The sequence below is a fragment of the Chionomys nivalis genome, chromosome 16, assembly GCF_950005125.1.
Source record: "Chionomys nivalis chromosome 16, mChiNiv1.1, whole genome shotgun sequence".
In the NCBI taxonomy this organism is placed as follows: Eukaryota; Metazoa; Chordata; class Mammalia; order Rodentia; family Cricetidae; genus Chionomys; species Chionomys nivalis.
In genome coordinates, this window is record NC_080101.1 from 6,831,610 (window position 1) to 6,975,788 (window position 144,179).

Genomic DNA, 144,179 nt, shown 5'->3' on the forward strand with positions numbered 1-144,179 from the left:
CTGATGACTCTAGCTTACGTTGACATCAAATGTCAAGTTGACATCAAACTAGGCAGCACACCAAGTGTTCAAATGACTGAGGTTTGATGTGGCATCTCTCATTTAAACACAACAACCTCTAATATCTGTAAAATCTTTCACTCTGTGACAAATAATTATTATCTCTCAGTAACTGTGTCTCTGTGAATAAAAGATTTTTTCCCCTAGAACTGAAAAAAGACTTCTCTACTGGGAGGCGCAGTAGATTAGAAGTATCAGGAAATTAGTAACTGTGCTCTCAACAGAGGTTTGTTCTGTGGATAAAGGACCATGTTGTAACACAAATTCTAATTGTTCTTAGTAAGAAAATCCCAGAGTCAGATATAGGGGTTAATGTTGAAAGATCAGAGAAGCAGAGCAGTTAATCTTTTGAGAGTTCTCATCTCTACCAATGCTCAGACCAAAGGGGGCAATTTCTGTTTCTACAAGTCCTCAGATTGCACGCTGTCTCTACAAAATCTCAAGCTGAATCTGAGCTCCTGTCTCATCCCACCTTATATTTCTCTCTCTGCCCAGCCATATCACTCCTGTCTCTGCCTCCCTAGAGCTGGAATTAAAGACATGTGATCCCAATTCAATCTTGTGTAGCCCAGAGTGGCCTTGAACTCACAGAGATCCATCTGCCCCTGTCTCCTGAGTGTTGGGATTGAAGGTGTGTGTCTGGCTTCAATGACTAACTAGTGTCTTAGCTCTGCACTCTGATCTTCAGACAAGCTTTATTTCTAAAAGACAAACAAAATATCACCACACCATGTAAACACTCTATGTAGCCAAGACTCTTAAAGTAATAAATCAGGCTGTCCCCATCTTGGGGACTCCTAATTAAGCCACCTAATTAAAAAACAACTAGATTCATTCCCGTTTATGATTAAATCTATTTCTCAAGGATTGGGCTATGACCCACATGTAGCCTTAACTCCAAATGGTTCTGTACTGCTGTTCCAGGAAATGGCAACCATGCCTTTGTTTCAAGAGGTCAATACGGCCATCTTGTTATGACCACATTGTCATGATGACCACCTTGTTGACTGCCTTGTTATGACTACTTTGTTATGACCACCTTGCAACCATGCCTTTGTTTTCAGAAGAGTTTTATGGCCAACTTGTTATGTTTATGTTCTACTGTGACCCCCACTTATTTGGCTGCCAAATGCCCTATTTGGGAACCCCCTACTCTTAAACTATAAAAACCCTTATTTTCCCCATGTCCAATGGTGACTTCCAAAACTCTGCCTTATGGGAAGACAACCCATGTACACGAATCTTCAAAAGCCTTCTTTAATTAATTCGGTTATGATTTGGGTTGGTGGTCTTTCTCCTTAAATCTGTGGGATTAACAAAAAACATTTTACTTCCATGGACCCTGTTGTAACAGCATACAGCTGTAGTGTTGAACCTAATTGACTCCAAGGTCCTTTTCATCTTCACTCAGTAGATCTGTCTGCACCGCTCCTTGTCTGTCTGTATATGCTTCTAAAAGAGGTGTTATAACATCATGTAGGGTATACTTCGGCCACAAAGTGAAACTGCCAATAAATATCAAAAAGAAAAAGTCACTTAGTAGGCGCATGGGACTTTCCTGCTAGATATTAATAAGTTTGTCTCATTCTCTGATTGTTGGTCAAGTGCATAAAAAGAAAAAGGGTAAAAATAGTACTCAATTCACCAAATATTTACTCATTGCCTAGAATGAGCCACAAGCTGTTCCAAGAACTTGAAGACAAGATATTAAATCGATGCATACATTCTCTGAGCTCTAAAATCTTGCTGTCATTGAAATTTTTACAGCTTCATTGAAGGAGAGTTGCTTTAACTCAAACAGATTCCAATCCTGTTGGTACCGAAGCAGTAAAATTTCATTTATCACATTCACACGTTTCTGAAGCTTACCATTTTATCCCAGGGACCTGTTTGGAGTCCATACTAAGCAACCCATTACGTCGAAGCATCAGCTGGGCCAAGAGGAAGCTTACACTCACAAACGTCGGGGAAGGGTTTCCACAGGAGGCCGAGTCCAGCTGTGTCCTCGTGAATCAAGTTCCCGTTCCTGACAGGAGCCAGAGGACAATAGAGGCTACAAGTTCCCATCTACTGGCTTACCAGTGCTCTGTAGACTGGAAAGAAATGTTTAAAGGGGGGAAAAGGGAAGCTGAGGTTTGAGAAATTCCAAAGACAAGGCAAATCAGCAGGGGAGGGAGTGAGCAAGGGACAGAAAATGATTAAAGTATCAAAAAGGAAATCAGTACATTTGAAACCTCAGACCTGGAAACAATTAGAGGTCAGCTGGCAACTGTCAAGAATCAATATAAGAAAGATGTAATTTTTAATAACTCAGAAATAAAGTACACGGCTAACATGCTAGGAGCTGGGGGTGGGGCGAAGAGCAGTCAGGGAAAACGTGGTCTGTTAGCAATTAAAGTGGGTGCCAGGGCCAGCCAAGAAGAGTCACTCGCACCTTCTCAGTGCAGGGCCCCGGGGTGTGTTTCTGTCTTAGCACAGCCCCTCCAGTCTGGTGTCCCAAGCCATAACAGGCATTTGTATACGCTACAGTTGGAAACTGCCTGAAGTAGGTACTGGGAACTAAACTCCAGTCTCTGCGAGAGCAGCCGGTACCCTTACCTACTGAGCCATCTCTGGGCAGCACAGGAGTACATCATTTCAAAGGAAAATAAAGCATGACTCCTACATCCCTGTAGACCCCTCTCCAAAGGAGAACAACACTGTCTCAAAGACTCTTGTGGAAATAGATCCGAGTATCCCTGAAGAAGCTAGACCAACATTGGTAGAGCGTTCTCTTTGGATGGTTAAATCCTGAGTGATTTTTAACAGGCATTGTACACACACACACACACACACACACGATCAATGAAATGATTCCTAGTGATGTTCTGCTATATCCATTAATCAGTGTCTTGTCCATTTGTTATCATAGAGGCTTCCTCTGGCAGCAGAAGGGAGTGGATGCAGAGACTCCCAGCCAGACGTTATGTAGAAAGAGAGTCTAAACTGGAAAACTCCATGTGGTCTCTCTCCTCTAAGATTGGGGAGCCCCATGAGGGGGAGGAAAGATTGTAGGTTTCCGAGGAGATGAAGGACAACAGAACATGACCCCCTGAATCAAATAAGCAAGGCTCAAACAGGCTCACAAAGATTAAAGTAGCAAGTACAGGACCTGCAGGGGTCTTCACCAGGTCCCCTGTGTGTATGTTATGGCTCTCAGCATGGTTCTTTTGTGGGACTCAACAGTGGGAGTGGGTACATCTCTGACTCTTTTGCCTGCTCTTGAGACTCTTTTCCTCCTATTGGGCTCCTATTCGTTCAACCTTGATATGAGGTGCTCTGACTTTGTCTTATTGTATCTTATTTTGTCCTGTTTGGCTGTTAAAGATAAAACAGAGGAGGGGTGTGGATCTGGAGAAGAGGGAGATGGGAGGAACTAGGAGGAGTGGAGGGAGGGGAAACTGTGATTGTGATGTACTGTATGAGAGAAGAATCTATTTTCAATGATAAAGGAAATCGTGTGTGTGTGTGTGTGTGTGTGTGTATGAATGAGAGGGAGAGAGAGAATAAATCCTGTTGTCAAATCAGTTTACAAAGTGTTAGGTTAGGTGACATTGAGCGTATTCCTTTTTATCTATATGCATTTTCAGATTCTGGATGAAATTTGAACAGGATCTTGATTCTCAGAGTTTGGGAGTGGGGTGTGGAATTTACTGTTGTCTTGGTTCCAAGCTATGGCACCTGGGGGCTAATTTTTTCATGATCCTATTGCCAAATTTAGGTACTAGTTAGTTTAGTTTTTTTCTCATTTACTTTAGCAAATCCCAATATGTCAGCACACTACAATCCACAGAAGGCTTAAGAGAGATGCTGGTACTTTCCCCAAATATCGAGTCTTCTAATAAACAGACTTGTGGGGCGGACACTGTTGTAGCGTTGCTTGCTGCTGATCAGAAACGGATGCATTTGGCTGTGGCCTGGTGAGTTTGAGCAGCTGAGCATCAGACAAGTCTCCATGGCAGTCTCATTTGACCTTGGAGTACAAGTAATTGCTACCTGCTTTGTTTCCCGGGAGCTGAAACTTATTAGAGGCGAAAGAAGCTCGAGAGATCACTTCTCCCGACAAACGTCTGTTTCTGCCAGTGAAAGATGATAAACGCTGCCCAAACCCACACGGCTCCTTCTCCTAAAGCTAATCCGTGCAAAGCCCACCCAGACGATTAAAGCCTGCTCCCTCTCCCGGCACTTCACAAACATAAAGGGCTTCCCATTTCCTCTACCCTCACATCCCACTTAGCTCCTCAGGAGTCTGAAGCAACTCGAGTGAGCGTCCGTGTACCCTGTCACAGACTGGAGCGCATTAAGGCCAGGAAATCAGGCCGCAGCGCGTTTGTAGATCCGGTGCCGATTACTTCCCCGTCAGATTGTGCATCCACCAATACGGAATGGATTTCTCTCTAATTTATTAAAGGTCGGTCAGCATGGATTGATAAAGGAAAGGCCATGTCTGATAAATTCGCCTAAATTGAATTCTTGGGCCACATTACCACAGCAGATATAATTTATCTGGCTTTCAGGAAGGCATTTAGCGCTCTACCACATACCAGATGCATTTACTAAGGCCAAACCTTGTGCGACGGTTAAGTGTCAGGTGGCGATTCTCGAAACAGGTTTAAAACGGCCCAGAACCCAATCCTGGGTGTGCCGACAGGAGACAGTTAAGAGTACAGACAGAGAGTCAGTCTCGGGGTCAATATTTCAAAGTCCTTGACCCTAATTATAATCTAATTTCCACAATGGTCATATCTCTTGAGAGCAAAATTGGAAAGAAAGGGACAGTTTAAAAGGGACAGACGGCAACAAGTTCTGAATTTCTTTTTTCAATCAGACCAACTCAGGAAGAGATGAATGAGTTATTCTTCTACCAAACGAACACAAATAAACAAAAGTGCAGGGGCGGCCAAGAGCCGCTGTCCAGCCCAGAAGCACAGGAGGAAGTCTGGAGAGAACAGAGCTGGGAGGCAGTGGCTTTCCCTCAGACTTCAAACTCAGCCTGCGTGGATCCAAGGAGGACAGGGGAAGTGGCATTCAGGGGTCCCAAGATATAAATAAGCCCAAATAATTACATAACTGTGAGTCATTAATATCCTTGCTCTGGCCTCAAAAGGCAGGAGCACCTAACTCTGGTTTGAATTTGCCTCTTCTTGAAGTCAAGATTTATGCGTCAGCCTTCCATCTTTATCCAGGCAATGTGGAATAGATTTCTCCCTAATTCATTAAAGGTCAGTCAGCATGGATTGATAAAGGGAAATCCATGTCTGATATATTTGCTTAAATTGAATATTTCCTCTGGGCTACTGAGAAAGGTGACCTGAGGTGATTGTCATCAAGAATACACCCGGGCCCTGGTTTTAAACGGTGACCCTGCCTTATCCTCACCACCTCAGAGATCTAAGTACAGAGCAGAACCTGACCCTGGGTTCTTATTAGGGAGAAAATACTATGTTTACATTTAGCAACAGTAACTGGCTTCTAGATCTGCTTAGGGTAGAAGTTGAGAACTAATATTAATTAGTGGGGGATAGAGCCTTAGTGTGTGCTCTTCAACACTTTATTCTGACTATATGCCTCTGTCTCTCACTCCATCTTGGAAACTCCCAAAGCCAGACAGAAACCAGGGTCATCTCTGCCCAAGACTAAGTTCCTCAGAAAGTTCTCTTCTTATTTGGGGCCATATGAAGGCTAATATCTGTTTTACCTGAGATACTTGGACACCACTAAGTTTAATACTCAGACTGATGACAGTAGAGCTGGAAGCTTGCCTCATCCCCACTCCTATATAGGAAGATCCATTCAATCAGATGGAAACAAAAACAAATAAGCCTCCTGGATAAGAAGAAAGGAGCCAGGAGACTTCCCTGGGGCTTCATCTGTACCATAAGCTACCAGCCCACCCTAAAAATCCCAAGTGCCATTCTCCATGATGCCGTGTGTCAAATCCTTATAGTATATTAATTTGTGTGTGTATGCATGTGTATGTACATGCATGTGTATGCGTGTGTGTGCTTGCATATGTGTGTGTGTGTGTGTGAATGCATATGTGTGCCATATGTATAGCTCTTACTGATTCTATTTTCTCTGAATATCACCTACAGGGATACCAAAAACTACTTCTGTCCAGAATTTTCAAGTCTTCAGTTCCGGTGAGTCTTGGTTTCCAACTTCAATTTTCTACTTCTAAACAAACTTTTACATCTGCGTGAAACAAAAAAAATGAAAGCATGAAACAGTGATGTTACAGGCTTTCAGTAACAAGGACCAGATTATGCTCTGTTCCAAAAATTCATAATTCTACAGCTGTTATCCTAACTCCTGGAGCCAGGAAATATTGTTCTTTTAGCATTTATAATACAGTTTTTAATTCTCTTTCTGACTTAAAGAATTAACTTTTAATAGGAAACTGTGGCCTTTAAAATGATGACTTCCAGTTCCCTGAATCTCTTTTCTTAGCAGCCCCCTAGGACAGTTCAATACACCTTCTCAGGGACCCTTTCCTCCTTGGGCATCACAGGCAGTGACGTGTCCTTGATTTGGCCGCAGAGCTAAACTCCAGTGCGCCTTAGCCTTTTACATGTCCCTGTGACTAGTACCAGAGGTTGACCTGAGAAAGTGCTAAAGTTGAGGCTGCAAGTACAAACAGAACAACCCGATTTGGGAGCAGTCATTAGGATTAACCTTGCATCTGATCCCAGCAAAGAGGGCAGGGTCTAACTGTGAATGAAGAGACTGGATTCTTTACCAGCATGCAATCAACACCAAGGAGGGATATAAGCTTCCCCTCACCTACAGAAACCCCAAGAACACACAAGAGACCTATATAGAACCAAAGAGTGCAATTCCTAGCCTGTCCGTCATTACCCTCCCCCCCCACTCCCCCATAGTCTTCCCCTTCCTGTCACCCCCCCCCCCGTCTGAAAAGCTCCTACTGACTCTCTCCTCTCTTCCTCTGTCTTTTCCCCTACTCCTTCTTGTTCATTAGGAGGAACCAGCAGCTTTAGTACATGCTTATACCAGGATGTTCTGCCTTTCCTGGGCCCGAAATAAAGAAACCATGTGACTATGAACTTAAATCTGGAAACCTATGAGACAAAAGGAAGCCTTTTCTCCCTTTGAGTTGTCTTTGTGAGGGATTTTGTTACAGCGGTAGGTCTTAGGTCAATAACTGGAGGAATGTGAGCAGCAGGGACACTCAGACATTGATATTGAAGAAAACAGCCATTTATAAACATAAAAATATTGTAGTTGGGTGGTGGCAAGTGCACACCTTTAATCCCAGCACTCGGGAGGAAGAGGCAGGTGGATCTCTGTGATTTCCAGGCCGACCTGGTCTGCGACAGCTAGTTTCAGGACAGCCAGGGCTGAGACACAGAGAAACTCTGTCTCAAAAAACAAACAAAACAAACAAAAAAACCAAAAAAAAAAAAAGAAAAAGAAAAAGAAAAATATTGTAATACCTGTGAGTATCAGTTGTATACCAGTCATTGTTGCAGAAAACCTGAATTCTGTTCCTTCTTAGCTATATAGGATTTGGACACCTTATTTAATCATATCACCCCTTCAGGCTTTACTTTCTTCCTTCACATGAGAGCTGCATGTCCACAAAGCTTAGGTACCTGGAGGCCCAGGTATCCACGCTGCGGCATTAGTAGTACTTGCCTTTCACCATCAGCATAACGGCAGGATGGTGCTAACTTCTTCCTGCTCTCTTCTCTTCCCCATCCCCCTTTCTGCCATTCAACAGTTATATGGGTGAGAAATAAGAAAGGCTTCTCTCAGATTATCAGAACTACGCTTCCAGGTTGGACCTATGAGGCTCATTTATAAAAGTGATGAGTTGATACACTGAGAATAAATACCCAGAAAAGTTTCTAGGGATGGGGACAGGAAAGATATCCATCCCATTCAAAAGACCAGAACCACTTACCTGAACAAATAAAGCAATCCTTTAGTAAGCCTGATCAAACAATTCTCTACTGTGTTGTTTGAAGGACGGAAAGAGAAGGGAAGACGGGAAGGGAATATGCCTATATGAAATCAGAAAGAAAGTATAGTGGGGGCACTAGGGAGTTTGGATATGGTGATGAGCATAAATATGATCAGACTACATTGTATAAATGAACAGAATTTTAAATTGACAAATAAAACTATTATTATTTAAACCTGAAATAGAAAATTCATGAGCCTTAAATAAAAACAAAACAAGCAAACAAAAACCTGTTCTTAATTACCTGAGGTTCTTCATTTTGTTAGTTAGAGATCAGATTTTCCAAATTTAAAAGAGAAGAAATAAAGGACTGCAAAATGAAGGGTGTGAAGTTAAAAGGCCAGCCAAATCTCACCAATTCCCCCACCTTGGTAGCAGCTAATGTAAGAAATGCTTTTTAAATACTCTCAATTGCTTCTCCAAAAGACACTAAGTAGCCTACCAGACATTTTCACCTTAATCTGAACAGCAAGAAATAAGCACAATAACAAGAATGTCTCTTTGAGCACAAAAGTTCTTGAGTGAAATTGTGAAATTTCGTTCTTCTGTGAAACTTAAAATCAAGCCAAAGTCTCCTCCGTGGAGGCAGGACAAAGTATTCTTAAAACCCTAAAAACAGCGAAAGCATGGGATTATACAAAGTCTCGTTATCACGCTTTAAAAAAAAATCACGTCCTTAATGCTTTTTCTTGAACTTATTAGAAAACATTTGCAAGGAATAAAGGTTTCTCAGGAAACCCTGAGACAGGAGATAACTTCACGTAGTAAATAACTTCTGCCACGAGTTGGCTTGCACCTCACCGCTGCCTGGCAGGGAGATTGGGAAAAGCCGTCAAGCAACGGGATTATGTCATGTTAGAGCTTAGTATTGGAAAAAAAAAATAGGGTTAGAAAGATCTTCATATCTTTTCACTAGTATGGAGGATGGAAAGAAGGGAGGAGAATGACCACCAACAGTGGGTAAGAACATGTGACTAAGCATAGCAGCTGCTGGAAGACAGATGGGAGACAGAATCCCAAGGCGCGCAGATTCCCTTCAGAGTCTGCTAGTGATGATTCCTTTTGATTCATGGTTGCAGATCTGAAGGGCGAAAGAACGGGACTAGGGATGGGATGAAAACAGTGAGAAAGTCTTCTCCAGCTGGGAAAACAAAGGATTCTTAGGACGATGTCGATGAAAGCACTTTAAAAGTGAGAGGTACGGGAGAGCTTGGGAGGACGGCAGCTGGAGCGGTTCCAGGTCCGCTAATGATGGATGCATGGAGCTGCTGACACAGCGGTCCATCCCGCCAGTGCAAGCGGGAACCGCCCTGGGGACCTGCCCTTTCTCTTAGGGTAGACCTAAGAGGCCACGACAAAGCCTTGACTGTTTAGTTTCTAGAACTTTTTTCTTGCGCTCTCATTTAAATGTTTACCGCGGGGACTTCCTTAACTAAAACTCGCCATAGTCTCTCCCTTTTCAGGCTTCATCCCCCTTAGCAGGTATTTGGTTTCTAAGATCGGAAATCAACAGGGGAGAAGACGTTAGTCTGGGTTATAAAATGAAATGAAACGCCTCTACTTTTTTTTATCCTCTTTTACTAAAATGTCTGGTGCTTTGCTCGTGAGGCCGCGAAAAAAACTCAACCTGTAAACGATTCAATCCCTTGATGATTATCTCATCATCCCTGAACAACTGTGGGGTTGGGTATCTGTTAGGTTCTGAAGTTATATCGGTGTGATCTGAAATGCAAAGCAGCACACATGATAGAACCGTCTATCTCTGTCTCTTCTTTCTCCTTGGTTTTCTCGAACCACAGACTTAACGCATGTGGCTGTTCTTTGAAACACTGTTTCCAATGACAGACTCCACACTACCTTATGAAGAGATCTCCAACCTTTCCCTACCCAGCTTCAGCAGGGACCACTCCCTACTTCCGGAAGCAGTTCGTTTCATCTCCAGCCTTCTGTAGGAGATGGACTCTGCTTTTGGCAAAGAGGACAGCAGGAGATCTGGCTGTTGGAAGCCTGCGATCGTCTGCACCTGTGCTGTAGAAACGACCATCCTGTTTGTAATCCATGTCTAGAGCAAATTCTTCCCATTCCATTGTGCCTAAGGGAAGAATGATTTAGATGTACCAGGGTCTTGCCTCATTTGGTGATAAAGCATTGATTTTTAGGACCAGAACAGACTAAGTTAAGATCTCCTAGGAAATAATTTGTCAAATACATTTTTATTTTGTCCTTGTTTTCCCCAAAGCAGTTCTTCCCAGAGAGGGGTGAAGCAGAGGGAGAGAGAACACAATAACTATCTTTTGACATTTTACCAGCTCTGCTGCTTCTGTGAGAATGTTGCAAAGAAGGGCACTAATTACTCGTTCTCTGTACAACCAGAAAGTTGCTTACTTCCTAAGCAACAACAATACGCCCTTGGAGATTATTTCGTATCTTGGTTCCACAAATTATGGTTCGTAGACTATGTCTACTGTAGGGCTGGTTTTCATAGCTCCATGAAATAAGGATGGGCTTTACATCTGTTCATTCTTGAGGAAAAGGTAAATGCTATTTTATAATATGTAAAAACTACATGCTTTGAGTGTTAATCTTCATAAATGAATAAAACTATCATAGGAAATAGCCATGTTCATCTATGATGTGACCATAGCTGAGATTTCATTTGCAGAGTGGAGTTGGGAGTTGTAACAAGCACAATATCATCTCCAAAGATGAACTTATTTTCTGTCTTCTCTTTAATGCAAAAATGTTCTGACCGCCAGTATATATCCTCCTCACGTCTTCCTGACCATATTGCCATAGATTCAAAAGTGTTTTGTCTACCTAGATCTATCCTAGCTCACTTTTTATAATATTTTATGTATCAGGACATATAAATAATAATATATATCAGATTCTCAATAAAAATAGAGATACTGGATATTACCATAGATTCTTAATGAATTAAAAAGCCAATAACTACATTAAAAGAATAATATAACTCTATTCTAGCACTAATGGTACTTCTTGCTGAAAATAAGCATAGTAGTTTGTTAAGACAATTATGAACAGCTTGTACAGAAATATTAGCTGTTATCTTTGCATGAGACCTAAAACTCAATAGCCTGTGTACTGGTTCTAGACTCCAGCTTATAATTGCAAAACAAAAATCTTCTAGTGCAAATAATGAGACCTGACTCTTCACCATTTTTTCCCGAAGATAGATTCCTTTCCTCATGCAACATATCCTGGTCACAGTTTCCCCTTCATCTACTCTTCCCAGTTCCTCCCCACGTCCCCTCCCTTCCAGATCCACCCCCTTTCTGTCTCTCATTGGAAATGAACAGGCTTCTGAGAGATAACCACAAGACATGACAAAATAAAACATAATGAGATGAAGCAAAGACCATCACATCAAGGCTGCGTAAACCAACTCAACAGAAGGAAAAGAGCTGTAAGGGCAGGTATGAGAAACAGAGGCCCACTCATGTAGACAGAGGCTGCTTGTTCATTCCCAGACGCCCAAGGCCCAAATAATCACACAGAAACCACATTGACTACAACACTGCTTGGCTAATCACTCAGGCATATTGCTAGCTCGATCCTACATCTTAAACTAACCCATTTCCATTATTTTGTATTTTACCATGAGGCTCCGTGGTTTAGTGGGTAAGGTTCTGGTGGGCTCTGGCAGCCATCTCTCTCCTTAGGCAGCTACATGACATCTCCCTGACTCTTCCTACTCTCTTGCTATATCTCTTCCAGCCTGGCTATAATCTGCCCCATCATAGACCCAAGAAGCTTTTTTACTCACCGATGGCAACAAAACATATTCACAGCATACAGAGGAGAATCCCACATCACACTCATTCACAACTTTCCATGTGATTCCATTATTTCCTGGAGCATGCAAGAAAAGAAACATTCAGTCTCATATTAGAGTCTTCCTTTTTAAATACTATCACCCACTGAGAGATGATATGGAGTAACTGTGGGCAGAGGACACACTTCAGCTTGCTTGCTCCTTATACTTTATGGGGTTCCTAAATATCTGTCTCTTGAATTCAGAGTGTTTAAGAATGCCAAACCCCTTTAGAAGATCATAGACATATAAGTTGAAGATTTGCCTCCCCTTATGAGACCCTGAAGGACTGCTATCTCGTGCCACAACCCAGGAAAACTCCAGCATTCCTGAGCAGAAGCTAACCAGGTTGGGAAGGATAGCAGAGGAGGAAACAGCAGTCATTTTAGAAAGTGAATTTAAAAATGTCTTATAGTCCAGAGAGAAATCACCCTATGCTTTACATGTGTTTTCACAAACTCAGGATGAGGAAAGACGTAAGTCAGGTGGGAAATAGAGCAGTGGAATATGCTCATCCAATCACTCACGTTCTTCTTTTGTCTTCATTATGAAACCTTCTTTGATTTATATAGCCAGAATGAGTTGCTGACCCTTCATTATTCCCATACTTCTTCATATTTGGTTTCTGCTCCACCTTAAATAATGTGTGGGCATGTGTTCATCCTTACACACACATCCACATACATAAATAATTTCCTCTTGATGCCACCCTTCAGCCTCTAGCAGGAGTTTAAATCCTCAAACTAGAACGTGCTCTGTTGTGATATGTGAATCATGAATACAAACTTGACTAAGGTATTTGTGGTGGAGCATTTGGTGCGAGGTGTAAGGAAGTTCAAAGCTCAGTCCTGCCCAGGGGGTCCACTGGGAGTCCCCTCTCATTTCGGACTGTTTTTGTCCTATGATCCTTTCTTAGAAAATCCTTCTTTGAAAGCTATTTGACTTTTTTCCTTCTCTTTCTGCCCACGCAGCTGCTGTGGTAATTGAGGCAAAATGAATCCTCCCAGTTCCCATGTGATGCTCACTAGCTATTGAAAAGGACCAGAGAGATACTTTGCGAGTTCTAGCTATTAATAAGTGTCATGATAAATACGGAGATAGCCATGTTCAGAGAGTCGACTCCCAAACTTAAGAGATTGAGAAAAGCCTTTATCAGCTGAATTCCCAAAGCTTCCTGTCCACTCTTTAAAGAGGGAGTTTTCTTTCTTCCTGGGAGCAAAGCCAAGCTGCCATACTTCATAAGGTCCAATCAGAGAGAGTGCAGGAGTGGAGGCAGAGGGAGGAGAGATTGGAGCAGCTGCCCATGGAAGGACGGGGATTCCAGCAAGGGTTTCTGTGAATGTCTAGTGTTCATCAGAACATAAAGACTCGGCTCCCTTTCGGTTGCTTGTGGTTTTGAATTTGCTTCTGAGCTGCAACAGTGTTCTGAGACTGAACTACAGGTATTTCTAGGTTAATCTGAAATATACAAAAAGTATCCTTTCATTTTTCCCAACTCCTTCTGCTCACTTCTTTGAAACCTTTGGAAGGTAGTTTGCTGAGGATTTACACGTGTGGATGGCATGATGCCTTGAATAAGGATGGACCCCATAGATTCACTTGTTTGGATGCTTGGTCATAGGGAGTGGCATTATTAGGAGGTGTGGCCTTGCTCGAGGAAGGGCGTCATATAGGGTGGATTTTGAGGTCTCCTATGCTCAAACTGTATTCAGTTTGGGACACAGTTGCTTCTGTTGCCTTCAGACCAAGATGCAGAACTCTCAGCTATCCCTCCAGTACCATGCCTTGGTGCATGCTGACATGTCCCACCATGGTGATAATGGGCTAGACATCCGAACTGTAAGCGATCTACCCAAATTAAATGTTTTCCCTGTAAGAGTTGCCATAGTCATGGTGTCTCTTCACAACAACAGAAGTCCTAACTAAGACAGGTGGCTTGCCCCACCCTTTGTGATCTAGCTGTTTCTAACATGGTTCAGTAGACCAGTGGGAGGATCTAGATGCAGGTCCATACAGGATTATTATGCTGATCAACAGCTCAATATCTTGGTGGGGAATTCTCAGGTGGAAAGCAAATCCCCTGAATTAGGAGAGGGTCCAGTGGCAATAATTGAGTGTTAGCAGGAGTACTCATTTATTATGGAGCCTGACAGTTTATTTTCAGCAAATCAACTGACAGAAATAGTGGGGATTCTTTAAAGGACGAAGTCCTCTGTTAACAGGGATTCCTCACCTGTGGAAGACACTGCTTTAACTGTTAGGTGAAATGGGTCTCAGCTACTGTTCTGTATGGTCAAGACCATGATGGGAGATATCCACAGAAACAACTGACCTGATTTAGTGGAAACTCACTGATTCTGGACCGAGAGCAGAGGAACCTACATAGGTTCAAACTAGCCCCTCTGGATATGGGTGACAGTTGTGTGGGTGAGGCAGTCTGTGGGGCCACTTGCAGTGGGACCAAGGTTTATCCCTAGTACTTGAACTGGCCTTTCAGAGCTCATTCACCTTGGAGGGATCCCTTACTCAGCCTAGATATACGGGTAGGGCTTTGGTCCTGCCTCAAAGTGATGTGCCAGCCTTTGTTGTCTCCCCATGGGAAGCCTTAATCTCTGAGGAGTGGATGGGGTATGGGCTGGGGCAAAGTGGTTGTAAGGGAAGGAAGGCAGGGAGAGGGAACTGGGATTGGTATGTAATACGAGGAAAGGTTATTTTAAAAAATAAATAATAAAGAGAGAAAAAAGCCCACTCCAGTGATAATACCTCCTTCAACAAGGCCACATCCACTTCAGCAATACCACACCTCCTAATTCTTCCCAAACATTTCAACTAACTTAGGACCTAACATTCATACAAATGAGACTATGGGGGCCATTCTCAGTCAAGCTACCACACACAAAGATCATCAATTGCTTAAATTTACAATGGGAATGAAGTCCCCTGTAGGCTCTAGTTTCCTTCCTTCCTTCCCTCCTTCCTTCCTTCCCTCCTTCCTTCCTTCCTTCCTTCCTTCCTTCCTCCCTCCCTCCCTTCCTCCCTCCCTTCCCTCTTTCCTTCCTTCCTTCCTTCCTTCCTTCCTTCCTTCCTTCCTTCCTTCCTTCCTTCCTTCCTTCCTCCCTCCCTCCCTCCCTCCCTCCCTCCCTTCTTTCCTTCCTTCCTTCCTTCCTCCCTCCCTCCCTTCCTTCTTTCCTTCTTTCCTTCCTTCCTCCCTCCCTCCCTCCCTCCCTCCCTCCCTCCCTTCTTTCCTTCCTTCCTTCCTTCCTTCCTCCCTCCCTCCCTCCCTCCCTCCCTTCCTTCCCTCTTTCCTTCCTTCCTTCCTTCCTTCCTTCCTTCCTTCCTTCCCTCCCTCCCTCCCTCCCTCCCTCCCTCCCTCCCTTCCTTCCCTCTTTCCTTCCTTCCTTCCTTCCTTCCTTCCTTCCTTCCTTCCTTCCTTCCTTCCCTCCCTCCCTCCCTCCCTCCCTCCCTCCCTTCCTTCCTTCCTTCTTTCAATCTTTCCTTAAATCTTTCCTTTCTCTTTTTTTTTTGTCTTAAGTCCCCACAGATCACTGGGTTATGGTTTCTGTTATCCTGGAAAGAACACACAGGATCATGTTGGTGTTCATTTGTTTTAATTTTCAATTTGGTATTTTCTGTGAGGGTGCAAATATGGTGGTGTGTATAAGTATAGATCTGCATCTGCCACGCCATGAATGTCACAGCGTGTGAGGGTCACAGGACACTTTCAGGGATTAGATGACTTCTTCCCCTGTAGGTTCTGAAAAGGAACTTGGGTCAAAAGGCTTATAGAGCAAGAGTTTTTACCTTCTGAGCCACCTCTTTGGTCCCCAGACAAGGTCTGTTTTAATAAGAGAAAACATATTCCCAACAAGAAAACTCTGTGCTGTCATGGTGTAGAGCAGAACACAGGAGACGTATAGTTTAGTTAATAGGGACCCAGTAGCATCAGTATTGATTCTTAGCATCATTATTGACTAGTGGGATGACATGGGTGAAGTCCTGCTGTGGGAGCCCCTTCCACTCCTTCAGCCAATCGCCTTTAAGATACCAGCCCACTTGGGTGTGGTCTCTTATACCATAAGTGCAGCTGTAAAGTGTGTGCTTGCTCTCTTGCTTCCAACTGCTAGATTTGATTCCTGTTCCCCATTCATGCAGAAGACTGTGATCTGTGAGTCTACCCCTAAATAAATAACCCTTTATTATACGTAATTCTGAACTAGTGTGGGATTATTTTGTAACTTCCATCATCATCTGGCACCCAATGTAGGGCTCAAACCCACGACCCTGAGGTTAAGAGTCTCACGCTTTACTGACTGAGGGCATGCAGGACCAGGCAGAAGAGAAACCTCAGCTAATGAAGTTCTCGAACTTCCCTAAGTCTCAGTGGTATCTTTTATAAGTACGAGAATAAGCTGTGTGTATTTTATGGGTTTCTTGTAAGAATTAAATCAATTCTGACATATTTCTGACACATATGCAATGCTCACTAACTATATGCTATTTTTCATGTGGCCCAAGAAATCAGAAGATAAAAGTTTAAGGTTGAATATGGTTAAATATATTGTCTTGTGGGAAAATGTATCTTAATTTTACAAATACATTTTGCATAAATACATTTAAAAACATACATCTTTGAAATTAATTTTTTTATGAGGAGAAGTTTTAATGATATAACTGTATTAACTGTGTTCTGACTCCACCAAGAACTCATGGCTGCTAGTGGCATTCTGACTCCATTGACAACTGAGGACCTCACAATGGTCAGAGGGAGAAGAAAGGAGCACAATGTTGTCCTGCGAATAGTGACACCAACTGATGTGATTTCCCTGCCCTGGGAAGAGTTGTATCAGCGTGCTTTAAAGGGATATAGGGCCAAGGAATGGGGGTCTTAGGTAGGAGCAGAGAGAATCAAATCTTAACTTTCACTACGACTTCCCTTCCTATTCTTCTGGAAGCCTTTTTTGATGAACTTCTTGATAAGGCTCTTTCTGTTGTTGTTTTCTTCTTCTTTATGCCATGTGATGTGTTCATAAGCCCTATGGCAGCCCAATAGATTGCTCAGGAAGGAAAAGCAGGGATTTTTCTTAGGTCCTGGCTACGGGGATCAAAGAGTTTTATCATCTCCCATTTGTCAGAGCTCTGTTCAGAACAGCTGAAGGCTGCAAAGTACATGGGCCCAAAGTGCTGACCAGCAACAACAGTGACCATTGTTTTCAGAATATCATCTCTCCTTGATGCCCCAGAAAAGAGCACAGCAGTTGAGGTCAGGATCAGCAGTCTGGGGTTCCAGACTAGTCTACCCATTGAAGTCACTTCTCCCCAGTGTCCTGCCCTACACTCAGCCACAGCCAGGCTCATTTTTCTTTTCTCTCATTGCTCTGTACCAATCAAATATATACCATATGTTCAGTAGTCCACCAATCTGAAAAATAAATTACTTGATCCCTGCTGTTGAACCGAGGGGTTGTAAAATCATAGCTTCTTAAACATTATGAAAAGTATCACCATTCTAAGAGGTTAATGGAGTTAATTATCTAATGACAGTACCCAAGGGACATCCTGCTGAGATCCAGAGAACAGGCCCAGCTTCTCGCCTCCCTCATACTCCACCGATCACCTCTTCCTCACATTCCACAGAGAACTCCTAGCAAATCCCTCTTTATTCCTAAGTTATGCAGAAAAGCTTTCTATCACTTTCACCAGTGGTCTTTATTTGATGACAACCAACCGGTGCCTGTACTCTAATGAGGGGCTTTGGGAAAGAAGGATCCAGCCATGAAGCTCACAAGATGAACCTGGAAGATACTCTTATTTGTTTAACTTACTTTTTATTTATTCTTTGTGTCTTTCGCATCATGCATCTTAATCCCTTTCATCTCCCCATCCCTTCATATCCACCTTCTGCCCTTGTACCCTCCAGCTAAAATAAAATGGAATAAAATTTAAGAGAAGAAAAAAAGAATGATCGCATCCTGGAAGCCATAGTAAGACACAGTGAGTCACACAGAAAACCCTTTTATCCATACATCTTGCAAGTGCTCACTGCAAAGAGTCATTGGTCTGGTTCAAAGCCTCTGGTTTCAGCTACACCATTGATGCTGGTACTCACAGGAACCCCTCTTGGATAACCTGTTGCTGCTCTTTATTATGAAGCTTCAGGACTTGCCCCTTCATGTGCTCAAAAAGATCATAGATGGGTTGTATGTTTGGGTGATCCAACCCATAACCCTGGTTCTGGTCCTGGGTAGCTGCAGTGTTGGTCAGCCCAGCAGCTCTCCCCAACATCACCACCAGGTGAGCTCTCTGACATTGCCCTGGCTAGTTCACCCCTTGCAGTGATGAGCAAGGGACAGGGCCAGGTCTCCTGCTTGCATGCCTTCAGGTCCAGTGCATCCACACCTACCTCATCAGGGTCAGTTCTGCTGTGTCGCCCAGGTGAGGTGCAGGGGCTGCTCCTGAGTGCTTTAGCCAGTGAGGGGCAGGACCAGTTCTCCCTGGTGTTGCAGCCAATGAGGGGCGGGGCCAACTCTGTACAGCCTTTTCTTCTCAACCTTGGGTGGTATCAGGAGCCAAGGACGTCAACGCAGACAGTGGCTGCAGCGGAGCCTGGAATCTAAACATGGGCCCTGGTAACAGCCCCGGTCCAACGCCATCCTGGCCCTGGGTCGCAGTCAAGCCGCCCAGCTCAGCCTGCCTCTTACTGCCTTCACCTCTTCAGACCTGCCTCTGTCCGCCCGACGTGAACCATCTGTCTCTCTCCCCACACCACACCATACCTTTGTTCACCATACTAATGTCCAACTGCCGTGCACCAAGGTGCCAGGTGGCCCATGTTTCCTCCTCGGCACCCAGGGCAGTCTTCCTGGGCCTGCATCTGGCTCTCCTTGTCCCACTCAGTCTGTAAGGACACTAAACAGGGTCATGATTTGGGGTACTGACGATACTCCTATTTACAAAGTCGAAAGTCACAGGAATTTGGACAGAGGAAGGATATGAGGAGAAGCACATTTAAAAATCAATATTTGACATATTTTAAGCAAAACTGAAGTAAGAGACCACGCACATACTGTGCTAAACCCAATATGACTGTGGCTATGCCATGCAGTTCTGGTGTAGAATGAGCTATACAGCATCATGTTTCTCAGAATGCAGCCCTGTTCTCAAATGACACATGACCACGTATAATTTTCCTTGCTTTAATTGTGACTTTGGTTATAAATAATATTTGATATCTCTGTATGCTTCACAATTGTATCCCACTTGGGAAAATTGTCTAGGAATATTGCCAATTATCAAATTCATTTTATGGTATCATTATCATAAAAACATCATACTTCTTTGGATTATATTTTTCCTTTATACTATACAGTTTTCATTTTTGTCTAATCATATCTGTTAAATTATCTTGTTAATATTACATAATTGTAGCCTGCCTCAATAAACAAAATAAATATATCTCCTATTGTTATTTGTAATTAGGAATTTATATTGATTTTTCAATGAGAAACTAAAGATTTATGTTGACTTACTATCCAGTTATTTATAAAGCACCTGTTATGCAATTTTGGATCACCATGTGTTCTCAGGTGGAACAAGTTAAATGGTGATCGAATATCATAATTCTAAAACTGTCCTTCAATACTGATGAGCTGTGTGACTTCGGACAACTCCCTTTGCTTTAATAGACGTCTATTTATGCATCATTTCACATATGTGTTCACCAAAGTCCCTCCCAGAATTAGTACTAGACAGTTCTCTGAAGAAATAATGATCCGCATGTCAATACGGGGTAGCTGCACCTGGACTCCGTACGCCCATGCTTTCGATCAAATTTTCATTTCCCAGCTAATGCACGCATGTCCTTGGCCCCATGACTGTTCTGAAAACCTGAGACTCTGAGTAGTTATTTCATTCACAAAAGCTGTACAGGATATGCCTGAGCAAAACGAATGGCGCCTAATGGGCTATAAATAACTTTCGAGCACTTGGTCTTAGTCATGTTGATATGACCCCCAGCAGGCCTCCTCTACTATGGGATCATGGGGATACCCAGGCACCGCTTTGTAAATGCAAGGTTCATTCCCTTCATCGAGTAGAGGAAGCCCAGTAATGTGGAGTGGTGGCAAGTCATGAATTTCATGACTGCACAGCTTGTTTGGATAGCACAGTAAATAATCTATGTTCTCAACCTAAACTTTCTCCTTCTGGACTTAAAGACCCTACGGAGCAGAAGCTTTCATTTATTCACCTCAAGGTAGCCTCTCTGTGTGCCCCCTGGTGCCATCTTCACTATGCTAGTAGGCTCCTCTGCCCTCTTCTGACTTTTAGAGACTACTGAGCATTCCGGAACAAATGGCTATGAGTCTGCCTCCCTCCAAATGCTGCCCACCGATCATGTGTCCACTCTAGGTTGTGGAGAGTATATCCTCGAAGAGTGGGCGTCCAGGATCGCCGAAGAATCATATATAGAAATTTCCCAATAACTTGTATTTTTAAATCCCAGGATCAAATTTTCCTGAGACAAAACCAGATGTCAATTTGATTTGGATCCTTCAAAAACACCCACAATAGTGTCATACATATGACAATCAACAATCATTCAGCAAGAGTTTATGAATCACAAACCTCTAAAACAAGTGTCTAAAACATTGTTGTATAGAACGTTGTCCATCCATCTACTCATTTATCAAATGACTGCTAAGTGTATAGAGCTCTGTGTTCTATTTACGTATTCTGTAGCCACAGAGAACGTTAGAGCTGGAGCAGAAGAGAGTGAATATCGTAGTCTTTCTCTCACAGGAAGGTCCAAGTCTAGGGAGCCCTCTTACTACAGCTTTGCTGAAGCTGGGTAGAAACTCTGGTCTCCCAGTATTCTGCCATCCTTTTCTTCTACTGTGTCATCTGGGCATCCCATACGTATGATAGGTGCTCTGATCTTGCTTTTACAAACGCTGCTTCTTTATGTCAACTATATAAGAGTAACAGTATTAACTCTCAATTTGAGATGTTTAAAAATAGTGCATGAATAATAATTCAAAAAAATGTTTCAGTGACATCCACTTAAAGATGCAGAAGAAACGATTGCCCGTTCACAATGAGGATCATTAGCACATAGTTCAAGGATCTATAATACCATTTCTGAGAGAGAAACAGAGAGGTTTGAAGAAATGAATGACTGCTTGCTTTTGACTATTGTGGATTTTAATACACATATATACGTGCATATATATGTGTATATATATACACATATATGCCATGAAAGCAGAAGGGAGACTGAGGAATGAAGGAGCATAGCAGAGGGGAAGGGGTATTAGGAAAGGGGGAAGGGCAAAAGGAAGCATACCTATATCAAAGTACATGCATGATATACATGAAATAAATTGACTTAATAACTCTCAGCACTAGGTATAATGAATATAAAACAATATATATGGATACATAAATGCATTTAATCATATATAAATTGGTCATTATTTAGATCGCTGGAACATAAATTATTTTCTATAAAATCTTATAAAGGAAAAGAGTCAAGCATTTTAAATCTTTCTCGTACAAGCTATAGCTGATAGTTGACAGTATGTTAAGGTAATGGGTCTTCTCTATAGTGGAATTCTGGACAAGAGAGAGATGGGGGTGAATGAATGAATCAGAGCATTGCCCTTGTACTACTGCTAATGACATCATGATTCCAGGCAACAGTCCCCAGTGAGGCTAAACCATTAGGTAAAACTTAATAATGGAAGGATCAGCTGGGTTGTCACCAGTGAGAATTATATATGTCAAAATGCGATGTGCGAGAAGTACTCCACACAATGCCTTACCTAGAAAATGAAAGTTAATCTGAGAAGGTTTTTGAATTTAACAATCAATTTGGTGGAAGTGCAGCCAAAGTAATTATCAAGAGGAAGTATCAAGAAAAATCCAAAATTATTAGAACTGATAAGGCAAATGACTATTTCTCAAAAGATTCCAATTTCCTGAAAACATCTTTCAGAGTTTTCCTTGTGTCCATCATTGCCTTTCTATCACAGTAATGTAGACCCCAGAATCTGTCTAGAGAGTCCTTATTGACTTCATTTCAACCATTCTTAAACACAGCTAACACTGAAGAATAAATACATTTAACTTCAAATTCATCTGAATGGCTCGAATTCACCCAAGTTTGTTTCTCAAATAAGAAGTTGAGATAAGGACATTGCCTGCTTTGACCAACACCAGGGATGATACTTAAACTAGGTTGTCCGGCTCAAGGAGTCCCTTCAGCTGAGGTTTTGTTTGTGATAGGTCTGAGGTATGCTTTATTGTGGACTCCTATTTTTAGTAAGCAAACTATGCAAGAGATAGGAAGAAAGAAAGTTAGAAATTATGACCAAGAGTTTCTGTGTGTACCAACGGTCTTCTCTCCTTTATGACTCAGGATGCTTTAGGAAAGACTAAAAGGACAAGGGAGATTATAGCAACTACACAGTAAGGGAACAAAACTGAAGAATTATTGACAGATAAAGTCGGTGATAGATGCTGAAAAAATTGAAAGGGTTTTCATTTGTTAGTGTTCTTGCTTAAAGAGGCTCTAAAATTATTGGGTCATTTGTCATCCTTTCATTTGCAAGATCCATGCTCTTTAACCCTTTGGGAAATGTGATACATGACTGAACCAGATGCAGGGGAGCGGGGAAGGGCTATTTGCTAAGTTAACTGAAAAATAGGACACTGATGGCAACATCAACCTCTTCAAGTCTGGGTTCGGGGAACCTTTACTAATTAAGGAGACATTCAGGGTCTTGTCTGCTCATTATTTTTTAGTGTTCTCCGTTCACAGCTGGAAATTCTTTTGACAACAAGTGCCATATGGAATGGCAGAGATCTACCAGGTCAACCATTCTGAGGCGTTCTTCTTCTTCTTTTGATTAGACTGTTACGGGAGTTTGTGCAGGGCGGGATGGTGAGTGATAAGGGTATATACTGCTTATCAGCAGAACATAATGGTAACATCAAGATGACCATCTCATCTATGGGCACCGTGTTGGGAATTGTGGCCTTAGCCCATTTTTCTTTAAAATAATCTGTGAGACTAATTTCCAGGATGAAATTCACTAGCCAAGGAGAAGAACCACTAGTGATTTAAATTTAGTGTGAAGTTTTTTTTTTTTTAAATCTATATTGAATGTTTGTTTTCCTCCAAATTCCCTAAAGAAAAGGTAGAGAGAATCAAATGTAAATCACTTGGACAACTTTAAATGGAAAAGGATAGGTCATTGTCACAACAGCTCTGAAAGAACACCTGTGACATCTAAATTTACAAACATAAAATGAACATGAGAAGTCTTTCCTGGGTGTTTTGAGAGACTATTTTTTCCCACACAAGGTTTTCTTGTTTCTGTCTTTTTATTTTTCTTCCCATCAGCACAGCAAAATAACAGCAAGTAGAAAACATTGTGTTTTTGCCCTAAATGTCTTATGTTCAAAATATCCAAATGTAAAATCAGATTAAAAAAAAAAGAGCTCAAGTTTTGGAAGGTGAAGAACACTTAGAGTATCCAGTGTCTTTCCACAAAAGCTTTTTCTTTCCTCATGAGGGCCTTTGATACCTTGCCCTGGAAAACAGGCGCACATTTTTTTTTTTTTTTTTTTTTTTTACAGCTTGGTACTCTGCATGGCACTCTGTGAGAAACAACTGGCAGAGAAAGAAAAGAAACGCTTGTTGTTATTTTAAAGAAAATGAGAAGGTAGCTCTGAATAACGCCTCGTTTGGTCCAGCTCTTTTCCCTCCCAGGATTTGGTTTCATTTACACTTTGATGCTGGAGAAGAAAACTTCATGTCACTTCCATGAGCTCACCTGTCTATGACAAACTCAAGAGCCTGACTGCAAACCACCAAATAAGAAATAGTCCTGAAGATAAAGCTTTTGAAGTGGTCTGTCCACAAATCTTACTTGCCAGGAATACTTTATAAAGCCCATCCAACTTTACCACACCATATATAAATTTAAGACCCAGTGTTTTGACGATATGCTCTTGCATGTAAGAGGAAACAGGGTGCGCGCAAGGGCCATCACTTCACTCCCCTTATACTTGGTGTTATTTGTTTCTTCAAATAACAGAAGAGCTATTCTGAGGGATGAAAACATGAAGATCAGTGCTCAGCTCCAAATAGGTCACACCAGCTCCAGCTCCACTCAAGTGGAAGGAAAGAGCTGAGCCATTCTGACCCTCTGGGACAGTGAGCTCTGATGCCAGATAAGCAGGGAAAACAGGTTCCCACTCAGCTGGAAATTTGGGCTTCTGTGCACTGTTCTAACTCCTTGAAAGCCAACTTCTTGGTTTTCTTCTTTGTTTTCATTCCAAAAGTAGGTAACATTGAGTTTGCTGTGGCCCATACCTCTTTTCAGTGTGCAGTGGGATTTCATCTGGTTTTAGGTAACTTGCTGAGTTCTGCTGCTGTTCACCGTGGTGGAGGAAGGTGAGGGAAGGACAAGGTGCATCCTTTCAAGGAGCTTTGCTTGCTAGTAGAGGGGCCACTCATTGCGTGCTCTGAGAGTCTGTTGCAGCACAACAATAAAACAAACAAACAGGCAAAAACAAAACCACCAATCAGAGCGATAGTAGCCGAGCGCTTCTGTGATTGGGGCTTGCCCGCATGAACCCTCCAGCAGTTTCCCTTCGTCCCCTCCCAGGCTTGCTAACTCCACTTTATTTCGTGCCTATGAGTTCTTCCAGTTGTCTCTATCGCTCCACCCTGGCTGCTGATGACTGTATTTACTAGACGCTGCCTTATCCCGGCTCTCACATTTTCCTCTGACCTTTAGATTTACTGCCAGGTACATTCTGAACGCTTGGTGCCTTTGAACAGGCAGGTAGTATAATGAAAAGAGCAGTGTTTTGGAGACAGTTGGTACTGGATTTATCTCTTGGCATTTATTATCTGTCACTTGGACAAAGATCAAAGGTCTTGTATGTCCAGTTTTAGATACCTGCAAGGTGCCTGGGAGGATTGCATGGGATAGTATAGCCAACAAATGCTGACCATTTTATGCTTCTTTGCATCCGTTCCCTGCTTGTAACCAAGGCTGGGCATGATTGTGTTCTGTGAAGTACATCCATTTCCTTGCAACATAACAAGAACTAAGCAAAAATCTGAGGCTGTAAAAGTGGGGAATATGAAGTCCTTGAAATAAAGACATCTCAGATCTTCCAGGAAGAATAAATTGCATACTTAAGTTAACTATGACCCTCTATTTTCATTCCATGGTAGAAATACAGTATGTTGACAATAAAGAGGGCGAGAAGTCTATAATATGCAGTCACTAGATGGTAATTACAAAAGGTGTGGATTCTATTAGATACTATGAAGGGGAATTTTTGTCAACCAATTATCTTTAAGAGGTGGGACCAAGTTAGGCTGTGGCTTTCTGGGACCCAGTGAAAAATGATGCTTGGCCTAGGTGCCCTCTCTCTGTGTGGTTTCCTCGCAGTACAGCTGAGCTTGGACTTCTTGTTCCTGTAAGTTTGCCTCTTATAAGGAATAAAAATATAATTGTTTCATCTTTTAGCTAGCCTGGTTATTTCACGAATCAAGCTAATGATAACAGTTGGCGCTGAATCATGGGGCTCCAGTCTCCAGCAGCTCTAGCCAGCCGCCATCAGGTTCTGCATGGTGCATTAGGATTCCCACACAGTGACCCTGAGTAGTCGCTAGCTGCAGTAACATCTGGGAGCTGCTCCTTGGCCACTGGCAACTATGTGGCTGGCTTCTGGGTCCAGCTCTTCTGCGCTACAGAAACTCAGATGAGACACGGGATTCCCTGACAGTCTCTGTTCGGCATTGCTGAGTTGCTATTTCTGTACTTATACTGCTGCTGACCAGTCAGGGACCTCCATGGAGCATAAATCTGTGGTTTATACTGAATAACTGTTTTTAATTTGAGCATATATTTCGGTATTTAATGCTAAAATCAGGTTCAAGCTGGCCACACGGCTACAACTGCGCCATGACACCTACTGGCAGGTAAAGGTTATTGTACCTACTTCAATTCAAACTCAACCACAGGTAAGATTTATAATTTAAAACATAAATTATAAATTTATAATTTAAAACATAAATTATAAATTTATAATTTAAAAGGCAAAATTATGGATAATGTAACAATACAAGAGTTCAGTAGCTTTTTTACTTATACCACGTATGATATTATGCAAGGTTTATGTGATTTCCCTCCTACATCCCTCTATTTGATTCTGGGGATTAGCTTTGTCCTAAATATTTTCTCCTTAAAAACATGGTTTGATAATAGGGCCAAGAATGATTCACTTTTAGAAATGATACAGTCTTTACAGACTGATAATGACCAACTAATAGGGAAATTCAACACTCTGGAGAAGGATACGACCAATTTGACAAACAAAACCCAGTCAATGACAGAGGGTGCTGAGACACTGTCTGTCAGAATTCATACTGTTGAATGTATTAACCGGACTCTGTCAAATGGTGATAATAGATTGACTGATAGAATATCTCTCCAGGAAGGTAATATGCATGCTATAAAAATTATGTCCAAGGAAGAGACGTTATCTTTACTGGACAGACTTTACACCTTGGAATCCCAATGAGGGCATTAGAACAGAACACCAGACTTTACAAAAGGCAGTGGTAAAATGATTTGAAAAGGTTGAGGAATTTATTGAAATTAGTGACCAGGAACAAAGGATACAAAGACAAAATTTAGCTTCATCAGTACATACCAAACTCTGGAATAGCCATCCAGAGTTCTACCCGCCTATCCAGTGATATCATTGGAAAAAGCATCTGGCACCAAGTACCCTAAGGTAGTCAAAGAATATAAATGGGAACCCATATGTATGACTGATCTAAAGGAAATTAAAGAAGCAATAGTTTCTTATGGAGTACATTCATCCTTTGGTAGGGAAATGGTCAAAATGTGGACTTCAAGCAACAAGCCAACACAGCAAGATAGGATTCAGTTAATCTCAGCTGTTCTAGAAAATGGACCTCAGCTTCTTTGGCAGTGTTATTTGAGGGAAGAAGTGAAAATTTTAGAGCAACAGGAAAAAGCAAAAGGACTTGAGATTTCCCAAGATCAAATTCTGGGCAAGGGACTTTACTCTGATCCTCAGGATTAGGCATTTTGCAATGAACACACCTGTCCCTGTGTAGCACAGCAGTGCTAAATGCTTGGAACAGGATTCAGGAACTAGCAAAGAGAATTGAATTGTATATTAGGGTTAAACAGGGTCAGAGAGTACCTTTTAGTGACTTTTTTAAAAACAAAGATTAACTAAGGCTGTACAATTAGGAGTGACAGAACCAGAAGCTAGATGTGTACTAATTGAATCTTTGGCTTTTGATAATGTCAACTTAAAATGCAAAAAGATCCTTGGGTCTTTAAAGGTTAGATCAGCATCAATGGATGAATGGATCTTGCATACAAGGAATGTTGAGACATTCGACTATAGTACTGAAGCTTGGGTAGGAGAAGCAATTTCCAAAGATATGAGGAGACACCAAAATACCAAATGTTTTAATTGTGTTAGAATAGGACATCTGAGAAGGGATTGTAGACAAGGGATTTCTAGGAATGATATCTCCTCTGGGAATGGAAAGAATAGGAGGACTCAACCTTCAGGTCTAAGTAGGAGGTGTGGCAAAGGCCTACATTAGACTAATGAATGTAGGTCAACAAAAGACAGACAAGGCAACCCGATACCACTGGGAAACTCCTTGGGGGGCCTCTCAGAGGCCTCCAGGATGAACAAGGTCCAATCAGTCCCAGTTACTGTGGAGAATGTGTCTCACCAGGAATATTAAAAAAAAAAAATCAGGGCCGGGCGGTGGTGGCGCACGCCTTTAATCCCAGCACTCGGGAGGCAGAGACAGGTGGATCTCTGTGAGTTCGAGACCAGCCTTGTCTACAAGAGCTAGTTCCAGGACAGGCTCCAAAACCACAGAGAAACCCTGTCTCAAAAAACCAAAAAAAAAAAAAAAAAAATCAGTGCCTACTGTAAAAAAAAATGTTGGTCTGGGTGGAATAGATGTGGAGGATGAATCAAAAACTCCAGTAGTACATAGGAAACATATATTCTGACAGACTTCTATAAATGATCAAAGACCATGGCTAAGAGTGTGTGTAAGTGGTATTGTTATTGAAGGCCTGCTAGACACAGGTGCAAATATAAGTATCATTACTCCAGAATCTTGGCGTACAAATTGGCCTCTTCAAGAGGCAGATGTTCAGTCTTTTGGAATTAGAACCCTATTTCAAGTGAAACAAAGCATGAGATGGGTAGAATGCATAGGGCCAGAAAGACAGAGAAGAAGGCTGAGGCCATATATAGCTAATATTGCATTGAATTTGTGAGGTTGTAACCTATTGCAGCAATGGAATACCCAGATTAACATTCCTTCAGCCCCAAAACTTATGTTTCTGGGAAAGATATTAGAAGATACTATAGACAAAACTCACCAGCCATTCAGGCTATACAAGAACACAAAGAGATTGACAAACCTTCAGAGGTACTAATGTCCCTGCCTTTAAAATGGTTAACTGAGAAAACAATACGGGTTAAACAGTGCCTCTAACATAAGAAAAACTGCAGGCTTTAGAACAGCTGGTACAAGAGCAACTAGATGCTTGACATATATAAGAATCTACTAGCCCTTGGAATTTTCCTGTATTTGTTGTTAAAAAGAAATCTGAAAAATGGAGAATGGTGACAGATCTTAGAGTTATCAACAAGGTTTTTCAACCAATTGGACCTCTATAATCTGGAATTCCTCTGCCTTCTCTGTTACCAAAAGGATGGCCTCTCATACTTATTGATTTAAAGGATTGCTTCTTCACTATACCTTTACAAGAAAAGGATAGAGAAAAATTATAAAGAGATGTCCTCCTTACTCTTTTTTATAACCAAACACCATTGCCTGTAGGGAGTAACCCAAAGGGCACTCAATGGAATAATCTTGCAGACGGATGTGTTCCACTTTATGGAATTTGGAAAATTAAAATATGTGCACCACACCATAGACACTTATTCAGCATTTCGATGGGCAACTGTCTTAAACTCAGAAAAGGCTGATTCATTAATCACACATTTATTAGAAGTTATGGCCATCATGGGTATTACTGCACAAATAAAGACAGACAATGGTCTGGCATATGTATCTAAGAAAATGAAACCTTTTTGCTTATTATAATATAAAGCATATTACAGGTATACCAAATAATCCTACAGGTCAGGCAGGTTATAGAAAGATCAAATCAAACTATAAAGAGTATGTTAAACAAACAGAAATAGATGGGAACTACCCCCAGAAATAGATTGCATAAGCTTTAATTTTCCTAACACTAATGATAAAGAAACAATGACAGCAGAGAAACATTGGATAATACAAAAAAATTTCTGAATTGAATCAACCAGTGTATTTCACTGTTGTTCAGTGTTGACCTCACAATGGAAACCAGGAGATGTGCTATGTTGGAGAAAGGGTTTCACTCCTGTTTCCAGAGGGAAAGAAGAACTATAGATACCATCAAGATTAATAAAGGTTTGCTTTAAAAAAGAGGAATCTCTTGAAAAAGAGAAATGACGGCTCATCCACAATGGTGACAACTATACAGGTGGTAAGGAAACCATATAGGGTTGGGGCAAAGTTTTGCCCTTGTCTTTACAGGAAAAGACACATCTTCAAAAATTCAAGAGACCCTGGATGTTTGGATGCTGACAGAAGGAAAAATAACTATCCAATAAGGATCATGGAGAAAAAGGAATATGACTTATGAGGATAGGTGATCAAAACATATACATTTAAACACACACAGATATGAATATATAGAGCTGGTTTTGGAGTTGAACAATGGCTCTGTCCTTCTCTAAATCCAAGCATGTTGTTAAAAGGAACATTCAGAGTTTTGGTCTCATATTGGGCGACATCTGGTATGGGACAGAGGAAGACTCTAGGAAAAATTTTACTTTCTCCATGCTTATTTTGTCTATATTGTATTTTCATTAAATATATGTCTATATGAATAATGTTTATGTTTTCTATGGTAAACAATAGAGTTTCCTACAGATCCTTTTCCTGCAGTAATCTTTGAAGTTTCCAGGAAGAATATGGGGCCCCACGGTAACAATTCCACCTGGTTGAGATGACATCATAATACTATGCATTCTATTGTGGGTAATAGAGTGAATACTTGTGAGCTATTATTCATGGACAATTTACATTGATAAAGTTTTTTGTACATTGATACAAGTTCAAGTTTTATTTGTTATTTCTGTTTACAACATTTGTACACATATGTAATGTTATTCTATCAGATTGTTTACTTGCATGTTTCTACCTTTGTTTAGGACATTTTGTACATTGATACAACTTTTATGATGTATTTTTGTATCACATTATATATTATTCTTACTTCTGATCAAGATACTTATACATTGTTTATATTTTGAGGTCATTGTCCTCATTTGCTGCACATTTGTTTAAAGATTATTTAATATTCTGATATAAAGTCTTAGCCTTTAAGTTATTCAGGTATTAAATACTATAGGCCAATAGTTGTTCATGTTTGTTATACATATAGTCAGATTAATTAGATTCTTTAGATATATAGAGATTGGATTCTGCCTAGATAGGTAATCTTTAACCACTTGAAAGATCTATAGAACATGGCATTTAAATAACTTAGGGTTCTGTTGACCTAAGACATGGTTGATCCTGACAGCACCAATCTATTCCCAAGAGAATGTTGAGCACCGAAGACACTCCACTCAGAGTTCGTTTTCTTCTACGCACAATTGGCCATTGGGCAAGGAACTGCCCATGTCTCAATCACTGACAAAGTACATGGTGTCCAGATTGGATAACCAGGACACAAGGAAAAGCATTGGCAAAACTTGCCAAGACAGGGTAACAACGGTTCTAAAAAATTTTCTGCCTCTGAAAATGATCTGTTAGTTAATCTAGGTCTTAGCCAAAGTTAGTTGATTCAACGTTGCAAATGAGACTTTGGGTGATTGTTCATTCAGGTCAATTGTCAGTTGTCTCTATAATATACTTCTCCACTCAAGTAATATTATCTCCCTTCTCAGGCCTTTGATGGGGTTGAAGATTAGATGGTCATAGTTACTTTTCTCTTAGGATTTAGCCAAGCCTCTTTCCAATTCAAGACTTAGACTCTTTGGAATAGAATGTTTATTAAAAACATTTATCATGTGTTCCTTGCTTAATATTGTTTATGTTGGTTGTAACTTTATACTTGATATCTGTTCCTATTGTATATAGTTTTGTATTGGGTTTGGATGCTCTTATTTAGACAAAACAGGGAGGTGATGGGGAATCTTTGTCAACCCATTATTTTTAAGAGGTGGGACCAAGTTAGGCTGTGGCTTTCTGGGACCCAGAAAAAAAAAGTGGTGCAGCCTAGGTGCGCTCTCTCTGTGGTTCCCTTGCAGCACAGCTAAGTTTGGACTTCTCGTTCCTGTTTCATGAGTTTGCCCCTTATAATAAATAAAAATATAATTGTTTTATCTTTTAGTTAGCCTGGTTATTTCATGAATCGAACTAAGAACAACAATGTTATCTAGTAATAGTAATGACAAAAAAAAACCTGAAAAAAAGAACTCAAGACGAGGGGTTTACTTTAGTTTGTAATTTGAAGGTGTCGTTCGTCATGGCAGAAAAGGCCTGCCAGCAAGAGTTTGAGGCAGCTGGTCACACTGCGTCCACAGTCAGGAAGCACAGGGATGTGAATGCTGGTGCTCCCTCATGCTCTCTTTTTTATTCAGTTCAGGATCCAGTGTATGTATGGTGCTGCCATTTAGGGAAGATCTTTCCACTTGTGTTAGTCCAGTCTCAAAGCTCCCCTACAGACATGCCCAGAAGTCTGTTTCCTAGGTGACTAGATCCTGTGGATATGAGGATATGAATCCTCACAGCAGTTGTACGCAAGTTGTGCCCTGCTTGGGTGCAAAGTTCTCTGTAGCAGCCCAATTAACAGAAGAAGAATGTCAGAGAAGACTCCTGCCAGATCTTGGGGATGCCACTGGCCTTCAGAACCTCAACAGATGCAGAAACGCAAACTCCAAAAAACAAAAACCAAATTGTCTAAGCTGATTGTATGGCAGTCTGTGTGTTTGGTGAGAAATGCCTTTGTGTCTATCATAACATTTCGTATCTACCAAAGACTGTGCATCTGCTGTTGCTTAAAGAACAACATGGTGACTACTGTTCCTGCCCAACTATCTCAGGCTCCTATGGGCACCTTTACTTTCTACTTTGAGCGCTTGTGATTTTGCTGACCCAGGAGAGGCTTCCCCTTCTCTAATTTCTAGAAGTTGTCAATGAGTTGCCTATAAACACACTAATTCAACTAACCATCTGCTTTGCTGTTTTGAGACTCCCTCTACTTACACCACCACTTGCAGTCCAGACTGCATACAATGAAGGATGGCTTCTAGGCTCATGGTTGCTGAAACTGCTCCAACTCATTTCTCACCCTTCTGAGCCTGCCCTACCCACTCCTGCTTACAGAAACCACAGCAAATGCCGCTGCTCTCTTCCCCCCCCCTCTCTCTGCCTCCCCCTGCTCTCTTTCCACTCTCTCCCTCTGCCTCTTAGCCAGACTCAGTGTCTCCTGCAGTTCCCTCCATGGCATGTTGTGCCACCTCCTTTTGGGTTACTTAAATATAACTGTTTTTGCAGTATCAATTACTGCTTGGTCTGTTGACCTCAGTGACCAAGTTTTAGAAGCCAGCTTATTAATGCAATGTTTTTCATTGAAGAAACTTAAACTAGAATTTGGGGGCAGATTTTTTTTATAATGCAAACAACTTAGTACTGTGTTGAAGAATATGGCACAAAAGGTGTCACGTTCCTGAGAGACAGCACAGTGTGTACAGTTGTGAAGCATTGCTAAAGCTCCGTTGTGTGTGCGTGTGTCACACCACAGCTCTCAGGCTCTAGACTATTCTATCCAAGTGTAGCTGACTACATTTGCTTTATTACTTATTTGTTAGTAATATATTTTCCACAAAGTTTTCAGACTATTTACTGCTTAAAGTCAGTCCTTCCATACTGATTGGAGATCTCCATCTTCAGTTCCTATTTGTCCTACCAACAACGCTGTCTTCAATCAGGCCATTTAGGGGGCATCTGCCAGTTTCTCTTATGTCCTGTTCCTTTTGCTGCACACTAAGCTTACACTTTACACTAGTAAGTGTGGCTTCACCATGACACGGCTTCTTAATGACAAATATAGACCCTGCTCTTTGTCAAACTTCCTTGGTGGCATTTATACTGCAGCAGCGATGGAGAAATTTAGAAACCTTTCTGCAGGAACAGACGCTTTTCATAAGAGTGTGAGCTGAAAATGAACCCCAAGTAACAGAGCAGCTGATACTTCCTTTGCGGTGGCTTTAAGCTCTCCCCTGTCCCAAAAGAGGAACCTGGAACTTGAATGTTTAATCGCTTCTTCTAGCCCAGGGAGTTCTGACTGTGGCTCACCAGCTGGAGAGGCCATAGATCCCAACACATAGGTTAGCCACCGGTCTGCAGAAAACTGGGATTATTAAAGGACATTTTAAAAACTCTTTGGGGAGAGATATTTTAGATTGAATTTCAGTTCAAAGTTGACCTTTCATGATGGCTGCCATAGCCTCTGTATAATACTATTGAGCACCTGGATAGAAGAGGCTTTTATTGCCTCCTCCCAATATTCTGTGTCTTTTTAGAACAGTCCAGTCCTAAAGCTGTGTCTAGGAGGCTAAACAATGGAGGCATCTTCACCGGAAGAGAGGGAATGCAGAGACAAAAAACAAAAGTAGGCGTTAGAGTCTGACAGGCTGTGAGAGCCCTTGTGAGATGCCAGGAAAACATTCTGCATGGAGGATTGCCTCAGTCTGCAGAGGGGAAGGCATCCCTGTAAGAAATGGTTTGGCATGCTTTGTCGATGTCTTCAGGGGTGAGGAGAGCATACATTCAAGGAAATGTGGCCTAGAATGCAATATCAGAGGAACTGAGTGGGCAGAGGAGAAGCTCTCTGTGGAAAAAGGAAACAGTGGTGATGGGGATAAGAATGAGCAAACCAGCAACTGGAGGGCACTGTTGGTAGGAGTTACAAATAAGAGGAAGGAAAGCTAGACTGATCTTTGTGTGGTTTGCATTAGAATTGGAGCTCTCTCTTTCTCTCTCTCTCATCTGTATGTTTGTGTTTGTGTGTGTGTGGTGTGTGAATGTGTGTGATGTGGCGTGTCTGTATATGTATCTCTGTGTGTATGTCTGTGTGTGTGACTCTCTGTGTCAGTGTGTGTGTATGTCTCTGTGTGTGTCTGTTTGTGTGTCAGTGTGAGTGTTTGTGTGTGTGTGTGTGTGTGTCCTGGAAACCAAGGACAACAAGCACATCTACTGTCTAACCTTTGTTTCTGAACGTCACTCTCCACTGAAAAGAGCCAACACCCCGGGAAAACTGCTGACTGCAGAGCCAGGAGAGGACAAGTAAAACAAGTCCTGAACACTTTCTAGGATGGAGAAGCCAAATTTACATATGGAAACGTATGAAGCAGTGGAAATGGGTCGCATTTCCCATGAAAGCAGCAGGAAATCAAAGAGCCCAAGATGGCATGTAGAATTTAAGAACTGATGAAGAGAATACCTTGTCTTAAAGTATATCTAAATATATCTAAATATCAACTAACTGAAAATGAGCAAACAATAATTACTCAGGGAAGGAAGACGGCAGAGTTCCCATGTGTGACCTGAGTGAAGACAGGATCATTGTGGGACAAGAACCCGCCTGAGATAAGCAATAAAAACTGTAGGAAATGGGGCTGAGTGGCCCTCTGCAGAACAGCTGGACTGTATCTCTTTGAAGATATCAGCATTCAGAAGCATCGAGGGCAGTTTAGGCAGGGTTTGGACTGGCTTATTTTCACTCAAAATGCGTGGTTAACGCTGCTGTGCTGCTTGGGATCTCGCTCCCATTCTCCTTTTAATTGGGACATAAATCTCTTTGCTTTGAGTTTAATATTTTTCATCTATTATCTTCATCTATTGAAGATATCCCGTTTGCTTACAGTTTCCAATGATTGTGAATAAAATTGCCATATATTTTTACTCAGGTTTTCATTTGAAGCTGACTGTTTAAATCAGGACACAACTTCCGAGCACAGTTGCTGGTTGGGACCATATTTAGCTTAGTAAGAAATCACAGTATGGAGATGAATGGATGGAGCTAGAAAAAGTCATCCTGAGTGAGTGACCCAGATGCACAAAGACAAACATGGTACGTACCCACTCATAAGTAGATATTAGCTGTAAAGAATAACCAGGCTACTATTCATGGATCCAGGGAGGCTAGGCAGCAAGGAGGGCCCAATGAGAGGCACATGGATCTTCCTGGGAAGGGGAAATAGAGACGATCTCCTGGGTGGATTGGGGCAAGTGGGATGAATTGGAGGTGGCCTGAGGGGGGCAGTGCAGAGAGAAATGACTGAAAGGGGGGGTGTTACAGAGCTCGATGCAAAAGAAACATCCACTTCTCTACCAGGAAGGCCCCAGCTAAGACTCCTGGCAGTGGTGGATGAAGACTCTGAACTGTCCATCCCCTGTGATCGGATTGGAGACTATTCTGGTTGTCATCGGAGAGCCGTCATCCAGTGACTGACGCAGACAGATTCAGAGGGATTAGAGAAAACAGGGGGTCAGGGACACTGCAGAAAAACCCACAGAAATTGTTAGCCTGGCTCATGGGAACTCAAAGAGTCTAAACCAACAACCAGAGCCAGAGGGCTTGCATGGGCTATACCCTCTGTATGTCTGTGACAGTTGTGTAGTTTGGTCTAGATATGGGGCTCCTGGCAATGGCAGCAGCAGCTGTCTCTGGTGCTTGGCTGGCTCTTGGGAACCTTTTCCTCATGCTGGATTGTCTTGCCCAGCCTGAAGACAGGAGGAAGTGCTTGATCTGCAGGGCAGCTTGATTGCTTTGCTTTGCTGAAGCCCATGGAGAGGGGTGGATTGGGGGTAGACAGAGGATAGAAGGAGAGGAGGGAGAGAAGGCTATATATGGGATGTAAAATTAACTAATTTTAAAAAATAAATGACAAGCCATTTTATACATTTATACTGTACAATGTTGCACCCTCACAAGCAATAAATGAGAATGTCCATTGCCTCGGGTCTTTGTTGGAAACTAGTATTGATGCTGAGATGTTTGCCATTCTAATTGATGTATAGTCATATATTGCTATTCTTAATTTTTTGTAGTGTAAGACAATTTTGAGCATCTTTTCAAGTACTGCAGTCCTGTTTACGCATGTTCTTTGGTGAAGGGGTGTCTGTTCATTGCTCACTTTTAGTTGGGTTGCCTTTTAGTTTTTAAAGCATTTTCGTGTCAAGAGTGAGAGAAAATGAGAGAAAGAAAGAAAGAGAGAGAGAGGAAGGGAGGAAGGAAGGAAGGAAGGAAGGAAGGAAGGAAAGAAAGAAAGAAAGAAAGAAAGAAAGAAGAGAGGGAAGAGGAGAGTAAGAAAGGAGGGGAGGGCATGGGAAGAGAGGGAGGGAAAGGAGTGGAAAGCACACTGAGTATGTGCTACGTGCAGGCATCTTGGTGAGGATGCTGTTCTAGTGGGGGACAACAGCAAAAAGCAAAAGATGAGTAAACACTATAAACCAATGAATGAATTAAGGACAGCTTGAAGCAGTAGAACCTGCTGAAGAGTCTAAAAATGAAATGAATTAAGGACAGCTTGAAGCAGTAGAAACTGCTGAAGAGTCTAAAAACGAGCACAGGTGGCAGCACACACACTGGCTGCCAGAGAAGTTGTTACTGAAAAGGTGAAAACAAGGAACTGAAGAAGATGATCAAACCCGGGGATATTGGGGGGAGATTCTAGGGGCATGGGGACACTTGAACAAAAGTGTTAATGCCTATGGCTTCTGAGGAAAGGGGAGGAGCCAGGGGGATATGGGCGGGAAAACAGGCGGATCAGGGTGGGCCTTGTAGCCGGTGCAGAGAAGGCCTTGTGCCTGGAGTGGGAAGATACAAGGTGAAGTGTGAAATCCTCCACAGCAGAAGCTGTGACTCAAAGCTGTCTCCTATGCAGCCTGGAGATTCTCCCCAGGGTCCCACTCAGCCACTGAAAGGATCACAACACAGGATACACCCAAGAATCTGAGGAGACTTGAGTATGAGACCAAGCTGGAGGTTATTAAGTAAAGATGAATACACACTCACCCAGAGTGATGTGGGTGTAAACACAGATATGTGCCGAATGTCCTAAGAATAGTTATATATGTAATTTTGTGGGCTTTGAAGTTAAAGTTATTGCTTATATTGTTCTAAGTACATGATTTATTGCTACCTTTAAAAATTAATATTTTTAAGTGACAGAGAATGAGCCAATGCGTTTCCTTCTCTTATTGAAGCAAACTCCTTCGTATGCTCTCAATGTCCAGGTTTGAAGTAGAAAAGAAAGTGCTGGCAAAACCAAATCTCAGGAGTCTCAGAGTGTCTTGACCTCGACACTCTTCATTGGTTGTGTTAACATTCTAATTACAGATTTTTCTCAGAAAACAGAGTAAGCCTTCTGCAAGTGGCTTTGCAGTTTGTGTTGAAATGCTTGCCCTTCAGCAAGCAAAAGGCATAAGCAAGATGCGGGGAAGCAAGGGTCTTTTTCCCCTCCGCATGCCCCTTAACTTTCCACAAGTTTCTCTCCCACCCCAGAACTGAGTAGTTTTTAGTGGAGGACTGATAGACTCTGACTTCATTAGAAGGGATCCCTAGTGGGTGTGCTGGGGAAAGGCGAGAACCAGAGGAGCTTGTTAGAAGACACTCACAGCGGTCCAGGTGGGAGAGAACAGCTGTTCTAGCCAGGGGCAGGAGTGGAGTTGGGTTCTGAATAACTTCCTCGTAGGGTGGATATGAGATCTGAAGGAGAGAAATCACGATTCCGGGATTTTAGGCCTGAGTTGTTTGGGAAATGAACTTGTCATCACCTGAGAGGTAGACACCTTTGTTGGAAACAGGATGTGGGAAGAGGGTCCAGAATACCTATGGATATTTTTTTTAAAATGCCTATTGGGCATTCATTGGAATTTAAAAAAAATGATTCAGATTTTGGTAGAGAGATTTGAAATGAAGATAAAAAAATTAGCCGTCAAAAATATATTAATAAAACCTACGGTTTTATGGCTAGTTAACCACTGTGCTGGCTAATCTTATGTCATTTTGACACACAAACTAGAGTCATCTGAAAGGAGGGAAATTCAATTGAGAGTATGCCTCCATGAGAACCAGCTGTTGGGCATTTTCGTGATTAGTGATTGATGGAGGAGGACCCAGCACATGGTGGGTTGTGCCATCCCTGGGCTGGTGGTTCTGGGTTCCATAAGAAAGCAAGCTTGGCAAGCCAGGGGACGTAAGCCAGTAAGCAGCACCCTTCCATGGTCTCTGCACCAACTCCTACCTCCAGCATCCTGCCCTGCTGAAGTTTTTGTCCTGACTTCCTTTGATGATGAACAGTGATGTGGAAGTGTAAGCCAAATAAACCCTTTCCTCCCCAACTTGCTTTTTGGCCATGGTGTTTCATCAAAGCAATAGAAACCCTAACTAAGACATTCACCAAGGGAGTGAATATAGACAGAGGTGAGTACCAAAGATGAAACTGTATGATGTCACACTTTCCCTTCCCCTCTTCTATGAGCTGGTCCTTCAAATTAACTGAGCAGCGCTCACGTGGGCCCACAAGCAGCAAGCATGAGGCAGGAATGGCTCTGCATGAGGTCCTCTGCTTATATGCTACAGCTGTTAGCTTGGGGTTTTTGTAAGATTCCTAACGGGGAAGCCAGTGGGAGTTGGTGTATCTCTGACTCCTTTGCCTGCTCTTAGGACTCTCTTTCTCTTACTGGGTTGCCTTGTCCAGCCTCAATATGAGAGCTTACCTTATCTTATTGTATCTTGTTTTGTCTTGTAAGCTGTTATCTCTTGGAGGCCTGCTCTATTCTGAAGAGGAAATGGGGTGGGGCTGTGGACCTAGGGTTGAGGGGCGTGGGGGAGTAGTGGAAAGAAGGGAAACCATGGTCGGGATAAATTGTGTGAGAAAATAATCTATTTTCTTTTTTTTTTTTTCTTGCTGATTTTTTTATTAATTAATTAATTTAATTATTAAAGATTTCTGCCTCTTCCCCGCCACCACCTCCCATTCCCTCCCCCTCCCCCAATCAAGTCTTCCTTCCTCATCAGCCCAAAGAGCAAGCAGGTTTCTCTGCCCTGTGGGAGGTCCAAGGACCACCCACCTCCATCCAGGTCTATTAAGGTGAGCATCCAAACTACCTGGGCTCCCACAAAGCCATTACGTGCAATAGGATCAAGAACCCATTGCCATTGTTCTTCAGATCTCAGTAGTCCTCATTGTCCATTATGTTCAGCGAGACAGGTTTTGTCCCATGCTTTTGAAAATAATCTATTTTCAATAAAGATTAAAATTTTTAAAGAAAGCCTAAAACTAAAATGTTGCTTTGTCTCTTGAGACATAAAATATAACAGTGAGCGCGGTTTGAAGTGATCCAGTAGGAATGGATGTTCTAGAGGAAGAAAAGAAACCACTAAAGTGCTTGTCCTTTGTCAGGTAATTCGGGGTGGGTCAAAGGGCACAAACAGTGGAATTGGCACATACCATAGCAAGGAGTGAGGACTTACAGTAGCAGAGGGGTAAGGTAGGAGGAGATGCAACCTGGATATGCAGCTGCTGATGGGTGTGTAGCCCAGTGGGCTTCTGCGGTCTTCTCCCATGATTGCTCCATCTCTTCTTCCCAGAAAATTCAGTGGCAAAGTCATAGCTTGCAATGATTTGCTTTTAATTGTGTCACAGCTGCTGCTGTGTGGACGAGAACTTTGAGAGAGGTGGGACGCCATCTCAGAAGAGATGCCATTCAGTTGAACCGTGGGATATTTGTAGGGATCCCATATTTAAGGACATCAAGTAGCAGAACAATGTGGGCAACTGGGCGCTGAGTGCAGAGAGAACAGGGAGATGCTGGGATGGCACTATACTTAGGACCATATATGTGATTGCCTGAACATAATCCAGTAGCCAACAGATCGTTCTATCAGAATAAAGTAGTGTTTTTGGATTTGATTATTGTTCAAATCCAAAGGTCCAGAACATACATAGAAGAGAAAGCTCCTGATGAGGAGGGGAAATGAGTTTGTCTTTTTGAGTAATTGACTGCAAAGTTCTTTCAAGCTTCTACACTTACTATGGAAAGGATTCCATTGAAGACAGTTGGAGGAAGGAGGCATCTCTCTGAAAAGAGCACGCAGAAGAGATTATAAAACCAAGTGAGGAAAACATGCATGGTGTACCATCCACATTTAACAGTACCAACATTTAATAAGAAGAGGATGAAGGACAGAATAAAACAATCTCACAAAACTCAAGGACGAGATTTAAAGGTGAACTTGGATAGAGAATTTAATTGGCCAGTCACCAAGTGGGATATATTTATCACCACACACACACACACACACACACACACACTAATTCCAAGTTTGAGAGAACAAGCTGCAATCCCAGCTACTTGGGAGGCAGAGGCTGGTGGATATCAAATTATTTCAAGGCCAGAGTAGGAAATAATGAGACCCTTTCTCAAAATAAGGTTTTAAACGTTTAAGGTATGGCACTTCATTAGCATGCATGAGATCTGGATTTGATCCCCACATCCCACCAACACACACACACACACACACACACACACATACACACATTTCAGAGAATGTTTATAGTATACTCAGATCTGAATGGCAACTTCTTAACAAGCTTCATTTACACTGAAGTTTAAAAATGACTGTCTTTCTTGGCAACTATCCCTGTTGTCATCAGAGAGCCTTCATCCAATGTCTGATTCAACACATACAGAAAGCCACACCTAAGCAATGGGCCAAACCCCTGTCGAAGAGAGGAGGGAAGGACTGTATGAGCCAGAGGGATCAAGGCTATCACAACAGAACCTGGGCTCAGAGGGGCTGCCAGACTCTGGAATGACAGCTAGGGAGCCTGCATGGGACCAACCTAGGCCCTCTGTGTGACAGGTGTGTGGCTGGTCTACCTGTGGGACTCCTAACAGTGGGAGCAGGGACTGTCCCTTAGGCTTTGGCTGGCTTTCGGGGACCTATTCCTCATACTGGGTTCCCTTGTCCAGCATTAATACAAGGGGAGGAGCTTAGTCCTAACTCAACTTGATGTGCCAGGCTTTGTTGACACCCAAGGGAGGCCTATCTTTTTTTCTGAACAGAAAAAAGGGTGGGGGGAAGATGTGGGGTGATAGAATGGCAGGAGAGGAGGGAGAGAAAACTGCAATTGGGATATAAAATAAATGAATAAATTGAATTAATAATAATAACAAGGAAAAGGAATGACTATCTTTCTAGGAATGAAGGAGGAGACACCTCCTGGTGTGGTTTAACCAGTGCAAATGGTCTTGGTGGGAGGGAGGCTGGCCCAGAGGCTTTCACAGAGTTCTTCATGAGATTGCATCACTAACCACTGCTCAGTTTCTCTTCACCTCCAGGAACAACCACTGGGGACTTCTTTTAAATTGTGTGTTCGTGCTCCTTACAACTGCTCTCTGCTTATGTGTCCATAGTCAGACAGGTCTCTGTCTGACCAGTTATTTTGCATGTGAATGCTGATGTGTGCTTGGCAGATAAGTCCATGCTGCACAGCCTGTCATCATTTCCTTGGTGCAAGCACAATCACTCTGTGGGTTTTGTTCACATGTGGTAATCTCATGCCCGGACTGCCTTCCTGTGCGTCTTTGCAGTACAGGGTGTTTCTTCGGGGCTTTGTGATTTCTGAGGCACATTGATATTTATTTATTTATTCTGGATTTTCAAGATAGGGTTTCTCCATAGCTTTTGGTTCCTGTCCTAGAACTAGCTCTTGTAGACCAGGCTGGACTCGAACTCACAGAGATCCGCCTGCCTCTGCCTCCCGAGTGCTGGGATTAAAGGTATGCACCACCACCGCCCGGCCACATTGATATTTATATTCAGATTCAGATTCACCTTTCCCAGCAACTCTTACCATTTTCATTTCATGAAAGAGAAAAAACGCTTAAAATCCAAATGATTTGTCAAAAGTCATATAGCTAATGTGGTAAAAAAGAGCGGTCATTGATGCTGTTATTTTATTGTCCATACAATAATACTGCTCTGAGACTTTTACATATTAATTTACAGTATAACTCATTTAGACCTTACAGCAAACTCATGCAGGAAATGTAGTTAAGTGACCTTGATATATATATATATATATATATATATATATATATATATGTGTGTGTGTGTGTGTGTATTATAGGTAAGTGAATCACACGCTCCTGCATACAAACAGATTCAAACTCAAGTTGCCATCTGGTTTAGTCTGATATTTTCTAGAGTGTATGTCTTAGTCTAAAAATGCAGCCATAAAGCCTTTCCCCAGCACCTGCTGCTCGATTGAGCCCCCCTGCCTCCCTCCTTGGAAGCCCTTCTATTCCACCTTCGCAGGTTTAAGTCTCACGGAAGTCAAACAGTATAATACTGACTGTATTGAAAACCCACTAACAAGACCCCAATTGTTTCCTTCAGTGTTCAACGACACTCAGCTGAGAGTGTGAGTTAGCCTCCCCCACCCTCTCCCCAGCCCCAACACCCTCATCCTGTGATTGGTCATGTTAGGGATGTCCGTTCTCTTAGCACACGAACCAGTATGACACCAAATAACTTACTATTATTATCCATAATTCTGTCATGATTTTTCTGTAACCCCCCTCTCCCCCACCACCACCACCAATCTTGTGTGGGAGATTTATTTACTCCACAGTAATAAGGGTCAGAAAGTGAGGACAAAAGATTCAATGACGCAGTTGGGGACACAGGTCACGGTAGCAGCTTAAAGACTTGGACATGGGCATCAAACAGTGTGCCTGGGCTCCTGTTCTATCTGCTGTATCCTACAAGCCTTGAGAATTCTGACCCAACAATGTGGTCCATTCCTAGTGCCCCCCAAACAAGCAAACAAACCGAAACCTAAACAAACAAACAAACAAAAACATCAGCAAGTATAGGCAAAAATTCCCTGCCTGCTCATCCAGCCCCCTCCTGCTGTGCCGTCTCACTGGCCACTGGCAAGCTTTCTACCTTCCTGCGATTCTCTCACCCAGACACCTTCCAGCAGTCTGCTGTCACAGGCAGGGTGAGACACACGCTGCTCTTACTTGCACACACTGGCTCTGGGGTCAGCTCTGTCCTAGGCTTCTTTCCAGCTCTCTTGAATGTTTTCTCTGCTTCAGTGGCATCAAACCAAGGAGGATTTCTCCCGCTGGCTTGTGCCCCTTGACTTCCATCTCCCGCTCATTTCTCTATCTGTCAGTGTTCTACCGTCCCTCAAGGTCCTGCACAAACCCCTCTTTCTTCCCTAACTCTTCCCACATGCCTCCAGGTAAAACCAATTTCTGTTCTGCTTCGCTGGTGTCCCACTGCATTTGACATAGAATATACCTTTATTACGGCACTTAAGCCAATCTGGTTTTTATTAGAGTTATAGCTTGGAGTGTGGACGATACGTCTGTCTCCCTTGTTACGGAATGAGCCTTAGAGGGCAGGAGCCGTGCTACGTTCCTCCTCATGCCACAGAGTCAGGAACAGCGTCCTTGTTGTTGCAGGATCTGAATATACTTATGACTTGTATTGTTTGATTATATTGATAAAAAGAGGAGCTTGGTGTATATTGAATCTCTACCCTCTTCTTTCCTAGGTCATGGTGCCTCGTTTATTCTAAATCATTCCTTGAGGACAGGAATGCCAATGCCCTGGGTCCAAAGGCATGCTGGCGGGAGACACATTGGAAAGTCTACTTGTGTCCACAAGGGGGAGTAGTTGAGGGCATGCAGACTGATGTGGAGAAATCCTTCTCCAAGATATGGTCCCGGGCCTATCTATCCTTTCGCTGAACTCAGAGAAGGGTGGCTTTCTCTGCAGTCCTCACTCTTGCCACACGCATGGCCTCCTTCAGGATGCCAATCTGCCCGGAAGGAAGATGGAGGTTCTGTTTTTGGTTTTACCTCCCCCTAGACCCCGAATCCCTAAATATCTTTTCTTTCCCTGTGTCCCCGCGGACACCGCTTACTTTTGCTGTGTTTGTCATCTTAAGGCCTTCAGGAGATCAATAGAGCCACTCTCCACCCCTGGGTTATCCAAAGCTGCATGTTCAGCTTCTATAGGGAGACGAGCAGATGAGTTACGCAATTCTTTAAAGGAGTCTGACTGGGATCAAGGTGAGCTTTGGGTGCGTTTAACCCTCCCCCCACCCATACACACACAGGTGGGGGAGAGAGAGAGTTTGTGTGTCTTGGCTCACATCCCGAGGTCAGAGGCTAACACTCCGGAGTTTGTTCCTTCTTTCCACCTTTATGTGGGTTTTGGGTGTGAGCTCGGGGCACAAGGCTTGCATGGCAAGCAGTATTATCTGTGAGTCACCATGCCTGTCCTTGTCTCTTTTCTTGATGGAGAAGAAAACGCAGTTTCCTCTCGTGGGCACACCAATCCAGTCCCTAGCAGGGTTTTCCCTATCTTAAGCTAGGAGAAGGTGTGCGACCATGGAACTCTGTCATTTGGGACTGGGCGATTCTTTGGGGCAGGGATAATCTTATTCTATCTAAAATCCAATAGGATATTAAGCAGTATTCTTAGCCGTTCTCGGTGTTTTATGAAAACCTTTCAAAGAATCAGTAAGGCATCTGGATTAAGAGGATACCTCTTCTGTCAAACCCACACTTTCCTTCAACCTTCAAATACACACACCCTCATACACACACATACACACATGCAGACACACATACACACACACTCATACACACACACATACACGCAAGAACACACAAGCACACCCATGTTTTTCTTTTTAGTCCTGAAAAGCTTAATATAAGCTTCTAAATGAAATTAAGATCTCTCGTGGGTGATCACCCGAGGACTGAAGAAACCCCACAAACCCTCCAGCAGCTTGTGTTTCTGTAAAATGCAGCGGCACACATTTATGTCAGATCGGTGTGGAGAATGTTTCTTTATGATGCTTTTTCTTTGGTGTTAAATAGCCTAAAGTACCATATGTTTCTTAATAAAAAGCCATGTAAAAACTTACATTAATAAACTCAACTCAAAGAAAAGCTGCCCCAAGACAGCTCTAACTTAGCTTTTTTATGGGCTTGCCAACAATTTCAAGATTGTTTTAATGAAAAAAATTATGTTTCTGTCTTCATAGACCACAGCACACCAGTTCCCTTTCCCACTACTCTTTTCACCCTCACCCCACTCACCCCAGCTTCCAAGCCCAGCCAATTCCCCAGTGTCCTGCAGAAGGTCACTAACACCTTGGCAAGTACTTTACTGGAAGGACTGAGCCATCTGGAACCCCTTTTTGCACAGGAGTGTGTGCATGTACATATACATATCACACACTCATAGGAGCTTGCATGCACATGTGACCACTTACACGTCCTTGCCTGCTAGCATTCCCATGCATCCCACTGCCATTCCAAGTCCTCTTGATCTTGTCTGGGCCTTGTCCTGTGCAGACTGGGCAGAGGGACTGTATAGCTGGTGGCTTCGCGAGGGGAAAGTCCTTGGCACCTTGCCACGTAGAGCACGGTTCCAGATTTAAACTCTCGAAATGTGTTCAAGGGGGAGGAGCACAGCTTTCGGGCCAACAATCATCCTTCTGTATTATAATTGCTTATTTACTTGTTGCTGTTGGCTACTTGATGGAAATTCTCTGAAAGTGGACTAGACGTTATTGATTACACATAGCCAAACTTAGTGTATTGCCGGGTTTATTGATAAGACCTCAATACACATCTACTGATGGATTTTGATTACTTTTGAATTCCAGGATAGCTATGGGATAGCTCTGAACTCATAATGTCTGTGGCTCAGATGAATGATTGGAGAAGACAAGTCTGAGAGCTACAGTAACAACTGTATGATTAAAAACTAATAAACAACAACCACTGTCAAAGTCTGCTTGTAACATTGTAACAAAACCCCAGACTGCAGTTTCTCTTTTTCATTAAAAAAAGAAAACAAACAATATATTTTCAGCATACTTCCCCTCCCCCACTTCCTCTCATACCCTCAGTACCTTCTTATCCACCTAACCCAATCCCTTTCTTTCTTTTTAAAAGATGAACAAGACAAAAACAAACAGCAAACGGACAAACAAACAAAAGTTCCACCAAAACATCCTAGCAAAAGACCAGTAGGACAAAAAAAATGTCCAAACAAAGCAACATGAAACAAAAAGTCTATATAAATATCATTGAGATTATTTTGTGTTGGCCCATGGGCATGGAGTCTACATGCAAATGCAGTAAACATACCCAATGAGTTGCCATTGGGGAAACAATTTTCTTCTTTGCAAGTGGGCATCAGTTGTAGATAGTGTCTAGATTAGGGGTTGGAGCACTTGTTCTCTTACCCGTTTTAGTTTTGGGACCCCAGCTGATTTGAATCTGTATAGGTCCTATGTATCCTGTCACAGTCTCTAGGGATCCACATGTGTATCAGTCTTGTGTCTGGAAGACACACTGTCCTCGGTGTCGTCCATCATCTCTGGCTCTTACAGTCTTTCCATCTCTTCTTCCAAATCGCTCCCTGCTTGAGTGCTCCAAAGTCTTTCACTTTCTGCACACTGTCCACTCGTAGGTCTCCATGTTAGTTTCATCTCCTGCAAGAAGAAGCGTCTCTGGTGATGACCGAGTGAGGTGCTGATCTATGAGTACAGCAGAGTGTCATTAGTGGTCATTTTGTTCCTACGTTTGTTAGGGACCACATTACTTATAAAGACAAATAGTTGCTTTTCACTGTTTTGGGTTCTGGGAGCCCAAGATCAAGGCATCACAGGTTTACTGTTTGTTACTAGCATGGCATTATTTATCTTGGGCACTTCCAGAGGGAACAGGTGCTATGTTCTCAAATGACTTACATAGCTCTCTCTAACCTTTTAGCCCCAATCTCATTGATGGGGGCTCCATCATAACCAATATTATCTCCATACTGTTGCTGTGGGAACTCAGTTTGAATAATGATTTTGAACCATTCAGACCATAGAAATTTTACTTTTGTTAATAGTATCAAATTTAACTCTATACACAAGGCCCCTTGCCCACTCTGAACCTTAGTTTTCTCATCTATCATGTTTCATGATACACGTCTCTTTACTAAATTAGCATGATGATTGAAACACCATGGCAGGTGTTCAATAAACCTTACTTTTTCTAGTTCTCCTTTCTGAGCAGAAATAAAGACTGCTTTTATTTCTGCCACCTACCTGAATTCAGGATCACTGTAGCCCCCTTGGTGCACATACGACATGACCTGTCAGTGTAAGTCAAAGTGAAGATCAGACTTTACGGCAGTTTCTCCCTCTGTGTTCTCATACAGCACAGAATGTGGTACCCAACTCTAGAGGAATAATCACATGTTTAGCATCTTCCCTTTCATTGTTATGTTTTCCTTATGTATTTATTTTTGAGATATGCTGACTTGTTACCTCATTTGTATGCATATATCTGTATGTATGTATGAATGTATATATGTGTGTATGTATATATGTGTTGTGTATATATGTGTGTATATATATATATATGTGTGTGTGTGTATGTATGAATGTATATAAAGGTAGCACCATTCGCTCTTTTTCACTCTTCAGTTCTAAAGCCAGGGGGAGGATAGTTCTTAAGCTTTGTTATGATGACTGTGATAGCTAGGAAAGGTATCTTTTCCTGGGGCAGAAATAAAAATTTGGATATTAAGCTACCTCAGCTTGACATTTCTTACTACATGGATTTATATTCTAATAAGCACTTGATTGGGTTTATTGCTTGCTTGCTTGCTTCCTTCTTTCTTTCTGTCTGTCTGTATCTCATAGTATGAAAGATGTCACACATGGGATATCTCATAAATAGTTTCCCTTCTTTAAAAACGTTTCCATCATTTTCGTGTAGAGATAAAAGATGGGGAATAGTCCTCTGTGACCACAGAGAGAGAGGCAGAATGAAAGACAAAATCTTGGGCCTGCAGCAAGAGGATGACTCAGCAGCCGGAACCTTATAACAGAAGACAGTTCCTGGCTAGAAGCTGGGGGCTTGGCACCCCGGAAAAATAAAGAAAAACGTGCAGATGTGGTCATCTGAAAAGAGAGGCTACACAAGAAGTTCCATGAAGCGGGGAATTGGACTGAACGGCATGTGAGCAAACTGAGGGGTTTGGGGCTCTGAGCACGCTGCAAGGCTTCTCTTAGTCTTGGCATGCATGACAGCCCAGGCTGGACGGATTCACATCCTCTGTTCCAGAACCAAAACAAAGAGCCTGATGTTGGTTGCTGTCCGTGTGAATGATCCGCCCAGATTGATGGAGCCTTTCAGTCAAGTGTTCTTTATGGCTTTGCCTTGGTGTTGTTCTCCCAGCCCCTTGTCTTGTCCCTTTTCCTCCTTCTTTTATCACTGGGCCAGCTCCCTCCTCTCTCTGGTTTTCATCTACATGAAAAGGTTCTGACCCTTGACGTCTCTTGACTCCGGGGCACGGCACATGTAGTGGGAGCTGCGGGCTGTGTTCCTGCCTCCCCAGCTCCTGGTTGCCTGGCTAGCTTATGCCCTGGAATAACAACACACAAATTGTATTCTTTTAAACACTGCTTGGCCCATTATATCTAGCCTCTTCTCGGCTAACTCTTGCACCTGGACTAGCCCATTTCTAATAATGTGTGTAGCACTCCAAAGTGCGCTCCTGGCAGCACCAATCTACTTCAAGAGGAAGATGGGCATCGAAGAGGCTACGTAAGGAGTTTGATAGCCATTTGGGCAAAAAACTGCTCTTGCCTGGACTGTTGCATAAATTGGACACAAAGAACCCCCAGAGAGAGGACTGCTGAACTTGCCTAAAGGTGAGATGATCTTTTGGGGTTCCTGGTTCATGAAGGAGTCTGCGAGACATTCTGCCAGACACAGCAGATAGTGACTGAACTGCCTTTGAAATTTCCTGCTTCATGGAAATGTCTCTGGATACTATGGACCCGTAGGTCGAAGATGGATGCCCCAATGGTACAGAGGAACTTTGGGTGACTGTCCAGGCAGCGAGATGTCTCTGTGATTTCTAGAGTTTTGTAAGTTGCTTACTTCTCATTTACTTGGGTAATATTATATCCTTCTGGAGTCTTTGATGGAGTTGAAGAATAGATAGATAGTTATAGTTTTCCTTAGTTATGATAAAGATAAAATAGATGTAAATATTGTAACTGTAATTCTTACTTGATAACTGTTTTGTTATATGTAATTTTGCTATGTTAAAGTGAAAGCCTTTCCTTTTTGTTTAAACAGAAAAAGGGGAAATGATGGAGGAAGGTCATTGGTTAAATAATAAAGAAACTGCTTGGCCCTCATAGGTTAGAACATAGATGGGTGGAGTAAACAGAACAGAATGCTGGGAGGAAGAGGAAGTGAGCTTAGATGCCATGCAGCTGCTCCCCAGGGCAGATGCGATGAAGCTCAGACCCAGGATGGACGTAGGCTAGAATCTTCCTGGTAAGCGCACCTTGGGATGCTACACACATTATTAGAAATGGGCTAGTCCAGGTGCGAGAGTTAGCCGAGAAGAGGCTAGATATAATGGGCCAAACAGTGTTTAAAAGAATACAATTTGTGTGTTGTTATTCCGGGGCATAAGCTAGCCAGGCGACCAGGAGCTGGGGCGGCAGGAACACAGCCCGCAGCTCCCACTACAGGCACATGTCCTGACTTTTGTTTGTCTGCTTGGAGTCTGAATTTCTGCTTTGCCTTGATCTTAATTTGTCTATGAACCCAATCCCAAGATTGCTGTGATTGTTACATGATTGCTGTGGGCACACACACACATGCAAATCCTCACTGTTGATCTGCAAGTATATTCTTCTAGGTTTGCGTTAATCAGCTATGAATGAAAAGACTGTGGTACCCGCATAATGAGGGGCTGGCTCATAGTTTGTGCTCAGAAGTTATGATTCCCAGTATGAGTAGGATCTCAGTTTATGCTTCCCTCGCTCAGTCACATGGATAGACTCCAACTAATTTAGCTATAGACACATTTCACACACTGTGATATGTGTATGGTAAGTCTGGGAGGACACTTCTCTCTTAGAGTTCAACCTCAGAACTTAGAAAAATCTTTCTTTTCTAAAAAAGACTAACTTACCAGTGAGATATCATTAATATTCACAACAATCACATGCTGCACATTTATATCATAAAAAGACTAGCACACAGAGCGTGGGGCCCTCAGATTCCACCCATCTGCGAGGTGCAAACCTTTGGAATGACTGTGTGATGAAATTCATGAATTTTCAAGTTTAGAAGTCAGTCCAGCAAAATGAGATCATTTGTCAGTGTTGCAAAACTACCTCTCACTACCATGTTCAACGTTATTTTTCTGTCTCAGGACAGCCGACTTAAAGAGAACCAGATAGGGCATGGGTGCCAACAAGGGGGCTGTGGAAACGGTTTCCATGAAACCAGCACAACACGTTCTTGTCAGGCATTGGCCGTTTCCTGAAGACGCCCATCAGTCTAACCTTCACTGGACTATTTGAAGAGGACTTGACCCAAACCCAATCTCAATGTGTTAGTAAACCATAAACGGAACCAACTTTCCAAGAGGAAGGATGAGAAGCTACTCAAACTGTATGATTTGAAGCCAAAACTGTATGTTTTATGAAACCATTGAACTGAAACAAAACCAGATCAAAATATGCACTGAAATAAATTTAAACTAAACAAATAAATTTTTACTTCTTTCAAATTGAATCCCTGGCTGCAAAATAAGACTTGCTTTAGTTCATATGGTATTTAATTTGGGGTGTGTGTGTGTGTGTGTGTGTGTGTGTGTGCATAGCTTGTCTTGGACAGTTATTTTCTCTGCATCTGTTCTTACTATCCACTTACCTCAATATAATTACTATGAGGATTAAATTTAATAAGCAATTTTTGTTGCCATTAGTCCTCATCATTGTCAATTCTACCTTATATCCAGCACATAAAGGGTCAATTGTAAGTCCTCCAATATGCTCACTGGCCACCAGAGGGCAGCAAAAAGGTAGAAACCCTTCCTGGAACACAATGGAATTGGCCCTGTTTGTAAGGACAAACAAGAGGGCTTACTATGTGCAGCAGGTGACAACTAGACACTGCCATCACTCCCACCCAGCAGTGTGGCTTCATTCTTAACCTTCACTTATTTTGGAGATCATGAGTGTGAGAAAGGCTCAGATCTTGGCATTGTTCACATAAACACCGATGACTGGAACCAAAGGTGACCTTGCAGCGCCGTACAATTCAGGGACCTGAGTAAAACCGAGACCAGAGGCCGATGCTGTCAACAGTGGTATTGAGGGGTAACTCAAGACAACACCATTGACCAAGCAGACTAGGGAAAGCTCAGCAAGGGGTGGGGGTGGGGGATACAGGAAGAAAATGTTCAGGACAGTTGCCCTTGACAGAAAATAATTGCAGTCGTGGTGGCCGAGTCCAGTTGGCCCATTCTTCTGAAGTTGCAAGTATGTCTTCAAGTTTAAGGAGCCAGTACTAGTAAAACCACAGGGGCTGACTCCATTCCACCCACACCTTTTTTTTAAAATTGTTGTTTGCTCATTTTTTAAAAATGAAAAGAAGAAAAGAATCTGTAATCACCACAGCTTTCAGAATAACAGTCCATACTAATTTCTGAGCATTTTAAGTTCCTACCTGCATTTCAGCCCACTCCAGTGGCTCTTCTATACTCCCTCTGTCACTGAAGCTGAGAACACCGAGGTTGCCAATCTTCCCCCAAATGCCAAATCCGATAGCGAGCCACTTGGCCATCTTTTTAGGTATGCCGAGAGCATGTGACATCCTTGGCCACTCCTTCACAGAATTCCTGGTCCTATAAAGGTTTGAAACTTCCTGTTGGAGAATCCTCAGTCCAAAACTATCCCCTGCTCCTCTGAGCTCCATGTTTTAGCTTGCTTCTTAACTCCTATCTCTGTTAAATAATGCAAGCCATTCTTATTGGTCTCCTTCTGCCTGGTGTGACTGTTCCCACTCATCTTCCAGAATGTTGTGAAGAGAATTTCCCAAATGCTAATCTCCTGTGTTTCTCCTTTCGGGGTTCTTTATTGACTCCTGTTTCCTACATCACGAGCACAATCAGCATGTCAGAAAAGATTCCTCTAGGCTCCTTGTCTATGAGTCACACATGGATGCCTTGAGTCTGTGCATGTAACCAAAGTGGCCACAATTTTCTTCCTGTGCTTCTTCCCCTTTACATCTTTTCTTTTTCTTTTTTTCTCATGTGACCTGGCAGTGTGTTTTTTTTCTTTTTATTGTTTATTTATTTATTAAAGATTTCTGCCTTCTCCCCGCCACCACCTCCCATTTCCCTCCCCCTCCCTCATCATCCCTAAGAGTAATCCGGGTTCCCTGCCCTGTGGGAAGTCCAAGGACCACCCACCTCCATCCAGGTCTAGTAAGGTGAGCATCCAAACTGCCTAGGCTCCCACAAAGCCAGTACGTGCAGTAGGATCAAAAACCCATTGCCAATGTTCTTGAGTTCTCAGTAGTCCTCATTGTCCATTATGTTCAGCAAGTCCGGTTTTATCCCATGCTTTTTCAGACCCAGGCCAGCTGGCCTTGGTGAGTTCCCGATAGAACATCCCCATTGCCTCAGTGTGTGGGTGCACCCAGACATATTAGAGTACTACTCAGCAGTAAAAAACAATGACTTCCTGAATTTTGCAGGCAAATGGATGGAAATAGAAAACACTATCCTGAGTGAGGTGAGCCAGACCCAAAAAGAGGAACATGGGATGTACTCACTCATATTTGGTTTCTAGCCATGAATAGGGGACGTTGAGCCTATTATGCGTGGTCCTAGAGAAGCTAATTAAGAAGGTGAACCCAAAGAAAAACATTTAGGCGATGAAAGGAGACAGAGATAAAGACCCACATTGGAGCACCGGACTGAAATCTCAAGGTCCCTTTGCATCTTTTCAAAGAGTTGACTCTTCTCTAAAGACTCCCCTGAAATCCTTTCCTGTAGACAGAGGTGCTTCTGGCCTTCCCAGAGAGCACCAAGGCATTTGAACCATGGGTAACTCACAGCCATGTCTGTTTCCTGTGTAGCTGATAGCTCTAGAACCAGACACTGAGACCCTTAACATATATCTTGTGAGTAAATGAATTGCCTTAAGTGAAGAGAAAACAGCCAGCAGGGGAGAGCAAGATGTTGTGTTTAATATAACTGTGCTTATAAAATGGTCCACAGTTTGAACTGGAATCTTGACTTTGAATCTGTCTCATCAGTTATTACAGATCTGAAGGACAGTGGTGATGCTGAAAGCCATAAATTCCAAGTCATATGGGAGTGATCCTATTGGCTTTATTTTCTTATCAATGAGAAGGCAGCAAGAATGTTAATGAGAACCAGCAGGGCCCAGCCCAGCCCCAGGAGCAGGCTATGCAACTGGCTTTCCTCTGTGCTGGACCACTTGGCAGAACAAGCCTTGACAGGTTTAACACGGAGCAGATCATACGCTTTCTGTGTAGCTAACACAGCATTTCACATATATGACTAGAATCATGTGGGTCCAGCTCTTTTGTTTGTTTGCTTTTCTTGCTAAAAAGAATAGACAGTATCTACCCTGTCTCACTCCCATCTGCTCAGTTAGTAGTAAATTAATAGTCTGAGAAAATGAGCATAAGTCACTCGCTCCCTTGTTTACTAAAACTCCAGAGAAATACCAGCATCGCCCTAGCACTGTTCTGGGCAGAGACCACAGGCAGTCACAGCAATGCTCTGTGGCGTCCACCCGCGTGCCGCTATGGTTTGGTTATGAAATGTGTCCTACAGGTTCCAGCGGAAAGCTCTCGGTTCCTGAATGATAGCAGTGCTTCAGGAGTTTGCGGAACCTTTGGGACTGGCCGGGTCTCTGGAGATGAACCTGATGAGAAAGAGCATGGCTACTCCCTATGGCTGAAATTAACCTCTCTTTATCAGCACAAGCAATTTTTGTTTTATCATCATCACCGAGACAATGTTGACTTAGACAAAAAAACTGATTCATTCTTCATTTGTTCATTTATAAAGTCATCTATCAACAGAATTCAAACTGGTGCCCATCATAATCAGCTTCTGTTAGTAATTTGACATAAGCCTAGAATCACCTGGGAAGAGGGAACCCCAATACCCAGATCAGATTGGCCTTTGACCATGTCTGTAATTTCGAATGGTCTGGTCCACTATGAAGGCCGCATTCCTAGGCAGGCTTGCCTGGCTGCACAAACCAGAAGAAGCAAGCCAGTAAGCCGTATTCCTCTACTGCCTATGCTTTGGTTCCACTTCCAGGATCCCTCTGTGGCTTCTATGAATGATGGACTATAAACCCGTGAGATAAAATACACCCTTTCCTCCCAAAGTTATTTTTGGTTCTGGTTTTTATCACAGCAATAGAACACAAACTAATAGACTCCTTATTCTGACGGATGAGGTAACAAGGGGGTTGACAGTCCAGGTCATTACATCTAGAGTCCTGTGTCTAACTGCATCTTACATCTCATATATCAGAGCAAAGCAATAAAAGAAACCATAAGATCATCGAGCCAACGTCCCATCTACAAGACAAAGCATAATTTGACTTCAAAAGTTCTGAGTTCTCAGTATTCTCCACTAGAAGCTCCTCATAGATCTTCTTCTCCAAAAAGAAATAAACAAAGATGTTTCTGAAGCCACTCATGAGCATAATCTCCTTATTGTAGATATGCGGAAGACATTTCTTCTATAGAGAGCACAAGTGGAGAAGAAGAGCATGGGTAGGTTAATAAAAGAGGCTTGGAAATCTGCCCAGATTTCACAACTGTGGGTCTTTTAAAGTAGTCTCTCTCGGGAGATGCTGGAAAACTGCTACAAGGCGCTTTCACTGACACATATCACCCTGGTTGAAAAGCTGAGCGTTTCTCAACAATGAACAATAATAACGTGTCTGAGCCTTTGACTCAAGCCTCAACAGCAGTATGAAATGTAGAGACTGAGTGTTAGCCAGAATCACCTAGAAAAGTGTGTGTGTGTGTGCACATGCGTATGTGTGTACAGATGGATGGTACCTAAAAGTCATTGGCTCCAAGGCACCCCTAAAAATCCAAAATTTTGCAGAGGTCTAAATAGCTCTAATGGAAAGGCATACTGTTGGTACACAGCCTACTTAAATTTTTCTGCAAACTTTTAATAACTTATAGATTACTTATATAGCTAATATAATGTAAATGATCTGTAGTTGGTTGTTATACAATGTTGTTTAGAAAGTAACAAGAAAAAGTGTGTGCATGTTTAGTACACGATTTCCAAAACTATTTTGGAAATACAAAACTTGCTGATATGGGACAGGGACACTGTCTATGAACAGCATATTGTTCTTGTTTCAGTGAATATGATCACTATCACACACACACACACACACACACACACACACACACACACACACACACTACAGCTATTTAACCTGGACCTTGAAGTCCACAGATGAGCAGACAAGAGTCGGAAGGAGTCTACAGACATGCAAACATGAGCTAAGACACAATGAACTACTAAATAGCTTGTTTCTTCCACCCTAGGGGTCTCACACGTCTCTTGTGTTTCATTTATGAAAACATAAATGAAAGAGAATTCTAGAAAATATAGTCCAGCCTACCCAAGCTGACACCAGGAATCCACCACAGATACAAATTAGACAACCCTGACTCTGACTTCTGTATTATTTCTCTTTGGGGGAAAATGGTGTTTCTAGCCTGGAATAGTTAAAAGTCTACAGGACAAAGACTTCTTACCTTTATCATATTATTGCCTTATATTAGTTACAAAATAAAAATAGCTAATCATTACAAAATTACTTTGATTATTCAGTAGTCTCTGTTGAATTCTCAAGCTTTGAGAAAGGCATTGCGAGGGTCAGAGTAAAAATTCATCTGTTACAGCAAGACCTACACACTACACTTGTGCACACATGCAAAAGAACACCATTCTGCACCCCAGAAGCCTCGCTCCAGCTTTTCCGGTATTTTCAGTATTTAGGTCTTGGAGGGGGTGTTCCATGTACCACAAGTGTGCCTGTCCTCACCGTCACCAGTGGCCTAGTGATTGGGAGATAACTCTGCCTGACACTGAACCACCAGGAAGGCACCACCCCAGGGCTGCTTGGTGGCTCTTTAAAGTGATATACTCCCCCCCCCCCTTTTTTTTTTTTTTTTTTTTTTTTTGGTTTTTCGAGACAGGGTTTCTCTGTAGCTTTGGAGCCTGTCCTGGAACTCCCTTTGTAGACCAGGCTGGCCTCGAACTCACAGAGATCCTCCTGCCTCTGCCTCCTGAGTGTTGGGATTAAAGGCGTGAGCCACCACCGCCCGGCATTTAATTTCTTAGTAACTTTAGAGTACTGGGAAATTATAGGTGACCATTACCATCTTAACCAACACATTAAAATGAGGGAAAAAAATCTGTAAGGGGTCATCACATGGCAATATTAAGTATTTTTCATTATATTTTCTAATAATTCTCAGGTACTGGTAACCATAAAAGCCTTCATAATGTGTTTATTGAAGCCGGTAATCAACGCAGGATGGAATTTTCAGTACAACACGGGCAGGCCAGGTTTGATGAAACGCTGCCCTGTTGCTGGGATATAAACTTGACTCTGTCTTTTGGGTACCGAGGTAGTAAAACACGAGAGAACTTCCTAATGGAAATGAGACTATTCTCATTAAATTAAATGAGACCATTTAACGTGGGTGAAAGTGATTTAAAATTCACACACCTCCTGAAAATATGTTCTTGATTTACTATTAAAGAGTAAAATTGGTTTAGTAAATATTGCCAGGTATAATAAATCATAAAACATTTAACACCGATTTGTCAAATGTAGTTTACATGAACTAGCACTTAGTGTTCTTTCTGCCAGACTGAGTGAAATGGCTGATATCTTAGGAGAGTTTTCAGTCGGTTAGGAAACACAGTGAGTAAAACATTGTTCTGGGTGGTATGTTGGTTACAGAAAATCACACAACACTATATCAACCCCCAAATGATTAGTGTCTGGATGGGATTTTCACCCTAAAATGTAAGGCAAAAAAAAGATGAACCTGAATACATCTGTTAGTTTCAGTTAGAACAACCGATGGATATCACCCCTCTTATCTGTTTCTATCTATCACCTTAGTTGGCCCCCATCCATCAAGAAAGACCCTTCCCTGCTAACACAAACCTTTCTTCGTCTAACTTGCATTCTGTTTATAACATGCTTAAATTTTCAGCTCTACTTTTTGTATCTGAAATGGCTTCACAATCCTTTCTGGGACAAAATTTTGTTCATTTTTACTATACAGTTAGTTACAGTTTAGATTGTGATTTCCAAGTTACTCTGTGTAAAATCCTGATGCAATTTAATTGGTCTGCTGTAGATTTTCTCTAACACAGGCCGGTTTGGTTAATGTCACGACCTGATATGTTCTGATGATTATGTAGATTTATAGAGCTATCAAATATATCAGCTTCTTCAGAAGTTAGACTGGAAACAAAGGGAACAAAATGACTTGGCTAGTCACCTTTTCTAGCATGCTGTTAAACTGAAGATCTAGAATAAGAGAGGACTTTGCAGAAGAACTGGCAAAAGTCTTAGTGTCTATGCACTTCAGACGTAGAGCCCAGAGATGCCTTAGCTGGAACTGACCTGAAGGCCTCCTCCCCAAAGACTGGCTTCCATGGTACCTGAAGTCACCATGCAAGCTCCAAAGAAGAGAAGCAATCAAAAGTTCTAACCAGCTATGATACCTATAAACCAATCAACCACCTGTATGGCATACGAGCCCTAAATGTGTATCAGTAGCATGCAAGCCTTAGTGACAACCAACTCTCTCATTGGATTCTCCCGCTCAACAAAAGGGGATTTATGCCTGGCACTAGAAACCCAGCTAACTACTCACTGGTTAGTGAATCTTAGCTACTGGAGGAGGACCTACAACCTCTCCTCTACTGAGCCAGAATCATTCCCACAGCACTTTACAAACATTTGTAGTTATGCCCGAAGAGAAGTGTAATCTTTATCCCTCACCAAGGAAACCTTTGCAAAAGAAAGTATTACAGAAAACCACAACCAATCAAAGTGCAGAGTTTTGGAGCCCAGTCACCATGAAGACTTCTAGAAAACACTCCTACACCTAAGGCTCAGGGAACATGGCAGAAAAGGATGCAAAAAGATTGTAAGAGCCAGACAATCAGGGACTTTTCTGTGAGATTATGTCTTTTAGTAATATCAGAAGCTATACCCATAAAGTCTCACCAACATGAGTGCCCCAATTTGAGCTGAACAAGGATAATATCGATGGACATAGCAAACTGGATGGGGAAAAAGCCCATGAGGTCCTAACCCTACACAAGGAACTACAGTCAACTAAAAAAAATCTCAGAGCAGGAGAAGTGGTCTTCCACTTGGAAGAGCACATCAATTGACTGTCCAGTACCAAATGGTTACCCTTGAAAACATGTACAAGTAACCTTATATGGATTCAAAGGTTATGATTGGAATATGTGTGTAAACATAAAAATACATATATATATATATATATATATATATATATATATATATATATGCAGTAACAATTGGTGAAAAAAGAGGTTGTGAATCTCAAGAAGGATGGGGGAAAGGGGTATATGGGGGGGTTGAAGGAAGGAAAGTGAAGAGAGAAATGTTATATTATAATTTCAAAAATTTTAAAAATATATTTAAAAAATCGGTGTTTAGAAGATTCCCCAAACCATAACTGACATTTCCCTTTCAACCACAGGAGTCATCAGTGTCAAATGCTCTGCTATTTATTTTCCCCTCTGAGTCTTTTCATCAAGAATAGGACACACAGTCGGGTTTGATCAGTTAAGCTTCATTTCTTTTGTTAATTCTAAATCAAGACTTGAGTCTGAATCTTTTGATTTGGGGGGAGTTTTGTAAAAAATGTCTTAAATGTTAGAGAAACACTATTGAGCTATAAGGAAGAGTTGTTTGGCTGGAAAGTTAGACTGAGCATCTTTAGAGTCTGGAGACGTTGGGGGAAAATATATCCTATTACATGGAAGAAACAGAGGTGAAGTGGTGTGCTGTTAAATCGTCTTTCCGGTGAGTACTCTGTGGCTCTTTATTAAGCATCAGGTCTTCAAGGACGACAGCAAGCCAGCATCTGGCTGACTAGGATAAGGTCGAGGGTTTGAGATCATTTTCCACTTGGACAATCCTTAACTGTGGAACAAAAAGACACGGGAATTCTATAGGTAGAGGAAGAGGTATAGGAGATGAAATGGTTGGGAAGGAGACTCTAGAATCCAAGCCAAAGGAAGTCTACTCCCTGAGGGAGTCCTGGCCTTCTGTATCAAATGAGGGCTCCACCTACCACCAGATCTTCGCTCTGCGTTCTGTCTCATTTGTTGTCCCCAGTGGCAAATGTGTAAATGATTAAACTTACAACCCCGCCATAGGATCCTTCATCTCCATGGTTACGGATTTCAACAGGAAGCTCTGTTAAGACCAAACCTTGCTTATAGTGTACTCCGATTTTCTTTCATGATCTTGTCACACTGTTCTGATCCCAGGATTTTGTTGTCTCAGACACCACTGGGGCTTCTCCTGCAGCTCAGTCATTCCCCGTGCAGCTATATTGTCAGTTGCATCTTTAGCTCCTCTTACACTGCTCGCATGTAGCTTCAGAGTATGTTTGTTTCCTACACGTTCCAACTGTAAGGCCTTCCCTGTTGCCCTGGAGTTTGATTGGTACAGAGGTAAATACACCATAGGAGCATGGAAGGCTTCAGAGGCCTCTAGTCGTTTGACATGTAGTTCTGCGTACTTCACCATCAATGCCATGGAATGGATCTCCATTTCCTACCTAGACTGCGTTTCCTTCTGCTCCATCTTGGTCCTCCCATTACCTCATATCACTTAGAGGAACTATCTTCCAAATAAAACCACCAGTACGCCAATTCTAGTCTCACCCCAGATGTTAGGAGAAGTCAAACTAATACATAGGCTAAACAAAAAACCCTCTCTTTATTTTTCTCATACACGCACATGCACACACGTGTGCACAAACACATGCACACACACACACACACACTTAGGCATGCATGTACAAAGGAAACATATACTTTTAAAAAGCCATCAGAACAAATTTTCTTCTAGTTACTAAGTTATGGAAGTTTGTCTATAAAGTGGTAACTCGGACACGCTTTCTTCACCCCTTGAATGATTAATTGCTTTGGGAACAGCTTTCCTAATACATGATAAGAAAAGCAAATAAAATCTCTGTTGTTAGACATTTTCCAGCAGTCTGCACCACACCAAACACTGAGAAAAGGGGGCAAAATCTCATGAATCCTCAAATTCAAACCGATTGTGGAGCAGAGGCGCTTTCTGGAGTGCAACACAGAGAGCATCAACACGCGCCCTGCAAGCCTGGCTGGATACAGCGAGAACGTAGCTCCAGATGGCTGTGGTGTCTAAAATAACAAGAGAGAAGAGCCAAGCGAGGGTCTGAGAACTACGCAGTAGCCCCTTACAGTGTTGCTAAATCTCTGTTAAGTGGTTATACCCACACACATGGGAAGAAAGACATAGTTAAGTACAGTAAACCAACAACTTCTGGAGTTCACAAAGGAGATCCAGTGAGGAGCTATCTTCCAGTTTATGGGGAATTGGATATGATTTTCAAAATTTGTTTACCTTTGTTAAGAGAAAAGAATAGCATGCCACAGACAGATCAAACTGATCCAAAATTCTTGAACTGTATGCCAGAATGAAATCTAATTCTTCAAAGGAACACAATGAAACACATCACTTCACAATTTAAAACATAATGGTTGACACTCTATAAAAACTAATTAATATGGAAAGGAGTTTATCATATAACTCTGGAACTCAGAAATCTGACATGGGGTTCTTGTGTTTTCTAGCTTTTAATGGCTATGTGACTTCCTTGGTCACAACTGTAAAGCTTCTTTTCTTGTTTTTTTGAGACAGCTTCTCTGTGTAACTTCTGTAAAACTTCTAATAACTAAAAAAAAAACCCTTTCTCATTTCATTTTCACAAGCTCAAATCCTGCAACCTACAACAGCAATCTCCCTGCACAATATACTAATGTAATAGTAACACAAATGTTATTGGAGTAACCAATCATTCTTTAGAAAGGAATTTAAGGCTTTCTCCATCAATTGTAACCTATATCTGACACTGCTGAGGTAGTCAAGAACCTGGAACTAGATAGCTCATAGGCCTAGAGGAAAATCACTATTATTAGCTATAGTGATAAAACAATAAAATGACTTCCAATAACATATCACTATACCCACAGAACAGATCAGCATCCAATCCTCATCAGAGAAGCGACTTCTTATAGTAGACAGGAATTAACAGAGAGACCCACAGATGGACAATGTATTAGAGCCAGAGGTGGTGGATGACCCCAAGGAACAATGTCTTCCAGACAACAATACGGATATGCAAATGAAATCACAGAGATGGACATAATGCACACAAGTTCATAAATGAGATGACAGACCTTGGGGAACAAATACAAAAGGACAAGGAAATCTCTTTTCAGAAACAAAGACCTAGCCGAAAGGACAGATCGTTACAACAAGGTGAGTCATCAGAGAGGAGAAGCTTACCTGGAAAAGAAATGGGGAGTGAAGATGGATCGTAGAAAAGTTGAATAAGGCCACACACACCCGTAGGTAGCAGATACTGGAACCCGAAACAGGGAGCACCTGAACTGCTTTAGTCCAGGCTTTCCTCACGGTAACAACACACTCAAGCAAAGGGATTTCAAGTGGGGAAGAGAGGCTTGGACTCTCATAAAAGTGGAGAAGGCAGGCTTGGGCTCACGTTCATGCGAGTTTTGCTCCACTGTGCATCTGCAGAGAGGGGGCAGGGAGAGCCTATAGCAGTGCACAGTGAACACCCCAGGGAACAGGAAGAAGTGAGAGAAGAAACAGGAAGTGGCCAGGAAGGGACACACTTAAAAGATGAACCCATAGAAACTTGCTCCCCCCCCCTTTATACAATTCTACAACCTCCCACCAGCTGGTCAAAGTTTGAATTCATTCATGGGTTAATCCATTCATGAAGCCATGGGGCCCATGATCAAATTATTCTCAAAGTGCAACAGTTGGACACAACTTGTATCAGGGACCACAACTTTTTATAGGGACACTTTTTATACATTGAAAAAGCAAATATAAAAACTATAAAAAAAACACTCTGAAAACTGAAGATGTACATTTTCATACTGAAAAGACACAACACAGCAGACATCCGAAAATAAAGCAGAAGGGTCAGCATGGAAATATTGTAGTCAAATTACTGGACTTTAGAGAAAATAAGTGAAAAATCTCTTGTGCTTTCAGGCCAAAATAGCATGGGACTTACAAAGGCAAATTAAATTAAATCATCAACAGATTTTTTTTTTGACAGCAGTAATTTATGCCAAAAGAGAAAGGGTCACAAGTGACTGTTATCCGCATGCAGGAATTCAAAACACTGTGCCATGAAGTCCTCCTTATAAATTTAATAGAAAAAAAGAGTTTCAGAAATCCAAACAAAAGAGAGCTCATTACAAAGTTGGGTAGACAATATTAAATCCAGTTGCTTCTAAAATGAGTGTCTGAAGGGTAAAATCCACAGATAGTTCAACTAGTAACAATAAAAGATAATATTAGAACATATGCAAAAGTATTTTCGAGCTATTTTCAGTAATTATATTGGCATGGTATTAGAGTTATTCTGAAAATGTTGTATATATAATGCTAGCCAAAGAAAATGAGCAATTAGGAACTAGTCTAATTCTATTATCCCGTGTGTCCTTGAGAACCAGTTCTCAGTGTAGGAGATGAGAAAATGCAATGTTGCAAACCTTGGGGGGGGTAATACTGACTTTTAATTGAGATTGTCCTGTGAACGTGAGGGGTTTGTAAACTTTGACCACAGAGAAGAGCAGTCTACCATAAAAGGCACAGCGAGCACTCATGTGGTGACAATGAAGTGTGGGAAACTGAGGCTTGGGGAGCATTGTGTGGTCCAAGCCCAGGAAAGAAAATGAGCAAGAGTAGCCTGGAACATCTTACTATGTCAGAAAGCAGAGGACCTACTGAGGACCACAGAAGGCACTACGAGAGATGCTCATTGCCAAAAATATATCAACCCGAACATCATAAAGATAATAGAGTTGATCAAAACTCACCAAGGGTAGTTAAATTCATCAATTATGACTATCTGTACATTTCAAAAGCTAACTGGCTATTCTCAGTTGACAGTAACAGGTTGACTAAAACCAGTGGCTTTTCTCACACAGCCAGCAGGCAAGGAACAGAATCTCCCTACAGAGTAAGTATAGATAGCAATGAAAAATAAATGATAAAAGTAAATAGTTTGCCCCCACAGTGAGATCTCTTTGTGGATGAAAATGGATCAATGGCTGCCAACACTGCACAGCAGACCGTGCACAGCAGACCGTGCACAGCAGACCGTGGGCCTCCTGATAAAGAGGAGCACACTTACAGTCTTGCCAAACGGGCAGAACAAAGTCTCACCTAGCTTCCAAATTAGAGAAAATTCAAGGGTCTAAAATATAAGTGAAATTGCACAAATATGCAAAACTAGACAGGTAAACTCTTCAGTTCCTGGGCCTCTAGTTCCTCCATAAATAAACTGAGGAGGAAGACATGGAGGATGAACCTATGGACTAGAAGAAGTCAAAACATGTCAGTGTATTTGCTGTAAGAGAAACCAAGTCCAACAAGATACATGTGAATAAACTGTGGAAGCATTCAAGGAGGTAGAAAAAACCTAAATACATTTTAAGGCTACCAAAGCATGGCAACCAAAACGTCTATCAGTTTAGCTGAAACAGAAAATGCATTAAAATATACTTCAATGTGTTAGCAATATTAGTCAATTGTACTTACACTAGCAAGAACTTAAAATAGACTACCTAGCTTAAGTAAATAAAGAATAATCAATGTTGAAGAACAAACTAATTTTTAGAAGTATATAATTGTTAAATTCATATGTAATACTGAATCTTTGTGAACCTCTCAAAAAAATCAATGAATTATTTAATAACCTAATCCAAAAAGCATGAAAGAACTGATAAATGGTAAAGGAAAGCTAGTAAAATACAGAAAAACCAAGAAATATCTGCAAAGATGTTTCTATCTATATAAAGAAATATGTTAGGAAATCTTGAAGTGGTTAATTTTCTGGGGTGGGATTATTAAGTCAGTAGATAACTACAGGAAGAAGAAGTTAGCTAAACACATTTCTAGATGCATTAAACAGTCAGTGGCAGAAAAGGCAAGGGAAAGGTTCATAAAAGCTATTTCCCTTAATATCAGAAGACTTAGGAATTGCAAAATAATAATAATAGTAATAATAAATTCCTCAACTAGTTATTCTCAACCTAAGAAAATAACTGAAGGCGACTGGTAAGTAAGAGGTATAAAATAAAACCACTCTTAGTAGAATAAAAAGTACCACACAAGTGTGCTGCTTAGTAAGGAGAAACACAATAACTTCTGCTCTGGAAACTACTCTTTGTTCTAATATTTGGATTGGCAAAGGTAATTTTGACAAAAGAAAGAAACTAAACATATAAAATAAGTCACAAAGAACCAGTTCCCATATTTTGTTGATGTTTCTGTGAAAATACAAAGTCAGCAGATTTCATATAAGCAAACTAAAGTATGGAAGATGAACTCGCATTCACAGTACAGAGAATCAGAAAACCACTGGAAAAAACCATGTAAGTCCTCTCTGAATGAACATTTTTAGATATTCCCAAGGGACAGAAAGAAGATAGACACATGGCAAAGTCATATCCAGCATCATAAAAATGCTGCTTTCTGCTAAATTAGTCTATAAATAAAACATAATCCCAATAAAAATAGCAACACTTCTTTTTTCTGGAATGAGACGAGCTGATTCTAAAGTTCTTACAAAGCAGTAAATGAGTGGAAAACACTGGAAAAAAGCAATTGGGGCTCTGGATAGTGAGTGTCTGGTATAGTCTATAGTTCAAAATTGATATGGCATGATATTGGCAGGTAAAGTGAGATCATTGTGTTATGATAGGAAGGGAAATAAGTATAAACACAAATACAAGGAGAATTTAGTTTTTAAAGGAGATGGAATCTCAAACATGCAAGACATAAATAGTAACTGTTAAATGGTAAAAGAACTAAGGAACTACCCACTCTGGAAATTAAAAACAACAACAAAAACCATTAGATTTAGAGCACCTGCATCATTCAAAAGAAATTTTAGAAAGATCAAAAGCTAAATCTAAATATTGAAACTGTAAAATTTCTACAAGAGGATTCTTACAAACCTTATATGGAGAAAACTTCTACCACATAGAAAAAAGTTGGTAGATTTCACCATTATATTTTTAACTATAAAGCAAAAACTATCACAAAGCAATTTTTTATTTAAAAAAATTGCAAGTCAGAGTATTGCAATGTTACAAATCAGTGACTAATTTGTATGACATGAATAATTACTATATATCAATTACTTGTAAATAAAATAATGCGCAAAGGGAAATTTCATAAGAAAACACAACTTTCACCAGGTGGTGGTGGTGCACTCCTTTAATCCCAGCACTCAGGAAGCAGGTGGATCTCTGTGAGTACAGAGCGAGTTCTAGGACAGGCTCAAAAAAAAAAAAAAAAAAGAAAAAAGAAAGAAAAGAAAAAAGGAAACAAGACAACTCAACTTTCATTCTCAGAAATCAGGAGAAAGTCTTTACTTCTGCTCATAATTAGAAACTTGTAAATTAAAAGTATACTAAGCAGGCTGAGGAGATAGCTCGTTCTCTGGTCTCCAAGCTCTGAGGTCTAGCTTGATTCCCCGGAATGCACATTTAAAATACTTCGTATGTTACGTGAACTGTATTCCTGGGGACTCACTGGCCAGCCAGCCTGGCCAACTTGCTGAAATGAGGCCAACAAGAGACCTTTTCTCAAAAAAGAAAAAAAAATGGATGTGTCATAGGAACACCAACCGATAGAAAGGATTTATTTTGACTTACATGTTCAGAAGGATGGAGTCCATCGTAGCAGGGAAGACATGGCAGCAGGCGGGAAGCAATGCTGACGGGAGCAGAGACCTGGTAGGATACACTGCATCAGCAGCCAAGAAGCAGAGGGTCAACAGGAGAGAGTGCCAGGCTATAGAGCCTGAAGCTCCACCCCCACAGACGCACTTCCCTACCCACTAAAGGATCTACAGTTTTCCTTAACAGCACCCTGAGCGGGTACCAGCTTCCTACGGGGGATATTACACATTCACATCACAACAAATGACAAAATATTTCAAGAGGTATACTCAATAAACTAACATTATTTTGACATCTGAAGAAGGAAGTTGTAAGACTAATGATGCTGTTACAAAAAGAGTAATAATTTATGCTTGCTGAAATTCAGACATGAATGTACTGGTGTGCACGTATAAACATTAAAATATAAGGAAAACTAGCAGTAAGTGCCCTGGTAAATGTGTTTACGGGTGGTTTATTCTTCTATGTGTCCTAGATTTTTCTATGGTGGCTTTATAACTGCACACCCGTTGCATTTGTAAGAAGAGGAAATTCTTGGTATTGGCAAAAGTCTCAGCGTGAGATTCCGGTCTGGTTTTTCCCACATAGGACGCCAACCAACCAGAAGCTATCTACTGAGTCTTTTTGCTTGCCTTGTCTTATCTCTTGCATATGGAAAATGGGGCTAATTTTGCCTGAATTTGAGAGGAAGCACATTGAAAAAGAGATTTGCAAATGCTTTTAAATTGCAACCCTGCATAACTGGGCAGCACTGCTTTAGCTAGCGATGTAAGACGTGCCCCTGGAGTATTAGAGGGCACTGTCTAGGGTTTAAGGCTGAAATTGAAGGACTCCAACAAAACCAATCAGTGCGTCGTGCAGTGTGAGGTCATTTAAGTCCTGATCTCCGTTGTTGCTTCCGTTTGGAAACTGGAAAGGAAAACACATTAGCAAAACTCTATAGACATTCCAGGATGGGGTGGGGGACTGTCACCCTTGGAGACAGCACTGTCTTGTGATCTCCTGAAGACATTACTCTGATAAGCCACACCCAGACTCCATCCATCCATCGCTCCCCACCAGTAAGGTCAGCTTCTGCTGTGCAAGCTGGCAGCACCGTGAGTGTGGTGCTTTGGCTACATCTACCTTGCTGGCCATACTCGGGGGCGGGGGGGGGGGTGAGTCCCAAATCGTCTGGATGGCACTTGAGCACGCCCCTGCGAAATCCTCTCACTACAAGGCGTCTCATTTTCTGCTGCCACAAATGTGCATACATGCGCGCGCACAGTATCTAGCATTTCAAAATTTTACAGAGAGTTACCAGAGAAGACGAAGAAACCATGAAATAATAATAAGAGTGATGCGAGCAGGAATGTGGGGTCGGAGCTCAGAGCTGCTTGTAAAACAATAATATATCGTTTCAACAAAAACAAGGCCAAAAGTTCTGACTCGGTCCATTTTTTTTTTTCAGTAATAGTTTCAGAAGATTTCCCTCACATCTGAGGCAACAGACAGGCACAAGTGAGCAACTGTGGCCCCCTCATCATGCCTGGCACACTGGCCTGCTGGCACCCTCCCACTTCCTTTTTTCAGGCATCCGAATCTTTGGAAAACCTCACCATTGTAAGAGCTGAGGAAATTCATTCGCTCGCGGTCACAGACCAGTGCACAGCTATCTGCTTCAGCACTCAGCAGGGTGTCTCCAAATATCTCCAGGGGTGTTGCAAAAATGCTAAAAATAAATGGGGAAAAATATGCCTAATTGGTTCAAGTTTTTTCTCTTTAATTTATTTTTAACATACAGGAAGCCTTTAGGGGAATTCAGGGTGGGTTAAAAAAAATCATCACCACAAAAATCACCAAAGTTTGGAACTGTTGCTTCAGGCTCCTAGGAGATAATTCAGCAATATTAGATATAATAATAACAGTGTGCTCTGTGAATTATATACCTCCTAAATTCAAATCCCAATTTCAACACTAGTTACATGACATACATTATTAGCCACACATACTTCATCCTTTTTAAATCTGATGGTTACTATGAGAGCTTAATGTAATTATTCTTTAAAGAAACCAAGTACACTGCCCACTGCTTATTGAACATCCAGTGAGTGGTACCTGTTATTTTCATGACAGTTAGCAAGATTACCACAGAGAATCCTGAACCTTTGAACACCTTGGAAGAACTCACACGATTCTTGTAACATCTACCCCGAGTGTCTTCATGGACAGCAACACCCAGATGTCACGGAGGGTCTGTAGCCCTCGACAGTTAGCATGATGCAGCTGCTTGTCTCAAGTTCAAGGCTCTGCCTCCCAGCCTACACTGTCAATATGGGTTCCTAAAAAAATGCATGGGAGAAGGCCAAAACTACATCTTCCATCTTGCACTAAAGGATGCTGACGGGTTGGTATGCTGCATTCAAGTTTTTATGAGGCTGGCTTTTTACTTCCTGCATTCCATCTCATCTCCGAGCTTCCACAGATGGGTGGGCAGCCCAGGAGTAGCACGGAACACACGGCTCCGCTTTGGTGTCTGAACACTTCAGACAGATGAAAAGAATAGTCCTTAAACTGGCCCGTCTCTGTGAGCTGTGTCTTCAGCAGAACATACTTCATTTTTTCCATGAGGACAACCAAATGACCTGCTAGTGAATGTTTTAGGGAACAGATCATAGCAAGCAGAAAACTAAAGGCACATTGGGGTTTATGGAGATACCTAATTTTCCATCGTTGAGAGATGCTCCTCTTTATCTGCATGCATGTTATTCATCAAGGCATCTTGACACTATTTACTGGAAAGTAATGGTACTGTTTACCAGAAAACCAGCTTAATCTGCTACTCATTGTTTTCATCGGTTAAATAAAGCTGACCTTTCATCTTTAGCATTGTGCTTCCAACAGAATCCTGCCAAAATCACTAATGATCTATGTTTCTCAGACAGCTGCAAGACATTCCCCATGAGCTAAGGAATGGCGAGATCGCCACCCTATTCTGAGATAGAAGAACGGAGCCTCATAGACCATGTGAACAGGTTGGCAAGTTAAGTCAAACTTTGAGGTAGGATCCAGGGGCAAGAGTCAGCAAAGGAAAAAAGTGTAGAAAAGAGTATCCTACACTTGATATGGGACCCCCCAACACACAAATAAAAGTATTGAGTCATTAGAACTGAATCAACAACACTCGGAGCCAAGGGTAGAACAAAAAGTCCATCAACAAATGAGAACTCAGTTTCAGATGGTAAAATTTGTAGATGTTCTAAATGAATTCTGATTTATCCTAATCAGTATCTTACAGGAAAGCAGACATCCTGAGATCAGGGCGACAACACAGCCTGGCATTTCATGTCCTTGCTCACACTGGTAAGAGCACATAGGTGAACCTCAACTTTTGGGTCTAACTTCAGCCTTAATTTATATCCAAAAGACTAAAGGAGACTCATGTATGGGTTTCAGGATGTCACCCTCACCCAACATTAACACTGGAAACGTACTATTAGCATTTTCATAAAAGTTACCTAAATTGCAAAAGCAAATATGCTTTCTATTTAAACAGATATGATCTTAAATTTTGAAGTTTTCTCTGACAATTTTGTTCACCTATTACCCATTTATCCAAACTTCCTGTAATGGCAATATCTTGTATTCTAGAATCTGTCATTTCTCTGTGTATTTTAGTTTGCTCTACAACTATGGAATACACATATACACACATATGATTTGCAGTTTATAAAATCTTTACTTAAGGAGGGTTTTGAATTTTGTACTGGGGTTACTTTCTAGAAAACCAGTAATGTTGAATAATATTCAAATAATACAATCACATACTTGTTGCAAAAGAATGAATTTTGAGGTTAATGTTCTATTTTATCTTTCATAAAGAAATTGTACAGCAGCCTTGGTAAAATATCACGACAGGATTGTAAGGATCAGAAGGGTCTACATGTGTTCACACAGAGCCATCTCTGCAGTGATCATTAAGGGGGAAAAATCAAGCTGCAGAATGTGTTTAGCTCGGTCTAGTTTCTGTAAGCATGATGGGGCACATGAAGATACATGTAGGTGCAAAACCCATTCAGTAGACACAGACAGGAATGAAGATGACAGGAAGGAGGAGTGTTCATCTAAATTTAGTGTTCATCTAAATTTCCTTGTTCTGTAGTGTTTGAATTTTGACACTGAGCATACTATGATGGTATAAAGATAAGATTAGCAGCTAATTTTACTGAAAAGTAACACACACACACACATATACATATACATGTCATGCTCCCAGCATGTGTTTTCAGTTGTGTGGTTCTGGAACACACCTTTGATCCCAGCACTTGGGAGGAAGAGGCAGGTGGATCTCAGCGAGTTTGAGACCAGTCTGGTCTACAGAGCAAGTTCCAGGACAGCCAGGACTGTTACACAGAGAAAGCAAAACAAAACAAACAAATAAACAAACAAAAGGCAAAAAATGAAAGAAAGAAAGAAAGAAAGAAAGAAAGAAAGAAAGATGCAAGTTTCAGAACATAATTGGTTTTTAATGATGAAATATAACATCTCTTTCAAACAACTCAAATAAAATCTACATGCTCCTCGCTCCAACTCCAATTCATGGCAAAACAAACATTATTGCTGTGGTGATTTGAAAAAAAAATGCCCCCCCAAATGAAGGGGCAGTATAAGGAGGTGTGGCTTTATTGGAGAAAGTCTGTCACTGGGGAGCTGGGCTTTGAGGTCTCTTATGTTCAAGTCATTCCCAGTGAGACAGTTCACTTCCTGTTGCCTGCTGATCAAGATGTAGGACTCTCAGCTCCAGCACCAGGTCTGTCTACAGGCTGCCTGCTTCCCACCGTGTTGATGATAATGGCCTGAGCCTCTCAACTGTAAACCATTCCATTAACTGGTTCCTTAGAAGAGCTGCCGTAGTCATGGTGTCTCTTCACACCAATAGAAACCCTAACTAAGACAGTTGCTATGGTAAAGTGCTTCCTTACAGATTTATAAAATATGTATCTTTAGCTTGTACTTTTATATCAGTCAGGTGGCGTTGAATACCTGCCTTCTGGGCCTTCCAGCTGAGCATCATTCACCTTAAATGGGTCTTGCATATCAAAGAAACATTTTCAATTTTCAAATGCATTTTAAAGATTCATTTATGCTTTAGAATAAAGGTCTCAAAGTCACATAAGACTGGTTAGTTATTTATTGATGAGACCCTGCTTTGGAATATTGAAATAATCTCAATCCCAAGACCAAATAATTGCCTTGAGACCTCACCCAATGTTAAAGAATGAATTTACAACCATGTGAATATCTAGTTTGTCAAATGTTTAAAAGTCATTAGTTTTATATGGTCTTATGTTTAATCACTTTGCATAATAATCCCATTAGTTTATTTAGAGTCTTCTGTTGTTTCTCTTGGACTTTTCATATAAAAGCCATTTTGCTATAAATGCTAACTTTGCCTTTGCAGCACGTAAGTGCCATATTTCTCCTGTTCTAATGCACAGGTTTAAACGACCAGATCCATGTCTGGAGTCTCAGTGACTGTAGACATCCTTTCAGCTCAGCTTCATTAGATGGAATTCTAATGTTTCACTTCGGTATGATACGCATTCTAGATTTATGTTAGCTGCTCTTTAAATTTTAATTTGAAAATCTACTGTATTTCTATATGACTAAATGTGTTTATGTTTTAAGGATGATTGAATTTTATCATTTTTTGGCCTCTGTTAAGATGAAAGCAGGGGCACTCAGTCCATTAGGGAGTAATTCCATTGTTGAAATTCTCTTCGTGATGAGTCATCTTTCACATTCTTAGCATATCTCTGTTTAGTCATGTACTTTCTTCTTCTAATACAAAGTTATGTTGTATTAATATTTGCTGATAATTAAACACTTCTGTTCTGTATTAGGAAAGAAAATGTTCTGTTTTCTTTTTCTAGTATTTTCTCTACCAAATTTTTAAAAATCACATTAAAAATGATCTGTGTATGTGTGTACCAGTGCCATTGCGTCTGCGTGGAGGTTAGAGGACAGCTCTCTGGACTCAGCTCTCTCCTGGGAATCAAACTCAGAAGGTCAGACTTCGGGGCAAGCACCTTTATGTGCTGAGCCAGCCCACTGCTCCTCTGTTACCAAATTTCCAAAGTGCCGTCAAGTTAGATAACTTTCTACATTTTTTTTTCTCAGAATGATTTTTAGAACTTGGAGACAGCTGTTTCTTGCAGGTTGATGGCAACTGCTCACATGTTGAGTCTTCACCACTTCTACGTACTGTTAGTTTTGCAGTCCTGGGGATTGAAGCCAAGGACTCGTATGTGTTAGGCAAGCACTCTGCCGCTGAGCTAAACCCAGCTCTACAACGTTTGGACTCCTTTCTCAGTTTTCCTCTGTTGCAATCATATCAGTTCTCTTTGCTTTGAGAACATGCTGTGTAATCTACTTTTTCCTAGAACAATGTTCACTTTGCATAATTCTATAAACATGCTATCTTATAGTATTATAAAAATTCTAACATTTACTGCATTTCTCTTAAATTTTATGAAACCTTCTACTTTCCTAATGATGTTTCAGCTTTCCTTTTATTCTTAATTGCATTTGTAAAACAGTTGTTTTAATATTATTTCCAAATAAATATTTTAGATGAAACTAGGCACACTCACAGCAATAAGGCCATAGAGGCAAATTAGCAATTTTTAATCATTACTTATAATTCTTTTTTCAATTAGTTCATTTATTTTATATCCCAACTCAGTTTTTTCTCCCTCCTCTCCTTCCAGTCCCTCCCCGCACCTACCCTCTGCCTCCCTGCTCCTCTGCCCCATCCACTCCTTCATTTCTACTCAGAAAAGGGCAGGCCTCCCATGGGTATCAACAAAACACGACATATCAAGGTGTAGTGAGACTAAGCACCTTGCCTTGTATTAAGGTTGGGGAAGGGCAACCCAGTATGAGGAATAGGGTCCCAGAAGCCATGAAAAGAGTCAGAGACACCCTCTGCTCTCACTGTTAGGAGTCCCACAAGAAGACCAAGCTACACAACTATAACATATGTATAGAGGGCCTAGCTCAGCTGTCAGTTCAGTCTCTGAGAGCCCCTACGAGTCCAGGCTTTTGTTTGTTTGTGTTTGTGTGATGTTTTGACCCCTCTAGCTCCTGCCCCTTCCTCCCCCTCTTCTGAAGAATTCCCCCGGCTCTGCCTAGTGGTTGGCTGTGGCTCTGCATCTATTTCCCTCAGTTGCTGGACGAAGCCTCTCTGATGATTACCAGGCTAAGGTACCAATCTATAAGTATAGCAGAATATCAGTAGGCATCATTACATTGACATTTTTGGTCAATTCTCTATTGATTATATATTCTTTTCTTTCAATTTAAATTTTTTTAATCAATTTATTTATTTATTAAAGATTTCTGCCTCCTCCCTGCCACCGCCTCCCATTTCTCTCCTCCTCCCCCAAAGAAGTCCCCCTCCCTTGTCAGCCCAAAGAGCAATCAGGGTTCCCTGCCCTGTGGGAAGTCCAAGGACCACCCACCTCCATGCAGGTCTAGTAAGGTGAGCATCTACACTGCCTAGGCTCCCACAAAGCCAGTATGTGAAGTAGGATCATAAACCCATTGCCATTGCTCTTGAGTTCTCAGTAGTCCTCACTGTCCGCTATGTTCAACGAGTCTTCTTAAATTCCTTTCTTCCAGTTTGCCACGTTTACTTGGCTATTTTTTTTTAAATATTAGATTAAATCATTTAATTTATTTAAGTCTTTATTGCTTTATAATATTCAATTTCATGATTATAAACTTTTCTTTGACTACAACTACCACTGAATTCTACTAAGTTTGTCACTTATAATTTTACTTATCATACAATTTAAAATACATTAAATTTCAAAACAAATGGTGGATTTTTCACTATGCATACATCATAAATTTTAATTTTATTACAATCAATGTACTTAGTACAATTCCAGCTTTTGGAAGAAATTGAGATTTGTGTGTGTGTATGTCTTTTATTATTTTTCCATTTGTGTGTGACTTTTCTATTTATATATTTGGGGAAAGACACTTATTCTCTTTGTTCATGATGTGTAAATAAAAATATCAAATTAGGATTACTCATTGTGCTCTCAGTTTCTATATTTAACTAATTCTGGCAAATATTACTGGTAATGTTAATTCACCCCAGTAGGACTGTGGGCTTTTTGCTTGCTATTTACACATATTTTGAACATCTGCCACATGGTTCTTGTCACAGCAACCCACAGAACACACAGAGTGCAGCTCTTTGACCTCTTCGTGGTTATCACAGACATTATAGAGTTCGATTGGTCTTCAGTCCTGTTCTTCTGGCATTTATACCATTTTCTCTTTGATGTTCTTTGCTTTTCTGTGCAATCTCTTCTTCATCTTACTGAAGGGCATCTTCCACTGATATCCTTAGGTAAAAATTCCCTGAAGTGCTGAATGTTCCAGTATTCTTATTTCTCCTTCATTTGCAATAATCTTCTGACCAAATGAAGGACTTGGGTTTCATTATTTTCTTTAGAACTTGGACACTGTTACACTATGATTTTCTTAGAATCAGTGTGGTGGATGAGAAACATAATTTTCAGTCTGCTTTGTTTACTGTCTCCTCTTCATTTCGCCATCTTTAGTATTATTTATTGATTATTTATCTATTGCAGAATAACATCAAATCCAGGACCTTGTGGATGCTATGCTAGTGCTCCGCCCCTAGGCTAGACCCCCCCCAGCCCAGTTATTAGGACAATTTTTTTTTAAACTTTGCTGCTCCAAATTTATGGTTCCTCCAGGTATAGCATATCATCTGTGTTCTTCAGTGACTACTAGAGCCCTTTGAAATTAAACCTACTCCAAGATATATATTTTTTCTATTATAATTCTTACTTTTATACCATTTTCTTAATTTTCAGGTTAGGCATGGTACATTAGTGCGTTTCATTTTTTTAAAGGACAGTTCAGAAGCGTGAGGTTCAATACTGTTTTTTTCTTAATCTAATCCTGTCTATGAGGAAAATTATCAATTAAATATAAAATTAAATGATCTGCATCATTTCATTCTCCTTATATAAAATTATGCCTGACCTATAAAAATCAAAAGCAACATCACAGCGCCTGGTCCTCCCTTCCCATCCCCACTCTCTTTTCTCAGACACGAACACTTTTAACACTTTGAGGTTTTCTTTTGCTATGATAAATATTTAAAGACCATGTCGACATCTTCTTTGATTTTCCAAATGTCCCACACTAGTCATTAAGTCTATAATATGAATAAGAGGATGCAGGTAGCTACGCACTGCCTGTCATCCTGGCATGCACTTCTCCTACCTCAGCTGCCCAGAGAATCAGAGCAGTTTCTAACTAAATCAATATTAGTGTTCACCTAATAAGAACTATGCCTAGATTTCTCTGAGTCAAACTCTGGTAAATAACAGAATCCCCTCTAATTAGATTACTGACTTCCTCTAGCTGACCACCCAAGAAATCTCGAATGCACGAGTGTTGGCTCACTTGAACTTCTCCCTCCTCCAGGCTGCAAACCCAAACCTTTCCCCCACTTTCCTGACCGCATGGTGAAGGATGATCTAACGGGGGTGGACACTCCTTCTTAGAAACTGTGCCCTGAGAAAACCAGGGGGCACATTTCCATATGGACAATTTACTTGTGGTGACATTAGCCCACAAAAGAAACATGTTTAAAAGTGAAGCCCAGCAATTGGTTATCCAATACCAAGTGGTGATCCCTGAAAATGTCCAAACAAGTAATGCTGAACAGACTGAGCAGGTTACCTGTATATATTTAGGAGTTGGAGGGGTTGAAGGGAGGAAATGAAGGAGAGTTATTATATAATTATATTATACTCTGAAAAATAAAAATATAATTAATTAAAAGTAAACTAATAAGTCATAGCAATTTCTAAACAGTTAAGCATAACAAACAACTTCAAATGTGTGTGGTAAGTAGAGCTGGGGTTTAATGAGCATATAGACTTTACATTCTTTAGGCTTACATGTACTACAAGGAACATCTACAGCAGGTGCATTGTGTAAATAAAGAGACTACAGAATTCTTTCTCTCCTAGAATAACAAACACTGGTGTTTCCCTCTCTTATGTGGGGCTCTTACCTGCCTTCCTGTCTCCAGCACTGGACTCAACACAGCTTAGGTAAGTTTGCACGTAGAATTCAACAGATCACTAACTCAACTCCTGTGTCTTCCACTGTACCCAAGGCTGCCAGAGGCTTGCATCTGTGTATTGATTCCAATAGCCACTGGGTATATATCTCCCTAGGATACAAACACCAGATGTCTTTTCCTTTTAAAGAAAACTTTGTAAATCCTTTTTTATTTAATTCCCCAAAGCATTGTTTCTATCCTAATGTATGAAAAGAAAATGCACTAGCCAAAAAAATTCTCCATTGAGTAAAAGGGGAACATATTTAAAAAAAACAAACAAACAAACAAAAAAACCGTTCCCCTTTGTGTGCATCGTGCATGCGTGTGAGTGTGTATGTGTGGAGTATTGGTGTGTGGGTGTGTATGCCATAGCACATATGTGGAGGTTAGAAGACAAATAGCAGGAATTGATTCTCTTTCTATTGTGTGGGTTTCAGGCATTGAACTCAGCTCATCCAAGTTGATGGCAATATCAGCTGTTGTGTCATCTTTCTGGATTAAAAAACACTTTTTTTTTTTTTTTTTTTGGTTTTTCGAGACAGGGTTTCTCTGTGGGTTTGAAGCCTGTCCTGGTACTAGCCACCACTGCCCGGCTAAGAAACACATTTTTATGAAGCTGAAAGTCAAGAATTTTCATCTCCAAGAGATTCAATGAGATAAAAATCACACAAATTCATGAAGGGGTATTGGATTTTGTCAAACGCTCTTTCAGCATCTAATGAAATGATCCACATTGTTTTTTTTTTCTTTTAGTTTATTTATATGATGGATTACATTGATAGATTTTTGTATGTTGAATCAACCCTGCATCTCTGGGATGAAGCTGACTTGATCATGGTGGATAATTTTTTTGATGTGTTCTTGGATTCAGTTTGCCAGTATTTTATTATTTTTGCATTCATGTTCATGAGTGAGATTGGTCTGTAATTCTCTTTCTTGGTTGAGTCTTTGTGTGGGTTTGATATCAGCGTAACTATAACCTCATAAAAAGAGTTTGGCAATGTTCCTTCTGTTTCTACTGTGTGGAACTTTTTGAGGAGTATAGGTATTAGCTCTTCCTGGAAGTTCTGGTAGAATTCTGCACTAAAACCATCCAGTCCTGGGATTTTTTTGGGGGGGAGGGTTGGGAGGTTTTTGATAACACTTCTATTTATAGGTGTATTTAAATTGCTCACCTGTTCTTGATTAAGTTTTGGTATATGGTATTTTTCTAAAGATTTGTTCATTTTTTTACATTTTTCAATTTTGTGTAGTACAGGTTTTTGTAGTATGACCTAATGATTTTCTAAATTTCCTCAGTTTCTGTAGTCATGACCCCTTTCACTTCTGATTTTGTTAATTTAGATGTTCTCTCTCTGCCTTTTGATTAGTTTGGATAAGGGTTTGTCAATCTTGTTGATTTTCTCAAAGAACAAGCTTTTTGTTTCATTGATTCTTTGTATTGTTTTCTTTCTTTCTATTTTGTTGATTTCAGTCCTCCATTTGATTATTTCCTGTCTCCTACTCCTCCTGGGTGAGTCTGCTTCTTTTTGTTCTAGAGCTTTCAGGTGTGCCATTATGTCAATAATGTGAGCTTTCTTCATTATCTTTATGTGGGCACTTAGTGCTATGAATTTTCCATTTAGAACGGCTTTCATAGTGTCCTATAGGTTTGAACACTTTGTGCCTTCATTTTCATTGAATTCAAGGAAGTCTTTAATTTCTTTATTTCTTTCTTGACCCAGGTTCAGTAGTTCACTGTTCAATTTCCAGGAGTTTATAGGCTTTCTGAGAGTAGAATTGTTGTTAAATTCTAACTTTAATCCATGTTGGTCCAATAAGACATAGGGGGTTACTCAAATTATTTTGTATATGTGGAGGTTTGCTTTATTACCAAGTGTGGGACCAATTTTAGAGAAAGTTCCATGAGGTGCTGAGAAGAAGGTATATTCTTTTGTGTTTGGGTGGAATGTTCTATAGATGTCTGTTAAGTCCATTTGATTCATGATATCTGTTAGTTCTCTTATTTCTTTGTTAAGTTTCTGTCTGGTTGATCTGTCCATTGGCAAGAGTGGAGTGTTGAACTCTCCTACTATTAGAGTGTGAGGTTTGATGTGCGATTTAAGTTTTAATAATGTTTCTTTTACATATGTGGGTGCTCTTGTATTTGAGGCAAAGATGTTCAGGATTTAGACTACATCTTGATGGATTATTCCTGTTACGAACTGATTTTTGTTTGAAATCAATTTTGGATTGTTCCTTTTCTGACTGATTTTAGTTTGAAATCAATTTTGTTAGGTATTAGCTACATTTGCTTGTTTCGTAGGTCCATTTGATTGGAAACCCTTTTCCCAACTCTTTGTTCTAAGGTATTGTCTGTCTTTGAGTTGAGATGTGTTTTTTGTGTACAACAGAAGGCTGGATCCTGTTTTTGTATCCATCCTCTTAGCCTGTGTCTTTTTATAGACGAATTGAGTCCATTGATATTAAGCGATATTAATAACCAGTGGTTCTTAATTTTGATTATTTTTCAGTAGTAGTGTTTGTGTGCTTCCCTTTGGGTTATGCTGGTGGGGGTTATCATATCCCTGTGCTTTTGTGGGTGCAGTTAGCTTCCTTGGGTTGGGGTTTTCCTTCTAGTACTTTCTGTAGGGCTAGATTTGTGGATAGGTATTGCTTAAATCTGCTTTTTTGATACAGTATGCATCTTCAATTCTATAAGTACACGGTTCCCTCCATCTACGTCATTCTTGCTACATCCACATTTTGTCAGAGCAGTTTCCTTGACTTCTTTAGACCAGGGCAGAGTTTCCCCCATTACTTTCCCACTAGCAAGCTCCCTGTCTGTGCTATATGAATACTCTGCTTAATGGTTATTCCCCTTCCTTATTTATAAGATTTATGAGAACACAGGCCAAATTTATCCTGCTTACCACTACATCTGCAGTGCTGTGGAAGTCAAATGTAATTGGCCCCCATTAGCTCATAGCGAGTGGAACTATTGGGAGGTTTGACCTTGTTGAAGGAGGTGTGTTATTGTGGGAAGGCTTTGAGGTCTGTTTTGTGTAAGCCTCACTCAGTGTCACAGTCCATTTCCTGTTGCCTTCTGATGAAGATGTGACCAGCACCATGTCTGCCTGCAGATCAACAAGCTCTCCACCATGATGGCAATGGACTGAATCTCTGAACTGTAAGCCACCAACTCAATTAAGTGTTGTTCTTTCTAAGGGTTGCCATGGTCATAGTGTTTTTTTCACAGCAATAGAAACCCTAAGACAAATGCTTATCAGAGTATTTTATGACTAGTCAATTAATCAATAGTTGTTGAGTAGGTAATATATCAACAAATGAATTAGTAGATCACTTCATAGATTTGGGGTCATACCAGGAGTTAGATTTTGGGGATGTCTAAGATCCATCCTAATGCTATAGCTTTATTATCTGTGACTTTGTTCTCACTCCAATAAGCAATATTCATCACCAATTTAGCATATATTTATAACACCATCAATCAAAATCATATAGAGTTTATATTGTTCCATGTCTTTACCAATTCTTGCTTTGCCAAATTATTGGTTGGTGTCATGAGAACAAATACAGCAGGCCTCTGAGTACACTATTGAGATATTCAGCCTTGCTTCTAATGAGAGTCCACCTATAAGGAAATCCAGTATTGAAAAAATATGGCAAGGAATGCCCCAGTCCTCTAAGAGCTTGCTATTGAAAAAGTTTTGATTTGCCTAATTGCTGAAGTTGTGACATATTTCGGCTCTTATTAAGATAAATCAAACATCTACCACAGTTCTTGACATAGATAGAGCTCTTGTTTAATATTTGAAAAAGAATGAGTAGCGAGCATCTAATGAACTTGCAAGTACAATGTCTTCAAGTGTGCTTATTGCTAGCCAACTGTATCTTGTTCAACCTGACACTAAGCACAGACAACTGTGGATCTCTGGAACTCTAGACACTCTGCCTAAATTGATCTTGCTTCAGGGAAATGTACTGACTGTGTTGGAAAAACTCTCCAGTTAAGAACCTTGGAAGAATTTCAAGCTATTACCAAGGTTAAAGGATTCAAGACATCTAGGTATAGTATTTATGCCTTCTAAGCTTTACAAGTAGAGAGTTCAACATTGATGCGTCCAAAATGGGTCACTAAGTGCTGCAAAAGAACCAAAGTAGAGTGGCAGGAGAAGAATGGGTGCCAGCACATTAAACTGCCAAGCACATCCTTAAATTCTAGCATTTGAAAGTATCTTTAATTGGAATCTCTTTTTTAGAAAGCAATTCTCAAGTGAAGTAATAATACTCTCCAAGTAACCAATAGGGCATAGACTGGCAACAGGCATTTTTTTTTCACACATTCAAATGACTAGAGGCATCAAGTGCAAATTCTAACACTCACAATACTACATGGACCACTGCCAGTTCTTCATGGGTCCAGTGCCATAAAAATGATTCTTGGCAGCCCAGGGCAGAAAATTATTGCTTCCTTGTTCTTGTTGAAGGAGGTTATTTCTAGGCAATTTTTCTTTCCGAATTCTTCTTCTTCCTTTAATATTTACTTTACATTTATTGAATGAAGAAATGCCTTAATAGATTGGTGTTGACCCACCCCCAAGGGTTACAGTTCCACTAATCTCATTATTCAAATGGGGTGACAATGAACAACTTTATTCTTGAGTGAAAGCTTGGGTTTTCTGAGATTTGCTGATCCATGATAATATTTATGTAGCATTCCAGGGATAGTGCCTGAAACAGAATAAATTCCAGAAGGCTGATTTGAGGGCCCAAGATACAGGTCCTAGCCTCACTGGGCATTGCTATGTCCTAAGAATGAAAACAAGTAGGTGAGGTGACTTCATTAGAGAAAGAAATGCCTCCACCGAAAGAAGAGCAATGTCTTAGAATACAAACAAAATGGGTATAAAATACAAAATAATATCCTGAAGACCAAGAGAGTTATAAACAGGAGAAGATTAACTCAGACTGAACCCTTCTGGACAACACTGGTAGAGGTGGCTCACCTGTACCTGGATGTCAGATAAACCTCTCTGACACGGATGTATCAGCTCTAAGACAGAGTCTGCATCCCTCCTAACAAAGTCAGAATCCTGGTTACTGTTGCAATTCCACACCACAAATATCAAAGTCCCCAGTGAAAGAAAGCTGAGAATTTCCAACAAAGAGCAAGGACTGCAGAAAAACTCAGAGAGGTTTACGAACAGAAGTCAAGAAGGACCACTAAAGAATATTTAAAGCAGTGTACGTTGTAGCTGGAGAAAGGTGCTGTCTGGACTCTAGGGGAAGCTGCCTACGAAGTCCTGGAATATGGCTCTATGCAGTCTTATCAGATTGTGTTGTATAAATAGAAATAGAATAATTTTAGGTCAAGCCTAGACCTGACTAGGGCGGTAGTTGTCTCACAGCCCAAAGGACACCTCCAGTCACTCTTCTGCTCAGAATGCTCCTCTTTATCACCTTCCACTTAGATTTAAAAAGCCGACTCTTCAGATAAGCCTGTACTGATTAGTTTTCAATGTTAGTTTGCTACATCTCAGCATGACCTAGAAAGAAAGTATCAGTTGAGTAATTATCTTTGTCAGATGTGTCTGTGAGAGATTGTCTTGATTGCTAAGTAAGGTGGGAAGACTCAGCCCCTTCCTGGGGCCGCCATTCCCTAGTCAGAAGGTCTAAGCAAGCAGACAACAGGTATGGGTTGTGTCTGTTCCCCCCCTCCCCTGTGGATGTGGTGTGACCAGATATCACAAGTCCCTGCTTCAGTGGCCCCTCTGAAATGACAGACTATAACCTGGAATTGTGATCTGGATAAAGCCTTGCCTCCCCTTGTTTTTAGGGTGTTTGATCACAGCAACAGAAATGAAACAAGAACACAACGCCTTAGAGATGTCCACCGCCTCACCTCTCAGTGTCTTTTCCTGGTGTCCTTCTTGTTGCACACTCCCTTTCTCTGCTTAAGTGTCCCTGCACATTCACCGCAGGGCTTTGCTCCCAAACGCTTGGGTTCTACCTGCAACATGATCTGCATAGCTCTTCTCTTATCTCCATGGGCTCTTCACGAATTCCCTTTGCACGCTGGTCTTCCCTGATTGCACTGTTTAAAACAGAATTATGCTCAACCTTCCAGGTCCGTTTTTCCTTTTCTTCAAGCATCTTCAGATTTGATGCATATCACTTTGACAAGATTATGCAAAAAAAAAAAAAAAAGCCAGCTAAGCGCAGACACCTCTCTATATCTGCGCCCTGGCCTCCATCACGTAAGACACTATGCTTCCCAACATCACCCCCGCTGTGGTAAACTCAACTTTCTGCACCTGTGAACTAAAACGTTTCTGTTCTCCAAGGAGCTGTTTATTTCAGGCATTTATTTTGGACACAGCAATGAAAAGCTAACTCACTCACTCTCCTGGAGAGATTCTCTCATGTGAGTTGGCAGGCCTAGCATCTAGATGGCAAAAAATGTAATCGCCTCTGAGATGCTGTATCTTCTTTTCAGCAGCCTTCCTTCTTCAGTTTACCATGGGCTCTTAACATCTAGCAAGATACTTCTGCTTCTGATAATTCGCATGAAACCTGAAAATTATGCTGCTTCCTAAATAGGGTGGGTATGAGGTCCCTGCCATGATAGGCTTGACAGTCCTTGGCTTCATTTCAGAACAAAGAATTAGAGAATTTGTCTTTAATTTCCTCAGCTTCCAAGGTTCTAAAGGAACTCTATCCACTCCAGAGAGAGCTGACCCGGCCCAGGCAGCGTCTGCTTACAGAATTCCAGCTGCACACATCCCTCCAGCCCCCACCACCCTGCAAATTGCAGTGTAGTTGAGAACAGAATAAGAAATTAGGCAAAGATGAGTTTAAGTTACTTTAAACCTATCAGCGCATGACAATTTCACGTTGTCTCTAATTCTTTTCAATGTAGACTTTGGGGTCCTTAACTTGCAAAAGAAATTAATTTGAGGGCTTTAATTACTTCTAAGATGATTGCTAATAAGAGAGCATTTTAGATCCAAATTTGAATTCTTCTATTCTCCTTCTATTGTGCTGATATTTTATTATTCAAGCACATTTATGAATGTCAATAGTGACACAATAATTCAGAAACCCAAACAGCCTACATTTTATATGTGGATGGAAATAATTTGGGACAAAAATAAGTCAAGTTTTCTGACCTTTAGGACAGTATAGTATTAGAGGACATTTAAATAAAGATCTATTCTGAACTATTTCAGAGATCTGGGGTAAAGTCTATGCCACTCAAGAGAACTCCCTCAGCAGAAGTGCAGGGCTCCACACTTATAGGAAGGGCTCATGCAATTGCTGCTACCCCTACCCTGGGTAAAAGCCACCCCCATGGCATCATGAGCTTCATAGGCAAACCAGTGAACAGAGAATCAAAACTCTTAGAAGTCCACGGTCCACACCTCCTTTCTATGCAGAGGTATTCTCCAAACACTCAGGCCTCTCTTCCTGCTCCCCATAGATACGGAGGGAAGCATCTGGTATGTTACATCCAATCAGAGAGATGGAGGGAGACCTCTGGTATGTTAAGTTTGGTCAATCAGAAGTCACATCTGTAGTTCCACCATTTTTGAATAGTGGCAGTAAGATCTAGAAAATCCGGAACATAGGAAGCTTAATCTGTTGATGGCTTTGTATTTTGGGGGTGGTGGTGGTGGTGGCTAATGCCCTGTCTAAGAGGGTCTGCCCTGTACATTCCAACTTCCTCTAAAGTGGGATTTTCCAAGATGTAGGTGTGATATTGGATCCACCAGCAAGGCTTTTATCAGTAATAACAATCATCGTTCACCACCCATCCCTTTTTCTATTGATTCAGACTTAGGTAGAGAAAGGAGGCTACTTCGGTCCCTAGGTTCTTTGATAAATGCATAGAGTAGTTGGTGTGAAATTCTTACTTTGGCTCCGGGACATTTTAACAATGCTGAAAATGCTGACATTACTAGTGACTCTCTGAGAGCAGTATTCCCCTAGGTCACAGTTTCTTACCCTCCTTGTGCACCTGTGACTTTCTGCTTTGCTTTCTTCTTATCTGTAATGGTATCATTAGTGACAAACATCTTAAGATCAGAGATCTTATTTTAGCCCTTTTTGCACCACCCGAAGCCCCTGTTATAATTCTTGACGCAGGGTGCTCAGTGAATAGTTGAAAACTCCATAAAGGAAGAGCAACCCAGCGTGGGCTGTTACTCGGTGAGCTTGGATTTTCAGATTTAAACGACCTCACCAAGCGGATCAGTGATTCTCTGGATTCCAAGAGTTTCCTCACAGACGAAATCTGGACAAGAGGCAAAGGTGCAGTTTGACACATGAATCACCCAATCCGTGAAAACAAAACCCAGTCCCATGGGAGCTGGCAGCTGCTTTCTTCAGGGAGGCTGCAGGCACTTTTCAGTCAGCACAATATCCAGGCTCATTGCTGCCCCGGGAATAGCTGTACGAATCTGCACAGCTTCCTAAACACTTTAGCGCAACGTGCTTCCCCCTTGGAGAGCTCTCCATCAGTCCTGGAAACCACATAGATGCTTAATAAATGTTATTATGAAAAACAATAATATTTATTTTAAGTCCCACAGCGATGGTAAGAAACTGAGCACAACTAAGGGTCAAATCAGAGCCTGTGGTCTCCCTCAGCCAAACAGGGGCCTCTGTGACTATGCCATCACTATGTCAGGCATACAGCAGGCATTGCACAGACAGGTGACTCTTTGCCATGAACTGAATAAGGAATTTTTCAAATATTGAGGGAGATATGATTCTTGGCGGTGGATTGCACTCTACTGAAACAAAACAGAACCCTTCCAAAAATAACACTGCATACCATTGACTATGTGCAGGTGCATGGGAACCCTTTTGCATGTAACTGTAGAGCTACATCATAAAGAGTATTAGAATTAACAAACATGTGTTTAACGGTGTCTTGTAAATATATGTAATTATTATGTATTAATAAAAAATCTGGGAGGAAGAACTAGCAGAAGGAAGGGTTCCTAGGTGGGGAGGGATGACAAATACCATGTGTTTTCTTTCATATGCAGAATCTAGGTTTGACTATATGTAACCATAACTATAAATTTATATACTTAGTGTGTATGAGAGAGGATTATACCAAAAACAAGGGGTATACTATTTGGATAGATAAGCAGACCAGTGGCAGGCTGGGAGTGTGAGAAAGGTATAGATATCTTATATGTATATCATTACATATCATAATGAGACCCATTATTTTGTATGTTAATCAAAAATTAGAACTAGGAAATATAGATGAATAAATGTTTAAAGACATAGAAATGTTAACTAACCAGATTGGAACTTTATGCACTGTAAATATGGATCAAATGATCACACTGTGCCCTATATAGTTATACAAATAAATAACACTTTTAAAAAGAGGACAAGTGAGGTGACTCAGAGTGTAAAGTCACTGCTACCAAACCTGATAACCGAAGTTTAATCCCCCAAACCAAGAGAACAAGAGAACTGATTACAGTAAGTTGCCCTCTGACATCCACACACATGCCATGACACACACGTGTGTTTGCACACACATGCAAAATAAAATTTAAAATGTAAAATAATATTATAGAGAGAAAAGTAAATATTTGCCCTTCACTTTGCGTTGACATAACTAATTAGTATTGTGACATTTTAATTGAAATTTTGCATGTGCTGCTGGGAGACTTGAACTTAAATATATCTTTTAGTCTCATTAGCGCTATCTGTAAAGTGGGGGATAAAATGGAGTTTTTAATAAAACTCATATGATAAGTAAATCAAAATGACCATATACCATACTCAACACAGTATTTTGCATAGATTTCAAAAGCATTGTCTTCTTTTTGCATGTTTCATAAGTCCAAATTTGGATATTGCTGGCTTATTTTCATTTGTGCATTCTGATTATGAAAACTGAGAAAATAAATGTCACTCATTATTCTACAGATTTAAAAAACTGTTAGTACTGTAATGCATTTCAATATCTAAAGATGGAGCTATATCATTTCATCTTTGCAAGAACCTGACACATAGTAGGTACTTACTGAGTGGATGAGAAAACACCTCAGTGTTAGAATAAGTATGAGTCTATGACAACCTCTCTCCCTCTCTCTCTCTCTCTCTCTCTCTCTCTCTCTCTGTGTGTGTGTGTGTGTGTGTGTGTGTGTGTGCTGGGGTTTATGTGTAGAGAAAAAACTATTCTAAGGAATGATTTCTGAATCACTTCTACGTAAAGCCTTCCCCCAAGATGAGTGGAGAAGCAGAAAGCACAGAGACCCCCACCCCGCTCCGTTGTATGAAGGATACTGCAGATAGCACATTCTCTGACTATTCCTAAGAATATCCTAACTGTTGGTTGTTCTGTAGAGACTCTTCTCGATGGTGCTCACCTGTTAGGTGATGCCTATCACTGTCCTTTCCTTTCTCTTCTTCTGTTGCACAGAGAGATGGAAAACCCCACGGGACGGCAACTCTCCACTCTCCACTCTTTATATGCCCCATCATCTCCTACCCTCAGACTGCACTCGAGGGTTACACCCTAAATTTTATGGACTGATATACTAAGTCAGGACCTGTTCCAGACCACTGGCTTATCCCAAACAGAGGCAACGTTATCTGAATCTCTCAGAGTATGGGGACAGCCCCGTTGATCATTAGTTGTCTATGCTTACCCTATGACATCACACGGAAGCCATCTGTTGAGGAACTGTGATAAGAGCCTTTGCTTGAGTTCCCTAATTCCACTTTGCTGGCTCTAAGTGACTGCCCTTCTGCAATCGCTTCCATGATCAAGTTGGCATTCAAAAATAATGTGCCGAGGGTGCCCCATCTCCTGCATTAAAATCCAACATCCACTGCCTACTACCTAATGTTAATTAAAAAAAACAAAAAACAAAAAAAAAAAACAAAAAACAGTTCCTCTGAGCCTGTCTCATCACATGCTACACATGGCAAGCATTACGTAAATAGGAGTTACCATTGTCAGCAGTAGTAGTGGTAGTAATCAAATCAACTCTGTGATTAGTGAGCTAACAGAGTCCCAGGCAATGACAGTGCTGTCAGGCATCAAAGCTGCATGTTATATGTCAATTACAGGCAGATCACCACGTTAAGAACTATAGATCTCCAAGGGAAGAATCAAACCTACATCTTGATTTAATAGCTCCATAATGTGCTATTAGAAGGCTCAAGGCCTCAGAATCTCAGATTGCATTAGGACATGTCGTTTTGAAATCTGTGGGCTATTGGTTCCATATGACAAGATGTATAATACACTGGAATCCAAAAACCAAAGTAATCAAGGAAAAAGGCTCCCTTCCACCCCTGCAGATAGTGGTCAATTTCTAAGTTACTCACACCATAAAGTCATTTCCCACAAAACTAATGTGTTAAAAGCACATGTGTGCAGCAAAAGACAGGCTATTATCAGATTGTGATTACTGCATTAAGGATAGATAGAATTGAAATCTGCCACATCAAAGAACAGTTGTCAGATATTTTTCCCTTCAGTTAGAGGGAAGAGGATACGAGAGACATAGAGCTGTGGGAAAAAAAAAAAAAACATAGTCTGAAACATCCTAGTCAAAGTCTGCAACACGCTGAAGGTCTGATTTACACAGCAGACTCTGATCTCAGAGAGGCTTAAGATGTGCCTAGATTTGTTTAAAGGGCTCCCAGGGTGAGTCTTGTAGCAAATAGGGCTGCCAGAATTCACCTACCCGTGAGAAATATTTACATAAAGAAATTCAGTCTGCCAGTCTCATGGAAGAATGGAGTGGAGCATGGTCTCTAGAGGCTGGAAAGGAGGTAGAGAGAAATTAAATGGCCGCTGCAAACAAAGCTGGAGAGGAGGACTTAGGCTTGGTTTTCTGTATCCAGTGGAGTAACCATCAGTTATGGAAACCCAATTTCAAAATAACCACAAATGGAAAAATAAAACATCTCAACACTGAAAACCGATCAAAGAGCTGCACAGTGTGAATTTCCTTCAGTTAATCATTACATATTGTGTGCATGCATCAATTGTCCCAGTGTACCCCATAAAGATGGACAGATATTATATCGCAACTAAAAATAATTAAGAAAAAGACAGTAAATTCAGTAAGAGAATGGATATGGCATACCCTTGTACTGATAGATCATTTCTGGTATTCTGTCTCTGCATGGTCACCAAAGAGAATTTCACATCCCCCCTGGGTCAATAATGAAGACTATTCCACAGACCAACCACAGGCTTTGAGGTGGCCTGACTAACTCTGCCTAATGTCTACAGGGAGTGTCCTCTATAGGATTTTAACAAACCAAACTAGATCTTGCCTTGCAGGAATTGTGAAAGCCTAGCACAGGAAAACAAAATAAACCCAGTAAACAGGGAAGGGAAGTGGAAAGAAGAGAGCTGACAGCCTGCGGTAGATAGACATCAGCCATCAGGGGCCGTGGAGACAGGGGCAATGAGGAAACACAGAGGATAAGAGCTAAGAGAATGAAAGCGATATTGAGTGTCTCAGCCTCACACTGCAGCACTCAACGCAACAATACAGGGCTAGCCTGCTGATAAAGGTGCTGTTAGGCTATGAGAATTACAGCTGCTGCCAGCCAGCATTGGAGGCAGCTGTGGAACATGGTATTGAGTCTACTAAAAATGTTATTTTTCCACACTGACTTCCTTATTATGTTTTGGAGGGTGTTTTGGGGGTATGGGTGGCACTGTCTCACTGTATAACCCTAACTGTCCTGGAACTCACTATATAGACCAGGCTGGCCTAAACTCCCAGAGATCTGCCTGCCTCAGCCATCCCTCATAAGTGCTAGGATCTAAGGCATGCACCACCAAACCCAGCCGTTACTGTATTCTAATGCGCTGGTTCCCCTTTAAGTTAACATAGCCAGGGAATCATTGTTTGTTGCTATAAGAAGGATCCTGGCTAATTATAAACATGGGTAGTAGTTTTGATTACTTAAATTACACAGCACTTAATATCATACTGAGATCTCTTAGCCTGGTGGGTTAAGAGCATAAAATGTTGAAGTCTTACATGCTTTCAAATCAGAACCATGTCCCTCCAAAGTTACCTGAACTCATACAAATGCAGAAGCTCTCTAAGCTTCAACTCCTTCTTTGGCCAAGTGGAAATAAACTGAACTCTAAACAAATCAAGACCTCACAAGGCCAGGAGGATGCCCAAGGTCTCTAAAGCGGCATAGCACTCAGTCTTCAGGATTTGGTCAAATCCTGATCCCAGAATTACCGCATGCTATATTTATGGCACACTGAGGCCAGAATTGGCCTGCTCAGGTCTTCACCAGGCATGAAGGTAGAATTTTATCAAGATGCCCTGTGTCTGAGACCCTGCTGTGTCTCTTGACTGACTGGTTTCTTCAGATTTCCATTTGCTTTTGCTTCCAGACTTCTGGGACTGCACGCTGCCCATGGATACCCTTCATCCACTCGTTCTCCATTCATCTCCCTAGACTTCTGACCAAACTTTCTTCTGACCCTCGCGTGCCTGGTAATGGCCCAGTTCCTACTTGAACTAGCTGTTGGTCTCTGTCAAGAGAAGGGGAAGACTCCGGTAGACTCTGTGTTTGTGTTTGGCTTTAAAGCCTTGTGCCTTGACAGCCTGGGTTTCCATGTTGTTGGCTAAGTTAACATCTGACCCACTAAAGCAGTGTTAAACCCTTTAAGACTCCCTTTCCGTCACGCTCTCCATGTAGGGCCTCACGACACAAGAGGAGGAAAGTGGTAAAGGGAACGTGGGCTAACCGTGAATGCCTGCTTAGTCCAATAGACTCTCACTGTTTGCTTTGGAAAGGAAGTGGTTGGAATGTTTCCCCCACTGTTTGTATGAACCTATGAAGTACCTGATCCATCCAATTACATCCCATAGTTAAGGCTAATGGATATTAAAATTACACGGGTCAGAGCTCAAATACAAGTGCAGGTCTCTCGGTTTCAGTTAAATGAAGTATTTACTTTGAGACCAGAAGTAGAAATTAGAGGCTGTTGAATCAGCTGGAGTTCTCAAAATAGAATTTGACCTGAATAGAGATGATTCCATGAAAACACTACTGGAAACCAAAATGCTTATCTAATCTGTAAATCTGGCAATGTGCTCAGCGTTACTGAGCACCGGGACTGGCGAGAGGCTTGATTTTTATGTCTAGAGGAAATTAAGCCAAGGAAAAGCATAGCATTTCATTCAGGGGAAAGATGCTCATACATTTTTACATTTTAAATGATTCCACTTGAGCACATGGAAAACTAAAGGGCTCTTGGCCAAAAACAGCTGGACATTACTTGACCGTGAGAAGCGTCACTGGAGCTCAGCCCTCTCCCACTTCTCAGAAAGTTCACTGGGCAGAGATCTGAGTTCCAGAGCTAGTGTGTGCCTATATGGATTAGAAAGAACCGGGGAAAGGAAACTGACTCACTCAAAATGGAGGCTACCCTGATTACAGTCACCAAGGATGAGAAGGGCCGGCCGTTATGGATTGTCAAAGTTAATTAGCCTTGGGCGTCCCTTTACCAAAAAATATGGGTGGGAAATGCCCTGGTTAAAAAAAAAAAAATGGGTGGGAAATGCCTGGTAATTGCTAATAAGAGAGTTATTGCTTTTGTTTTGCCCCCTTCCTGACAGTTGCAGACACAAAGCATCAATGAGAAAAAGAACAGCTGATACTTTTAACAAAATTATGTTATTGGCTTTAATCAATAGTACTCAAGTCAAATGGCAGCAGAATGGTTTTTTTTTAAGTCAATTAGTCATTAGTATGCATTTAGTATGGCTTCAAGGGTGCCAGGAATGCCTCCCTCTGGGGCTCATTCTCTCACCAAGTTCATTCAAGCTTCTCTAACAAAATCATTCTCCTAATCGCAGATACAGAATGTGTGAAGTCCAAGTCCACGGTGTCTGGTGAGGACTCACTTCTCCATTGATGGGCATCATCCTCTCACAGAGTACCCACAGGGCGGCATGAGCAACCAGGAAACTATGAGAAGACACTAATCTCTTTCACGTGGCTTCTGCCCTCATGACATAATCAACCCCCAAAGGCTCCCACCTCATAATATCATCAGCTTGGCAATTATGACATTGACATGCAAATTTGAGAGCGACCCAAACCTTCAAAGAATAGCGTCTTCCCTTTGCAGGCTTACACTGTATGAAAAAACATATATGTATGCAGATAGGAATTATTTACCTCCTGCTTAAATTACCTCTTACTTGGGTACTTGTGTTTGATTTCATTTGTCTAAATCAAATGTTAAAATTGTCCCTTGGCGGCACCCACTGACCACTATCATGCACATTTCAATGAGGAGCACCTGATTGGTTGTTGTTGAGAGAACTGGCATGAATCATTAGGAGAAGAAGCTGAAGTTTAAGGTCCATTGGACGCCTGAACCCAGCTGTTTATGAGCTGGGTACAGAAAAGGGAATGCATGGGGACGATCGATGGCTAGGAGACTTTCTGAACAAGGCTGACGAAAGCTACCTTTAGCCAGAACTTAACGCTTAAACATAACAATGAATTTCCAGAGTTCAGAAAACATACAAACTCTAGGAAGAAAATGGAAGCAGCTCTCAACAGTTTGTCAGATTGGTTTTGCCCTGTAGGCGACATTCACAGTTTTATTCCACTCTATATAGCCTTATGTGGCTTTGAGCTCGGCCCCTTCCTACAGCTACCATAGCGTATTAAAAGGTACATGTGTACACATCTTTTTCCTCAGTATCCACAAGAGGTTGATCACCAAACTCACCTGCTTCCTGTGCAGTACTCAAACCTGCAGATGCTTAAATCCCTGGTGTAAAAAAAACATTGTCTGTGTGTAGCCTGTGACTATTCTCCCAACTAGTTTAAATCATCCCCAGATTACTTATAATATCTAATGAGATGTAAATACTGTGTAGCTACCTTTATCCTGTAGAAATAAGCTTCAAACTGCCTAAGGAAAACGACAGGAAGGAGTCTGCCTGTGCTCAGTGCAGATGCAACATGTTTTCCAAATGCTTTCAATCCAAACTTTCTCCAAACCACAGACGTGAAACCTGCATCATGCAGAGAGCTAATATACACACATAAATATGTATCTGCATCCATGGAGGCATATACAGACAATACAGTTCATGCTGGCTACTCAAGATCTATATACTCTCTAATAGTGACTTGTCATCTCAGCCAGTATGCACAGTTTTTCACTGTGAATCACACAGAACACTGCAAACTTCAAATCACCTGATAACCAAATCACCTGATAACCAGATCACCTGATAACCAGATCGCCAGAGCCCAAATGACATCAAAGAAGGCAACACTCTGCCTCCTGATTTCAACTCGCAATTTTTCACTCTGTAAATGATGTTCCTTTCTTAATTTTCCTAGTGACACTTTTTTTAAAAAAAAAAAAAAACTTATGAGCTCATTGCTTAAATGGACTCACATGCAATTCTGAAGTCCTCTTTAATTCAAGAAGAGTCTGATATGCTGTCTAAAACATGTGTTAGATAAACTTCGTCCAGGTGGAGATTATAGTACTCGTGGCTGTGAGTTCAATGATAATGAAACAACATTGCTGTTAAATAAGGTGTCTACAGACAGAAGAGCACAGAAAACATGATCGCATCTTGATAACTGACAAAAATGTGACCAGATGTGAAGACTATCTTCCACTGGAAGCAATGGTTGTGTTCTCGTTTGCTTTCTGCTGCTATGATAAGTGCCATGACCAACAGCAACCTGGGAAAGGAAGAACTTTGTCTTACAGGTTACCATCCATCATTAAGGGAAGTCAGGGAAGGAACTTCAGGGAGGAGCTTAAAGGGGAAACCATGGAGGAGTGAATGGTGCTTACTGTCTTATTCCTTCTGAGTTTTCTGACTGGTTTTCTTATACATCCCAGGCTCTCCTTCTAGAGATGTACTGCCCACAGTGGACTGGGCACTCACACTTAAGGAAGAGAGAGTTCATTTTGGCTTATGATTCCAAAGAACTAGAGTCCTTAATGGTTAGAGCAGAGCAGGAAGTGGCCAGCCTGGTGGTGAGATCCGGAAGCTGAGAGCTTACATTTCGAACAAGAACACCAAGCAGAGTGAGCAACTGGAGAGCACGGGGGTCTTTCTCCAGTGCCATACTCCCTCCAATAAGGACACATCCCCTAAACATTGCCAAACTGCCACCAGCTGGGGACCAAGCATCCAAATATATGAGCCTATGGGGTTATTCTCATTGAGACCGCCATTCTTTTTTTTTTTTTATTCTTTTTTAATTAAAATTTCCAACTGCTCCCCGTTTCCCATTTCCCTCCCCCTCCTCCCACATATTGCCCCCTCCCCCCCATCCCCTCCCCCATCCCCACTCCTCTTCTCCTCCTCCCAGTCCATTCCCCCTCCCTCTTGATACTGAAGAGCAGTCCAAATTCCCTGCCCTACAGGAAGACCAAGGTCCTCCCACTTCCATCCAGGCCCAGGAAGGTGAGCATCCAAACAGGCTAAGCTCCCACAAAGCCAGTTCATGTATTAGGATCGAAACCTAGTGCCATTGTCCTTGGCTTCTCATCAGCCTTCATTGTCCGCCATGTTCAGAGAGTCCGGTTTCAACCCATGCTTATTCAGTCCCAGTCCAGCTGGCCTTGGAGAGCTCCCAATAGATCAGTTCCACTGTCACAGTGGGTGGGTGCACGCCTCGTGGTCCTGATTTCCTTGCTTATGGTGATGTGTTACGTATTCAATAAGTGCTACTTGAATAAAGTAGCATTTTGGAACTTGAAAGAGAATTAGAGATGTAATGTGAAGTGAGAGGTCCAAAGACAGCTGATTGTTACCCAAAAAATGCCTGCTCCAAAATTACCTCTTAAGTTTTGCTACTGTCCTCTCTTGTTCCATGAAGTTTGCCTTCCATCTACCCTACTGGAAGAGTGATTGATAGTGCTATCTGAGCATCTAAAAGTCATCCAAGCAAAAATGATTTGATCACTTATGTGTGTGCATAATCTCCACTATATAGATACATAGTTCACAGACACACACACACAACTCCACTATCCCCACTATACTACTGCATGGTTGGATATTGTGTTGAAAAAGAAACATCTTTCAAACTCTTTTCTCAACTGCATCCCTTTTTGATGGAGTCGTTTCTATATGTTTAAATTCCTTCAGTACACAATAATTCATTTTCCATTTCTGCATCCTGTCAGAACATCTAACCATTTCTCATTGTTTTAATAAATTCTAGAATGAACTATAATTCTTCATTTGCCTTTTAGATGGTCTAGTTGTAGACCTAACTATGAGTATGGATTAAAGTTAACATTTCAAACAAACAAAACAAACTATTCAGTTTAGCTATCCAATACCTAGAGTCAACAGCAGATAAAGTGATTTCCAACTTCGTATAAACCATGCTTTTACATGCCTTTCCTATGGTTCATCCAAACCCTCTGTTGTTGGGACTCCTCTCTCCTCTAGCATATGTAGGATGGCCTCTGTACCAGTGATGGGCACCTGTTCACCTTTCCAAAAATAATTTACCTAAATTAAGCCTTTTTTTACAGCATTTAAGTAGCTGTCTGGGGACTCCCCAACAGAAATTTCTTGGCTGTTACCCCTCAGTCTCTTCCCTGAAGAGGAGTAGTTGTAACCTCGCACAACTTCCAAATGAGCTAGCAAACCGGTTCTTGGTAGCAGAGTGTAGAAAGGCACGATTCCCCACTGAGATGGGAACGGATCCACCCCCAGGAGTTCTCAGAGAGAGTTTACTGCACATAGGTCCAACACCTACCTGACCATTTCTCATTCTCAGGGACTGAATGTTGACAGCAATTTGGAGTTTGGGGATCTATTTGGAATATAATAAAGGCGAGAGGGCAGTGCCTGATTCCTTGCTGTCTTGTGAGACAGAAGAACTGCAGATCTTTTGACTTCCCCATTGAGTCCACAGCTTCCCCAAATTAGTTATAGAAATGCTTGACTTGGTTTTAGAAGAAATCACTGTTTCTCGCCAATTGCTCTTCAAAGTACTGAGCTGCTCTCGTTCTCGGGGAGAACAATGCTCCACAGTTGCTCTTCAAGGTACCGAACTGCTCTCGTTCTGGGGGAGAGTGATGCTCCACAGTCACTCAGTGCTTTTGTCGCAGCTCCAGATCTCCTCGCTCTTCTTCAGTCTCCCGTGTTTGCTGCTTATGGAAGATATGCATCCATCTATTTACTTACCAGAAGTTATCACTACTTTTTACATTTATCTATTTTAATTTAACAATAACAATGTTATATTATATGATACATAAAATTTTATTATATTATATAGCATATAATAAGAAACCCTAATATTTAATAATAACCTAGTATTTATTACTACTAGAAAATAGAAACTCTGAGGAATCTACAAATCCTTATAGAATAAGAAAGTTGGTCTATAAACCATCCTTTCTGGATTTGTGTTTAGGGAAAGGGAAGAGGACTTTGGGTCATTTTGCTTTCCCCTTCTTTCTGCTTCTTCTCTTTTAATTTTTTTCCTTTAATAAGGATCTATTTCCCATTTGTACTGTAAGAAGAGCATCCCCCTTATCGCTCCACTCTTTTGAACTCTTTACGTCGCCAGGAGGAATGTGCCCAGGGACGGGCACTGAGAGAGGATGAGACACTTCCTAAAGGGAGTAGCTCAGCCTCTGCATGATGCATAGACTCTCAGAAGCCAGTCTCCCTAGCTGATAAGGCGCATTTGTTTTGTCCAGCCTCGCCTGGAGCTGACAGAAGGAGGCTTGCTGGCGGGATGATTTCCGGTCTATTCATTCTGCTGGTAATTCCACCTCTTAGGGGAAAGAGTGTTGGCTCTTTTTTTTTTCTCCTCAGCGGCTGCTAAGCACCTGCTTCGTGTGGGATTTTCTGCTGCTTCCATTCAGACCTCTGTCCCAGAAAGACTTCTTCTACAGCTCTGTGGAGCACTCACGGCAGGCTAGCAGCGGGTTGTGGACAGCCAGAGAATGACTGATGAGACAACATGCTCTTGTCCCATTTCTAAGAAGGCAAAACAGTGTGTGGTGCACATCAAGCAGAGGCGACTTCCGCCTTGACTGGCAGCAGTCTTCCAATCTGATGGCAGGTGGGAAAAGCATAAAGCCGTCAGGAGATGAGAAGAAGGAGAAAAGTGGTCAGTGGGAGGGGCTCCTGAGAAGCCACACTCCTGTGCTTGACATCAGTCTGACTATTTAGGAAGTCGGGACTGTGGGAAAACCCGCACAGCCCTTTTATTTTTTGGTTTCGTTTAAAGTATTAAACATCAGGTACGCCCCGCTGGTGTGTGTCATAGCCCTACTGTAAACACAGCCTTTCCACCTCACTGTTCTCTCTCCACTTTAGCAACTCACAATTAAAAATGGATCATCCCTCTGATCTCTCCATGATCCTGTAAATGTTGGTCCGGTGTCTGCCATTGGCAAACAAGGGCACACAAAGTGTGAGTGTGAACAGCTTGTGTCCTTAAAAACCTTGCAGTCAGTTGTGTGTGTGTGTGCGTGTGCGTGCGCGTGCGTGTGCGTGTGTGTAGAACACAAGGACCCTGTGCACATATGGATTACAGTTTGGAGAACTTGAACAAAACCGAGATTGTTTCAGAACAGAAGGAGCTGAGTTGGGAAGAGAAGGAGCAGCAGTGGGGATGACGGCATCAACAGCCGTGCACTACAAGAGAGGAGGAGGAATTGAGCTGGGAGACCTCCACCTGGACGCGAGCGAAGATTTCTGATGCTGTACCATTGGGAAACAGTTCCGGAGAAGAAAACGGGGACACCTTCTCTCCCTCCCACCTAGGGCTTTCATGCAGACATCTGCTATTACAATGTTTATGACACCCCATGACCTGGCTTTCCCACAGTCCTTCAGGGCAAGCATTCTTCTCACTGACACCAAAAATTCAGCAAATGTGGAGGCTGGCAAGCTGGGTCAGCAGTTTAAAACACTTGCTGCTCTTGCAGAAGACCCAGGTTCTGTTCCCAGCACACACGGTGACTTGACAGCTGTCTGTAACTCCAGTTCCAGGGACTCAGGGGCCCTCTTCTGACCCACATGCTCTACACACATACACTCAGACAAAAACATTAATACACATAAAAAAACAACCATCTTTAAGAAAAATTAGCACATTAAAACAGAGTTCTCTTTAATGCAATAGAGAGTGGTTGCAATGGGGAAGATGAGTTGATAGCCTTGCATGGGATCTGTGGAAAGACGCAGAGAAGGGAGGTCATTAAGAAAGCGTACGCCACAGAGCTGGGTCCATCCGCCATCTCTGATATAATTGCTTAACGACAGTCGCTCTTTATCTCCAGAACCCTCAGCACTTACAAAAGTGATGAGCATGCCTTAGGTTCTCAAAAGCACTGGCCACTGACTAGAGCTGGATACTTGGGTTTTCTTGTCAGCTTGCACAGGGATCTTCAGTGTTTGGCAAAGGTAATGAAAACAGTTCTCTTCTCTAAAGCTTAAATCTTAAAGGAGAGGGGGACGGGTTAGTTTCCTGTACATTTTGTAACAACCTCAAGATAGATGGCTTAAAACATCAAACACTTATAGCACAGATCTGGAGACGGGAAGTCTAAAATCAAGGTGTTGGCTGACTTTTCCTGGGTGCTCAGAGGAAAATCTGTTCCATGGCTCTTTGCAAGCCTCTTCAAGTTGTCAACAATCGTAGGCAAACTTTGGCTTCTAGGGAGGACAGAGAATCAAGCCACAGGTACCAGGGACACTAACAAACAGCAGGGACCAGAGCCTTCACAGCAGAAAGGACTCTTAAGCAGCCCTTGGGTATCCAAAATGACTTTGAGAAAAGGAAGCTGTTTTACAAAAATGTCATTTTCTTTCCCAGAATTGTGCTAGGAATTTGTCACTATTCATCTTTGTGTCTTCTGTAAATCTCACTCTCTGCTCCCTTATCTGTGTGACCACGATTCCTAGTCCCATGACCACTAACTCTGCCACCATGCCTTCACCGCCACAATGGACTGAAGCCCTCTGAAGCCATGCGGTGAGATGCACCCTTCCTCCCCTCAGCTGCATCCTGTCTGCTACTGCGGTAACAAAAACGTGAAGAGTGACTAACAGGATATAATGCTGCATCCGTCTGGGAGTTGTTTTAGAGTCCTGGGGCTCGGAACCAGAGCGCTTGCACATGCAGGCATGAATTCTACTGCGAGCTACATCCCATCCCTGAACATGATTTTATAGTAACTCATTGCTGCTTAAGTTGTTCTCTCAAACTCTATACATGTTGTGTATGCAGTCTTACTAAGCTCTCTTTAATTGTTAGATATGATTTGGTTGTATGAGTAGACTTTCACATATCAGTAACCCCGGTGCTCGAGATAAATGAGGTTTTTGTTTAAGTTATGTGTACAACTTCTTTTTTATTTCGATGTCATTTTTTGGTTTTTGGTTTTGGTTTTTCGAGACAGAGATTCTCTGTGTAGTTTTGGAGCCTGTCCTAAAACTAACTCTTGTAGACCAGGCTGGCCTCAAACTCACAGAGATCCACCTGCCTCTGCCTCCCGAGTGCTGGGATTAAAGGCACATGCCACCACCACCTGATGCCAATTTTTATCTTAGAATTCATTCAAATGTTTTATGGTTGTTGGACTTGATTTTAATACTGTTTCTTTGGGGTCTTAGGATATTTAATATATTTTCGTGTTTAATTTTTTAATCTGCAAATTATCCCCTCTTGTTGTCTGAGCTGTGTACTCACAGATCCTCTTTTATCTCTAGCATATACAGAGAACAAGAATTCTGTGCTCATGAAGGATTTTCACGACTCACTCATGTTTGGCCTATAGAGAGGTGTGCTGCCTGCCTTTTGAAACATACCCATGAATTTTGTCTGCTGTCTGCTCATCTGCTTCTTATGTGACACTCAGAATTATACATACACACCATGCCGCCACCACCAACACCATTCCCTCTATAATACCCACTTTATCTGGAGATTTTTATTAGCATTTACTGTTATCTTAACTGTGTATCTTTATTGGGTTTCAGCTTTTTGCTCCTTCCAGGAACAAAGTATCTCCAAAATCTGTTTCATTTTGAAGGTCTTTTCATGTATGAAAATATGCTGCCTACAGAATTCCTTAATCTTATCCTTTTCCTTTGAAGTCCTGTCCTCGAAACTATGCCTAGGTTTTGATTTTGAAATAAAAAATGTATATAGAGAGAAATTCCATGAGATTCCTCCTCCTACCTTTGTCGGAGGTGATTTGGGTTTTTCTGCTATTAATGTGATTCCCAATTGCCTTGTCTTTGTTCATCATTGGGTGGGATGCATGTACCTTTCCGACACTTTAATACGACATATCTAAGTTGGCATTGCCCAGCAGAACCCTGAGGCAGTGATCTCTAGACTGATATCCACATATTTCTGCCGTGTAGAAAAGTCTGCCAATATGGTTGTGGACATGAATGGCTTTAAAGGAGCTCATATTCAGATTCCTGGCTTCTCTGGGTAAATTTCCCAACATTTGAAAAGCCATCAAAGGGCTCATCTCTCCCACTTCCTTTTCCTTCACTGAGTTTTGTGTCTTTATAGATCTCTCTTTTCAGATCTTTGTGGTGCTCTGGAGGTACCTACACAGGTGTTCCGGGTTTCACGGTATATTTTCTGCTGAGGGAGATGGTCTCCTTAGATCCTGAGGAGTACAGGAGAAAGGAGGCTGCATGGGTCATGAAGCCAATGCTGTGTCTACTATTCCAGCCAGAGGGAGGGTTTGACTACCTATCATTGGCTGGAGGGATCCCCACATCACAGGATGTCATTTAAGATGTATAAGCTGATGCTCACAGTAATAGGCTGAGTTCCTGCTTTAACTTGACTCCCTATTGCATCTGAGGGTCCTGAATCGTGGGGCTGCTGAACAGGCTGATAGAGTGCTCACCTTTCCTTGGGGAATAAGAAAGCTTAGGAAGCCTAGCAGAAATGCCTTGTGAGAACCCTGGGGTGGACAGTTTCTGCTTAAGCCAGGCTTCAGGAGATTTCTCTCCACATACTGGATGTGTAAGGAAGATGTACTGTGGTTTGAGGAGCGGTGTCCTCTGCATATTTTATAGTATTTGTTGACACAGAATCCCCAGCATAATAGCGGTGGGAAGTGAAGACTCTAAGAAGGATTACATCATGAGGGCACAGCCTTCTCATGGAAGCCTTGGGGCCTTTGTAAAGGTGCTATACAGAGGACATTTGCTCTTCTTCACCATGTGAAAGCACAGTACTGTCTGTATCCTCTGCCCTCTGTTCCTCTACTTGCCATGTGAGTACAAAGAAAAAAGACTCTTAACAGACACAAAATCTCTGCAATTTGAACTTGGGCTTTCCAACCTCCAAATCCATGCAAAATCAGTTTCTGTTCTTTACAAATTACCGAATCTGTCAGGTGTTGGTGGCCCATGCCTTTAATCCCAGAACTTGGGAGGCAGAGACAGGGAGATCTCTGTGAGTTCGAGGTCAGCCTGGTCTGCAGAGCGAGTTCCAGGACAGGCTCCAAAGCTATACAGAGAAACCCTGTCATAAAAACAAACAAACAAACAAACAAAAAAATCCAAGTCTGTGGTATTGTTATAGTAGCTTCAGCAGTGCAAGACAAGTAGTGTACAGATAATTCTAATCTGAACTGGTATGAAAGAGTCACCCAGCTCTGATTGTTGCTTTTGACAGTGATGAGAGGATCTGCACCGTGCTTTCCCCAACTCCTGGTCCGAGGGCCTGTAAACCGCCTGTCTTATGCCTCTGGATTCTGGGGCCCTTCTTTTCATAGCACGAGCAACCGAAACAGATACCTCAGTCCTTGAAAACACCTCCAGAGAGGCAAAGAAAAGGGCAACTTGGGGTATCAATATAAGCACTAATAACATAAAAGACCCAAGCAACTTGGTAGCATGCATCCTGATACATCATGGGAGTTCTAAATTCTTGCTTTCAATAAAGCTATCAGAAGACTAAACATTTATAAACTGTTACATAATGAAGTAACTTGATGTTTTGTTGCAAAGTGGTTTTAGGTATATGAGTCTTCAAATTTAGAAACTATATCTCTATTATAACAATATTTCCATTTCTACTTATGTAAATAGTTGTCCTGCATGTTCATTTATGAAAAGAAACAATAGAATGCCATGGAATCACATCTCATTCTAAGATAGTATTCTTCATTAAACCCGGGACTGACTGAAAGACACACATCCCTAACCATTTCAAGAGCTGTATTTCCAAAGAATTACACCTTCGATGGTATTTGTCAATATGTATGATTCAGTTTCACCATTCTTATCGGTTGGTCAATAACAATTATAAATACCATTTCACCATTCTTATTGGTTGGTCAATAACAATTATAAACACATCTCACACAAGAAGCAATTTTTACAACTCCTAGAGCTTAAGGCCATAAAAATGTTTTCTCTAGATTTTTATGATATGATAGATTTATAAAAATGGCATATTTAAGATTATATCACCAAGCTAATTGACAAATGTATCATCTCACATATCTTAGGGATTTAGATGATGAGGACAGGTTCATCAAAGGTTTAATCTCAGCTATAAGGTAAACATATACCGAACAGTCGAAATATAGTATGATAACTAGAGTCAACAATAATAAATGGTCTACTTGAAATGTGCTAAGAAAACAGATTTCAGGTATTCTCACCTTTTTTACATGTGTGTTCACATGTGTGGATCACACATGTGTACAGGGTATGTATGTGCATATGGAACTCGCCCAGACAACTGATGGAGCTAACCCATTCACTCTGGGAATGCCCTGTCCGACTCTTCTGAGTGCTCAAACTCCAAGCATTTATGTAGTGCTGGGAAACCAAATTCCAGTGTTCTTGCTCTTACACTAAGTGCTTTCACCCATTGAACAATCTCCTAGTCACCTTGCCCAGGTGTGTGTGTGTGTGCACGCGCGCGCGCACGCACCAAGGCATCTTTGGTGTCAATCCTTGCCCTCTAAATTGAGACAGAATTCGTCATCCACTGCTGGGAGACCAGGCTAGGTGGCCCATGTATTTCTAGGGGTTCTCCTGTGTTAGCCTCTCGCCATCCTCCCAGCAGAAACCTGAGGATTAGAGTCTATTGCTTCCAGCTTGTCCACACTCTGGCCATGAGGCTTGTATGCTTCACTCTAGAAAACAGACCTTTTGTGACCATTTAACTTATACGATATCAAATCCAAGATGTATAAAGCATTTATATTAGTTCACCATAGTTTTAAATCTCATTAAGCCTCTCTGGCTCCTTCTCCACACTAGGAACTCCCTTTTAATTGTGGTCGATTGACTTATCATCCTTTCTTTCCTCTTTTGTTTGACAGAAGACAGGAATTGGGAAATTTATTGAGGACATGGAACAGATACTTTCAAAGATTTCCCTTGGATTCCTAGAGTCAACTACTTTTGTCTAACGTGTTTTCCTTTGTATCTGCAATGAATCATTTACTGTTTCTTATATTACAAAATATTTTCACAAGCTATTTGTGTATTTTTTTTCCCTTGTTGATTCATGTGCCTCTGATTGCCCACTTCCCCCTCAGTTCTCTGATTACTTGTGTATGTAAACAGTCAAAATGAATGGGAGAATCCAACCATATTTCTTCAGAATCCTAGTCCGTCCTCTAGGGCTTACTGTGTGACTCAATCAATGCAAGAGTTCCCACAGAGGACTCAGTCTTTCCACCACTGCCATTGGGACTCTACAATTGTCAGTAATCTCGTGATTGTAAACCTAGTCCGGAGTTATCAAGTAATACTTTTTGGTGACCTATAAATAGGGATGAGACACCTTCTAATGTTCCTATCACAGTGCAGTCCTTTGTAGTATTGTTATTACAACCATAAAGGTAAGAGCATGGTTTTAGAATGGAAACAGAGAAGAGAAAGCCTCCTAAGTGACGGGAAGAGGTGTGTATCAACAAACCTTCGCTCAGAGTTCACTGCAAACCAGAATGCAGTAAGATGCTGATCTTTGGGTCAAGCATTTCCTCTGTACAGCTGCTGCCTCAGAGCCTTTAATTAGGAGAAACACAATACTCTCAAAATCCTGATGCTGGCTAGCATCCACTTGTGTTTGGTTCTTACAAAGGTCAGTATTTAATGCCTTTAGAGTTCACTCTGGACAGAGTGTGAGCCTAACTTTCCCCAGCCAAAAATACCCTCCAGGCACAAACACAAATGTGACTTCCAGTCCACATTAAGTTGAAGAAACATCATTTTCCTACCATCAGCAAAGCAGTAAGGAAAACAAGCGCACAAAGGGCATTTCTCTAAATAGCACCGAGCTGTGTGGACGACACCTGTGGCATTTTCTACTCTGGCCCTCCGTGATGCTCATAATTACCATGGGAACTTTCACACAAGCATGCTATGACCTCTACTGTCATGGTTTTAATCTGAAAGGTCCCCCAGAGCCTTGTGTTTGGAATGCTTGGACAGTTTTGGGGGACCTGGCTGGAAGAAGTAGGTCACTGGGGTAAGATATACTATCCCAGGCCGGGTTTGCACACTGCTTCAGGTCAGTCATGTGAACAGCTCTCCCCGCACCACGCGCTCCCACCATGACGGTTTATCTCAGCACATTATGGCGAGCATTATGCACTGAGTCATCAAGAACTAAGACCTCCACGTCACCCTCCCTTTAAAGTTGCTTTCGGCAGGTATTTTGTCCCACGGGCATGGAAAGTAACTAAGGCGGCTACCTCCCATCCACAGCTGGCTGGCCCAGGGCTTGGCACCCAGTTCACACTTGCCCAATCTCCTGAGACAAAGATGGTAACTCCAGGGGAGAGCATCTATAGGCAGCTCTGCCAAGACACTTCACTCTGAATACTCAGCCATGGCATCGAGAGAACCGCATTAGTGTCTTCTCGGTGGTGGAGAAGGAGCTCATGTCAGTGGGTCCGTCAGGCAGAGCACAGGAAGAGAAATCGTCCCAGGCGTGGTGCAGGCCCATCTGTGCCTCCGCCACTCACGCTCTTTGAGAGAGCTAAGAATCTTATAAAAAATTTTAGTAAAATTGGTTTGAGGCTAATATCTGGATTTGCAAATGGTGGATTCTTCACTTATAGAATACTATATCAGGTCTGACTTTCTTCCTTTCCCTTCCCTCTTTTAAACACCTTCCTTATACCCCACTCCCCACTTCCACCTGGTCTCCTAAAGTCATGGCCTCTTTCCTTTAGCTGTTTATACATACATACATACATACATACATACATACATACATACATACATAATATACACACATATACATGTATATACTTACATATAGAAAGCTGGTCACATATATATGCACATATACATACATACGCACACACATATATAATGACATGTACACACCACACATACACAAACACATATATACGACCAGCTTTATTTATTTTTTTTTGGTTTTTGTGAACAAGAAAAATGTATGACTTCTCCTGGTTCTCAAATCCTTCCTTTTGTTTATGTATTGTAGGGTTTTTTTATATTCTACTTTGGTTAGTAAGTCCTTCCTCTAAATTGTGACTTGTGAACAGTGATCACTCTGAAAATTTATCTAGAGAGAATTGTTTCCATGCCTAGTACTTGGCTGATAAATACAGCAAAATAGCCCGTGTACATACCCTTCTACTTCTAAAGCTCACTCAGAATGGAAAGTCAGTCAGTTGTTTTTGTAACATAGGCCATGTGTCAAAGTTTTATTCATTTAAGAAAGAATATAAAAAATAAAACAAATGAGAGAAAAACAAGACATGGTCCTCCCCCCCAAAAAAAGACTGTTTACATCATCGAAAAGTTGCTACGTACAGTGAGCACACAGCTGTCACTCAGCACGAGGGATGTGGAAGAAGAGCCCTAGGTAATCACTACCCCTGCTTCAAAGGTGGAAGCCAGGGGAATGAACATCCCTGAGAGAAGGAGATGGGCTGGACCGAGAAGGGGAGTCTGTGATGGAGATGCATCCACACTTACCTGCAGTCTCTCAAACAAACGGGGTTGTCCGGTTGTCGTGAAATGGAAGTTCCCCAGGACACACCCCAGAGACCAGCTGGAACTCACAAAGGCAGGAGAAGGAGAAGCGGTGGTTTCTCTGTTGTATATAATGGGCCATATGGCAGCACAGCGCCTCTTCAACAACCTTGCCTTTCCAACCTCTGTCCCCTCCTTCATCTGTGCTGCAGGGAGGGATCCTTTCTTTCGTGCTCAATGGAGCTATGGGAAACTCAGCTCTTGCGGAGTGCATACGCAGGCACATACATGAATGGAAGTGCCCTTTGCCCTTCATCTAAAACCCAGCAGCATTTCCACACTGTCCCTTTGAGAACAGATGTGCCCACAACTTTCCACCAGTCATCCCACTCAGGATAGCTCTTGCTCCCTGGGAGTTGCCTCTGCACAACCTGCAAATGAGCCCCGTTCTCTTGATATGTAGCAAGGAAGCCTGTGTACCAAGGACTCAGGTCTTCCCTATTCTCTGGCTTCCATTTGTCCATGTCTTCGGAGAATGCTGCTCTTGCTGAAATGTCAGTTGCCCCTTTTAGCACACGGAATCAATTGATTCGCCATTTGGTCAGCATAAGCAGTATTTCTGCATTTTAGATTTTTCTTTCTCATTCTTTAGCACACAGGAAAACATGAAATTGGGTACTGAGGAACAGTTTTCCTCAGAAAGTATAGTTGTGGCAACACATGAGACGCAGTGCGAGGCCAGCATGCCAATCACAGACACAGAACACAAAGGGCATAGCTAGAGCTGGAGGCTGGGACAATGGCTGGCCTAATATGGTACCTGGAGCACATCACCGACTCCCACACTGTTACCCCAAACATAAAAAAAGCTGAATAACATGATCGCCAAGGGCCCTTTCTGGGAGGAAAAGGAAAATCATGACCATGCTGTAACTGTGAAGTAGGATTTCATAGAGCTCCGTGGTATTTAAGGGATTTTGTTGTTGCTAATTACTGCTGTGATAAATGACATACTTGGAAAATTATTAGTGCAATAATCAGGTGCTAGACAGCATACAGCATACCCTAATATTTTCTCTTGGGTCCTACAAAGTACCAACTGATGTGATGGAGATGGTCCATGTGTGAGGTAAGCCCATTATTGGGAATATGACACAATCATTTAGACAGCCCTGTTTATGACAATGCACATTTTGGTCACATCTTTTACATTGGCTCATAGCCAAGGAAAAATTACTTGCACTTGAGATAGAGGCTATTACAAAGATTAATAAAATACTGTAGCAACTTTAAGTGATGTCAGCACCTTAGGGGCTGGGGGCTGGGTGGCTAGCCGCACCACATGACTCCCGGGTTGGCTGTGCATGGGGGATTGGAGGAAGGTTATTGCAAGCAGACTCCTGCGTGCCTTTGCCAACAAAAGCATGAGCCCTGGGTTCACACTGAGCTTGAGCCTGTGAAAGAAATTCAACCGATTTGGAGAGAGGGAAGCACCACCATTGGTAGTTTACCCGAAGGTAGACAAAACTGCAGACAACACGCAGCTTTTAAATTAGAATAATTAACTAATTAGGTTTGATAGTACAGGGGACAGAATTTGAGGTAACAGGAGGCAGGGAACAACAACAAAAACCCTCCAATGAAGCTACTAATTAGTGACTTGCAGAAAAGAAGGGGGAATTACATTCTTGGGAAAAGAACAAGATCCTATTAAAAAAAAACATTAAAGAGAACAGCAAAAGCTACTGGAGATCAAACATGGGAAGAAACAACAAACAAAAGTTTTAAAAATGAAATTTGGAGGAATCGCATAGAAATTAGCAGAAACAAATATCAATAGAGAGAAATCCACGGCAATAATGGTGATTGTTATGTGCTGGGAGAGCAAGAAAGAGTTTCTTCTAAAGTGCAGCCCCAAGTAAGTCAGCCATACTTCAGTAGCAGACCAAGACCCCAAGACTATTTAGGCAGAAGAAAAATTGGTCTTGAACGACTAAGAAAGAAAGAACACCAGCTTGGGTGGGGAGAGAAGTGGGGTGGATTAAGAAAGTGTTGGGAAGAGGTAAATATGATCCAAAACTTTGCATAAAACTTGCAAAAAAGCATTTTTTTTAATGCTGTAAGCAGAAAGAGAACAAAGGCTGGTGAGATGGCTCAGCAGGTGAAAGGTCTTGTCATGTGAGCCTCATGGGGTGACTTTCATCTTTGGAACGTACATAAAAAGTCAAGCACAGTGTTGTGCAACTGTAAACCCAGCAATCTCATGATGAGATGCAAGGGCAAGACAGGGCAGGAGAATCACATGCTAGTGCATAGGCTGGCTAGCTAGCCTGGTGTACCCCATATGGCAGAAACAAGATGAACGCTGCTTTAAAAACAGAGTTGAGAGAACTGTCCTCTGTTTTGTGTGCATATGGTGTGCACACTTACATGCAAACACACATGATAAATTTATAAATACTGTTGATCCAATAAAAACACAAGATCAAAAAATTAAGAAACAGTTCTAGGTTGTCTACTATTCAAACAAAAGAAGGGGTTGTTCTACTCAGAACAACCTTGGGGTCAGTCCTAGACAGTTGGGTTTGTGTGAATTCATTCACAGTGTGCATAAGTTCCTATGATGATGACAATTGCATCTAAGGATGTAATTCTCAGAACTTGTGGCTGCACCTGGTTAGGTCAGCTTCCATCACTGGAACAAATACCATATCAGCTAAAAAAGGAAAAAGGTTTTATTTCAGTTCATCTCGATTGTGGAGCTCACCTGTCCCCATGATAAACCACCCTGCTGGTCTCTATATGAGACTATACAGATATGACTGACTAATGCCACATGCATGTCCTCTGTCTCTAGGTCACTTAATCTGAAATGACCCATAACCCTCACCATTGTCTATAATATTTATCTTTCTTGGTAAGGCTATCCCTCACCCTTACTTTCACTATGTGAAGTGTACCCATCAAAAGGAGATGGGAAGAAAGTGAGAAGATGTGGGATGGGGGATCGATAGAGGCCAGGAGGCTTTCTTCTACTAGGTTATAACTAGTAGTATTACTGCACTGTGCTGTAAATCACTCCATATCAGCCAGAGTTTTCGTATGCTTCTTGAACTTCAAAATCATGATGTGAGATACTGCAAGTCTCGTAGAGGAGTCATTTGATACTCAAAGAAACTAAATAAATAGTCTACACCCACCAAACTAGGAAGAAAATATTCTAAAATTGCAAAACATGTCTGTGTTCCCAGACTCCTCTACTTTCCAACATAATTTGCGGTATCTGCTCTCCACACTTAAGTCAGTTTTCCTCATGTTACTTCAACTCTGTGAGTATTAGACATCACAAGTGCTCATGACAGTCTCTCTTCTTCCCTATTAATCTCATATGTTTTATTGAAAGCATATGTGAATCTTAAAGTTTTATTAAAAATAAGAGAGATATGTGCTGGATAGTTTTATGTCAACTTGACACAAACTGAAGACATCTAACAGAAGGGAGTCTCCATTAAGAAAATGCCTCCATGAGACTGAGCCAAAGGCAAGTCTGTAGGACATTCTCTTAATTAGTGATTGATGGGGGAGAGTCCAGCCCACGGTGGGTGGTGCCATCCCAGAGATGGTGGTCCTGGGTTCTATAAGAAAGTAGGCTGACACAGCCATGTAACTAGCCAGTAACCAGCTTCCCTCCATGGCCTCTGCATCAGCTCCTGCCTCCATGTTCCTGCCCTGCTTGAGTTCCTGTCCTGGCTTCCTGCAATAATGAACATGATACAGGCACAAGCCAAATAAACTCTTTCCTCCTCAATTTGTTTTTTGGTCACAGTGTTTCATCATGTGATAGAAACCCTAAGGCAAGATACAACTCCAATAACTATGTAACTTGAGAATGATAAGCTTGAGCTAGAATTTATTGTCAAAGAATTTTGAAGAGTTTTAGCTTTGTGCTAGAATTTTGTCATAATGAGTTAGTGTTCCAGATTGCATTCTATATCATGAATATCATGAAAAAAATTCTGCATTCAATTGTAATCAGTAAGCCCTGGGAAGCAAGCTGTAAGGAGTATTTATGGCCTCTGCCTCAGTTTCTCTCCCCAGTTTCTACTCTGGTTTCCTCCAGGGAGGGATCATTATCACTATAAACATGATCGCTATAAATGATAAGTTAAAATGAACCCTTTTTTCCTGCAAGTTGTTTTGGGTCATGGTATTCATGGAGTGTGATTGGGGTGCATTGTATAAAATTCACAAATAATTAATGAAATGATTATATTAGGGAAAAATAAAAAGTTACACCATAATCAATGATTGTTTAAATTAATAATCAATAATTTTATTGACACAAAATAAAAATTTCACTATTATAAAAGCATCACCAAATAACTGAGTTTTCAAAGACTGACACTTAGTATGCCAAAATGTTCATTAACTTTAGTGCAATTATTAATGAAAATATTAATATTAATAAGTGCAGAGATAAAACACCTTTGGAATTGGTACAGAAACTCAAAATAGCAAGGATATAAACAGCAAGTCTAAAATATTACACTTTTGTTCCTCTTTTGGCACTGATAAAAAATCATAACCATCACCACTACTAAATGCAAAGAATTGCTGCTGAGAATAGGATCAACATCTACAAAAAGATTGTCAAAGCAAAATAATTTGGGTTTGGTTCACATAGTATGTGAAATGTAAGAAAATATACCCAATCTTATCAATGGTCCCTGCTTAGGCTTGCCTTGGACAGCAAGGAGCTCATGGATGCTAAGCTACTGCCTCCCTTATGTTATAATGAACTTCAAGGTCCCATGTAACCTATATCCTCCCTTTTCTAATCCTATTTGTTTCCAGTGACCCCCAAACTCTTTCAAGCACAGTTCTGGGAGAAGAGGACTAGGGAAGGGACGAAAGAAGAAGAGTTCTGCCAATTCTAGAGTTTTGGAAGTTGCTTACTATGCACTTCCAGTTAACTTAGGTAATATTATATCTTTATGAAGTCTTTGATGGAGTTGAAAATAGATAGTTATTATTATAGTTTTTCCTAGTCATGATAAAAGATAAAATAGATATAAATATTGAAACTATAATTCTTGCTTGATGACTGTTTTGTTATATAAAATTTCACTATGTTTAAGTTAAAACCTTCCTTTTTATTTAAACAGAAAGGGGGAGGTGATGTGGGATTTTCCTCTGTAAGCTGTGAGTATCATTGGTTAATAAAATAACTTCTTTGTGCCTATAGCAGAGCTATAGGGGAACAGAGCTAGGTGGGGTAAACTAAACTAAATGCTGGGAGAAAGAAGGCAGAGTCAGGGAGATGCCATGTAGCCCCGCCACAGACAGACATGCCGGAACTTTAGCTGGAAAGCCACAGCCGCGTGGCAATACACAGATTGCTGGAAATGGGTTAAGTTGGGATGTAAGGGTTAGCCAATAAGAAGCTAGAGCTAATGGGCCAAGCAGTGGTTTAATTAATACAGTTTCTGTGTGAGTATTTCAGGGCTGAGTAGCTGGGAACAAAACAAGTGGCCTCCTCTAACACAGATCCAGTTCACAGAGGAGGTCACACTGACATTCTAAACCTTGAGGATTTGAAAGATGAGTCTTTTCCAGCTATGAGACTAGATTATTACTAAAACTCAAATAAATCCACTTATGCCTGCAACTCCATTACCACCACAATAAACTTTGTGCCCTGCCTCAAACTTATAACACACAGTGATCAAAATCCTGTCCCAAGTCCAGCTTTATGCTTAGAGTAACTGCTTGCTTCCAAGCTAGCCTGAGCTGCCCACTGATGTGGCTATTAGAAATACAGACTCCATCTACCTTTGCCATGGTCATCTCTGTTTGCTTTCACTAGCACTACCACGCCCAAGTATTACATTTAGTCTGTATTCATAAACTCCTGATACCCAGACTGGGACCTAACTCTACCTGTCTCAGCCCTGAGGACATGGAGATTGAAAGTACCATTGTATTTCCCCTGATACCCAGACTGGGACCTAACTCTACCTGTCTCAGCCCTGAGGACATGGAGATTGAAAGTACCATTGTATTTTCCCTGATACCCAGACTGGGATCTAACTGTACCTGTCTCAGCCTTGAGGACATGTCTGATTGAAAGTACCATTGTATTTCCCCTGGTACCCAGACTGGGACCTAACTCTACCTGTCTCAGCCCTGAGGACATGTCTGATTGAAAGTACCATTGTATTTCCCCTCGATCTCCTGCCATTGTGTATTTCCTGATGTGACCGACTGTAACCTGAAACTGAGATAAGTAGATCATCCCAGCTGCAGGAAGGCAAATTAAGGCAGGAATTGGCACCAATAGCGGATCTTTACTGTAGTAGATCTGACTACATGACTTTGAGGGCTTTGTAACTGTTTTTCTGGAGAAGTGTGGAAGAGTTCAGAACTTCAGGCTTGAAAAGCCATTGGTTGTTATCACCAAAATTTAATAGATGTTTCTAGTGGCAGCTTGAAAGGCAAGAATGCAGAGAGAAACATGGAGAGGGGGTACTTGGCTCTTGACATTTCAGAGGGGAATAAAGATTCGATCAGGAACTGAGCTAGGAACAAGAACTGCGCAGCAGGATCGGGCCCTACATAGCGGGTCATGGAGAGACCACTGCAGTGACGGTGAAACCTAATCTTCCATGGGGACCCTAAGATGGTGGAGATGGCAGGACCTTGGGAGACCCCTGAAGGGTGGCTGCAGGTGTGGAGTGTGTGCGCTGCAGGTGGCAGGGCTGGAGGAGAGGGGGCCGTCCGAGTCTTAGGGATCCCAGGGGATTATATTACAAGTCCCAGATACTGGATACTGAGATGCAGATTTGCTGTTTCCCTTTCTGAGTTTTGATTTTTGGTGTGGTCACTTTTTGCTATGTCTCAATTCCACTATTTTGAAATGAGAGTGTGTATGTTTTGTCATTACATGTTGGAAGAATATAGCTTTATTTTTTTTTTATTTTATATCAGCTCATAGTTGACTTTGGACTTTTAAAATGTTGGATCTGCTAACGAAAATTGGGACTTTTAGAATTGGATTAAATGTATTTTCCACTATAAGATGGTCATGACCTTATAGATACCAGGGCTGAAAGGCTTTGTTTTAAAAGGAATGTGTGCCAAATTGACAAGAAGTAGAGTTATGATGGTAATTTAAAAAATCAACGTGAAACACTATTGGGTCTCCTGGGGAGGGAGTAGCAGCGATGTTGGCCTCTGGCTGTGTCTGTGTGGGGTGATCTTTATTACATTAGTTGAAATGAAAAGAGCTGCCCGCTCTGGATAACAGCATTTCCCAGGCAGGTGATACCAAGATTCTGTAAAGACAGAAAAACAAGATGAGTGCTATCATGCACTCATTAACCTATTACTTTCCCCTCTTCTGTACGCAGTGTGACCAGATCTCTGAGTTCCTGCCACTGTGATTCCCCTGCCGTGATAGAGAGCAATCTGGAGCTGTCAGTTTAGTTAAGACTTTCTTTCTTAACTTGCTTTTCTCAGCGTTTTTCATCAAAAAAACTGAGACAGACTACGACAACCGTTGGTCTCTCATCCCCACCATGTCTGCCTCTTTCCTCGGAGATCAACTGTAACAAGAGTCCCCAGCTGGTTCCTTCCGCTAGAAGCAAGGACTATCAAGCCATTGAACTCGGTTGGATGATATTTTAGCAAGCCCTGATGGATATGTGATGATATAGAGTTGGCTGTGAAATCCCTTTTAGAGATCTCTCAGTGAAATACACAAGGAATCTAAAATGGCATTGCTGAAGAGGCCAATAAATTTCTTCCTCCAAACCCATTATGTCCAAAGCTGTCACACTGCCAGGCCTTACTTCTTTGGGACAAAACATTGCTATTCTCTTTTAGCCTCTTGTTCCTGCCTCACTTCCACCTTCTCGCATCACAATAGTGACTTTTCACTTGGTTTCTCTCTGAATTACACTTTAATCTCAGAGTTCCAATCAGCCTGGGAATTCCACACCCACGACTGTTTCTGTGGAAGCAGCTTTCCAAAGGCTTGACTTTCACAGTGAATAGACACACGCCACAAAACAAAATAAAACAGAACATCATACTGGGTTGAATCCATCTTATGTTTTCCTTGTTTGTGGTTGCTTTGCCAGAAGCAGGATTGGTTGTATAACCAGCTACCGAAGAACCAAACACCTGACAGCACTCAGCTCAGATCTGAGCCTATCCAGGGGCTGAACTGTGTTTGCTTTGAGGCTGTGTGAAAGGTCTCAAGGCCTAACAAAGTTCAGATGAAACTTGACTGTTTTCATGCCAAGCTCTGGCTCAGAACTTGTGTGTTTCATGTGGTTTGGGGTTTTCAGGGCTTTGCACAGCGCTAATAAATGATTCTTTCTCGGCATGGAAAGCAATTAAATGTATAGCCTCTTGGGTTTGGGTCTTAGAACCTGTATTTATTTATTAAGAGTTGGGAGAAGAGTTAAATGGCCTAGAAGAGGGATCACACATAATGAACTAGGTGAATTTGCTGAAGACACCATATTTTAGATGAACAGAGGCCTGAAAAGTAAAAGAGGAAGTCTCAAAGAACCAATAAAATTGGGCCATTGGGAAACTTACTAATGAATGGAATTTAGCATTGGCCTATTAGGAATAAGTCAGAACTGTTTGCAAAGCCCCAGGAAGGCCACATGAAAAGACCCCAGCAACATCTGTCTTGAGCCTGCACCAGAACACCGGAGAGGGCCCTGGAGCCTTCCCGTGCAAACTCTTCCTAGAGATTCTCCAGTGAGTATTGCACTCACCCTCAGAACCCTCAGATTCATGCTGGGGGTGAGACTTGGGGAGACCCTTCTAACAGGCTTCCCTCTAGCTGCCTTTGGGGGGGGGCGGCAAATGTGGTGCCTCAGTTTCCAAAGGTTTCTGTAACCAAGTACCATAGACCATGTTAAATGCACAAATTTATTTTCTTCAGTTCTGGAGGACAGGAAGTTCAAGTTCAAGATCTCGAGGAGCTTTGCTTCTCCTCAGGGTTTTCCTTGGTTTCTATTCACACAGCCTTCCTTTGTGCATGGCTACACCCTGTCTTCCTATAGCAACAAGAGGCGTGTTGCCTGCCTAAGAGCCCTCCCCCATATGGTCTCACTTGACATCACTTAGCCTTTTAAAGACCATCACCAAGTACAGTCAGAGTCTCTACAATGCAAGGGACTTAGGGACACATGATTAAGGCACAGCAATCAATGCCACACCCTTCTGCAACATCCTATGTTTGTTAAAGGTATGTAAAGAAGTCGACTCCCTAGTCCTGACAAGGTAAGACAAGCTCTGCCTGAAGGGAGGTCAACCCCCCCCCCCGGGCCTCCCTATTTCAGCTACAGAAGTTTGGGAAACCTGCAGAAAGAGACTATGTTTGCACTTATTTATTTTCAAGGATGATTTTCCATTTATCAGGACTTCCTCAATGAGAATACATCCATAAAGAGCATCTTCCAAATATTTTCCTTGGTGTATCCAGCCACATTTATTTACTTTGGGCTTCCATGACAAATTTGTTGAGTGCATGTCATGTTATCCCATGGAGGGGTTTCAATGCTCTCACAGAACTTACCTTTCAGTGCGAGAGTCTCACAGTACACAAATCACTTGATAAGTTTTTTTTTTTTTTAAAGAGTCCTCCATTGTCTGTGGTAATACACCCAGCCATATCTAGTGTGTTGAGTATGTGGATGATGCCATTTCTTTATGTGTTCCTATATTATTTTCTTTGCCATGTGACTTTGCAGTTCCTAGTTCCTTTCACCAAGGGGTTAACTTAGTCATACTAAGACTCATGGATCAGTAGGATTTTCACAGCTGTAACACAGGTCAAAGCTTGGGTGAAGCCTACCTATCCCATTTGTCTTTCTACAATACACTTGTGCACTATTGCAAACACTAATTTGCTGAGGGAGTGGGAGGCATGTGGGTAGACAGTCTGCACCAAATATGACTTAAATGCAAGTCAATAAATTTGGTGGCCCACAGCTAGGTGAGAAAGCCCCTATTACAACCAGAACAAAAGTGTCCCAGTATAAATCTTCAAGCTAGAGAAAGACTTCTCTACTCACGAAACATGATGCTGTGATTTCTCATGACGTGTTCATGGAATACCTTTGCACAGCAGAGTAGGCAATTACAGAAAGAGGAAGTCTACAGAGTGGAAGAACATCTTTGCCATCTGTATAGCCAATAGAAGATCAATATGCAGAATCTTCAAATGAAGAATAAAAAAATGACCCAATTAAAAAATTTAGTATGAATATAAACAGAGAGAAGGAGGAGGAGAAGAAAACAAACAAAAATGACCAAGAAATATCTTTAAATATGTTCAAATCCTTAGTGATTAGAGAAATGCAGATAGAACTACTTTAAGATTTCATGTTAGAATGGCTAAGATCAAGAATTCATCTGACTGGTGTCGGTAATGCTGTGAGGAAAGGGGAAGTCTCACTCACTGTTGGTGGGACTGCACACTGGTGAAGCCACCATAGAAATCAGTGGGCAGAACTCTTAAAAAACTAACATTAAATCTACTATATGGCATATCTACACCACTCTTTGACATATGCCCACAGGACCTGGCATCCCACTCCACAGATACTTGCTCAGCAATGTTCATTGCTCTTCTATGTACAATAGCTAGAGAAGAAAAACAATCTAAATTCCCTTCAGCTGATGATTGGATAATGAAGATGTAATATATGCACACAATGGAATACTAGCCAGCTGTAAAGAAAACTGAAATAATGAAATTTACTGGTAAATGTATGAACCAAGTAACCCTGATTCAAAGAAACAAAACACCACACCTTCCCTCTTACTTGTGGGTATTAAAGTTCTAATTGTTAGTTCACAACATGCCAGGCACTCCTGTCTGCCCTTTGAAAATCTTCATCCAGATCCACTGTCACAGAGCCTGAGCCACAGAGGCTGAGCTCCACGGACCTTGTCCAGGATTAGCTGCTTGGCTTCAGACAGCTCAAGCGGAAGATTGAGAAGTGTGAAGAGGAATTTTCTGGGTCTGCATCCTACAGACTTTCTCTTGCTGAGCTGTTTTTGCACGCCCTCTCTTTGCCAGACTCTCTCTCTCTCTCTCTCTCTCTCTCTCTCTCTCTCTCTCTCTCTCCCTCCCTCCCTCCTCCCCCCCCCCTCTCTCTCCCTCTCTCTTTCTCTGTGTGAGTGTGGTGGGGGTGCACACATACATCTCAGGCCGTGACTTCTACAATGTGTTGCCCTCCTATAGTCAAACCTCTCCACATTTCTAGCTACTCAATTTTTTCCCACACTTAGGGATCATAGAACTTCTGGTTCTTTATAGTCTTGAAAAGTTTTATTCCTTTTTCTTTAATCAACACATTTATTATGAAAGGCCCTTTATCCAAACATTGTGAACAGTCATTCATTTGCTCCCTTTAGGATGCCATCTGGTTCCTACTAGCACGCTCTGGTGTATAACTCCTCCTGCCTGTTTGTCCCTCTCATTCTCTTTCCAAGACCCCAATGTTTCTACCTCAGTTGTATCCCTCTCTGTGTTCTCTTTCTCCTTTTCTCTACACAGCCAGACTCTCACACATGCTACAAACTCATGCTTCAACTTTTCCCAGCCAGCATCCCTGCCTGTTGCCCTGCCATCTCACAATTCCCTTCCCAACTGCGATAGGTATGCGCTTCCTCCCAGCCCTGATCTCAGTGTTCATCATTATCTGTGAGGATGTGCAAATCCCCATGACGAGAAGAAAGATGACTTCTCAGTGTACTAAATGCTGATCTCTAAAACTTCTGTATCTGGGTGATTTCATGTCAAAAGGTAATCAAAGATGTCAACCAAACTTGACGAGGAAATGACACGTGCAAACCCAGCATGACCACGGAGGTCTTTGAAAGTAAAAAGAGAGGTACTGGGGATTTGGCAGTGGTAGGGAAACTTTAGTGGTCCTCTTCTAATTCTTTGAAGACAGAGGGGTTCCCAAGCTAAGGCAAGATATGGTTTCTCTCCTAAAGGTTCCAGAGGAAACCCAGCACCCTGGTTTGGATAAGCCCATTTTGCAGTCTGACACAGAACCATAAAATCATCGTTGAAGACACTAAATATGCAGTAAGATGCCGCAGTGGTGACAGGAAAGTCAGTGACCCCACCACGTGATTAGATCCTAGGGGTCACAGAATATTTCTCAAACATATCTACAAAATAAAAGAGGATTCAAAATTATGTGGTCAACCCATCATACATGGATGCTTCTGGGTCTATTGTTTGTGTGACGATAGGGTTTTTTTTTTTTTTCCAGAAACAAGAGATCTATACTTGCCCATAAAATGTTTAAAAATAGCATTTAGTTATTAATCTACCATAAAATCTTTGAGAAAAAAACATCTAGTCATTTGCCAAGGAGAACAAAGATGTAAGAATTTTAGGGCACCCACAATGTCCTTCCTCTCGGCAAAGTAGCTGTGGTAACTGTGGTCTGCCTCGGGACATGCCCAGCTCCCCAGATGCGCAGGGAAGGAACAACTTGTTCCCTTTCCTAGGGCAGCTGGCTCTGGCTAGATCTGGATTCCCAGGTCTCATGGGCACTGGCTGCTACAGTCTGGCAAGAGACTCGAGCTCCGGCATTTCCAGAGGGTTGTTCCCTTACTAATCTGGAGCAGACGCCTATCACCCCTACAATCTTGTTCTTATAGCAGCAGCAACAACAAATGACCTGCAAATCCCACAATCTGTCCATGAAACGAGAGCTAACGCTTGGTGCAAACCCCATTAGACTTCCCTAAGAGGTCTGGACGAGGAGCCAAGAACCACGGGGTCTCGTCAGGATTTCCCACTAGCCAGCAACGTGACCTTGACTGATTTGCTCCTGTTGCCTGTGAAAAGAATGGGCTTCTGTGGTCACTGGGGCCTCCTGCATTCTAAGAGAGCGCGACAGCTGTACAATCCTCAAGCACACTGATGCCTAGAAACTGCCAGCTCCACTCACGATAGCATTTCACCAAGACACAGGGAGAGAAAGCTAGAGGCTGTTCGAAAGAGCGAAAGGAGAGAGGGTGGAAAGAGAATGTAATAAACAGCACGCGCTTCCTCTTACCTCGGTCCATAAATACTCCAGATCAGAGGCTCACAAAATGTTCCACCAGAATACCTCTGACCTTGGAGGAAAGTGATAAAGGCCTGTACGAATTAAGCCTGTGGCTAATAGGAAACCTAAGATTAACCCCAGGGCTTCACACAGGCTAGATTAACCCCAGGGCTTTGCACAGGCTACGAACCTACCACGCGGAACTCGCCACACACTTTACTTTATATTGTGAGACATAGATTCCCTAAGTTGTTCAGGCTGGACTTGTACTTGTCATCCTCCTGCCCCATCCTCCCAAGTGCTGGGATGACAGGCATGTGTCACCAGGCTTACCGGGAAATTTCATTGTATCTTAAAATGGTGTTCTAGCCACTGCTCTCTTGCTGTGGAGAGACGCCATGACCATAGAAAGCTCTTAGAAAAGAGTTTAATTGGGGGCTTGTTTACAGCTGCAAAGGCTCAGCTCATTATCACTACAGCAGGGAGCATGGGGTCATGAGGTAAGTGGAGGAGAGGCTAAAAGCTACATAGTGATCTGTAAGCATCCAGAGAGGAGAGAGAGAGAGAGAGAGAGAGAGAGAGAGAGAGAGAGAGAGAGAGAGAGAGAGAGAGAGAGAGAGACTGGGCCTGGCATGGGCTTCTGAAACCTCAAAGCCCACTACCAGTGGCTCACTTCCTCCAACAAGGCCACACCTCCTAATCCTTCTAATTCTATCAGAGTTCCACTCCTCGGTGTCTAAGCATTCAGGTATCTGAGCCTGAGGAGGGAGAGGGAGCTATTCTTATTCAACTGTCTACAAATGGACATGAAATATATGTTCTACACTCCATAAGCTAGGGTTCCTGTTCTTCCATAGAATAAAATGGTTGCTATAAAAAAAGTGCAGCCAATTAAGCCCACGGTTACAGAGTTTTAGGTCACTTCCAATGGTCTCTGAGGTGGGCTCTCAAAGCAGGAGCAAGAATGTGGAAGTTGAAGGGTATGGTTTACCCCACCTTACAAGGTTGTAAAAGGACTGGGTAACTACCTCGTTTACTACAGCTTAGACAGAAAGCAAACAGATAAATGAAAGAGTCCACTCGGCTGGCAGATAGGTTTAACAGGCGGGCGGAGAGTCCTGTCTTTCCCCAGCCTGCTCAGGAAGGGGAATCATGTCTGTGATTCCTGTCTATAAAATGAGCCAGGTTGACTTTCTGTCTTCAAAATACAAAAAGACAGTAGAAGCTGAAGGGAGGCAAAAGAACATTTCAGAAAATGCAGATCAATTGCTTAAGATGTAAACAGGAGTGCCCAGCCAGAGAGAAGTCATGAGCTGGGAAGGTATGAGGTGAGACTTCATCACAGACCCAGCAAAGTAAGAGACAAGTCTATGTGAGATTCCTTGGAGCAAGGGAGCTGTTGGAAGAAGAGCAAATCCCACACTTCATCCTCGGGGGAGCGGTGAAGAGGGAATGAGCCACGATGTGACTACTGCAAAACAAGTGGAAGCATTTACTAACGCAACAATTATCTCCATCAACAGCAGAAACAGCCCTTGGGAGCCGCACTTCCCAGGCAGCAGTGAGGACAGATGAACTGAGGGCTGTACACACAGAGCCACCAAGGTCTGAGAAGAGCCTGACACATTGGAATGGATCCAGAGCCCAACGAGTCACACAGAAGCCACTGGAAAGACTTGGAAGAGAACATTTGCCTGTGCTAAGAGGAGTAAAGACATGAACACTGTGAGTACAAAGGGAAGAGCAGAGACAACATAGAATTGAAAAGAGGAGCAAGTAGCAAGAACTAGAGAAGGGCATTGTGAGCCAGGGCTGAGGCTGGGAGCACAGGGTTACATCTGGACTACCTCATCTGGCTGGCCGTCTGGTTCCTATGAAACCATGTAAGCTTCCTTAGCTTGCTTCTCTCCTACTTAAGAAGGTAGAATACACTGCCATAGAACTTGGATGGGGGGGGGATTCAAATGAATTCATTCATGGGCTGTAAGTAAAGCCGGGCGGTGGTGGCTTACACCTTTAATCCCAGCATACAGGGAGGCAGAGGCAGGAGGATCTGTGTATGAACTGTTACACGGAATTTATGAAGTAAGTGAGTGGTGCTTTGTCCGTAGTCATTGTACCTGAGATTGAGCAGGGGACGAATGATAATAAGGTTTGAGTGTGAGATTTTGAGTTGGAAAGAATGAGAAGGGGAGAATGAGGAGGAGAAAAGAGGAGAAGAGAAGAGAAGAGGAGAGAAAAAAAAGGAGGGAGGAGAAAGGAAGGGAGAGGGGCAGGGGAATGGAGAAAGAAAGAGGAGAGGTATGAAGACAAAAAGAAAGTGGTGGGGGAGTACGAAGGACGGGGTGAAGGCAGGGAAGAAGAGTCCTGGCAGTTATCAACAAAACAATTCGTCGTGGGAATAGATCATCCATTGGCTTCTTCTCCAGCTTTCCCTGCTTGTCAGCTCGTCCCTCACATGTGAGCATTCTCCAGAGGTCTCTGGCCCCAGCTCCTTCTCACTTCCAAGACCTTGAGCAACTTCATCCATCCCTCTCACTTCACTGACTACCCCTTCTTTAATCATTGCTTGTTTATTTCTAGCCGAAATATCTCTTTTGAGCTGCAAGTTTGACGTATATAGATGAAAGTCAACGCAAAATAAATCTTGAATCTCAGCATCCATACAAATCTGTTTTCCTCTTTTATTTCAAAACCCTCAGAGAGAAATTTAGAAATCATGCATAAATTCTCTCCTTCCCCAGCACTCTGACACTTTTCCATTAACTGAATCATGTTTGAACCTCAGATGTGCAAAGTCTGAGTACCCTCTTCTAGCTGCCCAGAAGCTGCAGTCAAGATGCACAAACACCTTCCTGCAGGAAGAGACCTGGCCTGCTGTGGTCGGATCACACTTGAACCACTACCGCAATTCTGCTCCCACAGCAGAAGGAAACACACATGCCCTGTGTGTTCTACTCAGAATGCTGACTGTAGCCATCCTTCAAATCAGTCTTGTCCTGCCCACAGGGAAACTCTTTCCTCTCCATGTTCTTTGAGAGATACCAGGAAACAACAGACCCTGGGTCTTTATGGCAGATGAAGGTGTAGGAAGCATGGAGATTTTGTGGTTCAGGGTGCAGTGTCCTCCACAGGCGCTTGTTTTAATGCATGGTTCCCAGCCAGAGGCGCTGTTTGAGCAGCTTGTAGAACTTTAGGATGCAAAGCCCAATGGGGAAGCAGATCTTTGTAGCCTGGCTCCACTTCCTGTTTACTTTCTGCTTCCTGAGGATAGAGGCAGTGTGATGCACCAGCATCCTGGTCCTGCCAATGTGCCTTCCCCGCCTGCCGTCTTATCTCCCACACCATGAGGACTGCGTTTCTCCAAAACCAGAGCCTTAAGTGGCCTTTGTCCTTGTGTTTTATTTCAGCAACAGACGAGTTGCTCATTTGGGTTCTAACTTTGGAGGCATTGTGTTGCATCTTTCACTTTCTTGGCAGAACAAACTCAGATGTTTAAGAGCACTGAGAATATTGAGATTTCGGAAAGAACAGAAGACAGGACATAAACTATCTCCTCCCTGCTCTCTCTTACACTTTCTTCTGCTTTCTTTGGAATAAATAAGTAAATAGAATAAAAGAATATTAAAATCTTTCTTTCCTTTTCTTTATTTCTTTTTTGTTGTTGTTTTTTCTAGGCAGGGTTTCTCTGTGTAGCTTTGGAATCTGTCCTAGAACTTGCTCTGTAGCCCAGACTGGCTTCAAACTCACTTAGATCCACCTGCTTCTGCCTCCCAAGTGCTGGGATTAAAAGCGTGTGCCACTGCCACCTGGCTTAAATTTTTCTTTTAGAAACTCAAGAGTATAAAAAAGCTAACAAGGCAGCGAGGTCAGTATCTGCCGTGGTATAAATATCCCCAGGGCCATATTTATTTGGATCATTGTATAATCTTAGGGGCTCCATGAATATAAGAACAAAAGCAAACACTAAAGACACACAATATAAAACTAAAGATCTATCTTGAAATTCTGACAGGTCCAAAGGTCAGAATTAATGATGAAAGTAAATTTCTACCTAGAAGTCTTAAAAGAACTGCTAGATACTTAAAGAAACATCACTGTCTCATGTTAAACTAGAAACCCTGGGTGGCCGCTCTTAAAAACTTTGAACATTATAGATGCTGCCATTGTCAAGAAATCACTGTTATGCAGTAACTGGCATTGAAGTGTGATTTCCCAGGGTCATATACGTGGCCCTGGTACAGGCAGGATTCAACCACAGGGTTATGTCTGAGGCTGTACTCTTAACCATATATATATATATATATATATATATATATATATATATATATATATGTAAATGGTCTCAATGGTCAGTTGTAGCGAGTCTTTCCTTGCCCTGCCTTCCAGCTCCCAAATAACCACACTGAGACTTATTATTAATTATGAAAACTTGGTCAATAGCTTATGCTTATTTCTAACTAGCTCTTATAACTTAAATTAGCCCATTCTATTAATTTATGTGCTTTCATGTGGTTTATGGCTTGTTACCTTATCTCCTGCATGCCATTTTTCCTCTGCATCTCCCCATGACTCTGTCTTCTTCTTCCCAGCATTCTCTCTGCCCCCCAAATCCTGTGTAACTATTGGCTGCAAAATTTCCCTTCAGAAAATAGGGGGAATTTAGGATTGCGATTCTGACCTTAATGGGGTTATCCACAATGTATGTGTACAGAGTTGTCTCAGGTTTTTAGTTTACTAAAGTTAATAGCAATAGCACATATAAATGCTATTAAATAAATAACCAAATAACATACATAAAACTTCAGGAGCATTATGTCCTAAAAAGTAAACCACTTTTAAGCATTCAGCCCCTTACCATTTGCAAATTTGCCAAGCAACTATTAGTATGATAATTATTAACATTACTAATTAAATTTCTGTCATCACAAACCATGAACCCATAGGAGCCCATTTAGCACAATCTCTTTATTATTTAGAATAATCATCTGCAGGGTTACAATAAATGCATTTCTACATTGACTGTTGTGGAATATTTCTTTGTACTGTGTGAAGACATGTCACTGTGATTGGTTTAATAAAAAGTTAGATCGCCAGCCAATAGTTACACAGGATTTGGGGGGCAGAGAGAATGCTGGGAAGAAGAAGACAGAGTCATGGGGAGATGCAGAGGAAAAATGGCATGCAGGAGATAAGGTAACAAGCCATAAACCACATGAAAGCACATAAATTAATAGAATGGGCTAATTTAAGTTATAAGAGCTAGTTAGAAATAAGCATAAGCTATTGACCAAGTTTTCATAATTAATAATAAGTCTCAGTGTGGTTATTTGGGAGCTGGAAGGCAGGGCAAGGAAAGACTCGCTACAACTGACCATTGAGACCATTTACATACATATATATATATATATATATATATATATATATATATATATATATATATATATATATAATATGGTTAAGAGTACAGCCTCAGACATAACCCTGTGGTTGAATCCTGCCTGTACCAGGGCCACGTATATGACCCTGGGAAAGTTATTTCATGTTTAAGTCATGTGAAACATTTCACAGAGAAATTTGAAGCTTAGTAAATTCCCAATCATACCTGTTGCCCGTGATTAGAATCACAATTCTAGAACTTCAAAGCTGGTGCCTAGTGCCCCCAACTCATTATCCAGCTTCTTTCCTAACCACATGGTACTAGTGAGTATTGGCTGTGGGTTGAACAACACAAACATGGGCATACAAGATCACCTTCCCAGGAGGAAGTCCTCTAGTCTCCCCTCACCCAGAAATCCTTCCATGTACCAACCTTTAAGAGCAGTGGCCTTTCCAGATGCACCACCACACTGAGAGAATCCGGCACATGCACATTGTCCAGTCAGGCACTCGGTTTCTGATTTGAGAGCGTGTTTTCTAAACATCTCTAGGAAAGGGAAATTTTTGACTTTCTGCCCAGGACACTGTGAGAATTTGCCCGACAGAAAGACTAAAATAAAAAATAATAATACATCCAAAGTATCTTTCTGTGTGTCTATCTGTCTCTCTCTGTCTCTCTCATCTCTCTGTCTCTCTGTGTCCCTGTCTCTCTCATCTCTCTGTCTCTCTGTGTCCCTGTCTCTCTTATCTATCTCTTTATGTGTTTCTGTCTCTTTCATCTCTCTGTCTCTTTGTCTTTCTTTGTCTCTCTCTCTGACTCTCTCATCTCTCTATCTCTCTCATCTATCTGTCTCTTTCTTTCTCTCTCTCATCTCTCTCTGTTTCTCGGTCTCTCTGTCTCTTTCATTGTCTCTCTCATCTCTGTCTCTCTGTGTCCCTGTCTCTCTTTATTTCTTTCTCTGTGCCTCTGTCTTCCTCTCCCTTTCTCACCGCCCCTTTCCCTCTTCTTCCCTCCTCCTCTCTCTCACTTTCCTCTGTATCCTGACCCCTCCTCTCAGACTATCAAACCATTGTGTCTAATACAGTTTTTTTGACTCAGCCATCATTACTCACACTTTGCTGATTTTACTTTAAACACTGTTGGCTGAAATGACAATTTATCAAAACTGTTTTGCCTAGCAGTTGAAGATAATGCATTTTCCTGCTGAAGGCCTCCATATTTATTATCGCAGCAGCAAGTCGATCGGGAGCTTCACACTCCAGGGAACCTGCTGGGAGTCCAGATTCCTGGCCTGCTCCCCCTCTTCTGTTCTGGAGGAGGGACACAATCTCAAACTCTATCTCTTGGGAAAGGAAGTTGAGATAGCTCCCCGCCCAGGGGAAGGAAGACCCACAGCTCTGAGGTGGCAAAGCCAGCCGTCCCAGGGAGGGAAGGGCATCCTCAAGTCTTCCTCTCGCCTGGTCAGGAGAGACAGCAAGAGCCACGGCATGCAGACCAGGACTCAGTACAGAAGTGTGAGCATGTGTGAGAAGACCCTCAGCCTCACCAATTAAAGAGCACCCAGTTGCCAAAGCATAACTCAGGTAAGCTGGGAGTTGCTGGAGAAGCGGAGAAGCCCAGGTTTCTAATGCCAATAAGGAAGCAGTTTTTACGTGGAGCATGTAGTGCAATCCCAGAGCCTGGCAAGGACAGTCTCTAAGACTATCTTATAGCCCATAGTCGTAACAGAGAGACTGAAGGAATAGAAAGGAACTTGTGTTTGTGGTATGTCTGGCACTGTGCTAGACTGTTGTAGTTCAGGTCATTGGTATCCCCAGAGCCCAGAACAAGCTAAAGTCTGTCTTAGCACAGATCCTCCTGGGGCTCCAGAGCCCTTCCCTACTGAATGGGAGTCCTGGAAGTAAGGGATCTGCAAGACAGAATGAAGGGGTCCATCCACCCTTAGGTGCACTAGTGGGGAACACAGGATTATCCTTACACATAAGCACCCTGTGGAGGAAATGGGATGCAGCCCAGTGAGACTATGACGCCTCCAGTTCTCATCACTTCCTGGGTGTCTTATGGGATGCTGTCTCGTGGGGACCTGCCAAGCCACAGGAGTGTGAGCTCACAGACGTGAACACACTCAGGAGGAGGAGAGGAAAGAGGTCAGGGAACTGAGAAAGGGCATCAGGTCACGACCTTTGTGAGACAATCACTGGAACGTTATGGAAAAGATCATGGAAGAAATTAGGAGGAAAAAGAGAAACCAGGAAAGGGGTAGGAAGTGCTAAAGATGCAAGCTGCCTCCCTAATGTCTGTGGAGGCTTCGCAGCAGCTGCACCTGACTGGGTGCCCCAGAGCCTAGTTACCAGGAGGGAGGACTTCAGGGTGCAGACTCCATTAGCTGCTAGAGCCTCCCTTATTCCCTAGGAAACCATAAGGAACCTACCTCCTACTGGAGATACCCTTATGGCAGCTCGACTTTGCTTTCCACTGTTGTGAAGATTTATAACATTCCTGAATAAATGAGTTGGAGGACATTCCTCCAACACAGAAAACTTCTCAGAAAACCAACTCGCTGAGCAATCACAGCTTTGAGAACCCCAGTGACAGACAGAACACTGACCTAATGGCCAAGCAACAGAAAGTATCCACATTGCCCAGGAATTACATCAGTGTGGGAAGCAGGAGAAGCACAGTTAAACAGACTGGCCAGCAAATCAGGTCCTATCTCCCACATCACCCCATCCCACTGCATGTACACACACATGCACACCACACACACACACACACACACACACACACACACACCCTGGCCAGACGCTGCAGGTCCCAGCTCACTGTTCTGTTGAGTCCACCGTGAAACAAAGATTCTTTCCAAATTCTTGATTAACCTTATTAGAGCTCATAAAACCCAAAGAATTTCAATATGTCCAAATATCTTTATTTTCTTGTAGATATTTGTGGTTGGGGGTATTTTTATTGTCAGTTTTCAATTAGTAAAGGAGGTAGGCCAAACAAAACGGAGAGCCAAGGAGAATATTGAAGCATTGCTTCTTAGTGGCCTGCATGGGTTCTAGGAAGGGAGTGGAGTGAGGAGAGCACCTCGGCTTCATCAGGTCCCGAGATCAAGCCCACCTGTGGGCTGTGTCCCCACCACTTTTTGAGATAAGTTTTCATCCTTGTCACAAATAGAGCAACTTACTAGGATTATTTCTGCTAGTGGCTTATGTGATTATGTGTGATTATATCTGTTATCTATTAATGATAAAACCTGGACTCTGTGTTCACTGAACAATTCCATAGAGTCCAACGGAGCCCGAGTCGTTTATAGTAATGTTTTGTTCACAACGCCCTTTGGCTCTTTTAATTTCAAAATCCATGTGTGTTTGAACAAAAATATCATCCATCTGTTTCTGATTCATTACCCTTAACTCATCAACTCTCCTTTGGTCAGGGTTGACAAGTCCCACGGGCTCTTTATTGGTGTGCCCTGTTGAAGCTTTCTTCCCTGAATGTTAAGTAGTGTTTAGACATGGCATGCTCTCGCCTCTGGGGTGAAGAAGGTACCTTCAAATCTTGGGTGCTACAGTCTAGTGTGGACTTTTAAAAAAGCTTCTCTCATCATTGACAGTGCAGACTTGAGTAAGCGATTGTTCTTATGGTGTGCAAGCAGAAGTGTGTATGATTGCACATGTGCACATTCATGCAGCTATATGCACCCCTTCTTTGTGATAAGCACATCCTGTGGCATTAATTTGGACTGCAGGCAGGCTTCCCATTTCTGTAGTTAGACCAGCTAACTGACTTGAGAGTGTTGAACTGAATGAATTCCTTCGAAGACTTTCACTGTGCTGGGCTTTATCTGCCTGTCAACAAAGAGAAGAAAAATGAGGGGAAGGAGCTCTCAAAAACAAGGGGAGGGACTTGAGCTCTGCAAGTTCTCCCGCTGTCCCCAAGCAGCTTTGTTCCCAGTGGTGGGGGCGGTTACAAGTGGTTGGGGAAGGGAGCTAGGTCTGCTAGAAGCTTGAACAAGTGTGGGAGTACCTGGTATGGTCACAATGTAGACACTGGCATAATGCCAGTCCCCAGAGTCTTCCCCAACTGAAATCCACAAAACTATACCTGGGTCAATGAATGCTCCCCCTTTAGCCCAGAAAAGAATCAAATAGTGAGCCCTTCACCCAGCTTGTCCTTCAAAATACATGTGGCCTACACCCTATCAACTCCAAAAGTAGCTTTTAAAGAGTCCATTGCTAGCCAGATTAGTATATGCTTATAAATCTCTGCACCTAAGAGGCTGAGGCAGGAGGATTGTCATGAGTTCATGGCCGTTCTGAGACACATACTGAGAATTTTTCACCCAAAACTTAAAACAATACAAAGCTCATTGAAATCTCAGTTATTCCAGACTGTTACATCAGCAATATTTAGCCCATTGAATTACATTCAGTTCTCCATGCTGTTTTTCCCCCTCTCTTTAGAGTAAGTCCTGGGCTGCATAAAACTACAGCGGAACTCCACCTCTAGAATGAGAGAGGACAGTTGGACTGACATGTTCCCAAGAAAATGACCTCTCAATGTCACATGCTAACTTCACAAACAGTACTAAGTCAAGAGCTGTGAGCTATGCTGCGTGGGATTTGCTGCCAATAAGGATGTATGGAAGTTGGTGACTTTTCCATATGTGTATGCAGTGAATAGGCATGTACATATGCATGTCTTCGTGTCTGCAGTTGAACGTGCATATGTATGCATATGCGTAGGAAGGTTTAAGAATAATAGCATCTGTCTTTTTCAATACTCCTCACCTTATACACCAAGGCAGGTCTGTTGCTGAACTTGTGGCTTGCTGTTTAGGGTGGTCTAGCCTGTTAACTTCCTTTGGGGAGTCCTTTGCCCATGCTTCCTGTACCCTGGGATTCCAGGTGGACTACTGCATCATGTTTCTTATATGTGGGTTCTGAGGTTCTCAACTCTAGAGCTCACACTTGCATTGCAAAGTCCTTTATCTGCTGAGTAGTCTCCCCAGCCCAATGATTCGAACATAAGTCTGATTCCCCAGCACAACTTATTATAGAAGTAACGTCAGGGTCAGCTCTATAATAATGTTACACTAAATTACTATATTCTCAGTGTGCTCTACTCACTTGGAGTCTAATAGCTTCAGTCTCTTTGGGGACACCTAGAATCCTGGATAGGGTCCTCATATGTATACTCTCAAGAACATAGCATTCTGACATCGTATCTCCTGCAGCCAAAAATAACTGGAGATTTCTGTGCTTACAGGCTCAACACATGTCATGGTTGGTACTGCGGCTTCCTGGGTCGCTTTTTAAGATGCAAGATGGCACCTCCATGTGCCTCTTTTCTAAGTATCCACTTTTATGAATTTGTATCAGATCTTCATGTTATGTAAAGCAAATTCATAAAAATGGATACTTAGAAGTTCTAGTAGCTAAAGTGCACTTTTTGTAAACACAAATTTCTAGTAAGACACACTTAGGAAGTAGCAATTACATAAATATAATACTCTTTCTTTCCTACTTGCTTCTGTGGGGGGGGCGCACACGCGCGCACATGCGTGTGTTTAGGAGCCATTGGCAAAATGATGGAGGTGGTTGGAACAATACCCAGCACTCCAGCACAATGTTTATAGCCTGAGGCTAAACTGTGGCCTGAGACACGCCATGGTTTCTGTGTTGTGCTCATTCTGTACCTTAAGATATTTGGTCCTAAACTAGGTCATCACTACTTGAGGAGGATCTTCAGTTCTGTTCACACTTCAATTCCCAGTCACTATCTCCCAGATGCATGTCCTAGTCCAAACCATCAGATGAGACGATCAATATGGCTACCTGAGTGCTCAGTACACCACACTACAAGTAATTAAAACACCTACAGCTGAAGAGATAAGGACAGCCCCGAACAGTGACTTTAAAAAAAAAATCCAGTCTGTATGTAGCTATTTAAGTTCTGTAATTTAGGCCAAGTCTTCAATATTTATTCAGATGATGAAAGGGACCTCAGAAACTGTAGAGCAATGCGATGTTTCTTCTAGCATGCATGGTTGACCTCCAGTCTTAACTACCATTTGACCTTAAAACAGAAAGTACACATATATTTAGACAAATCTTTGACCATGATCTATTGGGCAAAAGAAATGCTGACACCAGCCCTTTATACCTACAACCACAGATTAAAGAAAACGCAGTATAAAGTGAACTACAAGTACTTCCAATGAAGTAGCCATGTAAGGCAAAGACAGCTTTGCTTCATTCTTTCTCATCTTCCTTTTCATAACCCCCCTTTACCTTAGAGGCTATTTGCTGCATCTACCTGTCTGTCTGTCTGTCTATCTATCTATCTATCTATCTATCTATCTATCTATCTATCTATTGCCTACCTGTCTTCCCAGCTATTTTCCAATCTAGTTGTCTTCATCCTTGTTTCTTTATGATATTTTTATGGCTTATTAGTCCAGATGCTTTTAAGAAAACCAACTCAAATGGTTCCAAATGTCAAGGGCTTGCCCTGGCTGAATAACTAAAGTTTGAGGTTAATGGCTCTGTTCCTAGTATAGGAGGCTGCATTTTTCTATGAGTCTCTGCCCTCTTCTGTTTGATGGCTTTAACCTGAATGTGAATTCCCCTCTGGTCATCAGGTGGCAGGCAGCAGCTAACAATCAAGGATCATGCTACTTCATTTCAACATGCCATGAAAGGAGAGATACTGACTTATGTCCTGTTTCCTCAAGACAAAAAAGAGCTTGTCCTAGAGACTCTACCACCCCTTTAACAGATCAGCGTTAGACCAGATGCTTGTGCCTGAGGTCCTCACTGACAGCCTAGATTCCCATTGGAGATTTATATTATGGAGTCTTATGTCTGAAGACAAAAACAGGGCAACTTTCCTTAAGTAGCATGAACAAAACTAGATTATAATTGTTTAAAACAGAACAAAACAGAAAATATAAAAGGATGGACAATGGATAGGCAATTGCCAGTATCCAGTAGCAAAACCTGCTCAGGTTTCCTTTATCTGTTTTTTACTGGTGTAACGGGTAGGTAATAGATAGATAATAGTGACCTTCTATCCACTGCTTCTTAGATGATGGAGGACCCAGAGAGCTTCATTGAATGGGGATCACACCTGATAGGTGATGTCGTTCTCTGGCTATGGTCACTTCCAACCTGGCAGTAGAGAAGCAACAAAGTAAGAAGCAGGTAGGAACTGAAAATTGCTTCCTGGAGAAGTGGCCGACTCCACGTTCCTAGGTCACACAACACTTGGTCCCTGCGTGCAAACTCCTTGTTCCTAGTATTTCAAAGGGCAGGTCGTGCCTTAGATGAGGACAGGAACTGGGCAGGAAGTGCAGGCACATGGCTCACATTTTCCTGCTCACGAGAGGTTTTCCACTGGCTCCAAGAGCAGCTGCTTTTTTGGAGGACCATGTATGCGCACAGTGACACACAAACTGTTTCCATAGTCAACAGTGGTCATCTTCAGATGAACCACTGCGATAGAACCCCTTTGGAATCAGACTCCTATTGCCCTGACAACCCATGTGGGTCTATAATAGGACGTGAGGTTGAAGAACTGTCCACTAGATGTAGTCATTGCAATTTCCTCCAAGGAAAAGAGGAAGGGATCCAAGATTGTTATCGCCATCCCTTGACGTCTGCTGGTCCAGCATTGCCCTTAGTCAGCTAACCCTTTCCTTATGTTCGTATGCAGTAAGCCTCCAGTTCCCTCTAATCCTTACCTCATCCATACTCAAGATCTTTCATTCAAGCTCAAGGCTATCCCCACAGACTGCCCTAGGGAGCCTTCCTGCCTGTTCATATCCCTACTCTGATGGCTCTCCTCTTAACCTCAGTCAGCTTCTGCCCTCCTTCCTTTATTCTGCCAAAAACAGCATTTGAATGCTACGATTCATGAATTCTTGAATCTCACTTGGGCAGGTCAGCTCCAATTATGCTATTTCTATTCAAAATTCTATTCAAAGTACATGAATTTGCATAATTGAAAATACCACACAGGGGAACATAAATGTGGCCTCAGTCAATTACTGTGTGATCTTAATCATTTTTTTTTCCTTTCCATCATATAGTCAACACATTTGGCAAGGGCAAGCTGTGGGCCAGGCATGCACTAAGCTCAAGATTAAGCTCTTTCCTTCAGAAACAGAAATGAAGAATAAAACATGCCCCAGAGGGTTGTTGGGACCACTAGATAAGACAAGACATCCTGAGTGCCTGAAACACAAAATCACCCATGAACAATGCTTAGAGTGGCAATTATGGTGACTGAGAAAGGACAAGCCCATCTGCTCTTTCCTGTGCCCTGTTAGCCACGCCAGTCAAGGAACAATCCAATCCCTTTCTCCCACAACTATTCCCGCTCGCCAGGCTTCTGGATATCCTGAAGAAATACATTGAACAGCTACTTAAAATGGGTCTGTTGGTGATGTCATCCTGTTGGCATTTCCAAACTTGGACCTTGGTACAGGAAGAGAGCTGTATGCTCCAAGTGCTATGCTCCTTGTCTGACCTCCCTAAGTGTGTGTGTGTGTGCGTGCGTGCCTGCCTGCCTGCCTGCCTGTGTAAGAGGCTGTGTATGACTTTAGCCAAAATAAATGGTGCATGGCTGCTATAAACACTGAGGTACCCTAACACCAGAAGTAGCCCTATCAAGTTTCAAACGTTCCACATTCTTCCAGATTCCAGATTCATATTCTCTCACGAGTGCCAGGTCTCTCTCCCTCCCTCCCACTCCTCTGTGTCACACACTCTCTCCTCATCTCAAAGAGCTGACTTCAGTCTAGCCATTTTAAACTAAGTCAAAACTTTAGGAGGGAAACAAAAACAGCTGCTGTTTTTTATCTAAAGAGAAAGAGAAGTGGAAACTCGCCGCATGTCTTTGTGCCATGAAGATCTCATGGACTGCTCATCGCATTCACACAGACCAAATGAAGAGGGCTCGCTGCCTCCCACTCAGAGGAAAGAAAATGGCGAGATGAACAGACTTAAGGCATCTCTCCGTTTCTGCTTGTGTGATGCTCCTGGAGAAAGGATGTATATTCACCAGAATAAAGTCTATCTGTTCAAAAAGGCAAACTCTTAAGACAATCTGCTTACCAGACATCATATATAATCTCTCAACTTTTTTAAGATAAAATCTGGCTGAGCAAAAATGGCAGAGCTTAAAGCATTACTGCTCATGAGAAATTACTAGAGAAAGCGGCTCTTTCTTCCCTGACTTATAGTCTCATTTGTGAGATGGAATGAAAACCTTTCAACACCTTTGTGCCCTGTAAAAGATGTCAGAGAGCTTCCTGATACTGTCCTCCCCGCAGGCCCAGCATGATGTGAGAGGAGTCTGTGTTCTTGAGAAAATTCCAGAGACGGTGCCTGGATAAGAAAAGCACAGCCCTTAGAAGGAGCCATCACCCCAGTGGGAATTTATCTAGTGAAATGATTGATTTTAGTAAGGAAAGGATTGTGTGGGGAAGAAGGCACAACGCAAGGGGACCTTGGTTTAAAAAAAAAAAAAAAAGTCCAGGCTAGTCCCCTTAGAGTGGTGGTGGTGGTGTGCTCAGAGTTCCAACAGCAGAGTGTTGGAAAGAATACTGTAAAATGTTAAAAAGAGAGTGGTAGATACAGGAAGAAGCATTGAAAAGCATGATTCAAAGGAATGAAAAACCAAACTTTTCTGGTCCTGGAGACACACCAAAGAGGTCCTGGAAAAGTCTCTCCCCCAGTTCATGGCCTTTTGTTAGAGTTGCCTTAGAGAACTGATACAGATTCTGATACCAGAGATGTGGTGTCTTAAAGCAATAGAAATGTACTTTTTTATGTTTCTGAATACTAAGTCTAAAATCCACTTATAATCAGGGATAGGAAATGTCCAGGACACCCAAAAAGAAGCTCCACCTTGTGTCTTCCTCACTCTTCACCGTGGCTACCACACAATGGCATGCCTTGCAGCGTGATCCTGCTATCTCTCTCTCTCTCTCTCTCTCTTTTTTTTTTAATTGAAAAAATAGTTTATTATTTTTAAATCATACTAAGATATAGATAATGTGCATTACTGAGTTGTAGATAGCCCCACACTTTATTTATATGTATACAAATATCCATTTGATTAAAGAAAAATATTCCTGGATTAGAGAACAAAACAAATAAAATTTAGATTAATATTTCCCAATATTACTTAAAATAACTTTCTACAAAATGCAACAACTTCCTGTAACAATGGACTACAATGACCTTGGTCTGAGGAATCAGTGACTCTTCCATATGATTATTGACATTTCTTTTTTTTTTGTTTTGTTTTTGTTTTTGTTTTTTTTGTTTTTTTTGTTTTTTTTATTCTTTTTTAATTAAAATTTCCACCTGCTCCCCGTTTCCCATTTCCCTCCCCTCCTCCCAAATATTGCCCCCTCCCCCCACTTCCCTCCCCCTATCCCCACTCCTCTTCTCCTCCCCCCACTCCATTCCCCCTCCCTCTCGATACTGAAGAGCAGTCCAAATTCCCTGCCCTGCGGGAAGACCAAGGTCCTTCTATCTACGTCCAGAAAGGTGAGCATCCGAACAGGCTAAGCTCCCACAAAGCCAGTTCATGTATTAGGATCGAAACCTAGTGCCATTGTCCTTGGCTTCTCATCAGTCTTCATTGACCGCCATGCTCAGAGAGTCCGGAATCAACCCATGCTTATTCAGTCCCAGACCATTTGGCCTTGGTGGGCTCCCAATAAATCAGTTCCACTGTCACAGTGGGTGAGTGCATCCCTCGTGGTCCTGATTTTTTGCTCATGTTCTCCCTCCTTCTGCTCCTCATTTGGACCTTAAGAGCTCAGACCGTTGCTCCAAATTGAGACTCTGTCTCTACCTCGATCCATCGCCAGATGAAGGTTCTAAGGTGATATGCAAGATATTCATCAGTATAGGATAGGGTCATTTCAGGTTCCCTCTCCTCAGTTGCCCAAGGTACCAGCTGGGGACATATTCCTGGACACCTGCGAACCCCTCAAGAGTCAAGTCTCTGTTTCTCTGTAGCTTTGGAACCTGTCCTGGCACTAGCTCTTGTAGACCAGGCTGGCCTCAAACTCACAGAGATCCGCCTGCCTCTGCCTCCCGAGTCCTGGGATTAAAGGTGTGCACCACCACCGCCCGGCGATCCTGCTGTCTCTTGCTCTGACATTACATGAGATTTTTCTTATCTGTGTCAAAGTTTTCGTCTTTCCATGAAGACAGCAATTGCATTGGATCAGGCCCACACTAATGACTTCATTTTCATTCAATTACACAAGTAAAGGCCTCATGTCTAACTAAGGTCATATTCACAAGATCTGAGGATGAGGATGTCAGCATGTTTGGGAGGAGAAGAAGGATATAATTCCATCTCCACTCCACCTATATAGACCATAACATAGTCTAATTGGCATAGGTAGCAAGCGGCTACAGGGAGGTCAACTTGATAAAACTTTCAAAAATGAAACTTTAGTGAAAATGTCAGAGGCAATAAAAATGACATCTAGAAGTGGGAGGCTTTGGTACCTGAGCCAGTTCTCCCTTCTATTTACTCCACAGCTTCCCAAGCTCTCATGACAGCCTTCAGAGCTCCAAAGAAAGTCGGTGGCCTTTGGTGAAATGAAAGTCGTGAAGAAGCCCAAGGTATCAAGTAGTCGCATAGGAAACAAGTGCTCCATCCCCGGTAGGCAGGCTCGTCTTCTCCAAAACACAAAACACTACATTTCCCAAGACACTAGAGAGAAACATCACAACATTCAGATGCACAAATCATCCTGGCAATAGGTTTTCCAAGAAGAAAAAGATCCAGGATTCTTTCTCGGTGAAGCAAACCTAAGCGACGGCAGAGAGGAGTACCAGGACCTTCGTGTGTCTGTCACGGCGCAGGGTCCTGTCTGAACTTCTGCTCCAAGTGTTTGCAGGGGCAATCACAGCTCTGAGCTAGATTATTTCCTGTCCATGTACAGAGGCACTTTAGGCATCTGGCAACACGGATTTCATGGCCACAAAGTAAAAGTGAAATAATGTGCATACCAAAACATAAACACATTGTAAAGTGTGTTCAGGCTCAGACTCCCAACCCAGCGACCCCGCATGATTTAACCAAAGGGGAAGCCAGACTTCTGTCCCAGTGGGGAGAAACAAGGCCTCCGAACTGACAGCTGCTATCATTCCAAAACAAGTCATTGTTTATAAATGAATATTCTTTGTGATAAATTATTGAATTACATGAAAACTCTATGATTGCCTGCTGCTGCCAGATTTAATTTGGGTCTGAGAAGCAGCATGGAATGTACAACAAACAGAGAAGAATTAAAAACTGCTGGCCTTTTCTCGGAAAAATCTCCTGCAACACCAGAAGACCTTCAGAACATTTGTAATATATATTACATTATATATATAATAAATACATTTATATTTATACATACACAGGCATCTTTAGAGTGAAGATCCTTCATGTTATTTTAAGGAAAATATAGGTATGAATCATAGCTTGGAATAAGCTTTATGATAAGCAGTAACTTGAAATCTGACAGCCAGGGGGAGTGTATATAACCTGCTTGAGTGTTCACCAGTCAAGGACCATCATGCTCCCTGCTCTGGATAGCAATTTCCTTTGATGCTCTTTTGACCCTCATGGCAACCCTTATGAACCCATTGTATGTAAGAAAAGCTGACCAGCAAGAAGGTAAGGTGATTCGCTGAACTTGACAGAGCAGAAACAGAAGGACAGCTCCAGTGCCAGGCACTGAACATATAGCTTTCATGGGCAGCTCTTGGATTCCCACCACAGCTATGAAGAAAATGACACTTCCCCCAAAGGAAGGGGCTCTACATTCTCTTACATCACAGTGATTGATGGGATGGGATCTTCCCCAGTAGGCCCACGTCAGAACCAAAGTACGGAAAACCAACGACTTGTTGCCTTCAGTGATTTGGGTTTTCCTTTAGAACTGTCTGTGCTGAATTTCCCCATCCTGTGTGGTCAGGGAGACTCAGCGAATCCCATTGACATTTGTAAGATAAGAAGCATCAGCTTTGTATTTTAGCCCCCATTCCACTCTTCTTTCATTGTGTAGATCTCCAAGTTGGGGGCCCTCCCTTACTTAAGAAGGATAATGAGAATTGCCCTAAAATGCACAAACTGTTGTTGTATTCAAATCATATGATGACAAGAAAAGCACTTTGAGGCTCATACAAATCTGAACTCCATAAGAAGTGTGCCCTGGACTTTTCCTCAATGGTTCAGTGGGGAGGAGGAAGATGTTCTAACCAGTGGCCAGATAGCAAGCAGCATCTCTGGAGAAAAGTGGGGTCAATGATTTTTTAGCACTTGCCAGTTTTCATGGTGTCAATATTCTCACCCAAGCCAAGGTCTGTTTCAAGTAACTTACATTTCATCCCTGAGCATAGACCTGGCAAGGGACACACCGACTTGACTCTTATAAGCTGATATAAACCAGACCTGGCACATGACTTGCTAATCTGCCAGCAGGCTCATGGGCCCTTCCCTCAAATATCAGTCACAGGAACCCTCGATCAGAGACTGTCTCAGGTAGAGTCTGTCCCAGCCTACAGACGCTCTAGTGCGACTCTTGGGCAGTGTTATCTGCCCTGGAAGCCTGCTTGCTATTTCCTCAGCTAAGTAATTGGCTATGAACCTGCAGACTGGAGGCATCACTACTTTATTTTAAAGATACTGGCTTTTAGTTGGCATGAAAGACCTCTTTCCTCAACCTCGCTAGACTATGAGTATCAGCCTTGCTTGATACGTATCTCTTTTTAGACTAGGTGCCCCATTTAATCACTGTGGCTCAGTGACATACTACCTAGGAAGACCCAGTCTGCCAGTCCCTTCTTGAAAAGAAGATAGAATCCTTTTGAAGTTTGTATTTCAGACTGAGCAGATTTCCTCTTAAGCTGGAGAACCTACAGGAGAAGGGCGGGCAGTGTGTCTCAGTGGTAAAGAGTCTGCTTAACCTGCACAAGGTCCTGGATTAATCTGCTGCTCTACAACAGAAAAAGAAAAGAGCTGCCAGCTGTCCATCATAGAGGACAGTGGACGGCAAAGAGGTGGGAGGTGCGTCTGAGTGGGTTGTCCAGAGCAGCTATGTTTATGGGGTGGTGGGAGTTTCTGGTCTTGTTCAGCCATGGCAGTCAAGTAGTTTACTACCTGAGGAGGTGGTTTCTTTTGTATGAGATACATAGAAAATCTTCAGACTGGGGAGTAAGTACCATTCTGTTAGGAGGAAAGCAAAACAAGACAAGGATTTCTAGCCATCTAACACCGACCCATTCCCAAAATACAGCACACACAATATGACACTGGTTACACTCGAGACACAGGATACCTGAAACAATATCTGCTCTTCACAGTTTCCAAAGAGGCTGTCTGGACTCGGGTCCCAGAATGTTAGTTAGGACCTGATCACTGCTGACGTTCCAGAAATTATGAAGAGTCTCATGGTACCAGTCACTTAAGCTGGATGCTAAGAAACCAGTCTCAGTTATACGCAAAGTGAGCCTTAAGCTCAGTGTATGTATAGCAAGCAACTCTGATCACTCGGATGCCCTTATGTGAAATCTCAGTGACGTCATGAGGAGGACTCATTTTCCACATCTTTGCAGAGGTGAGTCTGTCACCTTCTCATTTGAGAGTGTTCAAAGTGACAGCTCTCATGTTACTGTTCCTGGGGTAGTGATGGGTGTTCCAGCGACTGTGCGTTGCTCCCATTAGGAATCAGAGTTGACGCCCCAGTGGCCTGAACCACAGGAAAGATGGCATCTCTGTATCACGGCTGTCCCTGTGTTCCTCAGTCTGGGCCCATTTGCTTCAAAGAATGTTCTGTCCTTTTTGGTCTACCATGGCATTACTTCTTTTTTCCTAGAAATATTCATGTGGCTGATCCATGGAAACACAAGCGAGATCATCTAGTGTCCTCTGACATCAAAGTTTTATAAAGAAAAACACAAAGGCCACCACGCCTCAATCTGGCTTCCTAGTAACCTCAGAAAAAAAAATTTCCAGAAATGTGTGAATTCTTCTTCCTGAATGACAGAAAGATTAAACTGTTTCCCAAAGTCCACTTAAGAATAATTCCAAGCTTGGGAAAATGGATTTTGTTATCCCCAAAGCTTTTATAAAGAATAATAAGATTATTCTACCAGAAATTCTATATGCAAATCTGGGGAGGTGGGGAACATTATTCTGTCTGTTTCATGAGCCAGAGGTGAGAGCCTGAAAAGCAGCCCAGAAATGGGGTGTGCGGCATACAGATAGCTGCATATTGTGCATGTACTCCAAAAAAGGGCTCTTGGGTGGGTCATAGCAGGCCAACCTGTTCTCATTAGCAGATCCTACCCTGGCTACACAGCCAGGTCTGATGCAACCTGGATCTATCTTTGGAAACTGGATCCATCTTCGGGGTAGAAATGGCTTCTGTCTATTGACGCATGGCCCTTTGGCAGAAGAAACCGCAGCTTCCATAAAAGTGCTGACCATCACACTGACCCCACCACGAGACACTTCTCTCTACCTCTACTGCTAGATCTGCTTCCACATCTGGATTGATCGCCACACCAGACAATCTGCTCCTTCAACATGAAATGCCCAGCATCCCTGCAGGGCTGCACCCTCAGGCTGGTTGTTCCTTGAGGCTGCAGAACAGGCAATGGACAGCTGGATTCTGGCCAAGGGTCTGTCCCTGGCTCTCTTGGCAGGACAGAGCTCAGAAGTCTCTTGCTAAGAAAGAATTCCCAAACTCAGTGGCGGCTAGACAAGAACTCTGGCTTTGATTACCAGATCATGGGATTGATGGGAGGAAAATAGACAGAAACCTTCTGAATTTTTAAAGAATTTGGGTCAGCCCAAGAAACCCAAGCCTGGCTGACATAAACAGTGATTACACAACCCCCGAGGCAATATTCAGCCCTTCCCCCAATTTGCACCTCCAAAAAGGGCTTCTAGGACATGCGTTTCTCTGAAAGGGCATATGTATAAATGTCCATCTCGGGTGACCCAAAGACAATGGGGAAAGAGACCCTTCCAGGAAACACAGTGAGAAAGGAGCTCACTGAACTGCCTGGGACATCCCACCATTAGGGTTATGTTGCATATAAAGGATGCAGTAAGTTAACATAAACTTTCCCTCTCCTACTCCATGTTTACTGGTTCTGATAGGAAAATGCACAGGTCTCCCTGCCACAACGAAAGACCCAGGAGAGATTCACAAGCACAAGCATATTTGAGAATGTCCTGAATATTTTGTTAAAATAGAGGTCTCAGCCAGACATGGCGGCTCATACTTATAATCCCAGTACTTAGGAGGCTGAGGCAGGAGGCATGTCATAAGTTCAAGACCTAACAAGGGTACAGAGTAAAACATTTCTCAAAAGAACAGCAGCAACAAGGAGTTGTGGGGACTCTGCCACACCTTCTGAATCAACAGACATGGAATCGGATCTTAAAACAAGCATGGCTAATACTTTTAATACTTCTCTGAACGCATGTCCAGAATCACTGTCCTGGCTGTTATGACCTACTGCCTGATTGACCCCACTACAGGGTATACTCACTGCCAGGCAGGAAAGAGAAAGAAAGTAAGGGACCAAGACAGATGTCGATGGTGTCTCAGGGAAGCTACACATGTGGCTTTTATTGGCATGGTCTTGTTAAAAGATGAGACTTATGGCTTCCCCTATTCAAGGACTAGTTGTAAGGAAAACTCAGCCATGGGCTATCCATTAAAACTCAGAAGTACTGTTATGAGAAGGAAGACAGGAAGGTTGGATGCTAAGGAGGTGCCAAAAGCTCTTCCAAAGAGTAGATAATCTCATTTAGCTGTAAGAGCAGCATCTGAGGAGCTCCAGCTGGAAACAGCCTCCGAGGAAGGAGGAACTCATCAGCCACTTCCTGGATGTGGCTCTCAGATGAGACCTGGATGCCTCCCGCTGCAGAAGAAACACACTTGGTGTAGATGGGCATGCAATTTTAAATAAGTATAGAAGGAAACTGAGTGTGGCATAAGAAAGTAGAGGATTCAATGTGCCAATAGATTGTCTCCATGCTCCCTCGATAATAAAATAAGAAATTCCACAGATTTGTTGTTTGAGAATTTTTCACTCCACTCCTTGCCTCCAGAAGTTGTCTTTGATGGTGTCAAGTCAATCCAAGGATCAGACTGTGATTGCTATCATGATGTGTTTGGGGATGGGCCCATGTTCTCAAGCAGTCTAACCCAAGGGGAGTTCACCACTCTAGTTTGATCTGTTGGAGAGGAAAAACGATCCCCTCAAACCTCTGTACCAGAATGCGGGGACTGTAGTCCTAGAGTAGCTGGCGACCATGTGACATGAAGTAGACAACCCAAGAATGAAGAAGGGAAGAACCAAGAGAAGCTGGAAGGCCAGGATCTGCAACCCTGGTCATATTTTAAACCTTTGGATCAAATCAAGCCTGATGCTTTACATCTGGAATTTCTAGTTAAATAAACCAATATATTTCTTATAACATTTAAATCAATTTAAGATTTAAGATTCTGTCACTTGTAACCAAAACCATTCCCAAGAACACTTCGACCTAAATGTATTTATTTTGTGGTCCCTAAAAGCACCTAATAAAGACAAGGTCAAGCTTATCTCCTAATCACTTGCACCTCGATATGTTAGTCATTGGCCTGCAGGTTGCTTGGGTTCCACAATAGCCCTGGGGGTAACTATAAATCAAGAAATTGAGACCAAAAGATTATCCAACCTTCAGAATGTCACCCTGAGAATAAGTGATTGGACTGAGAGCTGAGCTTGCTTGAGTCCAAGTCCAGTGCCTTTTCGGTAACTGGCCTCATGTGTTACTTTTTTTTAACCATGTATATAAATAACAAAGGTTTATATGTTTGTTCAAAGTGCACGTGGAAAGCTATCTTGACTTTAGAAAATCTGATTCAGTGATCAAAAACACATGTCGAATATTAGTCAGAAGGTGGTGTAGACTGTAGTAGGGGTTTATAGGCATCTTGGGCAGGCCCGTCAGAGTAATTGGGGTGTGGAATGTGGAAGTTGTTTTTATGGGAAAGTTGGGGCATGGCCTCCTGTAGGCAGCCTCAGGCAAAAGAGTGAGTATATCAAGAAAAAAAAGTCCGCATTGAACCTGGTGATAAGGTTCACGAGGATGTTAATTAAGAAGAATCTCATGTTTCAAGGGCAGTGTTGGTGATACACTTTTGAGCAATAGCACAGGACCCATCAGAACTAAAATGCTTTAGCCCAAGAGATCAGTGTGCTTTGGAAAACAGCGTGTATGGGTTCAAGTTCCTCCACTGCTCACTACCACACTGTGCTTGCCTAAGCTGCTCGGCAAGCACCCTTGTTTGTCTACAGCAGCAGTCAGACACCTGTGCAGAAGAAGCTGCACCGGAGCTGCTACCTGCAGCAGAGGCCACTCAAAGTGATGGCACTTACCTTCACTCAAGCCTGTCCAAAACTTGGAAGAGCACGCTTGATGACTGTTACTGCCTTGATTTTCTGTAGCCGTTCCGCTTCACTGTGGTCTTTTGCGTTCTTCTTTCAGTGTGCCCGCCTGCTCTACAAATTGATTTTTATTGTAGATGTGCATCCATGGCAAAACCAGACAGAGTCTGATAGCACTGAGAGCCTCATTCGTTCACAACAAGGAGCATGCCCAGTGAGCAAGAGCAGAAAACTATGAAATTTTGTTGGCAGATAACAAAGTTTGTCTAGCCATGCGATTTTGTCCTGCCTGGAAGTCTCTAATTCATGTGCTGTTTAAAATTATTTCCCCTTGTCAGGATTAAAAATAAGAGATATTCATCTTTATGCCTATAGTACCTAACCCTAGGTTTAGGTTTGCTCTTTGAGTTGATATAAACATCTGACCTGCTCCCTTAAGAACCTGAGATAACAGGAGAGCCGCTACAAAGAGTGTGAGTCTGAGCACTTAAAATGACATCATAGAGTCCAGTACTCCTCACCACCTCCCCCAGCTGATCCCCATCATGCTGGGGTATGAGTTGAAAACAAACAAACAAACAAACAAAAAAACTCCTTGCGAGAGTAAACCACCAAGACTCAAGGACTGTTTGTTGCAGCCACTATCTGCGTTAGCTAATTTATGGCATGACTGGGAACATGGAATGCTGTCATAGATGTTTCTGGAAGGCCTTTGATGGCATCAGCAAGTACAGCAGCTCCACACTCCAACGGTGTCATCCTATATCCTGAGGTGCACAGGCTTAGTCTTGGCGCTATCTATTGGTGCTGAGTCCTGCAGTCTTCTGGGAAATGTCCTCCCTGGTAAGTAACTTTGGCTGCAAAGACTCCTGCTCACTGGCAGGAAGTTCCCAGGGTGAGTTTTTTTCATCTCTTGGTGACAAGACCTAGGGTTATTCTAAACAGGCTGACTACTTGAATAGAGAGACTGGCTATACCTGAGGCAGCCAAAACCTTCCCTGAAAATTTCCAGGGAGATTAACATTTCCATGATCATTCACAACTCAGATCTGGTCCCTAATAGACCCTGCCTATTTACGGATCATGTTTCCATCCCATGCGTTTGTCATCTCTTCTACCACATATCAACTTCAACACAAAATTCAACCTTTGTCTTGGTTTCTATGCTCTGCCCCCTAATATGAAAGTTTCTTTAAGCTGTTGGTGTGAATGATGCACTAGGTAGAGGGAAAGTGATTTTGGCCTAGCAATTCAATCTTGGTGTAGTTTGGATGATAACTATAGTTTGGCTCCAAAGACCTAACACTCAGACTTTGGTCTACGGGGCAGAAGTACTGGAATGTGGTAGGACCCTAGAATACCGGGCTCCCTAGGAAAGCATCTTTAGGACATTGTGGGCATACACTTGAAGGTGGCCCTTCTCACTCTCTCTACTTGTGATACATTGAGTAGTTTTGTCCCACTGTGTCATAGTAACACACTGTACTCCAGTTCCAGAAGATCTGTTCTTTTTCTATGTTTGTTTTACTATGTTTGTTTCTATGTTGCTGTTGTTATTTTATTTCCCGTCTCTAGGTCACGGAATAACAGTAACAGCAAAAAAGTTTTCTGAGCACTTGTTGCAAACCTGTGACATGCCAGGACTTACAATAATCAGTTGTCAGGCTTCTGTCTTGTGAGTAAAGGGAACATGAATGGAACTGAGCCTGTCCGTCACAGTGTGCTAGTGAATATGAATGAATCTGAGCCTGCCTGACGCAGTGTGCTAGTGAATATGAATAGACTTGAGGATTTTCTTGATACAGTGTGCTTAGCTACTTTTCTCAATGCTGTGACAAAATGTTTCACAGAAAGAAGGGCTTGTTTTGGCTCATGGTTTCAGA